Here is a 116746-nt window from a genome sequence, read left to right as displayed (position 1 = left end):
TGCTTCCACTGCAGTTGTGGAGATAATGAAGTCACCCTGGGAGGAAGCTGTTTACCTGATGACATTTTTTCTTTTAGCAGATGAAGACTGTCTCTGACACCCTTTTCTGAGATGCATATTAACTTGTTGGTCATGGAGATTCAAAATGTTCATCCATCTATCCTCTATACCACTTTTTAAATTCCAGCAGTTTTTATATAAATGTGTTGATTTTTTTTTTTTTTCACAATGCTGTTTTTTCCAGATGTTCTTTTCTTTTCATGTTGCTGTTTTCTAACAGATTGACTTTGTCCATCAAGGTCATGGAGGGCGGGACCAGATGAGCACAGTTGGTTCTGAGGAAACATTGGCATCTAGACTAGCCTACAGGTCACTGTGCTCATGAATATTCATGAGTTTATACATCCCTTTGATAGGTACATCGAACATCTTTTGTGTTCCAAAAAGCCATTTACCGAATGTGTGTCCGAAGTCGCTAGTATTAGAGTAGGCTTTTCAAGAACGCGACCAATATGGATATTACACAGTTTTCCAGTGTTGTTTCAGGTTGATAATTTGATTTCACAGCTGAGTTGGGATACAATGAATCTGATTCAGTACCACTTCCAAAATGCAAAAGTCTGATATCCTCCTATACTGTACAGCCAAGGTTTTTCACTGCTGTGCTATTTAGAAATGTTGAATCTGTTAAGGGCTAATCTCACATTTTTTCAATGTCAACTCATCCATTAGTAACCATAAAGTTCACCAGAGTTCAGTACTTAAAGGGTTATACTGATGATTCCAAACACATGCTAAAGTTGCTCCGTATCTCCTGAAAGTATAAGTATCAAACTGTTATGCTAACAAGCAGGGCCGGAACTATATATTGTGAACATCTGGGCTTAGCCCAGTAATGCTAGGGGGGTCAAGAGGCATGCTACCCCGGAAGAAATTTTGAATAAATAAGATCACCTCATGAATGTAAGTCTAATATTCACCCCTTTTACCTCCAACTTTGGTCTCTACCTGCTAAATAATACCTGGCTAAATAATATCAGTCCCTCTGGCTGGTTTAGCTGCTAAATAAGTTGATAACTGTGTCTGTCTGCTGTTTGGAGTCCTTTTTGTTCATACATAACCCATAGTATAAAACATGCAATATTTCTTTATTTGGTCTAATGGCAATGTTTTATGATCATTTCTGTAATTTTAAGGAAGAAAGTAAAGGTCTATTGTCATCAGAGTTGCAGTTCACAATGATGCATCATATTTTGTGAGGTCCAAAGAAACTCAAAGTAGTTTCCCATAAAAATGGTGGGAGATGACAAAATCTTAGTTGCTGCCCTCTGATCTTTTTATCAACTAAACTGAGGAGAACAGGCACCATGTTCATATTTCACATTAGCATACAATGGCTAGATTGAGTGACAATTGACCACTAACAGAAATAAAGGAGCAGTTTCACCCAAAACAACCCGTGAAGGTTCGTCCCTGAATAAACCTCACATGACAACTAAAAATGCACTTTAGTGTGAGACGTGACACAAAGGCCACAGGCAGTGGTCGACTGGCAAGTGGGAAAAGTCACTTTGTCAGGAGTCATCCTTCATCTTGTTTTTAACAAGAGGAGGAGTACATTTAAGGGCAATGACAAACCGAGTCCATGACCTGAGAGCTTGTTTCCCGCAGTGAAGTTCCTGCCAGTTCTCTTACGGTGTAGACTGTATTTTATCTTGGCTTTAGTCCACAGAATCCTTTAAAAGAAGAAAATTTATTACCTGTAAAGACACTGCCAACCACAGTAATCACACTCTTCTTCACAGAAGTATTTCTTCGCTGGTGGGAGGATGAAAGTGACCCCCATATATAAGGTACTTTGATAAATGTAAAAATAATGTGAAAGATGCGTAACGGAAAACAAATAATGTGAAAGTCACATGCTCGCTCTAGACATTTCATTGGGCAGCTTCACCTGTGGGCCACTGTAGACACAACAAAGAAGCTTGTTATTGATGGTGCAGAAATTTGATCTGCATCCAGGAGTCTGTGTGTTTTTCTGTCACACTAGAGCAGGAGCTGAAGGGTAGCTAGTTGCTTTTGTGCTTCACTTGTTTAACAAGGGCCCACTGAAAGGCTAAGACTAATACTGAAAAAAGATATCATTGAATTTTATATCAAGTCACCTTGTTAGTTGTTACTCTGATGACCTCCATTTAGACTTTCACTCTTTGAATCATTTTACTGAGCGAACTGGATCCCCACTCTGAACTCTGCTCATTTACATTGATTAGCTCCAGTTCATCTCATCCTGTAGGTGCAATGTAAACTCATATCTGTTGACGCATGCTTATTTGTCACAACAATAATGAGGGGAAACAACTCATTTGCATGCTAATATTCTCCAAATACAAATTGTTCAGCAGTGTCAGCTATTGATGTCTGTCACCAACACCCACAGTCAATGCAGACCCCTCAGACCTTCTGACCATATAAAACCTTCTTATTGGTTATATTACTGTTTTATGTTGCTTTCTCATCAGCAGCTGAACTACTAATGTCAGTGGTTACTCAATAACTCATTTTCTGCATCTTGATGTAGAGGACAACTAACTTGATATATTTTTGTTCCCCAGCAGAGGGAGCTAAAGGATCAGCTGCAGCAGGTCTGTCTTGAGGAGAAAAATTCAGGCTGGTGTGGCAGCATAATGGGAAAACGTCCTTATTCCCTCATCTCTCATGTGGTGACAGGCAGAACTTTAGGTTGCCATGGAGAGAGCTGCTGAAACGGGGCCATAATTAACACAGCCACAGAACTTGGTTCAATGACTCATTACATTTCGAAAAGTTAATGAGGAAATCACATAGCTCCTCGAAGGCAAATTACTCTGTATGTGCACAATGTGTACATATGATAAATGTCTGAAGTCACATCATGAGGTGAATGTTACTGTACACTGCTGCAGCCGGTTCTGCTGGGCTAATGATGAGTATCTGATCTGCCCCCGTGCACTGTGTGGTCGAGAGCTGTGTGAGCATATATAAGAGAGTGTGTGTGTGTGTGTGTGTGTGTGCATGTTTGGGTGGGTGCATTAGTATGTGTGTGTATCTGTGTTTCAGTGTGTTGAAGGAATGACTCACCTCCTTGTCAAGGAGACACAAAACATATGAACATTTTCTCAGGCTGTCACACACACGCTCATACACTCCCCAGCTCCTCTCTCCAGATGTACTTTGGCGTCTCACTCTCTCTCTCTACCTTAAACACTCTCTCTCGCTCTCTCTGTCTCTTTCCTCCTTTTCTCTCCATGCTCAGGCTGCCCTGGGGACGCTCCTGTCACAGCTAAGGGCCAACAGTGGGCCTGCTTGGTGGTTTACAGAGTAGCCAAGAGCACAGAAAAAGCCGCCCAGCCACCTGTAGACCTGCCAAGAGCACTTAAGCACATGCCGTCTCTCACAATTTGTTTCAAGGATCTCTGGGAAATCTCACTTGACTCACTTGCTTAAACAACACTAAGGCCACCTGCGGGGGACACTCCCTCTTGAAAATTCAGAGACAAAGGTGCCGAAGGTGCTAGGAGTCAGAAGAGCAGGGCAGGGCACAGCCAGCAGGCAGACTTTAGGCCATGCCCCAGACCTGTCAAAGTCAGGAGCAAGACCCTTAAGGCCTAGACTTCTGGGAACAGACTCATCTGCACCAGGTAATGGAGTCATCCAAGGAGAGAGGTAAGCCTGGCTCTGCATACGTAAGCATGCTTTTCATTTTAAAATGCCCCAAAATAATGAGCAATCAGGAAAATGGTTATTCTCGCATTTCAATTAGCCTAATTAAAGAGAGGGCAATGGGCTACTCAGAAGAATGGCAAGCACTATAGTACAGTGTGTATTTGTAGGTGTGTGTGAGTGTATGAGAGAGACAGAGAGAGCAAGAGACTCTCCAAGGGGTTCAGCTGGAACACTGCATCAACAGTCAGAATGAGAAATTAACCATTTGCTTTCTTTGCTCCACAGCCTGCAGCAGTAACACAATCTGGTCAGCATACTGGCTGCCAAAGAAGATTCAGAGTCTCACAGCGCTTCTATCAATGTATCATTAATCACTATATGTCAGATTTTGTGGTTTGAATGGTTCAGTTATTTGGTTTATCTAATAACACTGGCCCAAGACGTGTTGGACACTTACTGTCCTTGGTGAGCGTAGCATCTGTTCATGTGTTTTTATTTTTAGATTGTCTGGACGTGAAGAAGATGTTGGCAGTGTGAGAGTTAACTTTAAGTTCACATCCAGAATGACAGTGAGAGCCAGATGGTCATGTAGAGCACTTACAGTGACATGGGCCTACACAGCTCCCCCTGCTGGAACACACACACACACACACACACACACAAGCGCTCATTCCCATCAGTACTCACACATACAGCTCATTTGCATGCAAATGCACACATGAACATCTCTGGCAGGTAACAGTGCCTGCGATTCCCAGGTCATTTACCGTCCCCCCCCTCCCAAACACACACAGACACACACACACACACATCCTCGCTCCTCCTCTTTTCATTTCCCTTGGTCTCACTCTGATGGCCAAAGTTAATTGGCTGCTGTCTAATTGCTGCTCATTAGCTTGAATAACCAAACATGTGAGACAAAACCTTCCTGTGGCTGCGGCTCCTCTCTGCACAGTTTTTGTAAATCCCATTCCAAGTGGTCCTCGTTCCTTCCTCTAATGCCATCCTGTGCTTTACCTGCCTTTGTGTGTTACTTCATCCTTCAGTTTGTCATCTCAACCAGACTGAACTGAAAAACACTGGAGGGCAGAAAAACAAAACCAGAGAAACTTTTCAAATTCTACTGTGATGCCTGTGTAAAAACTGAGGTTCGAGGTTGCTTCTTCTGCCATCTTGTCTTCTGTTTTGCATGTTTATCATGCATACGAGCTGAGACACACACACAGGAACAGGTAAATGTATTGTCCTACAGACATCCTAGATATCCTCATGATGCATTGCAAACACCCACCCACATGTGCAGACACACACATCAGAAAGGCCAGCCTCCTCGCCCACACCCTGTTGGCATTTGGCAGGTTCTCTATATTTGGGTAGTGCCACTCCCAGGAGCCGAGCCTTCTCAGCTCCCCTCCCTATTTAATCTATCTTAGAAAAACCTCGGGGGTTTAATTCCTCTCCCAAGGCAAAGTGCTTTGTTGGCATGCCAGCCAACTCCATACACAAGGAGTGCATCAAGCTTTAAAGTGGACATAACAGTGGAGCAGGTTAGTCAGGAGTGACGTGAAATATAGACCACAGCATGTCACGGTAGAAAAGGAAAACATGAACAAAAATTGGCCCCAGGCTGCTGCTGTCCTCGAAGGATGTGGAGGACTGGGGTGAAAAAAACACTGGGAAGACCGAGGTGGAATACACATTAGTTGTAACAGTACACACACACAGATAGACACGCATACGCAAACACCCACTCATACCCACTCAGAAAACCTGTGATATGCCAAGAAAAGTATTTACTACTCAAGAGCAGACACTAAATGATTAGATTAGTCTCCTGGCTCCGTGGCTCCTGTAGCACCAAGAGACAGGACAGGATGAGACATTACTGACATTAGAGATACAGCACCAGAGATGACAGAACAATGAAATAAGTAAGAAAGGAAGAAATACAGAAAGAGACAAGTGTAGTTCTCAAGATAGCATGAAAATCAAAATTGCCAACCCCCAACACAGCCTGTAGTGACTCACATTTCTCCCACTATACTGACGTTAGCAGCCCCCAAATATTCATAAGTGAGACTCATACAGAGATATATGTATCCAGAGGGTTAGATGCATGCAGACTACTGAGACCTCATCCTTAAGTAGTTTAATCTATAAACAATATTATTAGTAAAATATTGTTTAACAGTGATAACGTAAAACATGTTTCTGCTGGTGATGATAACCTGATTCTGCTGCTTGCTTCAGTTTTACAGAGCTTTATATTGAGTTTCAGCTTGTTTAGATGTCCGGACCACAACTTTACTGTTTTGATTAACTCTCTATTTTGGCCGCAGCAGGCTGCTTCTTTCAGTCAAAAACTCCTCTCTACACAATGTGCTCAGCAGAATCAATCAGCTATAGTGAACATAATGGAGCCTTTAACGTCTAAAAATCAAGGAATTGGACAAGACCAAAACCTATGAAGATGTGAATATTAGACTTATCAGGAGGTAAATTATGAGTTTATATCTAAGCTTCAGCGTCGGGCTGCCTCGGAAAATGTTCTTTGTCTTTTGTCCTTAAATAGCCTACTTGGACACAAAATTCAGCACCCATTACTCTGGACACAGTGGTCAGAAGTCACACTCTAAAAATACATGGAAGAAGCCCAGGCAGCTGCTGGTTGCCAAAATGCTCTTTCATGTACTTTTCTTCACACTTCAGAACCACTGACCAAAAAGTAGCAGCTTGTGTAAGATTCTTCTGAAAAGCTCAGCCACCTGTTACTGCCATTGCGTTTCACCAGAGGACTCTGAGGCTGCTAACCTTAACACATACTGCATACGGGGCCTGTCCAAACCGCTCCAGGATAAGGGCAGGCAGGTTGGAAAAACCCCCCAAAGAGCCTGGCTGAGAGCCTGGGCTGACCTTGCTGAGTTTGCTGGTGAGTTTGCCAGATGCTGTGACTGTGCTGACCGGTGGTGCTACAGAAAAGAAAGGCTGACGGGCGAGGGGAGTCACGACAAACAAAATGAAGAGCAATGGAAGAAAGAGAGAGAGAGACAGATAGTCAACGATAGAGAGAGAGAGAGGTGGGCGATTGGTCTTATGAGAGAGTTGTCATGGCAACTAGTGATCATGATGAGGTTGAGAATGATCAGATAACTGATAACAGAGTTTTGGGAAGAAAATGCAAATACATATGGACGATCCATAATTACATTAGACATGAAATGCCAATACAGGGCAGAGTGGGGCTGCGTGTTTTTACTCTGAATTTGGTAAACTTATGATTTAAAAAATTTATACTGTTCAGTAAATTATGCTCTGGTATGGCAAATAATCTCTCAAGAGAAATATTGTTTCATTAAATTATTAAAGGCAGTTTGTGGCAGTCTCTACTGCAGAATGATATGGCTGCACTTGCAATCAGATATAATTATATTAACAAACATTATAGCATCTAGAGAGTTACAGGTTGCATACAGTGCTTATAGTGTGAGCATGATCCTTTCTGAACTATAGTCTTCATAGCTGGAACTGCGATCACTTGACCTCCCATGTGAAATGACTTGGTGCCTCACATTCATGTCAAAATTCCCTCTAAATTCATTTCATGAACAACACAGCAAGATGCATTAACTTCCTCTTGTAAAAAATGTCCTGCCCAAGACTCCAGTGGTTTCAATATATATATTCGGTTCAGTTCAGTTATGGGCATTTGTTTTTGTTTGCCCTTGCAGAGATCGTCAGCATCGATTTTTGAGCTAATTCCTCAAAACATTTGTTTATATTCTAGTAACAAAGCCTTTTAGGGGCAAGAATAATTGTTACCCTTGTCTGCTGAGCAAAAGAGGGAGTCATGTGATATTATTTACATGTCGAGAAAATTAAGTTTTCTTTACCTAAATGTTACCAGGTTGTTTTTGCATCAAAACCTAACCAGACCTTAACCATTCTGTTAACGCAGCAGGAAACAGATGCATTTTTAACAGTAATTGTTGAAATTCATCCACAATAGCATTGGAAAGCTCTCACAGCAGTGTTATCCTGCCAATTGTGGCATAAGATCTAACCATGTTTATGAATGTTGTTCTGGAGAGCAATTACAAACAATGTATTTTGCTTAATTTCTTCTTGAAACATAAAAAATGAACTGGCATGAGTGGACATCAGAAATAGCTGCTCCACTTCCCCTAACTAGTTTTAGATGGCCCCTAATTAACCCTCCTCCTAAACCTGCAGGAGCAGGAGGAAGAGACAGGACAAAGATGTCAGGGGCCACAACCGCACACAGCCAGGGCTGATCTGGCTAAACTGCTGGCTTGTTTAAATCCTGTACAATCCTCATCTTTCTTGCTCTGTCGGGCCAATTTTTCAGCCCATTATATCAAAGTGCTTGTTGTGGTGTTTCTTGGCTCAGATGTCTCAGCAATTACTTTGGTGATAACACTGTTATAATAACTAACATAACTGATGGCCGGAGTTATGAAAATAAAGATGCAATAAGCTGCGGCTTTCTCTTTCTAGGACAGCACCCTGTACTGACGTTTTGCAGCAGAAGCTGAATCCTACAAGTGATCTGTTTTGTTGGTGCTGCTGAGAAAGTAAAACTTAGTGAGCTTGGGGCAGCTTTGAACGTCTGTCCCCTCCAGCAAGACAAGACAAAGCAGACAGACAAACACACTTCTAATGGTGTTGGTGTCCATCTCCTCTGTCTTGCTTTGCCAAGAGGGACAACCACCCTCCTCTTTAGGTGAGGGCCGTAGTCTTAACTTTAGAAACGTGACTGATTTAAAGGCTCGGTCAGTTTTAGTATATGTTAGCATTTCCAGAAGATGAGCACATCTTGGTACTTGGCATGTTTGCAGTGTATGGATTCAGGGCTGGTACCACTAACCTAAACAAGACCACTGGATCATCCTCTGCGTTCTGGTCTACCACTAACAGCAAGATCATGGGTGAGACCCAGAAGTTGTCCCAGGGTGGAGTGAGTAGGCTCCCTGGAGGAGTTATAACAGAGGATACAAGCGTACATCCTATGTGGAAGTCTGTTACAGACGCACCTCTTTATTGGAAATCAGTTTGTGATTGGATTTTTTATATTTAAATATCTAGCTTGTACTCTCAGTGCTTTGCAGTATGCATGTGTGAAAAAGATCTCCTAAGTGTCTTGTGTTTCAACTTTCAGGGGTGGATAAATTCCCCATGTAAGCGAGATATCATCGTGCCTGTTCTGGAGGAAACAAAGTCTTTGGGATGACAGTAGCTGCTGCCTCTGGCCGACCTTTTAGTTTCCCTTCTCAGTTTGTTTATCGTTCCCTCTCTCCTCTCCTCTGTCTGCATCCTGCTTCTCTCAGTATGTTTCCCTGTCTTCTTCTGTTGTGTGTCTCAGCCGTTCTCAGTGCTCTGCTGTGACAGTTAACAGAGGTCAGTGTTTACTCTCATTTATCAGTCAATCATCGCCCGCTGCAGGTTTCCACACAGCTATTTTTCCATCCTCCAGCCTTTTTTCTTTTTTTTTTTTACCATCAGTGTTTCCAGAGCAGTCCTGAAGACAGTGACATGTCATTTTAATCTGTTACTTCATTAAACTTCTAATGGAAATACGCAATAACTGACAAGATAATATTCTTTTTGTTGGTGTGACAAGTTATCCGTGACTGGTCAGGAAATACAATATTATGTGGTCGGTGTAATAAATCATTAGACAAAGGAACTGGGAAGATATTAATTTGTCCATTTGATAACTGTTAGATACAAGGAGGGACAAGATTTTATTATTTTGCCAGTGTGATAAAATCTTTGATGTCAATCACTAGATGCACTACAGGAAGATTAGCCTTAAATGCTCCCTTAATGTGATTCTTTTTAGATGTGGATTCCAAACATTTTTCTAAATCTTTATCCCGATACCTGCTGTCCATTATCATAATAAAAAGCACAAAATCAAATTTGGGTTCAATTAAGTGACGGTAATTCAACTGCCCCCCTCTGTCTCCACCTGCAAAACCCATCTGATGCCTGGAATTAGCATATTTCTGAACAAAAAATATAAATTATAATTTCCGTATGAAGGTTTTCCATGAGATCTCGATGTTCTCTGTCCTGTGTGGCCCTTTAGGTATTGTTTGGTCAGTTAATTCATTTGTGTGCTCTCTTTAAATATGAACTGATCAAAGGAGGACCTTATGCACAATTTTCCACTTTAACCACAAACATCCCCAACAAGTAATTTTCTTGTACAGTGAAACCACAGCTTGCAGGGATGATATCTGCGCTGACTTTAAGAGATGAGGGAATGTTGGCAGTGACAAACCCTCAGCTGTACATCGCAAGAATCAAAAGCACACATTTTTCACTGTTAATTTATTATGGCAGCAGGCCTCTATGCAGCGAACATCTTGAAGAGCAGAGGGAAGACTTGCCTTACATAACTCTTAAAGCTGGAAGCAGAGTAAAAACCCTAATGCAGGTGTTCCTACAATTCTTTAACCCAAAGTATTACGTGCCCCTTATGTTTCCTCATTTTGTTGAGGAACTGCCCTCTGGGAATACGTCAAGGCCTGAAACAGAGCCTTGAGGGATCCCAATTTAAAAACAGCCACTTTGATATAATGTCTAAAGCGCTTCCTGGCCAACCACAGAGGGTCCTCATTATCCTGCCAGTGATGTTAACATAAACCAGAAAAACAATTTTATGTGCCCCCACTCTCCTTCTATGAGGCCTGCAGGAATATCATAATCTAATGATCGTTCCAGTAAGACTGTCTCATTCTAACTAGATCATGGCTTCTGTATACTTCAGCTGCTCTTCTCAGCGAGGTTACCATGGTGCACACACACACTCACACACACCATCGCCACCACACATACAAACAGGTTGCGAGCCATGTCCTTTTCTGGCTCAGAGCTGAACAACTTTGCCTCTCTATTCCATCTCTTCTCGCCACTGCCCCACATCCAAGCAACATCTCCTCCTCACACTCACATCCCCACCTCCACCTCTCTTATGTGCCCCCCCCCCAATCCAACCCCAAATCACCAACTACCTCTCCAGGGGCATCTGCAGGAGTATTATGATCTAATCACAGCTCTAATAAGACCTAAATCCTGGGCCCTTCTAACCCACCGATGAAGCCTCCAGGCCATTACCTTCCACCCTTTCCCGGCCCCCCATCCTCGATTTCTACAAACACACAAGCACACACATCTCTGCCTCTCTTCCGTCTACACGCCCCACATACATCAGTATGTCTTTAGCACTGGCCAGGCTGTACAGGCAGTGAGAGGAAAGACAGAGTATTAGTATTCAGAGCACAGGGAGGAAGAAAAAGCGAACGAGCAATCGAGAGAGAGAGAGAGAGAGAGAGAGAGAGAGAGGGAGGGAGGAGATAGTGAAACAGAGGAGGAAAAACACAAGGAGGGGGAAAATATAAGAGAAGAACACAGGAAACGGGAGAGAAAAGAGGAGAGGGAGAGATATCATATTGTTCATTTCTCCCTCTCAGTCTGCCTTCCCGGTGTCGGGGCTTATTGCACGGTGCGTTTTGGAGAGAAGAGAGCGAGAGAAGGGGGGGTGGACAGGGAGAAAGAGGGCGGAATGCCCCTTTACGAGCGTCGCATCTGACTAAAACAGCGAAGAAGCTCGTAAAACGGAAATTGGACAGAGAGGAAAGACAGTGGGTTCTGCAACGCCAAGGTAGGAAGATATTCCCTTTGTTACTTCTGTAACCACAAAGCATTCGGGTCTGTGGTATCTGCTATGTGTGCGTTATTCGCATCATATCTCCTTTGATCCTGCATCCCGCACTGGGCTCTGCTGCCCTAAATCTAGCAGCATGTGTCTGTTTTCTATAAATATTTAATGTATATTATTTGTGCATCACCCTGGCTCTTCCATATTGCATTCTGCCGGTGCTATGTATATGCCGAGCATACAGTGGGATGCATGTTTTGTGGAGGCAGTTTAAGAGGCTACGTAGGGTGTACAAGCCTTGTATCCTTACCTCAAGTGTATCATTGGGAGCTACCTTCACTGATGATGATGATGATTTAACTTTGTTTTCCCCCCACGCAAACGGTGTTAAATATGAAACGTGCAGACAGTGGAGTGCGCACACACACAGAAAACACACAGAAGACAGGTTGATGTGCGTAAGACGTGCGTAATTCCCCCTCCACCCACACCCACACCCTCTCACCACCACCACCCCCACCCAATAACTCCCCCCTCAGTATCAAAGGCACAGTTGATCTGGCTTCCCACCCCAGACAACCATATTTTTACAAACGGTCAAACAAACAAACAAATAAATAAATAAATAAAAACCACTGAGCACACTGACTCACTCTGACATAGAGGTAGGTGCAAAAGGTAGTGAGGACTGCCCATTGTCTGTGTGTGTGATTACACTGCCTGTCTGTAAATAGGTCCCACTCTGCAGCTTCACTGGCTGTGCAGGAAGAGCAGCACCAGAATCCCCGGGTTTCTGGCTGGTCACTTGCTTTCTATTTCCTGTTCCGTGTTATAGATAATTTAGACACTTGCAGCTCCAATGGGCCCAGAGTGCTGGAAAGCTGTGAAAGCCTGAACGGCAATCTTTGATATGTGTGAAAGTGGGATAGAAATAGGTGGAGATAAAAGGAGACAGTGTCTGCTTGGATGTGAGCGGGTGCTTGATCGCATGTTTATGGAGATATATGGTCTTAAGCAGATATTAAGGTTCACTCTCTCCCACCTCATGTTATTTATTTGCTGAAAGGGTATCCAGGAGCTATTATAGGACAGGCTAAATTGGAACAACCTCGAGGCTGAGGCTCAGCAAAGCTATTACCTCTAGTCAATAGACATTAATATCCCCACGCTCAATCTTGGCTTCATACGGTGCCGTTTCTGTTCCGGTGAAACACAGTACCGCTCCACTGGAGTAACCAAAAAGATGCGTTCTAGTAGACCTATCTGTTTAGCCCTGTGCATCAATGTGTCACAGCCGAATGAGCAGAAAGGAGAGATGATAGCATTGTCTCAGGCAGGCATTGCCGTGGCCTCAAAAGGAAGTGATGCAAAACAAAAAGGAAGATATGCCAACACCGGTGGAAAGAGGTCATGACCTCTATGAGTCAGGGATTGTCCTGACGAATAGCAGATGATCTAAGGGTACATGAGTACATCGATTTGAGGTGGTACACAACACGATATGGCCCAGTAGGGTACAGCATCAAAGAAAGGAGTGGGTCACAGGGCGAAGTCCCCAGTCGCTGGAGCACAGCAGACTGGAAATGACGTGTTTTTACAGGAAATATTGTTCATGAATGCACAGACATGGGATATGTAGAAATTTACTTAAATACTTAAGAAAATGTAAGAAAAAAAAGAACAAAAGCATCCGGGGCCAAGGATGAGAGGTTCAATTAAAGATGACTTTCAGGTACAGATGAAAACAAAAGAAAAAGCGTGGCAGCAGATAGGAAAACTTGGAAACAGGTTCATTGAGATCTGCCTGAAACATCCCATTAGGTATATCCAATGGATTAGTCTCTTTTGTCTACAGAGGGATTATGTTCTAACACAAAAGCGTCTAACTGTTCTTGGTTCAGTCTTGCAATTAGGACAGTGCTGAGTTTCTCCCTGTCAAAACAGTCGACACAATCAATGTTTTAGCAATAAAATAATTCCTATTAGTTTGCAGTTAATAAAATGGGAGGTAAATAGGAGGAGACTGAAAGAGATTTCCCAAGATGTGATCTTAAGCCTCCTGGACTGTTTAAAATTAAAATCAGAAAAGCCTCAAGGTATTACTGCTAGTTCTGTTTCCACTGCTAAATCTAATAACATTGATCCAGTCGCCTCTGAGCAAGGGAAGCCTAAAATTGTAACAGACTCATGTGTGATGCGTTTTATTCAATGCAAAGATAATTTGACTAGAATATGAAATGCCAAATGATGATACAAGGTTGCAACAGATCACGGGTTTGTGGTAAGCATTGAATGTCTTCCACTTCTTATTCAGCAGACAGCAGAGTTTCAAACGCGTTATCGCTGTAATTCCCAAACCAAGCTGAGGTGTGTGATTCATCCCTCAGAGACAGATTCCACATCCAGATTTCACATTTCAGTCGCGCTGTCTAACATGATCCTTGTTACTGAAAAACCCACCCCCTGGGTTTTATCAAATTCACATTCGCCCTGCTCAGGGATTTGTGTTTGTGGTTGTTTTTGGTGGGATTTCTGAGCGAGGGAGAACACCGCTGGAACTCTCATGTGAGGAGCCAAAAAACAGGAAATTCAATACAACCACTCAAAAAAAAGTAAGGGAGTGCACTTGATATTAGATAAATATTTATTAGTGCATGGCCCAGCAATAAGAAATTGGAGCAGTGTGTCCAGTTGTTGTTTTTTCCCTTCACGTTGTGGATGTTCATTCTCAGTCTAATTTGTATTGTTTTTTTTTTTTCCTCAGTTCTCCGTGCACCTGAGGGTGGCTCCAAATCTGTCCTTCCAATATAAACACAGAAGTGATCCTTTATTATAAAGCGATACAAACATAAATGCCTCACTTGCTTTATCGCCTATAAGCTAGAATGAGGATGTAATGGCTGGACTGAGCCATTAAAAATGAAATATTCAACTGATGCTCTTATCCTATGTGATTAACAGAAGGGACCAGCCAGGGGCTCAGTGTCCTGCTCAAGGACACCTGTTCAAGATTGAACTCGCCTTTCTCTCACTCATACACCCTTAAATTTAGGTTTATGTCCATTGATTTTACTAATAGGTGTCATGGTCCTTGATTCTGGTTCGACTGGTATTTTTTCTTCAGATCAAGTTCATCCTCAGAGCGGTCAGCTTCTTTCATTATTGGGCGCTGACGTCCTCTTCTTTCTGTTGTTTGATTGGGCAGGACAACCTGGTCTCCATTTTTCGTAGCGTGATGAGTCTATGACCTTGTGTGTCGTCCTGTCTTCTCTGCCCAGTCTCACAGTGACCTAACTGGTCTATGTTGTGCCATATTTATTCTCAGAGAGTATTGATCCCAGGCAGAAGAGCAGTCAATGGAGAGTCTGTGGGAGGCTCGGTGTTGCTCTGAACACTATAGTAGGAATGTACATTTCTGGGCCTGATGCTATTTGAGTGGAATGATTCGTCAACTTCCTTCCGACAGCACATTTATCTGTGAATAATCAGCCCCAGTAAATATTATGATTCTAGTAAACTGCATCCCAAAAAAACCTTGATTGCTATTGTTGCTGTGTCACCCTTGCCACTCGCTTTCTATGCTTTTTTCTGCCCTTCTCTGCTCCTTCTTTATCTGCCTCGTCTCCACTTCAATGTCAGCATCTCTCTTATCCCCCCCTCTCTCTGTCTGCCTCTTCCTCTGTCTCTTGCTACATAATCGTTCTTTCTGTCTGTCTGTCTCCTCCATTTCTTTCTTGCCTCTCCCTCCCTCCTTACACTCTCACTGGCATTTGAGGCGGCCAGTTTTGTGCCAGACAGCCATTCTTCAGATTGAGATATCCCGGGTTTTAAAGTCACTCAGACAGATTTACTATCTTAATGGGGCATAGTGAGGGGATGGGGTTTAGGGGGGGGGGCACGAGGAGGGCTGGCGTAGGATGGTGGGTCTGGATGGCGTACTGATTCCCTAATTTCGGATTCATTTCAGATATAGGCTGAGCTGAGATGGACAGATAAATAGACTCTACATTATCTGAGCTTCCTTTAGACTGACAGACTATCCTAATGTGACAATCAGTTTTTCAAAAGAGACAGAGACAGAGAGCAAACCAGAGAGGAAAGTGTGTTCTTGTTTTCAAGAGAAGAGGAGGAAACTAGAAAGGGACTGGATGCATTTCTTGTTTTGGATCTTGTTCTGAGTGAACTATGTCTTTGCCTAATGCGGTGATTGATTGATGGCTGGGAAACAGATGGACACATAAGGAGCACTTTGCTAGGGAGGTGCCACTCACTGCACAAAGACTGACACTGACAATTCACAGAACAACATACATCAAATGATCAATAGTCCTTCCCCCTGTCCGAAGGGGCACCTTGCTTGGGAAATAGGTCTGCTCCTTCGAAAGAACAAAACATCTGGGGGAATAGTGAGCTAACCTCTCACCCGGGAACATTTTTCACCAGTGATTTGTTTTCCAACAGGACAAGGGTTTCTACGGGACTTTGAGCAAGACATATTCAGTACCAGTACTTCTGCAAAAGATTGGTATTATTAGTCACAACTTTGCATGCATACGCCCTCAGTAAGAGTCTCTGGAGAATCACAGCCTGAGAGAAACTGGAGTTTGGGCATTGACCTGTTTTTATTTAGACAGAATGAGTTCAAAAATAAAGAAAGTATGTTAAAGAAGTCGAGTTTCTCTTAAATACAAGGACATGAGACAAGGGAGCCTGACTTAATACATTCAGTTATACCGTCATATGATGTTGTTTTATGAGATCTTTTGTAACCTCAAAACACTGGTATTTAATGGTGTCATCGCTGTCTCGTCTTCATGCACCAAATTGATTGACTGCTTCTATTTGTTTTTCAGGTGAAATTGGAGAGCTTCAAAAGAGTCTCCACAGCTCTGCCACTGACTTCCAATCCATGCTGATGTGCTGGAAAGACGCTAGAAACCGAAGCATTCCACTAATTCCTGTTGGAGCTAGATGACTAAGAGCTCAACGCTGTTCCCAAGTTGTAGTGAAGAAAAAAAAAAGCCACTTGTCTGCAGGCTCCTTTTTGGTCTTGGAAACATTAGGAAAATAATAAGCTAAAGGTTATGCATGCACTGCAGGCATAACACTGCATTCCTCAGCCAAATCTATTTGCAAAAAAAAAAGAAAGAAAAATTCATGTGGAGTGTCTCTGCTTCAGCTTGAATATTCAACATGGCCCAGACCCCCGACAGTCAAGTTCTCTAAAGGTAAAAACACAAACTTTACCTTTATGACATTATCGAAACTGATAAAATTATAAATCTGAGGTTGCTGGTTGTTCTTCCAGCCAAGAGACTAGTGCATCAGTCTGACTGCAATCCTGGATTTTATCACACATTTGGAGGAAACATCAATCATCACAAAAAAGATACTAACCTTACGCTCAAAATGGTTACTCCAATATATTTATGTGACTCACATGAACACAAGAGCTCGCAATTATCTAAATTACACTGTAATTACAGTGAGTAGTGTTTTGCTTTGAAATATTACATGAAGTTTCAATATAATTGACCCATTGGTCAAAATCATAACTATCCCCAGGAGATCATCTACAATTGGACCCCATACAATTAAGTACGACGCAGGGAGTATGATGATGAGTGAGGCCTGTAGGATCTTGCATAATTATTATTAATATTAACTTTGTGTGTTTTCTGTATGAAAGATGTTTTGGGAACAGTTACCCATCATTTACTTTCAATACTTTCCATAGTAGCAGGTAAATGTACAATATGCTTCCTTGTAGTTAAAGGTTCAATTTGTAATATTTAGAAGGATCTGTTAGCAGATATGGAATATAGTATTCATAAATATGTTGTCATTACTATATAATCAATGGAAAATACTAAGTACTGCATTTTCTTAATCTTAGAATGAGTTTTTTAAATCGACATGGGAAGTGGGTCTCCTTTCATGGAAGCAGCCATGTTTCCACAGTAGCCCAGAAAGGACAAACCAAACACTAGCTCTGGACAGGGATCACTGAACTCTCCCTCATGCCTTTAAACCCTAATTCAAGTGATTCATTAATTTAATAGCATGTAGCATAAACCTGCACTGAATGATAATTTTGATAATTAGTTGAAACCAAAGCTCTACAGTGTGAAAAGGTTGGCTGTAGTGCCAAACCCATTAGGAATCAACATTCAATTGTCTCTGCAGTGCTACACAGCTTTTAGCTTCCTTGTAATTCAGCTCAATTGAAACTATGTATCAGGTTCAGTTCTTCATGTCCATACCATAGATTGTATGGTACCTTTATTCGCCCAGGGACCTTTTGCTGCCACCCATATACAACTGAGATAAATGAAAATTCATTTCTATCAGTAGCGATGTACCTATACATGGACCTCACTGTCAACAGTTTTTTATCTAGAAGAGTATTTTTTGTACCAAAAGTAAACATGTACTATAGCTAAACCTGTAGTGACAGAAGGCTCGGTGTGACAAATTGCAAGATAAGTTTTAGGTGAGAAAATGTGTTTTTTTTTTTATCTTTCCTGTAAATTTGACAAAGCTTAGCATGAATCTGCATAGTATTTAGTTGTGACTGCAACAAGGTCAAATTTTCTTATTTTCTGTACTTGATGCCAGTTGTCTAATATCACTTTACATAGTGGATGCAGAAGGTATATCAGGTAGCGACAGAGCCAATGATCTATCAGGAACACACTGATGGTTTTGGCATCAGTTGCCTTGCTTAATGGGTAAGGTGACCAACCTGCCAAAAACTTGATGTGTACACTTTTGTGTCACTACACTCACACTGCCAGTTTCTCTCCCTTTATCTCTTTCAGGGAAAGTGAGAGGGGTGGGTGTCGCTCAGTCATACATGGGCACATCAGCCTGGTCTCTGTGATCCAGACCAAGTCACCCTGCAAAGCCCCTCTTTTATCACCGCTGTCCCTCAGCTTCCTCCACCTCTGCCTTTCTCAGTTCACACCTTGTAAAAGGTGGACGGGCCAGCACTCTACTCTACTCTACTTACCCGAGCACCGTCCAATAGGTGAGGGCGGTGAGGGCTGTGCTGTCATTCGCTGACTGCTGGTGAGAGTGCGATGCGGATTGGAGGATGTCGGGGGACTGGGATGAAGACCTGTGTAAAAAGGCGCTGGTGTTGGTGCAGGAGCTGTGCTTCAACTCCCCAAGAGGTTACAGCCAGAGCGAGCGCTGCCAGGAGTTCAGCTACCTGCTGACAGGTCGCAACAGACCGCTGGACACAGGTAACCGCCACACCTGCAGCTTCTCTACATATGCCAAGAGTCACTCTTTCAAAAGCAGAAGTTCATTCTCAGGGGATTCAAGTTTGTAAAATACGCAGTGAAACCTGTCTCACCCTGCTTTCAAGCAATACTTCACCCAGATTGTACCTTTGTTGTATCAAAGGCTCTCCTACCTGTAGACTTCAAATGTGGCTTATTAAACTCCTTCGTACAGAACACAGGCTTAGGTCAGCTTCAACCAATCCTAATGTACTCCAATACCAGCAACCACTCATAAAGGAAAATGCATGTATCAAACATGAAAGATCACCTGCAGAATACATCACTCCTCTCCTTGGTAACATGGTCCAGACACAAAATATTATTAAATACACCAACTGCGAAAAAATGACCTGGCACTTGTTCACGTTTAAAGTTTGTTTTGTTCTCTACTTTAACCCACTCTGTGAAACTATGAACTCCATAGGGAGCTTTTGAGCCTAAAGACTATAAAAGGACTATAAAAACTTTAGGCATCACTGTAATCAACTGATAAGATATTGTAGTCAAACGAAAATTTGCAGTTTTGGCACAATCAGTTGTGGATATGTAGGCCACAAGAAATACTGCATATTAGAGTTTAAGGTATGAGCAGACACATGTTAAGACGAGTGCTCATGTTTAAAGATGGTTAGTGGTACTGTGCACTCAAAGCAACAACCCATGAAATATTCATCTGCTAGTTTTAAATGGCCACAGTACAAGTCCATCCCATTTCTTTTACGAGCCCCAAAAGAGTTTCAGTAAAATTCAGCGATTGTTATCCCAGAGCTGGATTACAAGTATATGTATTTTTTTTTTAACCAAATGGAGTAGGTGCATCATGTTGCACCCAGGAGTTTATTGTATGCCTAGTATTGTGTGTGGGTTCCCATTGTAGCATTTGGAAGTGCAATGCGCTGTTATGCAGATTAGCATGTATATCTGTGGCTCAGTGTAGATTAGTCTGGATTGGCTGTGTGTTGCCTCTGGAGATTTGGATGGCTCTGCGAAGAAATGTCATGCCATAGTTTTAGGCATTGGCTCCCTCACTTACCAGCTGTGATTTTTCGGTGTTTGCTAACGGAAGTCTCTGAGCCCTCCAAGGACCACAACCGCCGAAAGCTGTCAGTGAATGGCTTGTGTAAGCAGCGGAGATGTGTTTGATGTGAAGCAATGTATGACTCCCAGTGGGCTTACATCAGTCGCTGATTGACAGGGAGTCTCAGTCCCTCTTCACGGTGCACTTCAGAGGCCTCCTACCCACCCACCAACCCGCCCGCTGACTCGCTTTTCATGCTTTGTGGATTAGTGAAGCATCTTTGGCAGGATCAGTGCTCAGGAAGGTACAGCGGCTGCCCTAAAGAGAGACAAATGGAGGAGAGTGGTTTGGCCTCCGACAGTCCCTGCGCACGTTTGATCACAGCTGTGTGTTATCAGCATACCCTGATCTGCCAACCACACACAACCTGTTCCTCTGCCTCCTCACTTTGTTTTTCCCCATCCAGATCAATATATTAACCTTTCTCATCCTTAAACCCCTCCCCTCTTTAGGTTTTGCTCTAAATCATTGTCAGCTTTTTTTCTAACATCTCTCTGTTTCCGTGGCTCTTTCTCTCTCTATCATTGCCTCCTTGGTTTCTAATCTTTCACATACAGTGTAGTAGTTTCATTGACTTTATCAGCCCTCCCTTAATCTTCCTGCTCCTCTGTCGAAGCAAAAAGGGGGAATAAACCCAGTCAGCTTATATGTCCGTTTCGACATGGGCACCAATCTATTTTCAACCCTCTCCAGGCATTTAGTGGTTTGGATCATTTTTTTTCCTCTCCATTCCCATTCATCACCAGTGTGCTTTCCTACCTGATAGTTTCTATCTTGTCCTACCTTCCTTGCCCTCTTTACCTCTCCTCCATCACTTAGCCCCCATCCTGTCTCCTGAGCTCCATCGTCATACTATCTCTTGCATTGCTCTCGCTTCCTTTTTATTTCCTCTCCATTCCTTGTTCCTCGCTTCCCACCCCATCTTGTTCTCCACCACGAAGATCAATGTCCCCTCGCCCATCCCCCACCATCGTAGCACCCCCCCAATCATATCTTTTGAACAAGTGCTGATTAATGACATACACAGACTGATGAATAATTCAGTGAAGAGAGAGAGAGAGTGAGGAAGGAGAGGCAGAAAAGGTGGGAGATGAGAGAAGGTAGGGGTGATGAACAAAGAGACAGTTGCTGAGGAGAGGAATAAAATCAGAGTGTGCAGAGGCAGACACCATGGGAAAAGAAATGACTGCAAGGAATGAGGGGTGTATGAGGGGATTATATAGAGGAGCGAGCAAAAGAAGGAGAGCGGGAGGGCGGATGGAGACAGAAGGCGAACAAAATTCCAGAAGATGCACCTCAGGGCTGGAGGATTGGCTGCTGTTGTTTTGTTTTCATTAATTTCCTCTCAGTTTTGTTGTCGGCCTGTTACAGATATAATTCTATTCTCTTATGTGTGATTTATGCATTTATGTCTTTGTCCTACACATAAAGACACTGAATTGGAGTAAATTGAAGGAAATAGGGTTAAAGAAAAGGAGGCCTTTGTGTGGGATTTAAGAACCATTTTACTTTTAGCGCTATTACAAGTGAAGGTGGTGATCGGACCTCCCACAGGCAGGAAGGACTGTTAATTGGTGGCACTCTGGTCTGGACACCGCCCAAGATGGCGAGAGGCAAAAATCCCAGTTAAGACGCTGAGAGGTGTGGAAGTGTACAAAAATCTGCACACTGTATCTTAATGAGTCTTCTTGGTCTACTTAGAGTCTATGAATATTCATGTTCAGAGCCCTGGGCCCACAGTTCACTGTGGGCTCTGATTGGTTCTTTTCTCAAGACAGTCATCATTCTGAAAACAAGCTATTTATAAAAAGCCTGGAAAAGGCTCAGGATAAATTTAAATATCCATTGTATATTCAGTACATTTATTTATAATCATTTGTGGAATATTAACAGGGTATTTACAAATACATACGTTTCTGTATCACAGGCCCACACTCACACAGTTATACACTTTTACACCATAAGGAGAACTACAAAAACTTCCTGAGCTTCCATTTCTGCTCTCTGTTGCTGAAGCTGTCCAGCAGTCTGGTGCTGAAACGGCGCTTTTCTTTTATTCAGTACACTTTTTCATTTGGATGAGTCATACTCCACTCTCCCCTACACCCACATCCTCACTCCCACATATCCACATTACCCCACCCACCCCCCCCCCCCCTCCATCCCTTAGACACAATCCATGAGCTGTGAGCTGTCACAGATTAAAAGGCTCATAACCATGAGGAAATGCAGGATGACATTGCATAGAGACATCAATGTGGGCGTTGGTGTTTTTTTTTTTTAATTGTTTGCCAACCCTCTTCTCCTCCCCTAAGAATATCCACTCCCTCGTTTGCCCCCATTTTAAGCTCAGGATTCAAATGCAGGATATGAGCTTGCATATCAACTTACGCCTGCAGCAGATTCCCTCTCTTGCTCCATGATGGGTGATTTGTAGATGCAATGATGCAGCCATCAGTGTGTGTGTGTGTGTGTGTGTGTGTGTGTGAAGGGGGAGTATGGATTGATGATCATGCAGTAGCACACTGGTGATTTGTTTGGTATGATGTGTTCATATAGGACACATTCTTAGGTTGTTGTTTTTAGCCCTGCTAGCAGCTAAACTGGTTCACCTGGATGGACTGTGAAGTTTTTTGCAGACTTTCATGGATCCCAGAAAATGAATCCTACTGACTCTGGTGATCTTCAGATTATTCTTCCATGATGTTCCAGTTTTTGTTTTTTATTGAGCCTTCAATGCTTACTGAATGGATTGCTGTGACATTTGATTTCATCTTCCATCGGGTCAAAATTTTTATTAGTCCAGTGTTTTAGTTTGTGACCAAATACCTGTAGGCTACATCTAATGACACTGTTGGTTTTTATCTCTCTCTGTTTAATAACTAATTTATGACTCCCTTCTATTGGTTGAATCTCCTGTTAAATCTCCTGTGTTTTCCTCTTACATCCTTCTCCCTCCTTCCCTTCTCTTCCTCTGGTCCCCTGCAGAGATCTCTGTCAGTCTGCTGTCGGTCATTGTGACATTCTGCGGTATCGTCCTCCTCTCCGTCTCCCTTTTTGTCTCTTGGAAACTCTGCTGGCTCCCATGGCGGGACAAGGAGGGAGGAGGACTGAGCCTGACGTCGGGGTTGCTGCCCGGAAGCGCCGGCATCGGAAGCCTTGGAGGTGCCGGGGGCTCATCGCTCTTACCCCCACTGCTGCAGAGGAAGGACGGCCAGTCCTCGTCCTCACTCTACCCCACCCTGGGCCAGCAGGGCCAGCACCATCCCCACTTCTCGGACCTCGTGGGGCTGGAGAGGGGGGAGGTCGGAGGTGTTGTTGGCGGGCCACATGAGACCCAGGAGCACTCCTACCTGGACATGGACTCCTACCCCAACAATGCTGGTGAGTGAAGACACAAGCACACAGACATTAGACACCAGTCCGTAAGAGTAATATAATGCCTGGGTCAATAACGTCTTACTTTAATATACTTGCAGTACTGCATTCAATGCATTCACCCACATACAGTAAAAAGAGTTTATCTGTGTTGCACCACTGTGATAAATGCTGACCATTGTTATACATATAAATGGGTTTTCTTTCAGTAGATCTGCATTCCAGGAAAATTACTTCTGCATCTTCCTGCTCTAGTCTCTTATTATAGGTGCTGATTTATACAGTAGTAAATGTTGGAAAAAGGTACATTTTGTCCTCGTGCTGGAGTTTTAATTACAAATAATATCACCTGCATCTTTATTAAATGATTCATGCAGCTTTAAGGAATAAACATATTACTCAGGTTTTTTGCTGCATGGTGCAGAGGAACAGTGGTCTACAGACACACGGCTGCTGCTGGAAACAGTAAGCAGTGAAATCAAACCAAATAATAAATGTGTCAGAAGCTCAAAAGCCTACTAGTTCTGTGTGGGTTTGTTAACATTAGCATCCCCTTAACGTTACACATAGGCATTTAACTTACTTCTTAAATATAAAAAATAAATACACAACCAAAGGTTATTCTACAACTGTTTTATATGAGTAGTTATTTTAAGTCCTTTGTCAGGGAAAAAATGAGATGTTTCCAGCTTCTCAAATGAGAGAACTGGCTGCTTTTCTTTGTTACCTTATAGTCAATTTAATTTCTGTGGATTTTTTTTTCTTTATGCACTGTTGCTCAGACAAAATACCTTCAGCTTTTCTCACGTTCCTCTCACTACATTTTCCACATTTTCCATGTTTTAAAGGTCAAACAATTAATTGACAACAAAAAAAATCAGCAGATTAATTGATACATAAAGTTATTGATTAATGTAGCTTTAATAGAGTCTAACCACAAACCATGTTATGGCTTGTGGCTGGAATCATCCAGTTGAACATTAACATAAAGAAGCAGCAGTTATAGCATGAAGCAATTGTCACAAAAAGATATAAACTGTTTTAAGAGCGATATTAAAGACCTGGGTTTATACAGCTCAGATGACAGCTGTAAGTGTTGTATTTACGCTGGCTGTCATCAGTGCAGATTGTTTGTTATTATTACCATGCAAATGTTTGCTGGCTGCCCTTATTGCAGTTGAACACAAACTCTTTTACACCTCAGAGCTTTATACCTTTTATGCTATCTCATGTATGTTACTGTAAATATATGATCTCATTTCTTCGCATTCTCTCAGCTGATAAATCAATGTAAGATAATCGTTTCAATCACCTGTAATGATCAGTGGCGACCCTGCTTCACTGAAGAAAGCTCTTCAGAGCCGCTGTAATGACAGATGGACAGTGTGGAGAGACATGTGAGTCATCATGGTTTGTTCTCTCTGTTTTCCACCTCTGTCAGGAACTCTGAAGCTGAGTCAGACGTCTCCAGACGTCCCTAACTCAGAGGGTGGGGCCCAACCCCATAAAGACCTGCCCAATGCTCATTCCCAGCAGCAGGTCACCTCACGGTTAGTACCGAGCGTGTGATTGCACTGTATGTGTGTGTGTGAGTGTGTGCTTACATGAGTCTGTGCATTTTTTAAACAGGTTTTTGGCCTAATGTTGTAAATCTGTGGGATGTATTCGTAAATAAACACAGGGGTGAACATTAACCCTCAGCTAGTGATCATTAAAGTAAAACTGACTGAAATATACGATGGAAATGAAGAAAAGGAGGGCTCTACCTGGGAAAATGTGTTTTTTTTTTTCAGCACACCTATAAAACCACTGGTTACACAATGTTGGCTTTTATCTGGCTTCCCTCTAATGGACAGTTTTGAGGTCTGTAAAAGCAAAGCCTGTTGGACTTTATTTTGAAACCCTGCGTATTAGTGTCATCTTGAAAAAAACATCTTATTTATAGAGGCTGATACTGACAGATTTTTTTACACAGCACATTTCACCGATTTAAACTGATATTAATATGCATTTTGGGGGTTTTTGTAGCTTGCACTACAGAAGTACAACTGGCCTGAATTTGATAACACTTACTGTGATGCATGCAATTGTAAAAAAGGTGCACAAACCTTTATGCAAATTAAAACTGTGGGTAAACTCAATTTAGATAGTTTTCCTGCCACTGCATCTCTCATTAAGTTGCTGAATCACACTGTTGCCTTTTTTTGGTGTGTGTGTATGTGTGTATTTGTGTTTGTGTTTGTGTGTGTACGCCCGCTCTCCACTTAATATTCACCCCCTGAGCTCTTATGTGTCTGTTTAGGCCCAAGCCCATGACTCACCAACTCTCCAGTCCTGATTTCCACGGCGAGGAGAAGGAGCAGGTGACCAGCATTGGGCAGATCAAGCCAGAGCTCTACAGACCCAAGGGTGACCAGGGCGAAGGCAAACTGGGTGACACCTGTGGCAAGATCAGCTTCCTCCTGCGTTACGCCTTCAAGTAAGTCAGCATGTTTACACTGAAACAAGCTACATAGTATGTCACAATGTAAAAGTGGAGATATTCAACATTAGTAAATCCATCAATCCAATCAGTTTCTAGACTGTCTAGTCCAAATTCAGGGTCACAGAGTTGGTGGAGCTAATCCCAACTGACACTGGGCAACAGGCAGGCTACACCCTGGACATATTTCCAGCCTTTCACAGGGCTGACACATAGAGACAAACACTCACATTCATTAATAAATTATTGCTAGAAATAATTTGAGGATATAAAGTTAAACGATACTGTCATTTCAGCACCACCGGGTTAGCACAAAAACGCAGCATCAGAATGTGCACACGAAGCACAAAACAGTGCAAAGCTTTTCTGTGATACATGTTTTCCTTATGGATCTGGATTCACAAGACAGAATTTCAAAGCTCCAGGATTTTAAACCTAAATTGATTTAAGCTGCAGATTCTGTTTCCAGTTTTCTCAACAGTGTGATCTTTAGTTTCCACCACCGTTAACACAGAAATACACCATGAGGTCATCTACCTCAAAGTTATTATCTAAACAAGCTTTTTACCTTTGATTTGTTTTATCACCTGTCTTAATAAACAGGTGTTAATCAGTCCCACACCAATAAAAATACAACTTTAATGGCAATGCATCAAGTAGTTGTTGAGTTTTTGAGTGTGGAATGACAGACAGACACTGCTATCCATAGCTTTACCATTTGGAGAATCCAAAGCTTTAAAGTGAGTCCCGAACATTGATCATCTAACACTGGATGGAACTGCCAGTCTATAGCTTTGTGTGTCTCTGATGGTGCTTCTGCTTTTGCATCACTTTGATCGTAGCAGTGGGTGTGAAGTTTTTCAAACACGGTGTCAGAGGGGCTGCAAGCAGACGCAGAGTTTCAGATGCTGAGTTTCCTTACGGCACAGAACAGGGACAAGGTGCTCATTGGGAAAATTTCTTTCGGCGTGTTTACCTTCTGCAGTAGTCACAAAAAGAAAAGCAGACAACAAAAGCAGAAAATTGAGTCTGTGACGGTGAGGCCTTGGGTTTGCCCTCATTCTGAAAAACACCAGCCAGCAGATGTGAGAGGCTACCAGCTGTTGTCTCAACTGTAGGCTTGTTTGTTTTTGATAATCACAAAGTATAAAATAAATAAAGAATAAGAAAGTGGTCTCATTATATATCAGCAACAAAACAAGGGTCTGTGTGTTTTATATACTGTGTGGCACAGACCACTGTAGTTACTTTCATTTTGCCCCTTTGACAATTCTTGAATATTCTCTGCTGGAGAATTTGGGTCTAAGTATGTAATTGGTGGGTTTCATGCTGTGAGGACTGGGTGATGGGTAGTTGTGGATTGTGGGGAGGAGTGTGTAGCTCAGTGTCTGCTGCTCAGCTGGCAGCCCCCCACTTCTGCCTGCCCCCGACATGTAGAAACATTATAACGGGTGAAAGTGCTGATGGTCAGAAAAGAAAGGGAGCGAGAGGCTGTTTCACTCCTGAATTATATATGGTGAACCACTTTAAACAGCAGCCCCTGTCAACACATAATAACACCAGACTGTGTTATAGCTGCAGCTCCAGCTACAGAAAATTAGCAAGGGAGTTGGATGGGGAGGGAGGTTAATGATGAAAACCATTCAGGTATCTCTTTTTTCCCCCATTTATAGAGCCACAAGATAATTTATGTCGTGCCTTAGTTGTCTGTCATTATACTGGTGGGAAATTGTTTTAGTAAGACGAGAAGCAAAAAGGGAGTGACTGAACAATAAGGAAGGTTAGAGATGCAGCAAGACGAGTGTGTGGGCATGTGTGTAGATACACACACACACACACACACACACACACGTAGAGGTGTTTTAGCGCTGGAACTGTGATACGATTGCTATGTTAATGTGCGAGACCTCGCTGTTTGGAATGTAACAGTCAGAACAACAATGTCAATCTTCCTCAGATCCTCTGGGAAAGGCACTTCTATTGACAATCCCATTAAAAGCTGACACATTTCCACGATGGGAATAACAGCTAGCTTTCAGGCATTGTCTGCCAGGAATAAGGCCATGAATTTCACTCTCTCCTCAAGCAGCAATAGGTATATTTTCTGTAGCATACTTAGGAGTCTTGGTTTGGCCTAATGTCTTGTTCTGTAAGAAGACTGAATGCAGGAAAACCTGCAAACATGTCCACCTAACACCAAGTGCTTTTTTTTTTTTTTTTTTTTGGTGCAGGAATTTTTTGTTATTTCCCATTACAGCACATCTATACATCTGAGCATTGCTATGAACCACACTGGTTTGTAGTGACTGCAGAGTCTTTAGCACCAGCATCTCACAAATCATACTGGACTAAGTTATCATTAGCTCATATTTTGATTGGGCAGGGTTAAAATGTTTATCAGACTGAGCTGAAAATGTTTTATCCTGCTGAATTTTGCCCAGTATATCATCTCCCTGAGTTGATGTGATTGCAGAGGGGACATGTTTATTTGATTGCTTTAATTGGATGTGATTAAGAGGTAAACACGTGTTTGGATTGGCTATGGTTGTATTGTCAACAAGCGTATCTTATACTGGTGCACATGGACAGATGACATTATACTGGAACTACTGCAACCACTGTTGGTGTTTGCCCTGTTGATCCTTCCTTAGCCCCAAAGTCCAGGCTGCTCTCCTTAATGCAGCTAATGAAGTGCTAACACACTGGTTAACACGGGGAGACACAGTCTAATGAGGTCTGATTAAAGACCTCTGAGCCGTCTTCATCTTCATCTGGTAATTAAATACATAATAAACGGCCATGACTGTTGATGGAGTGTTCGAATGTTTCTAATGGTCTTCACTATTGTTGAACATTACAACAAAACATTTAAAACTCTATCTCTCTCTTCCTGTATTTTATAATATTGTCATTTTTTATAATTTATTCTTGTGAGTAAAATATCATTGCATTGCTTATCTATTTACATAGATAATTAAGTTTGAATTATCATTAGTATAGAAGTACAACAATTAGTAAATAGCAGAAAAATAATGGTTAATAGCTTTGATAGTTGAGTCATTGTTTGGGTCTTTCAAATCTGAATATTTCTCTGTTCCATGTTAAAGCAAACTAAATATCTTTGCGTTTGGTTAGTACAAAATAACTTTTTAATTACATTAACATTTTGTTGATTAATTAAGAAAACCTTTAACAGCACAAGAAAAAATTACTTGTGTAATAACTGACCTGTCAGTCGATTAGGGAGTGTTTGGCGTTGAGGCTACATCAGGCTACTGTTTCTAGCCGCATTAGAGATTTGGCTTTTAAACAAATTAGGATAACATGACAGTAAAACACATATTATTGTTCTGTACTTTGTAGGAAATTAGTTATTTAGTTGAATAAGAACTGAAGTATAAGTATTTTATTTTGTGTTATTTTCTTCTCCAGCGACGGTGGCTTTAAAGGCACTTGCTGATTGAGAGTGGAGTGCTGATTAAATCAATTAAGAAATGTATTCAAACGTTGATAGTGAATGTGTACATTTTACTCAGACTTTGAGACTGTGTCTTATGCATAAACAAGTCAGTGTATGTGACTATAGTGTAACTACTGAACTGTGTTCAGTGGTTCGGGTCTGGCTGTCTCAAACCCTCTGGGTCCCTGTGTCCTGACAGCTCTCTGTGATCTACTGTCTAATAAAGGCCAGTGCCCCCAAAAATAAATAAATAGAAACAGAATTATTAATGAACTCAGCTTTAGTCATACTGTCTCTCAGTGGCTGTACATCTGTGTTTACACTTAACATCCTTGCACCCGTGAAACAGCTGCAGGGATGACACACAAACACACACACACACACACACATATATACCGTTCTGGCTATTTCTTGCTTCAGAAACAAAGCCTCCCACGTGATCACGCATGTACAAATACATGCATAGGTGTTTGTGTGTGTGTGTGGGTTGATGTTGTCTGGGTCTTACAGAGTATTTGGGCGACCCCTGTCTTTTACTGTAAGTCTTTGTTATAATAATGAAAAACCTTTATACAGTTTGCTATGTGTGTGTGTGTGTGTGTGTGTGTGTGTGCGCGCGCGCGCGTGTGTGTGTGTGTGTGTGTGTGTGTGTGTGTGTGTGTGTCTCAGCACGGAGCAGTTGGTGGTGAAGATCCTGAAAGCTTTGGACCTGCCAGCAAAGGATGCCAATGGCTTCTCTGACCCGTACGTCAAGATCTACTTACTGCCAGATAGGAAGAAGAAATTCCAGACCAAGGTACCTCCCACTCCCACGACCGCAACACTCACCTGAATCTTATATTTTGCTCTGGAAACACCATATAACAACAGCAACAACAACAACAAAAAAATAAAAAAAATTCACACACACTCGAACCGTCTTCAGCTCCGATTTTCCTTCTGCTGGTTTCCCACCACTGTAATGACACAGCCTCCTCATGGGGAACCATTACAGTTTCACTAATGTAATCTAATCTAATCTGAGGCATAATTTATTCAAGATAATGAGCTCCAGGCTATTACACACCATGGCCACCCCTGTACGTTATTCTGGTGTTTGAGGACAGTTGAGTCAATATTTGAGTATGGTCTGTACCAGGAGATGTATCCTTAGCCCTCAAAAAGTTATCCCCTCTTCTAATTTATTCTCTGTAGAGAAACTTAAGACTCTTGAGCTTGGCGGCTTCACAAATGTTTTAGTTCTTTGTTTTATATCCATATATGTCACCAGTAGCTTCGTACGGCGGTGGGATAAACCTGGGAGGAATTCTGAAGCTGGGAAGGATCAAACTGACCCGTGAAAGTATGGAAAGAAAGCTTTCAGTGACAATGAAGCTGTACCAGTTTGAAATGTCTCCCTTTTGGTTTCTCCCCTTGTATAGCTGTCTCCTGTATATCACAAAAGCCCCCTCAGCTACTGAAAAGCACGAGTGCTTCAGTCATTTGCATAATACAGCTCGTCTTTTGTTTAGAGTGTAGATGATTGTTTAATTTCAATCACAGCCTTATTAGTGTGGAATTTTTACAACACTCCAATTTTGCCTCGCTTTTATCTGTCCAACTCATTTCAAAAGAGAAACAGACATCACCTACAAGTAGATATTAGAGCTTTGTGTTTCTGGTTTCTAAAGGCACAGCGACTCCATCAGCTGCATGTTTAATCCAAAGCTAATAAGTAATCATCAAGTGCTAATAAGCCAGAGTGACAGACCCACTCATGCAGCGACAAACGTTGGATTTGGAAAATCGAGTGTGCGTCACATTTTAATTATCACCAGCTTTATTGCGTGACAGCATTTATACCAAATGCTTTCATGGAAAATAAATCCCACCAGCAAATCAACAAATAGTAAAATTTTGTGCTGGAGATTGAATGAGATTGAAGACAAATTTGCAAATGTCATCCGCAATGTGCTAAAACATGACGAGCAGGAAATTACAGCAGCTCCTTTTTCATCAGGCTGCATTTTTCACTTTAACATGATCCATTTTATTTCACTTGTTGAGGGGGCAGCCCATGAAAGAGGCAGAAAACACAATATACACTCACACTGGAGGTGAGCTAATCTGAAATAAATATGGTTCCCTATATGAAGAGTGTTGTAAGCAGTTAAAGTAAACAGCACTTGTCCATGTGCGTGTTTGGGAAGAACGTACAGCATTTTAAAATTTGTTTTAGGTCTTTATTTCATTTCAGCAGGTTTGATTTGATGTTTAATCTCACAGGAAGGTGTAAAATTCACTTTTCTCCCTCTAGCTGAGGAACAAGGTCAGCCAGTGTGTTTCAGGTTGATTATATTGCCACCGGACATTTTGGCAGGCGTGGCCTCGCTATTAATCAAACTGCCTCTGGAAAATTTCATGTCCTCATAAGTCCTGCTTCAGAAGGAATGTAGATCAGTCAATTTAAAACACTGATTCATGACATTCACATATAATATTGTCTGTTTTGCTTTTTTCAGCACAATGCGATTCATCCTACAGGCAGTTAATCAAAGCTGTGATATTCACAACACGTCTCTGGTGGTCTCTCTGTAAGGGGGGGAAAAAACCTGTGGTTCACAGGAAGCAATGCCTTTCATGTTTCCGTTTGTTGTTTTGTTTTTCGATAAAATGTGGGAAGTGGTGGTTAACCACAGCAACAGGAAAACAGGAAACAAGAAAACCAAAAGAATAAAAGCATCGAAGATTCTATACTGGGAGTACAATAGTAATGAGAGCTCAGTGCCAACGATTTGGGAAAAAAAACCAAAAAAAAGTAATCATGTAGATCACTGTTTTAAATGAAAAGTATTTAAATCTAACTCTATTTGGTGTCTCCCAAGTAAGTGGCGTTTTGGTGCTTTGAGACTTGCATTGATAGTCACATTCCAGTCACAGATAAAAGCCTTTAAAAGGTCTAGCAGCATTCAGTGAGTTTGTGAAGACGTGTCCAGTGACTCTTTCTGCTCAAATGAAAAATGTTGTGTATTTTGAATGTGTTGTCACTTAATGCTGTTTGAAAAACATGCACCTGTTAAACATGTTAACAACATGTTAGAGTAGTGCAATAAAATGTCAATGCACTGTGAGTGCTTTTTGTGTTGACAGTGCTGATACTTCGCTGAAATCAGTTATGTCATCATTTATTTAAAAATGATGACATACATGACAACGAATCCTTATGGAAATTACAATGTAAAAAGACTTTGAACATGAGAGCTCATTATTTTTAGTAATATTGTGTATTGCTGTTTTTGGGGAACAAAACATTGCTAAACCTGAGGCCAAGGGCCTTCAGGTTTAGCTGTCAATAGTTATTTGTTTAGATTTAGAACAGTAAACAAAGCCAGCTTTAATGTCCTTTTGTGTAATCACATAAAAAAGCTAAGCAGTCAAATAAATATGTTAAAGTTACAGTTCAGTATAACTGATATAACTTTAATATAACATCGACTTTTATATATGTTACTATAAATTGTAACTCTCTCTGTCTTTCCCTCAGGTCCACAGAAAAACCTTAAACCCAGTGTTCAATGAGACGTTTCAGTTCGGCGTGCCGCTGAACGAGCTACATTCCAGGAAGCTGCATTTCTCCGTGTATGACTTCGACCGCTTCTCCAGACACGACCTGATTGGCCAAGTGGTGGTGGACAACCTGCTGGACTTCAGCGAGGGCAGCGGGGACAAACCCATCTGGAGGGACATTGTGGAGGGCACCGCGGTAAGGACGCTGCTCTGCTGCAGAAACAACCCAAAATAATCACATTCATTCAGGGGAGATGCTCACTTAGATTAAATAAGATTAGATCAAATCTGAATCAGCCCTGTGGCAAGATAAGTAGGGCTGCTGCAGCTGAAAACTCTGGACCAAGGCTATGATAAATAGGACTGAGCCAGAAATGGAGCATATCAAACATGACACAAGTGACAGTTTCAATTCTGGATTTTAAGTATAAATATATACATTCATGGTCTGAAAATAAATCTGAAATTTAGGCTGATAAAACGAGATGAGGAATGAAAGATAAACACAAATTACCAATGGTAAACACACAGCAAGGAAGATTAAAAAAACATATGCTGTTGTTGACAATGTGCAAAATGTACATTGAATTCACAATAAGGACGAAGGATCTACATGCATATGAGCAATGATTTTACATACAGGACTTTATTCATATTATGAATTATATTCAATTTCCAGATGAGGACAGATTTTGTTTGGTGAACTTACACTGTTTTAGCAAAGAGGGCTGGATAAAAGCAAAGGAAGGCCATAATGATGGTAACTTGAATCTGTATATAAGCAACTGTATAATTTTGTTGAAATGCAGACACCTTGAATTTATAGCAATGAAATATTTTATTTTTCAAATTATCTGAATTCATGTGAGTTTTGTTAACCTATGTAATTACAAAAACATGAATTTAGAAATTATTTTAGGATTCAGAAATGTCACCGTTTATATTTAAAAACCTCTTAAAATATTTACGTTTCTCAAATTCAACTGATTGTTTTTGGATCAGAAGAATTCAAAGTATATCAAAATGCCATGTTGCTCAGATTGAATTAATGAAATTCAGACAAATTTAAAATTTGAATTTGACTCTTTTTTTTTAACCATTTTTTTAAATTGCAAAACATGAAATGACGATGTGGAAATTTCGATATTTCAAACCATGTAGCCTCTGCTCTGTTAATTGGTTGCAGATTTTGGTTAAATTATGCAATTAGGGTGTCAGTCTCTCATATGATTCAAACTATTACAGCCTTTCATTGCTTTCATATAACTCAACGCAGCCGGAGCATTAGTGTCTGAAGATCCTGTACAGGGTGTACACTCATGGTTTAAAGAGCGGCAAGCAAGTTGACAGCAAACGCCTGCAGTGTAGATTAATTTAGAGTCTGGTAATGTGAAAGAAACAGCTCAGGAGAGTCCAGATAGATTACTGGAAAAGCACTGTTGGCCACTTTCAAACTTTTTATCTGTCCAAGAAGATTTATATGAAATATTCATGAAAGGCTATTAGCAAATTAGACACAGCAAAGTATCAAAAAAAATTTTGGCATGGACATTTAATTTATTAAATAACTTTAAACCATCAGCCTCTCAGCTTATTTCACTGTTTCGTTTGGGGAAGTATTGATTAGTGACTCAAAGCCACTAAGGAGTCATCACACCACAGTGTGACCTGAATACCACTGGTGTCATTACTGTGGTGCCACTGAGACCACATGCAGCGAGATCAGCGGAGGGGAGTGGAGGGAGAAACATACAAAAGCCTGGAGAATCGTCACCTTTACTTAACACTTTCCTCCACTCGGGGACATCAACAGATTGGCATATGACTCATTTACAGTGACGGCCCTTCCCGTCTGCCTAAACACTCTGCCCGTCTGCATTAGGATGCCTGCTGTCAGCTGCCGTCACTCAGATCTAGTGCTTTTCAGGCCGCAGGCAGTTATTGAGAATGTGGGGATGTACTGTATGTGTGTTAGGGTTTTTTTCCCCTCTCTGTTTCCGTTTCTACTGCCATGTGTGATCACAGTGTCCCTGCTGCATTTCTGATTCCTGCTTGTGTGTGTGTGGTGACCTACAGGAGAAGGCTGATCTCGGGGAACTTAATTTCTCGCTGTGTTACCTGCCCACTGCAGGCAGGCTCACTGCAACAATCATCAAGGCCACCAACCTCAAAGCCATGGACCTGACCGGCTTCTCAGGTAACAGATTACCACATTCACACTCCTCATGCTGCTGTGAAACCTCCAGCAAGCGGTCTGAATGGAGCCTCATTAAGAGGAAAAATATGACCCAAAGCTGCTTTACCACGCCTAAAAACAGCTGCTGGTGATGTATGTTGCTTTGCTGAGTCACTTTAGGCTCATATATTATTCTGACTGATAACTGGCCAAACATACAGTGTACTAACTGGCATGGAGCCATGTAGAGATATTTTTCTTATGGTGCCATGGAGCCTGTTCCTCAGCAGAAAAGAGTAACACTCATGTCATTCAACACTGAATGCTATTGTCAGTGTTTTCCCCACTTATAGCATCAATGATAGGCCACAATATAATACTGGTACAAAATACAGTATACCTAATAAATCCCTAACTGAAGTCGTAATAGACTAATCATGCTAAGGGAAGGCTCCCCCAAAAAATAAATAGCTTGAATCTTTGCTAAATAATTCCTGAAAAGAAATTAACAGCAGATGATTGATTATTTCTAACTAGGTTAGGTAGATTTTTACTTCATGAAGTAGAAGTAGAGTCTGATATATTATGAATACATTTCCTGAAGCTATAAAGTTCATTTGTAACAAAAACAACAGCCAATAAAAATTTGTTTCAGTGTGTTTTGCAAGGAAAATCTGCTGCAGGTATAGCACCAATCAGACAAGAAAGTAATAGGTTTACTTGTGTTACCAGAAATGTGATTGTTAAAGCTAATATTTAATTAACAAGGGCATTATAAATGGTTTTATCCTTTAGTTATCCTTCACTGAAAGACGTGATGATCACCGTGGCAGTGCCCTCTTTAGATTATACGAGATCTGAAATGATTATGACCACATGCTGATATTATCGTTCATAGTGGTCCCAGGATTATTGCAGTGCCTGAAAGATACTTAAAAATGCAGCATAAGAATTGAGTGGTGGGTGTGTGTGTTTTTCTGGCTACACTTACCAGGCTGCACATGTTGAATGGATAACTGAAGCGATTCAACCTTTTCTTCCTTTGTGTTTTTAATCCGGCTTTGTCGAGGTGACTTGATTTTCATGCCTTTTATGTGTTAAGACACGGTTACCTGTGAGCATAATACTTGACAGTGTTTGCAGGAGTCCCCCCTTATCTTACTCGTTCTGTTTACTCCCCGTCTCTCTCTGTCTGTCTCCTTCTCTTTCTTTGCTGTTTCGCATCCTACCTGCATCTCTCTCTCCCTTTTTCTTTGCTTCTGCTCCCATTTTTTTTTCACCTGTTCTATTTTCTCAAACATCTTTTCATCTATGTTTTTCTCTTCCTCCCTTTTTGTCACTTGCTCTGTTTTCTCAAACCTCTCATGCTTCCCATGTATGTTTTTCTTCCTCCAGACCCATATGTGAAGGCCTCCCTGATCTGCGATGGGCGAAGGCTAAAAAAGAGGAAGACTTCGATTAAGAAGAACACTCTGAATCCCACGTACAATGAGGCGCTGGTGTTCGACATTCCCAATGAAAACATAGAAAATGTCTCCATCTTCATTGCAGTGATGGACTATGACTGGTGAGTACTGTAAGCTGAGCTGCTGTTATTTTGCTTTGGGGGGTTTCGAAATGAATTCACATTATTGTGAAGGGTGCTGTTTGCTTAATGTGTGTTTGCACATGCAGCGTTATGTTTGCTGTTGCTTTTCGGTCATCACATTTATGATTGCGACGTGGCTGTGTTAAACATGATGAGCCCCCCCCCCCCCCCCCACTGCCGTGTGAGTCAGCCTCCTGGTGGACAATCCCTGTTTTACATAGACGGAGACCTTATGAATAAACATGGCTTATGCAAATGGTGAAGAAAGACGTGTAACCCTGCCAGTGTTTGTCTGTGTGCCGCTTGCAGCAACACTTGGCTCATTGATGTGTTTGTGTATAGATGCAACGCCTCCCTATTATGTAGACTGCCCTCCATTTGGCAACTCCATAGGTGTGTGCTTTTGTATGTTTGTGCTCTTGCCTGCTTCCGCGCCGACATCAAGCTTTTATACAGAGCTGTGTGTATTTGTGAGCTGCTTTTCAATATCCTTCCTCAGCCACTGTACTCTTCCAAATACTCAAGGTTGATAAATGAGACTCTCTGCCTGTTTCTCACAAGCCCTGTCTCTCTCTCTCCCCCTCTCTCTCTGTCTCCCTGTCCCTCTCTCTTTGATTTTTTTTTAAATCGTCGCTCTCTCCCTCTCCCTCTCTCCACCCCTCCCTTTCCTACTCTCTGCTGTGCTCCCACACTCCATCTCTCTTGCCCTTGCTTCCATCCCTCCATCCCTTGCTTCGTGTCAGTATTGGTCATAACGAGGTTATAGGGATGTGTCGTGTGGGCAGCGATGCTGACGGTCCAGGGAGGGAGCACTGGGCAGCCATGCTGGCCAATCCACGCAAACCAATAGAGCACTGGCATCAGCTTGTGGAGGTAATCGCCATATGATCATGTGTGTTTGTGCATATGACCGTGACTGCGTGTGTGTGTGTGTGTGTGTGTGTGTGTGTGTATGTGTGTGTGTGTGTGTGTGTGTATGTACATCAGTGTGTCATGAATCTCATACCACATACATTATGTTCAGTTCTTTTCTTGACGCTGTGCATGATGCTGAAAACGATTCTGCCACATGATGATTATTATTAACCATTAGCAGCAGCAATGCTACAGGAAGCATAACAGTAGTTGTAGTGATAGAATAGAAGTAATGGTGTATAAAAAGTAGCAGTGGTAGAAGAATTTTCAGGTATTTCACCTGCAGTAACAGTTTTAAAATGTTCCGATAGAAATAAAAGTCCTGAATTTACAATTATTATAAGTATTAGAAGCAAAATGTACTTAATTTTTTAATGAAACATATTCATTAATTTATTATAATTCACTATTTTAAAGTTGATACAGTGATTTGGAAATAAAACTTTATCCTGCACGGAAACTACTAATTATAGCTGTTAAATAAATATAGTCAAAATGCAAAAACAATAGTTAACTTTCAAATATTGTAGTCTAACGTGGAAATATTCAGTCTGTACTTAAAGATATAATTGATATTTTGGGAAACATGAGATGATATCATTTATACCACATTCATGTCTCTATGTTAAATATGAAGCTAGTGAGAACAGCTGGTTGGCTTAGCTATAAGTTGCACTAAACCAACTTGTCGTTTTTACATTTCAGTTTTTGTATGGATTAATCAGTGAAATGTAATGTGGGTAATTAGTGAGCTTTAGAGGGGAACTTTAAGGGAACTCTTTAATCTAAGCAGACTGCTACATATTTACCATAATGAGAGTCATACCAATCTAAGTGGTAGTCACAGGAGATAGAGCATCTTTTATAATTAAAATTTGATTTATGTGAACTGAAGTGGTTATTCTTGTCATGATGAATTAAAACAAGCAAAATTTCTCCTTCCCTGCAGGAGAAAGCAATCGGTACATTCGTGTCAAAGAGTGCTACAACACCCTCCCCTAAGCCGCACATTGTGGTGGACAGTCCTCACTCCGACTAAAACTGTGAGCCTCTCCTGACTTTTTGTTTTTTTTTTTTTTCATTAGCATACAGACTCACTGTATTGGAATCTTAATGTATTAGACTCATCTGCGAACTAAGCAGCAGATGCTCTTAAGTCAGATTTACATGGAAAAACTGGGTGAGTCTGTAAAAGCATGACCCAACTGCAAGTGTGTGATAAAGCGGAAGCTGTGGAGCTGTCAGATGTAGGAGCTTTAAGGCAGAAGCATCTGTATAATCTAGATGTTATAGGTTATGTAATGCATCTCCTCCTCCTCCTCCCCCCCCCCCCCCCCCCCCCCCCGCCCCCCTCAAAACTTACAGTACTGCATACTGTTAATATATTCACCCCTCTACCATATCTCTCTTGATTAATCTGCCTCTTCTCCTGTATTCTCTCTTTCCTCAGGTCATTATCATCTCTCCAGTTGCAGAATTTCCTTTCTTTCCTCTCATCTGTGAATAATTCTCTCCATCAAAGAAAGAGAGACACGGAGACACTGCTAGTGTCCGACTACTAGTGCTGTTTTGCTCCTGCTAATGAATCCTCCAAGTCCTGTGCTGTCTTTACCATGGAGAGGCAGGGGGGTGAGGGGATGTGGGTAGGGTGGGGTGGGGTTGGGTGGGGGGCATCCATCACAAGCTACACTTTGAGCATCACACTACACATGGACAAACACATGCAGACATTTAAACGGTACAGCGGGACGTGCCAGGTGGACATCTGGGCTCTAGCGAGAGAACACACATGCATAACTCACACACACTCATACACACACAAATACAGTTTGTGGTATGTGCGTAGTTCATGTGAGCTTCAGATTAGTGCAGTATATCATTTAGGAGGAGTGTGATGTGACAAACTTTTCTCTCTTAAGAAAAAAAAAAAAAAAGAAAATATAAGGCCATCAAAGAATGGTCAACCAGGACCAAAGGTTCATACCCTTGTACAGACTGTAAAAGAAGAAAATCACTATGTCGATATTTTTCTTTGCGACGTTGGTGTACAGTATATGCCGTACTGTATAGGAAAACATCTCATGTAGTACTTAGCTGGACAAAACATGGTGGATTCTCCCAGCCAGGCTCCATACTCTGGTTTCAGACTTTGTCTTGCTTATTTTTCCCAGAGGAATAACCACCAAGTGTCCAGCAGTCTTAATTGATGTCAGAGGAGCAAAATATGAGGACAGACTCATTGGTCTGAGCATGTTACGCAACCTTGAAATGTGTCCCTCTTCCTCATGCTTTTTTGTCACAGTCCTCATGGTGCTCATTAATATCAGCTTTAATTTTTTTCTAATTGTTTTGCTCTGTCTTTTGTGTAATGTGGTATACATATAACATTCAGGAAAAGAGTTCATTGATGCAGGTTATTATAGTCCATTGAGGATGGGATGTGTGAACTTTTGAGAGACATGGACTTTTTGATTATCCCTGGCATTTTTGGCCAAACTGGCAGACTTTTCTAAATGCGGGACTACGCAGGTTGGGTGAAACCTGCATTCGAGACAGGATAAGCGTCTGTCTGGAGTGCACTCAGTGGAGGATGGAAGGATCTCACCAGTCTACTTTATTTTTCTATTATTTCAGGACTGTTTTCTTCACCCAAATCATATCCCTGAGAAGACTTTAGAAGGACACACATGTCCGTCTTGCTTTTATCATATGTGTTTATAATATGTGTTTCTGTGTTTGTGGGCGTGTTCTTTTGTATTTGTGCGTGTCTGTGTGTGCGTATGCCTGTGTGTCACTGTGACCTTGTGCGTGACACCTTTCTGTGTTCACCGCCTCCCTTGTCCTTCTTCCGTCTTTGCCTCCCTCACTCCCCAAATCCCAGCATCCACAGACTGAGACGCTTGTCTAAGAGCCAAACATGTCTTCTGTCTTTACAAAGAGCCATTTTGTGTGTGTCTGTGTGAGAGTATGCGTGCGAGTGTGTGTGTGTGTGTGTGTGTGTGTGTGTGAGTGCGTGTGTGTGTACTAATCGTGCCTCATTGCATTAGGTGGGGAAACACTGTCTTCGTGGACATTTGTTTGTATCGTCTATGTTGTGTCTGAAATCAGCTGCCAATCATCCACCCCTCCTCTCCTCTCTAACCCTTTGCCTGATGTAAGTAACTGTGTTGATCGTGTACTTCTTTCAGTAATTTGTGTGCTCTTTGTCCGAGGGAAAAACCAGATGGCACAGTGATTGAAAATTGAATTGTTGGGTGTGTTTTGATTAAATTTACGAGAAGGAACACAAAAAAAGAAGAAAAGAAAACATCTGAGGCTCATTTGTTACGGCCTACAGATCATGACAAATTTAGATCCCCTTAAAGCAAGACAACAGGGAGGAGGTGTTGTGAGAAAACAAGCGCCTGGAATTTCTGCACTTCCTGCGTAAACCAATGCAGACTTTTAAAGCCATGTCTGTCACCACTACTACGACTACTACAGTAACCTCAGCAAAACAACAGTACAACGCCTCACTACAGCTACTTGTATTGCTATCGTTCCCATGCCCCTTTCGTCCTCTCACACATAAACACATGTATTTTTAACAATGTGTGTGTGTTTCAGCTGAGGGATCCCGTTTTGGATCGTGGAAAGTGAGTGAAAACGTACTGGTGCGCTTGATCAGGTATATGGGAGGTGACACATCCCATGTCATACCTGCAAGTGTTCTGTGTGGTTTGTCAGTTGGGGGTTTATTGATCAGCTTGTATGTAGTAGATATGGTATTGATTCATTGGTCTCCAGGCCCCATACTTCTCTGTCTTTCCCAGCCTCTCTCTGCTTGTCTACTCTATTCAGCCCTTGTGTTACTGTGTTACTGCCTGGTGATAGATTACAGAGCTCATAGTGGAACCAGCACATTCCCCTATTTTGTTCCTCTCTCCATCTGCTAACCCCCCCCCCATTTCTGTCTGTCTGATTACTGTCTGATTACTCATCCTGTCGTTCTCTCCTCCAGCAATCCTTACCTTTCCTCCTGCTTCACTCCCCCACCTCCCCCTCACCCATCATTTCTTGCTCTATTTTTTCTCCCTCCCCCTTCACAAACCCTTCACTGTCCTCCCTCGGCTATCTCACATCCCTCTATCTTGTCCTCTTTCTTTCTTTCCTCCTATGTGTGACATCCCCTTGTCCCCTTCCCCTCTCTCTCTCTCTCTCTCGCTGTCTTCTCGTGTTAGTGCAGTTCTGAATGGTCATGGGGAAACATGTTTGCATGCTTATATTAACATGAATGATGTCAACATGATGCAATGAAAAATATATAAGTGATGCTTTAAGCAAAATCTGACAATGAACTTGATACTAATACTACTAATGACGACTAAATGGAGACCTAGCAATTGTTTAACTCTGTGGTCAAAAACAACAACGATGAAATAACATTGTTTATGCTGTACTTATCTTTCTCGAATTGGTATTCTTTCTGCTTTTCAATTGTTTTTATATATAATTTATTCAAGAGGTTTACTTTTTTATTGGTTAATGCTGAGAACTTGAGTGAGGGGTTCAGTCAGGATAACTGTACCAGGTCGCAGGATGTCGGCGATTGTGTAAGTAACAGTGTGGCTGAAGCAATGATGATGGAAATAAAGGATATGTATCATCCAGCCTCATGTTTCTGGCTTCTTTTAATCCACCGGGTTTGGAGGCAGGAAATGTGGTGAAGCTACTGTCACACACACAAGGCACTGTGCTATATATAAAATGCAAGACCCTTGGCATTACAGATGTACACAGTCTATATTTGACTCAGGCAAGGAAGGTAAGCCACTCTACCTGAACTCAACTTTTTTTTTTTTTTTTTTATCACCAAGCTTTCTAACTTTATACTGTGCACTAAGTCGTGTGTAATTATTCAGACACTTTGTCATAAATTCTTCATTGTGGGAGCATTTTGCTTAAATGCAAAATGGAGCACGGCTGCCTGCCCTTGTGTGCTTTTATCCATCTGGCCTCCCTACTTCTATTTTATCTCCCTTTGTTTTTAAGTGCTTATATTATTTGTCATGTGGTTATTATCTCATGTTAAAGCGAAGATGCCCACCAGTAGCAATCTGCAACCCCAGCACTTCAGCAGAGCGCAGAGAGAGGAGGACGACCGAGCTTGAGCTTAGCTGTTCAGGGAAATGACAGAGAAGGAGGAGTAGGAGAGGATTAAACAAATGAAGGAGGATGAAGAGCGGGAGAATGCCAGTGAGGAGGAGGAGGAGGAGGACACAAATGGGAAAACCTGGAGAAAATAGGAGATACAGTTGCTGCATGCGGGGTGTGTGAAGAAAAGGAGATGAGGAGGAGAGTGCTGTATATAGAAACGCTCATCATGGGGCACCTGCAACATACTGACAGTGTTAATAGTTCAAGAAGAGTGAAACGCTCGCACACGCATCACGTTCACGCACACACATCACAACGCACCAGTTAGCACAGCTGTACAACGCTGAGAGGGAAAAGTGGGAGGAGGTGCTGGGGGTTGGAGGGGGGTGCTGCTGTCTCCATGGCAACGTTCCCACCGTGCAAAAAAAAAAAAAAAAAAAAATCATTTAGTTGGAAAGACATTTCACTCAGTTCAGTGAGCTGAAAGAGGAAAAGAGGCAGGGAAGGAGGGGTTGCACGTTACAGACTGAGGGAGGTGTGTGCAATACAGAGCTGTTTGTATCACACTGGAGAGATTTATCTAAAGTAAACTGACAGCATTGCATAAACATGTTAATATCAAAAAGTTTGATTATTATACACAGTGACAATAAATGCCCATGTGTCATTATGAGTTCATATACTTTGGGCAGGACTTCGATATTTTTTTTGTTTGTTGTAGGACAGGATCATCTACATGTACCTAAATCTGCACCAGTATGTTAAAACTCACCTTATTGAATGACACTACCTGAGCTGCCTACACGCTGGAAACCTTTCGTGACTGGGACTCCAAACTTTTGGTTTCCCATCTGGAAAGGCCTGCGCAAAGAGACTCCGACCTTTTCAAAAAACCTCTTATTATTCCACCTATTCAGTTTCTGAAATTTTATTCCAAAACTACAAATAATACTTAAACCTTTAGAACAATGAATTAAATGAATACATGAAAGTGGAAACCTCGAGCAGTAGCAGTGAAATAGCTTGCCTCTGCAGGAAAACAGTGTTTGAATAAAGCAGCAGAGCCCCAGGATCTCCTCTGTAAATTGATTTCAAGGAAGAACTTGATAATATTAACCCTACAAACAGAAACTTCTGTGACAGTTCGACGTTACATCGCTGCTGTAATTACTTGAGTGGTGTTAAAGAGGAATTTTTGGATGGTGTTTCTTTACAAAATGAGTAAACTCTGTCTTGTCTTTTAAGGGCTGGAGATAAGAATCCACATTTAAGCTGCTTTGTGATTACTCACTACTACTCTCTACTCCAGAAAAGGTGCCAGACTCGACAGGAAAGGCCCCACAGACTGGCAGAGGAGGGCAGGCTATATTCACAGCATCCCAAATGCTCTGGGTAGTTCTGGTAACCGATTTGTGTGGATGTCAGTGTATCAGCACACTGGCTGTGATTACCTGTTGTGACCAGACCATCTGGTCCTCAGCATCCCAGCTGGGCACCACAGTAAGGAGACGGATTGTCTTTACCACACCACCTGGACCTTGCAGACATAGCATGCCGAGGCACTGACCATATTTTCCATTTGTAGTTTATTATGTCATTCTCTGACCAAACAAAATACAAAATGGAAAAAAAAAAAGTTGTCTGGCTTTTCAAAGACAAACCCAGAGATTTCTATAATACAGGATTTCTGTAATTGCTTGGCAACTGCCTGCATTATGTGTCTTGATGTTCAGAGCAGCGAGACACACAGTAGCCTATATTCATTCCTCTGAGCAGCAGAAAGCATCAGGGGTGCCTACGCAGGCACATTCACAAAACATAAACACACACGAACACTCACGATCCATTGTCAGTTTAATTTGGACACATTACTCAGACAGAATAATAAGCTCTGTGGGGGTTGTAATGTTTGCATCCAGGGGGTAGCCTTGGGCACATACCCTCCCTCACAGTAACTTTTCTGTGGAGGCAGCCCTGCTTAACTGATGCCCAAATGTAAAAGCTGCTCGAGCCCACAGCTTGTTGCCCTTCCTAGAACTTGGGTTAAACTGATAAGCATTTTTTTCTGTGGGAGGTTTTGAGTTTGATGAGCTCTGAAACCCTTTGCTGAATGCTGAGCTGAGCTGACTGTCTGGCAGTGCCACAGGGGAGTAAACGCTATTGTTGGACCCACAGAAGCAGTGCAGTGATGTGTTGCAAGTGCAGGTTAGACACTGGTTAGACACTGATCTGACAGCAGGTTTATATGCGTGTGTGCTGTAGTTATATGCTCTTGCGTTCAGCACAGAGGGTGTGTACGTTTTGTAGAGTAAGAGATTACATGGAAAAACTTTGATGCAAACCATGCCTGAGATAGTTTCAGTGTGTCAGATTTTATGTTCATTAAAATACAATACAACAAAGCAAAGCATGAAATATCTTTAGTCCGGGTCTCAGTGAGAGCAAGGCCCTTTAGGTTACACATCGTAACCTTGTCTGTGATCAACTGCTGTACTTATTGTAACTATTTGCTGACATCTCCTGGAGATCAGACTCAACAGCACTCAGAAAGCTTCACTGTTTTTGCTGTAAACACTTATTTGCAACATAGAAAGATACACTCACACAGCAATATAATATTTTGCAGCAGTTAATTTCCTGAACATCTTCAGGTTTATGATTAAAATCTTCCGCTAGAGAATAAGCATCAGACCAGTTAGTTTATTTTCAGAACTTCAGTGTAGACACATCTGAACACAGTCTTGAGCCGGTCATTAGAGCAAAACTGAACATCTTGTTTCTATCACTGTAATTTGTAAAACCTAGTGGCTCATTGTGTGATGCTCTCTTTTTCACAGCCTGTTGGTTTTTACAAAAAGTCTTGTATAGATTCCCAGTTTTGCCCTTGAAGAAAGCCCTTTATCACCCACCAGCTTTGTCTACGTCAGGGTGGCCATTAGATGGATTTGTGGCAGATACGATAACAGATGACCTTTCTCATGACTAATACCACTGGCAGGGCACTTGCAAACAGCACTTGTGATGACCTTGTCTCTTCAAGCTTCATTTACTCTCAATGTGGGCATATATTAAGTGCATTTCCTTTACAGGAAGCAGTTTGCTTGATAGAAATGCAGCTACATAGCTGAAATAAATTGAACTTCAGTGGGTGCAGAAGCATAAATAGCCATTTAAATTAGGTATAGTAGTGCTGAACGTTCAGAATTTGTAATTTAGTTTAATTAATTTTCTGACAGAAATGATCATACTGCATTATAAAACTTTCTTTCCAATTAAAACATTTCTTTAGTAGGCTTCACAACTAATGGTGCATTTAGAGGTCACTGTGAAGAGACTGACTTGTCTGGCGGACTATTCATTAGACAACAAGCCTATTCAAGAAAGCAAAACACATTACACCAGTTCTTACGTCTCAGCACTGGTGTCCAGTACAGAATTGATTTTCGCATGCTTGATTTATAAAGCAGTGAATGGTCAATGTACATTTCAAATTGGCTGCTCTGTTATGAACTGTCCAGACTTTAGGTCATCCAGGATAGGTGTGCTTACTCCCCAAAGCCTAACACAATGAAACACTGCTCAGTTTTTATGCACCACAAATCTGTAACAGCCTCCCTGATGACTTGACATCTGCTCCAGCTCTCAGTTCTTTAAAACCCAATGTTTAAATCTCTCTGTTGCCTTAATTTGGAGCTATCGACACCTTGTTCTGCAAAAATTGCGCGGTGCTGCAATAATTTCTGATAAAACTACCAGATGATTAAATCATCCACTTTATTTAAGGGTCACTAAATTAAAACAAACAGTTCAACAGTTCAAGCAAAAACCACACACTTTATCCACAACAATAATTTAATCCAACCATTACTGAAACAGACTGCTCTTTTTGTGTATGAATACAGTTTTAAATGTATTTAATTTTGCTAAATGTTGCTCTAGGAGGCAAGAGTTTAAACATTTACGTGGATATATTTCGTGTACAGTGCTGAAACTACTGGCTGACAATAGGCTGTATGTGAAAATTAGGCTTTATTAAAGATTTTGAACTGTGGAAGGCACCACTCTGCTCCTTGTCTGCACAAAACAAACATAAGAAACGACGAGGAAGAGAGCTAGTTATTACGTCACGCTTTGTGGGCGGGTCGTTTTGGTCACTTCCGTCAAAAATACAACAAATGACTGGACTTAGCTACTCCTGTAGTGAATGCTAATTCAAGTTTATTTTACGTTATATTCGGGTTTAATTTGTTCCAGTACTCGAGTGGCAGCTCTGCATGACCAGGTTAGTTCACTTCACTTTCTAGCTAGGTGGTGGCTAGCTAGTTAAGGCTATTTAACTGTGTTAGCATAAATTGGTTGTTTGACGTTTAGCTGCCTAACGTTGAGCTACGTTAACCCGACAGTGAAACTCTGTGCACTTCACTGTTTTTACTTTTGTTTGCAAGCGTTTCAACTCGTAATTTTGTAATTGTGGGCTAATTGTATAACAGTGTGTAACCATGCTGTGTTTCAGGCGTTAGGTTGGCTAACGTTAGCGTTGTTAGTGCCAGTTCCAAAGCACAGTAACTTCCGACTTAAGCTTTTCCAGAGACAGACTGATCTGAGTAACATTTTAGCTTTTATTACTGTTACCTACTCCCTCTTTGCAGGATATTTTATCAAATGACAATTGCAGGAGCAAGGAGCGTTGAAATTATAGAGGTTAAACTTTATTTTCCATAAGTGCTTATATTACGTTATAAAAATGTAGGTAACATCTAATCTTGTAAAAGAGAGGTTTTTCCCAGAGAATAGCACCTACTTAGCAAGTTTAGCTGCTGATGCTGTTCATGCAGTTGATAAGCTTTGCTGCCGCTGCTTGTCTGTCCCAGTTGTTTAAGACAGCTGCCTCATTAAGTATAAAATCTGTCCATGTCCATGGTGGCAGGGTTGACACTCATGGAGCCATCAACTAAGCCTGGAACCAACCAGGTGGCTGATGTGGTGTTTGTCATTGAAGGGACGGCGAACCTTGGACCTTATTTTGAATCTCTAAGGAAAAATTATATACTTCCAGCTATTGAGTAAGGACATAAAGCCACCTCTTTTCATTCATTTTATTATTGATATCTGAATGTTTTAAATTTTGTTGTTGTTTTTTAACCATAGATATTTTAATGGAGGCCCCCCTGCAGAAACAGATTTTGGTGGAGATGTGAGTATTTCCCCTTTTGATTTTTTTTTTTTTTTTTTTTGTTGCGAAATATAATATCAAAAAAGGGTTTTGATTACTATTCTTGCATGTTTTGTCTTTCCAGTATGGAGGGACACAGTATGGCCTTGTTGTGTTCAACACAGTGGACTGTGCACCTGAGTCATATGTCCAGTGCCATGCACCAACAAGCTCTGCCTTTGAATTTGTCTCATGGATCGACAGCATCCAGTAACTTGTTCAAAATAATTTACCTGATTATAATAAACGTGGTGTTATAAAGCAGAGAGTATAAATTTGTACATTTTAAAGATTCCCCTTTTTTCCCCCTGCACACAGGTTCATGGGAGGTGGAGCAGAAAGCTGTAGTCTAATTGCAGAGGGACTCTCTGTGGCCCTGCAGCTATTTGATGATTTTAAGAAGATGAGGGAACAAATGTAAGGCAGTCTATTTGTTTCACACTACTCACTAATTTCTTGGACCATTTTACACATTTATAAAGTACAGTCAATGCCCACTAGTGTAGGGATCATTGTAAAATAATTTATTGCTCGTCTCCAAAGTATTTAACACTTATCCTATTGGAAGTTGGATGTGTGTCCTGTTTGGTCATAATAAAGTAATGAAATATGTGTGAGCATTCAAGGTAACTGAACCCTGTTAACAGACAAAAGCACTGGCTCAGTGAAATAATGCAAAGACCTGCTATTTGATGTCGACCTTTTAAGGGCAACTAAGCCATGAGATAAACACAGATATACACACACATTGTTTTTATTAAAGCATCTGTAAACAGATCAACAGATTGGCTTCTCTGTGTGGCAATCAACCTTATGTTGGTGAAAAAGCTGGTGTGGAGTGTTTTACCCAAAGTTCATCTGATGGCATCTGAAAATGTGCTGCAATAAATTGAGTGGATTAAAGATTGGAAATATCCTCCAAATTCTTTCATAAAAATTAAAGTAAAAACAAAAAAAAATCCATAATAAATTATGCCATTTTCGAAGAGAGGGTCAAAAATGATGAAACTCTCATGTTTTTGCTCTCACACTTTTTACCATTGCCAGAGGTCAAACCCACAAAGTGTGTGTGCTGCTGTGTAACTCTCCGCCATACCTGCTCCCTGCTGTGGAGAGTGTCACCTACACTGGTTTGACAGCGGACAGCCTGGTGAAAATCTTCAGAGATGTAGGTTATCACATATCAGGCATGACAATCAACCTTCTTGTGGTTTTTATGAGTATTCTACTAATGAAGTAGAATTTGTATTTACTTTATTTTATGTATTTTATTCTCATAATTCTTAGAGAGGAATTCACTTCTCGGTGGTGGCTCCGCGGAAACTGCCTGCTTTAAGAGCTTTGTTTGAGCGGGCGTCCCCAGGGGGAGGGGTGGTTGAACCCCATCCAGACTACAGTCAGGACCCATTCCACATGGTCCTAGTCAGAGGCATCTCACTTCCTGGTGAGAAACAGTCTCCAATTTAATTTATATGTTTTATAAAAGGATTAGAATTGCATTATACTACAGACTGAATGGTATTCATTGTTGGCATTTCAGTATTTTTGCTGGTAAATTAGGCTTTTTCATGGTTCATGGGTATTGCAGTTTCATATCTTCATTATTATCATTATAAACAGTGTCATCATAGCCTACAGGTAACAAGAGATAAATATATGAATAGTTTGCCCAGGGAGAACCACTTCAATATGAAGTCAAATGTCAAAGCTGTGTGTGTGTTGATTTTGGGATTCATCTAATACAGCCAGTGACTGAATTATTTTGGAATTAAGTTAAGCTGAAGAGAGCGGTGTAGGTTTCTGCAATTTGTAATTAGAAGCTGTTTAGGGTTCTAGACAGATGCACTGATCCATTAAATGTGAATACAAAAATTTATTGAAAAGCACCTTGTAGGTTTTGTTTTGGAAAGTGCTTTATAACTAAATCTTTACTTTTAGTATGAAGACAGAGGTGAGCAGGGTTTGCAGCGGTCTCACAGTGTAGTGTTGTACATAGTGCACAATGTATTATCCGTAGCAACGTGAAAAACAATGTAATTTTATAGTTTCCCGGTTGTGGCAGGTGCATTCCTGTAAGCTTCTTATCTTAAGACCCACAAGGATGTTACAACATTTTTATGCATCCCTCCCAAGCTGCGAATGACAAGAGTAAAACTGGCATTAATGTTGTTTATCTCTTTCCATGCATCTTTTTTGTCTGTGCTTCTTAAAGAGGTACTAAATTGCTCATTTATGGTTTGCTTACTCTGAGGTACCTCCTCTACCAACTGCAGACTCTCCTCCTGTTTAGATTTTGTTCTTGCCAGTTTCTTATAATTATATCCCTACTAATATCTTAACTGCTGGTGGAAATATAAAAAAAAAATCAAATAATTCAACTATAAGATTAAGTGATTGTTATGTGAAGAAAGGGATTTGATTTGTGGCATCTTCAGTGTCAGAACTGTAAAAATTCTATTTTCTTTATATTCTCTGTGTCTAGTTTCCTCAGGTGGAGGACCTGGGCCCCTCAAACCTGTCCTTCCTCCTCAGCCGTTACCTGTCAGTCAGCCTCTTTCTGGAGCTTCCCAGTCCTCTGCACCCATTAATTCAACTCACCCTTATCAGGTAATGGGCAAGCGGCCACACAGTGTAAGGCTGCCTGGAGACTAATTCCTTGTGCGTGCATTTGGCTCAGTTTCAGACAGCAGTGTTGTTTATGTTCCTTCCCTAAAACGTTTTACCCAGCATTGTCTTCCTTTAATCTGCCTGCTGACAGAATCCCGCACCCTTGACTGCTGCTCAGGTAGCTGCACAGATGGCCGTGGAGGCAGCCAACAACCAGAAGAGTCGCTGTGAGTTTCTAGTGCATTTTGTGTTGTAAAGAAAACAGAAGATTTTTGAATGACCAATCATAGTGTGTAGTAGTATTTGTAACACTTCATGATATTTGTATGTTTTTACATGTGGTACATTTCCTTGATTTATTATGTTCCTCTTTTTTTTTACGCTCTCTGCCTCATCCAGTCCCAGGAATGGTAAATCAAGGTCCCCCATTTACCCCTCAGCCAACCATCCCATCAGTCCCTGGGGTGAAGGTCAACCAACCCAGCATATCAACGGTCACTACAGCAACGCAGCCCATGATGCCACAGCAGCCAGTTCCTCCCAATCAGCAGCAGCCAGTCCCGCCTCCAGGACAGCCTGCACCCAATCAGCAACCTCAGCAGCCACCTCAGCAGCAGCCCACAACAAATCAGCCCACACCACCTTCAGCTCAGCCCAACATGGTAAATTATGATAATAATGATAAAGGTGATAAGGCTTATTGTTTTAAGTAGATCAGGATCAGACATACACACCTAACAATGATCCTGAGGTAAAAAGATGAGCTACTCACTGACCAACCACAGGTTTAATGTGTCCCCCATCTCCAACCACCACACAGCTCTTTAATGTGAAATGTCTGACGTTAACCTTGTGCTGAATTTTATTTCAATATGTTAGCTGTAATTTCATGGCAGTGGAGTTTAACTGCGTTATAGCATTGTGAGACTCAGACTTCATTTGCTATTCTCAGCCCTTGTAAACACTATCAATGTTTAAATTATATTGATAATTTCATATATAAGCGATCCTGTTCAAGTTAGGAATCAGAGAACCTAGACTTTAATCTGTGATGCTGCCCTACCACCAGTCTAGAGCTTAATTTGAACACCAACACACTGTCTGAAGTCTAATATCAAAATGAATTTTAAATGTTAGTACTACTATGAGATCAAAACTAGATGATCTCTTTTCTCCGAATGTGGGTATTGTGCTGTTTTTTCTGTTTTCATTTATTAATTCTTCTTTTTAATAGCAGAAAATATTTATGAATCTCATTTTATGTACCGTAGAAAACATGCAGCTGTTTCCTTTGAATTATCAAGGGCAGTTATATTTCAGACTGGTAGAGGTGTTGGTCACTTCTTAATTGTTGTCACCCTCCTCTTCTGTTTCTTTGACAGTCTGGTGTATCTGGAGCTCAAGGCAATGCAAACCCAATTGGTCAACCCCAAGGTGTGGCCAATAAGATAGTGGCATGGACCGGTGTTCTGGAGTGGCAAGAGGTAACACCCAGTCAAGACTGAATTAAAAATGATTTTCTATTTGGAAAGTAGTATAAAAGTAGTATTTAGGATTAAAACTCTGTGTTTTGTGGTGAATGTTCATGCTCAGTGTTTCTCAACTTCAGCCCACCAGGCTCACAGGACATAAGTCAATTAAAGGAAAAGTTAGATATTTTAAGAAATATTTTTACTCACTTTTGCGCTGAGGGTTATCTAATATCATTCTCGTGTTTGGATGTGGAATTTGAGACAAAAGCTGGTTTCCTTATCTCTTATCTCTAAAGACTAAAAAAAAAAAAACATAGAGAAACAGCTAGTCTAGCTTTGTCCAGATGGAGAAAAATCTGTCTTCAAGCACATCTAAAGCACACTAATACAAAAGTTAAAAAACAAAACTGTTGGGGGTTGTGTGCTGTGCTTGGAAACATGACCATGACAAGGACTGACTTCAGGAAAAGATAAGACTTTTTATACAGTAATTCTGAGATGTGCTGGGATCGTTCAGATTGTGTTACCCTTACATCTTTCCAGTCCCTATGCTAAGCTAACCAGCTGCTGGCTCCAATATATATTTACGTGACAGATATGAGAGTGGTATTGATCTTATCATCTAACTCTGGGCAGTAAAGTGAAAAAGGATATTTCCCATAATGTCAACCTGCTGCCCCACCTGTAAATCAGCCAGTAGTAGGCTGCTGGAATAAAAACTGGAAAGTCCTGAGAACTGGAGTTCTGTGATCATCACTGCTGTCTAGGACCTGTCACTGTGGTTTAATAACCACCTGTCATTAATGATTGTGCACTATGATTAATTGCACATCATTTTACCATCCCGGTGGTATTGGTTTAGCTGAGGGTCAAATCAATTTAGTTTACAGTTGCTGCGTTGAGTCAGAAAATGGATGCTAATGACTTTCATGCGGTACTCATGAGACTTTCAAGCGTTTGTGTTTGGTGGACAGACTCGGATCAATTGCCTCTATTGATTATAGTCTCATCCTCCCTCTTCTGTTTGTCAGAATTATCTAAGTCAGTTAAATGGACAGAAATAAGAGCGAGAAGCTCAGGGAAAATCTTACGTTGCAACAACCTGAGTGGACAGATGAGAAGCACGAAACTTAGCTCTTAATCTCCTTTTTCCTCCAGCAGTTCACTCATTAGCTGCTTGACTCTGTAAGTGATTCTTCTCCTGAGTAATCTGTAATGTTGACATAAATTGCACCACAGACACTAAAACTCATTTGAAGAAATAGTTGTTTATAAAAAAGTCTCACAAGTGATGCCAGCTCACTTGGCTGGAGCTTGCTTTGAGTACAGTGTTATCAATATGGTACGTTCTGTTTTGGCTGAATTTCAATCTGTTAATTCTTGAAAGCCTTTGTCGTCTTAAATGTGGAGTAACTTTCCTGAATGTTATAGCCAACTTTTTTTAATCCAATTCTAATTTAGAGTAGATGTATTTAAATAGGATTGTTTTGTTACTGTCCACATCTCTGGCTCTCTTGAGCAAGCTCTGGAAATAAATAACCCGTTTGTCTGCAGAGCAGGCCTTGCATAATAGATTTGTAATGGACAGCATACGGACTACAGTAGACCTGACTAATAAGTGATTGAATGGTCATTGATCCTGTATTGATGCCATGAAGATGAAGAGCACTGGCCTTTTTCCCAGTGGGGTTGCTGCATTGACGTGCTTAGAAAGTTGTTCTTTTTTTCTTTGATTCCTCACATTTTGCTAAGGAAATGGTCTGCGGGTCTTTAAAAGTCCATTCATCTGTCCATTTTTAATTGCTTGTCCTGATTAGAATTGCAGTGGCAAAAGGATGAACAGGGCGGCCCACATGTCCTTGTCCTCTGCAACATTCTCCAGCTGCTGGAAGATATAATCCCCCAGTATGCCCTGGGTCTACCCTGGTGTCTTCTGGAGATATTAATTCCCAGAGCATCTCTAAAAACAGGCAGTCAGGAGCAACCTCAGCTGAACTGATTTGCTGCATAGACTGAGAGCAGCTACCTGTCCTTCCTCACTTGGGACAGCTGACTCTTCTTTACCTTGATAGAGCAATAAAGCTTATTTGTGCAGAGCCACGATGTCAGAGATGCAGGTGCTGTCCTGGTCAGACAGTGTTGTCCACAAATAGCCCAGGTGCCTCTCCAGTGCTACCAGTTCTTGTCTGTAAATATTACAAACCACAGAACCCAATGGATTCTGCTCGACTCTGCTGCTCACATCAGTAGATTTCAGAGGTAGTGCACAGAATAAAGACTAAGGCTAAGGACTGAGACTTAGCGTGAGGACGCATTACTTCTCTCTCCACTGGAGGTAATGGTCTCAATCTGTGCGGTGAGTGCACTTTTATGTATAAAAGGCCTTTAAGAGTGAACGTACTGTAGCTCTTTTTGTATGGAAAAAAGGATAGAAATTTGGTTTTATTACAACTGTGGTTAATGTAAATCTCTTGGTTTATTTGGAAGTATGGTTGTTCTGACCAATTTGGTCAAAGATGCAGCTAAAAGTAGCACGAAGCTATAAAAAAATCATAAAACTGATTTTCTGAGACCTGTAGGATGTGTGTGATGTGATGCTGTGTCCTAGGATGTGTCCTTCCTAACGTCCGTCTTTATTTTGTGTCACTCTTTCTCTCCGCATTAATTACCTGCAGAAGCCAAAGGCCTCGTCCATGGATTCAGCCACCAAACTCACACGATCTCTACAATGTCAAGTACATGTCAACCAAGGAGAAAATTTGTGAGTAACCAGTTAAAAGATCTCATCACCAAAAAATGTTTTAACACACAACCTGACATTGACAGGCTGTTGTTTCTCCACACAGAAACACAGACCAGTGGCCACAGAAGCTCATCATGCAGCTGATTCCACAGGCCCTACTTGTGAGACTGTTTTTCAGGCGCTTGTTCTATTGTGCAGAATGTCGTGATAATGACATTTTTATGTATGATGGATAAGTAAATCCTCTCTACCCTGCTCTGTTTGTAGGCATCCTTAGGGCACCTCTTCAGGAACTCTCGAATGGTTCAGTTTCTCTTCACCAACAAAGACGTGGAATCCCTAAAGGGCCTGTACCGCATTATGGCCAATGGTTTTGTAGGTTTTCATGCACTTTACTACTCCCTGAATGTCAAGTGTTTGTTCCCTACATGTCCTGTATCTTATCCAACATTCGCTGTGCCTTTCATGAGTGGAAACTGACTGCAGGTCCCACCTCTGTCCAGTAGATGAAAGCAGCTACCCGCTCTCATCTACTGGACTAAGCATGAAACTGTGTTGCAGTGTTGTGGTAGAGACTCTAGAGGGGGTTCCAGGCCATACATTTAATCACTTTCAAGTTAGATAATAAGAATTTAAACATGCTTTGCCATCAGTTCAGACATTAAACTTTAATTGTTTAGTCTTGATTCAGTTCCAGGAATCTAGTGTAATGATGGGGGTTTGGTCACTGTGGTGCATTGTTAATCAGGTAATACCACTGAGAAATAGCAGAGGCTGTAATAGTATTCAGTCCAGCTGAGGTCTTCCTCTTTGCCTGAATTTGATTTACAGCCCAGGGAAAGCACAGTCTGAATTAAGTTAATACCATTTATGATTTCAATTTATAAAACTGATATGTTTGATTGGGCAGAGGAGCTCAGAAGAAGGTTATTTCCCCAAGCACAACCCATAACGACATGATCCCATGTCAAGGTCTAAATTTACCCTGTGACCCTCCCTGCAGGCCGGCTGCGTCCACTTCCCTCACACTACTTCTCCCTGTGAAGTGCGGGTTCTGATGCTGCTCTACTCATCCAGAAAGAAAATATTTATGGGCCTCATCCCCAATGACCAGAGTGGCTTTGTCAATGGCATCCGGCAAGTCATCACCAACCACAAGCAGGTCCAGCAGCAAAGAGCGGTGAGTGGTGATAGGAGGAGGATGTGGAGCTGATTGGAAGAGACGAAGGTTTCAGTGTGTGAGAGAAAATGTGGACTGGGGAAACCAAAAAGAGGTGATAATGAGGAGGCATTATAGAAGAACACCAGGGAATTGAGTAGCATTGTTTAAAGCATTAAGGTGCATTGTTATTGACATTTCATTTAGCGAGCCCAGTATCTTCACAGCAGCGACTAACCTCTCTCACTCTAGTACAGGCTAATGGAGCTAGCATTAGCTAAGCTCCTACTGCAGCATTAGCTGACTGCTGCACTCCCACCTCATTATCTCTGCTTATGTGAAGAGGCTGGTGGGGCAATATATATGTACGCTATATGTCAAATTAGTTTCATCCACAGCAAAATCATCTCTTTAACACTGTACACTGTCTACTATGTGGCTGTTGTTAAATATAAAGTGTTAGCATGAGTAAAGTTTTCTGTTATACATTAATGACAACTGATCAAAGTATCAATTGCTGATATTACAGCACAATTGAAGGATTAAATCTGTGTTTGTTTTGATTATTACACATATACGTGGTGAAGTGTGCAGTCGAAAGTTCATTTGTAATAATTTTGGAAATCAGTTGACCATTTCAGTTGTTTCATTATTTTAAACAAAAGAGCCGAGCCAGTCACAGCCGTTTACCTGCAATGGGACGGGCTTTATACTCCATTCGTCTAATCAGATTTAAACAAGCCTTGCCCATACGCAGTGACTCATTTGTAATGTTTCTCAATAAGTCCGCAAATCTTTCTACATCTGGCTTTAGCTGTTTACTCCGTTCAAAAATATGCACACAACTGGTGATAACACTGTGTATTCTCATGATTTTACAACAAAAATCACTAAAGTAGCTTGCAGTCATGTCTCTGAGCTATTGCATGCCCTTCACTGCTCTGTACTTGCGTCACATCATTCGTTTCTGATTGGTTTACTCTGCGTCCATTGGCCCGGCCCCTGGAAATTGATCTCAACTGAAGTGGCTGGGCAGGATATTGTTTCTGCAGCTTAAATGGGAAATTTGTTGTTTTTTTTAACTCATGTTTGACGAAATGAAAAGTGAAGTAAAATGAAAGTCAGGCTTTGGGTTTTAGATTGTTGGTTAAAAAAAAAAAAAAACAAGTTCCTTTTGATATGCGACCTGACAAATTATCATTTTTCACAACTGCCTGGCTTAATAAACCAAGCATGATCTAAAAAAAGAATAAAAATCAATAGTGAAAATAATTGCTAGTTGCAGTTGTAGTCCTGTAATGTCACCACAGCTGTAAGAAATAAATAAAATTTTCTAGAAAGTTGTGAGATTTAGTTTAAACAAAGCACAGCTTTGGTGGATATAAATTTTGCACACCCTCAAAATTTTAACATTACATGAGGTGCTGCTGGAGAAACAATGGAATAGCAGTGGTGTGTGTGAGTCTTTAGTGACAGCATCAGGAAACCTAGAGCCAAGGGCCCCTCTTTCACACTGAGGGTAGACCTGGCCCTGTCACTGAGTTCAGGTTACAAATGCTGTTACCTTGTCGACATGACATGACATTTCACTTTCCCTCTGTGCTCATCTTCATCTCTGTGGACAGGCTGATTTAAAATATGTCCTCTGGATTAGCTGTCTTTTTCATCACAGGGCTCCACTCCAGTTTATTGCATCCAGCAAAGACAGATGCAGAGCAGTGAAACAATGCAGCATGTTGTCGGGTTTGCATGACTCGTTCCTCCTCGCGGTCTGCTTTCATCAGTCGTAATGCCCCTTGTTTACTCACCCTGCTAATTTTATGTCCTCACAAAAACTCATCAACCCTATAGGTAACGTGAAGCCATGTGTGCAAAAGCATCGGGGCATTTAGAGAAGGCAGAAGACATGAAATTGTAATGAAGATTTTTTTTTTTTTTTTTTTTCCTGCCTCTTGTGTATCATCACATATTCAGTGCTGCATTGTTAATAGGGAAGCGCTACAGCAATCTTAACGTAATTAAAATTTCAATTTGGACCAGTAGTTAAGGTTTCTCTGTGCAAAACCCTGGAGTGGCATTCTACAGGAACGAGATTGCAGTTTGTTCTCATCACAGCAAGACAAAATAGAATAATTTGTCCTAAAAAGAGTTGTGGGCTCTTAATCTAGATGCAGGAATTTACAGGTTACTGGGTTAAAGACAAGAGATAAATCATAGACAGCAGAAGGGAGAAAGAGGCAACTGTTGTTGTTAGTTCCCTCAAAAGACCTAAAGCTCTGTGTTGCACTGTTATTATTGGTCAGAAAACACCCCGTGCATTAGCACAGTCCCAGGGAGATTTGTTCAGATTCAGCAAGATGGATGGGTAAAGGTGTTTTTCCATCATGTTTTTTTTTTTTTTTTCCTGAGTCTGTAGTTAATAATTTGTGCTTAGAGGAGAGATGGAACACCCTTCATTCCTCCTTGTCTCTCCTCAGTGTTGAAACACAAGTCACCAGAGCGCCTGCAGAGCACAGCTTACTCAGGAGCACTGCTGCCAGTCTCAGATTCTGCCTTTTTAAGCAGTTATCAGTCGTCTCATACTGCTACTTTCTGTCTTGTCCAATTCATATTTAACCACAAGGCTATGCAAATAAAATGTGAAACAGAGAGTGTATCTTAGAGTAATTAGATTCTACCATACAGGTGTGTTTCGAAAATTTGTCCATGTTTAACTGTGACTGTATCTCACTGCAGCCATTGGGCTCTAGTTTGGTTAAAAACCATGAAGCTTAAAGGAGCAAACACCACAGCCGGTGCTTGAATTTCATTATACACAGGTATAGCGGTATCATCCTCATTTTTTGTTTTTGCTTTGCTTTATGTACATTTATATATGAAAATGGTGAATATGCTGTTGTAGTCTAGCTCTGCAGTAAACTTCAGTTACATGCTGCAATTATATAGATTGCAAATATATATGATTGCATACTAATTCAAAAAACAGTCATTTTGTAGAGTTTATTTGTAAAAGATGGTTGTTTGTTCAGCCTTTAAAAACTGACATGAGATTTTAAAGGACATGTTTGTTTTGTTCAAGTCTTAAAACAATGCCCATTGGACACTCTTCCTGGTGGCTGTACTGGACACAGACAACCCTCCTTAAAGCAATTTTTATGTTAGTGACTTTAGAAAAAAATCCTTTTTCTAAAGTTGCAGAGGCATCAAGTATGTCTTTTAGTATTAGTCTTTCTAGTACTGCATCACACCTCCTGTGTGTCCTTTGACAGTGTTTTATGAAAACACATGGGCGACAAAAGATTTGACAGAGCACTAAACGTTTTTTAAGTGCTACCCTGCCTGCAAGTAAATACAGACACGGTTTCATAAGAGCAAAATCTGAGCATAGGATCTCTGATCAGGCTCACACTCCTTTCTGAGTCTGCACTCTTATATTTATCCAGCTGTTTTGGCAGCTTCTGAGCACTTGAGATTGCACGAGGTCTCTTGCCAACCATTTTAGACTAGCAATAGGGCATCTGGTATCTGTGCCTCAGAGTCATATCTTTTTCCAAGTCAACACACAGAAAAAGTCAGTTTTAATACGCTACTCCTCTGTAAGGTGCAATGTATTTAATTTCTCAAAATTTCATGTGGTCAACATATGACTGTTTAGGACAAGGTGTAATTTACATTATTGTTTAGACTATGACTGACACTTGTGTTGCTCTTAAGCAAAGTGGTTAGCCACAGCCACCCATAGTCCTTTACCTCAACCCAGGAAAATAGAAAAGGAATTTGTGCTGAGCATCTTTAAGGTATTAATGAGAACAGAAGTGAGGCATCACAGTATTTGAAAGGAGTGCATGCTGAGTCGTTAAATAAAGATGATAAACTGTTATGTCACTCTGTTTAACATCACTGGAAAAATATACTTGCTGTTTCAAGTTCCCTCTGTTTCTGTGCAGCAGTTAGGAGGTGCGGGTGGTCCGATGCAGCCCGGTCAGGTACCTCCCAACCAAAACTTCCTCAACAGGCCACCTGGGCCAATCCCTGTTTCCCATGGCAATGTCCCGCAGCAGGTAAATGAAGTTGCTTAGGGCTGGCATGTCTGCCTGTGAGTTCCCCTCTCATGCTGCCTGTGCTGGCTGATTTCTGCATGCCTTACTGGTAACCCTTTCCTGTGCTGTCCTTTTTTTTTTTTTTTTTTTTTTTTTTTCTTCACACTTCCACCACTCCCTCCCCCTCTCATCCTTCTCTCTGATCTGTCCTGTGTCCAGTCAGTGGTGGTGGGCATGCCCCCTGTTAGTCAGGTGTCTATGATGGAGGAGCAGCAGAGGCAGAACACCATGGTGAGACCAACAGTAGCCTCTTATCATACAAGCAACATGTGTTCATGTACTTAACTGAGGTATTCTATACTTTATTCATGGGTTTTATGTTTTTTCCACTCTACAACTAACAATAATAGTGAAATGAAAGCAAATAGTTGTAGTTATTTTGAACATCCTTGACATATTGTTAGAAACTCTTTGTTCTTCTGTACAAAAAGTTGAATGCACACTGTCACTTCCATCCCACCGCTCAGCATCAGGCTGGTGGACAGCGTATTTTCTCTCAGCATGAACTTCACCAGTCCCCGTCGAACGTTCCTCGTGTAGCATGCCAGACACAAAAAAGAAACTGATTTTTCTGATAACATGCATGTAATCAGCAGGAACTGTTTGCAATGAGCATGAGAAGAAGGGCACTAATACTGAAAGTATAAATGTGTTACCCATCCTTTTTGTACTTCATTAATGTAATCTGAAACACAGTAAACTGCAGTTGAACTATTACCAGGCATAAAATAATAAATATTTAGGTATCTTTGATATAACTTCTCCTATAACTAGATGGAATTACCTGCTAGCATGTTCATTTGTAGTTGACCTGGATTATGAATAAACATCTGCCAAGTCAATGTTGAAGATGAACTCTGATCCACAAATTCACAGGAGCCAATTGGAGGTCACACTAAAACAGAAAATGAATGTTTGAAGTTCACAGGCTTCAATAGACGTGAATAGAGAATATTAATTGGACAGGTTGTAATGCGACTGCACCTATAGGCCTCTTAAATTGTGTGGCATTCTTCAGATGACAATGAGAGCAGCTGGACCAAACAGCCAACAACCACCAGTCAGCGGTGCCCCACCCAACCAGGTCGCACAGAGTGGACAGGCTCCTCCAGGTCCCATACTCCGCCTCCCAAACCCAGGAGCCAATCCACAGCTTCGCAGTCTTCTCCTCAGCCAACAGCAGCCAGTAAGAGTGCAACAAATGTCACATAGGTTATCGAGGGACTGTGACTGCTCCTCTAGATGTTTGAGTTTTTTCAGACATTAACGTGGCTCTTTATCTTCTCGCAGCAGGGTGGAGTGTCTCATATGCCAGGCATGATGTCTCACCAGGGTTTAGGGCAGCAGTTGGTCCACCCAGCACCAGGAGGGGGGGCTCAAATGCAGGGCCAGTGGAGGCAGCCCTTGGCAGGTCAGAAAGCATTCCTACAGAGGTGGAACAAGTTCAGAAACGTTTGACTCACTGTTATTGAAATTTTAAGATTTTAGTCATTTTAAGCTTTTTTTCTTGCATATTGACTGGAAAGCTTGGCAGACCTTCTAGTCCAATTATGTATTGTTTTGAAGCTTAAACAATAGAGATTTGTAACTGAAGATGAGTAACAGCAAGTGAGAGACCCCTCGTCAGTCATCTGTTGTCTGCTGATTCCCATTGCAAAAACAATTAATACTTTTATAAGACTTGCAATAGACAGCACAGTCACTGAGCAGTACTTTCCCAACTGAACACTACCAGTGACCTCATTCGACTGAAATGCATGAAGTTCATGTGTATTTGTTTTAGGAACATGTTTTTGAAAAAATATAAAATGATCCCTGTTATCATTGTTTAAAATTCAAAGCGAATCTCTATGTCCCTGTGTGCAGGTCAGATGTTAATGTCTGGAGGTCAGAGAGGAGCTGTACCCCAGCCTGGAATGCCCCAAGTCTCCAGTGTCATGGAGGACGAAATCCTCATGGACCTTATCTGATTGAGCGTTTTGGACTCAGAACGAAGGTTTTTAGTTGAATCTCAGCAGCCATTTGCCAGTTCTGGCACATGTATCTGCTCTGCTGCTTTATTGCTACAAACATTCAACATAATTAAGGAACGAAACATGAATAGTTTCTTTTGTTTTTTTTTTTTTTTTTACTGGACTGAGGAGCTGGAGCTAATTAGGGACAGACATTGCAAGCATTAGTTTTTCATGTAAATGGTCAAACCGACAGCACGCTAATCCTCCATGCTACACACTGGATGGAGCCAAACCACTGGAAACAGTCAATTATGTTATCTGGAAACTCTGCTCTTGTATCATTTTTACGTTTTAGCAGTGAAACCTGAAATAGTATTATTTCTTTTTTTTAAATTGAGATTTTACTTTTGTTTTTTTTTTTTTTAAATTACTGATAAACTTGTTTTATGAGGACAAATTAAAATAATGGGCCATGAAGAGGTTCATTGTGATGGTTTTGCGCATGATGCCCATCCAAAGTCTCCACAATCCTAGCTTCCATGTGTGCATTCAGCTTGGACTCTTAAGGTGAGTTAGAGACTGAAATAGATACAGTAATAGATAGTTCAGTGTCTTTTTCTGCCAAATAGTGTCACAGTGTTAATTTTAACTACACCAATATGTTGTGGAACCATAGAGAGTCCCTTTGTGCCAAGTAGTCCTACCAGATGGCATCAGTTGGCCATGCTTCCCTTGGCATAATGTACAATCAGGCTGACTGCATGTGCACGTGGCACAGGCTCCACATATATGCCTACATTCTGCTTTTGAAACGCATGCACAACATATGAGAGCGAAGACCTGCACACCAACAAGCGCAGTCCTGTCATGTACCTGATAGTGCCACGGCTGCTGAAGCTGCGGAGCCAAAACCCATGTGGAAGAGAAGCGCATGTGAACTTCACTCAACCTCACACATAACGTTTGTGACACATACACGTAGCACTGTAGATTTTTTTTTTTTTAACACTTGGTCACTGTGTGTAGACATACACACTCACTAACAGGAAGTGATGTCAGTCCCTGTCACCTGGGAGACAGAGACGGTTGCTAAGATACTGTGACAGTGGGTTCTTGTTTCTGAGCTTTTCCTCAGCCCCGCTTTCACATGGACTCACACAGATAGACACTAGTCCCTCAGTGGCTGGTGTTCATCCCTCCCATCCCTTAATCACTGGCCGGCCCTCCGAGCCCGGCTTAGCTTCACTTTATCTTTCTCTCTTATTCTCTCTCTCCATCTATCTGCCTCTATCTCAGTATCGAGCCATTAGCGCCTGTCTGAGCTCATAAGTTTTTCAGTATCTCTTTTATTAACAGCAAAAATGTTCACAAGTCTGTATGATGAACTGAAGCGGTAAAGCAAATGGTGAGAGAACTGACCTCCAATTGTGTTGGCTGTTTGGCAAACATCCACTGTAATAATTTTTAAAAATCAATACTGAAGTCATTTTTAAGAAAAGCATCATTTTATGTTTTTTCCTTTAAACACATTAGCCTCATCAGCTCATTGCTGTTTACTGCGTATGGCCCTCCTGAAAGAGAGCTCTCCCATTGCAGTTCTCCGCCATGATACATTGTGTCGTTATGTCATAGTGTTGAAACTGTGAGTGTGTACAGTATGTCCACATTTTATTTTATGCACAATATACCTTAGATACCTCATAAATGTATCCTCTGGTTCTATCAGAGGACAATGATCCGATTTGGTTTTTTAGGGCCTTTGCTGCATACATTAGCATTTAAAAGAAGAAACGGAGATTTTAAAAAAAAAATAGTAGAAAGCCTTAATGTATTAAAACAGAGTTCAGTAAAACACCCAGTGGATATGTGCTTTGACATAAAAGTACAAGTTAATCACTGATTTCAATCAGCAGATACTCTACTGTAACTGGCTTTTATGTTTCATAGGGATTTTGGTGAGGCGTCAAGTGTCCCTTGTTCCTAATGCGGTAGATTAGTTAGATAGCACAATGTCAAACTGAAATGCATTAGTCAGTATAGAGATAAACAGCAAAACGCATAATGTGTGGTTTTAGAGTTAGCCTCTCTAGATAAAATAATAAAATCAGGCTTTTGTTTGTTAGCTGTTTTTTTCTGAGAAGCTTTGGGAACTCATCCTGCTACATGGAGACATTACACCAGGATGAGATATCACTGTCTCCACCAACAGCAGCCTTTCATGGCCACTCAACAGCTCACTGTTCAGTGACTGTTACTGCCTCATAACTATGACTTTAAATCTTATAGATACAGCTGGAAAAAAAGTCATAATTATGAAAATGCTCTTAAAAATCTGAGAGAATCTATTCATTTTGCTCACCAGGGTTTTGCTCCTGGTGGCTGACAGCAGGCTAAGGAAACTAACCCATTTTCTTTCTCCCCAGCCACATCAGCTAGTGCAGATGCCAGGGAGCTCCCAGACCACTTTATGTATGTTTTTACTAATCTCAATTGCAATAAAACTCATGATGTGCAAGATGCATCAACTCCATTACTTTGAGTGGCAAATGCCCCCCCCCCCCACCCACCCAATCCTAAGGGGACAGTTCACCATTTTCCCTTAGAGTACACCATGACCTCAGAGATGTAGGAATACGCAGAAAGCTCTGACCAAATACTTCCATGAGCAAGCCTTCCCCTGTTAATGACAAGGTTGCTTCAGTGTGCCTGCATTTTACTGACAGCAAAGCTCTGTTTGTGCATAGACACTGAAGGTCAGAGTACCCGGTTCTTTCTGGAATATGTGGATGTGTTCCTGTGGAGGGTGCTGCCTGAAGACTTATGGTTCTGCTGATGGATTCCCAACACTCATGAGGTCACAGGGAGGCAGATCTCTGAGAAGAGTGGCGTCCTGATCTCCACCCAGGTGACATTTTATTGAGTGTCCATAACAAACACCATCAACATGTAGCTGGGACCAAAAATGAATGGTTGACTTTATAGTGGCACACTGTGATTGGTGAGCTAAAGTGTTTTCTCGCAAATATGAGATTTTTATTTTAAGTTTGTTTTTGATAAGTGTTATGAGAAAGGCATTCTTGTAATGTCAAAAGTTCAAAAGCAGTTGGGTTGAGGAGAGCTTTTATTGTATGACTGCAGGAGAAAAGTGTACATTTTCCTGATTCTGGGACAAATACACAGCTAAACTGGGCTTTCAACTGAGATAACCTGAGGACAAAACTACATCTTATTTTATTTCAGTTGTTCGGAGAACATAAGATATTTCACAGCTCACTGTGGACAGTCAAGTGTGCCAAAAATGTTTAGACCTACAGAAACACACTGCACTTAACTAAATCAAAATTTGCCCAAACAGCAATTGCAAATTTAAAGATGATTGTGTTATTTAAAAAATATATATTAAATTTACCTGCCACATCAAATAACATAATATATTATAAACCTAAGACACATAAATTTACTTCAGTCTGACCAACAGCAACTTCTGTATTGTGTACAGTGAGAAATGCAGCAATAAAACAAACCTGAAACTAGTATGGCTTCTACCAAAGCTTATGTCTGCATCTACACTGCAAGGTTGTATTATTTTTGGCAAATGTATGACTAATGTCCCTATGGTGACCACTTATACCTACAGTACAAGTAGTGCAAAATGCAATGCAGCAGCACTCATACCTTCAATCTGTAAATCCATTTCTATAGCAGATGTTCTATCACCTGCAGCCAAAAGCCTAATGCAACAAGATCAGATAGCTTCTTGTGAAAGCAATTCTGTGGTCCTTATATACAAACAACTGCAAACACTTCTTGAATACACAGGATATGTACATTTAAAAAAACAAGTCATGAAACCGATACTGCTTGATTTGTTTGCAGATAAACAACACATAACTATCCCACAAAGAAACACACAATGGTAGTTATACTTTAAGGGAAATTGTGGATGGTGGTGTAATTGCATCAGTAATGGCTAATAATAAAGGAATAAATATCTGAAAACACTTTATGTGCTGGATTCAAAGTTTCAGTTTGACGAATATCCGCTGGTAGGCTCTCACGTCCTGTTAGCAAAACAAATTATACTGGAATGCCAAAAACTATACCTGATTGATATTCATGCTAAGATGTTAGAATAAGGACAAATGTATGAAGATGCTGCATCTCAATGTTAACACATCTGAGGGTGGCTTTCTCCTTTAACATGCCTCATATAGATTAATGACATTTGCAATAAAAAATGTGATTAAACACAGTGAGTGCACTTAACCTTACCCATTACATCCTAGAATGCATCCTAACATATGACCAAAGCCTGAGCTGTTGGACTTTACTGCAGAGCAGCACTGGCCTAAAATGAAAATGCTCCTGCTATGTGTTGGTTGTGTGGCATTTTGGTTGTTGTCTCTTCCTGTTGTCATCAGGAGGAAAGGCAGTACAGCGGTTTAGGGGCTGGTTAGAGGAGGCCACAGGCTGGAGATGAAGATTCTACAACCTGGTAGCAGAAGCAGTGCTGCTGCTCAGCATAATGGGCTTTATAGGCCTGGGGGCAGAGTTTGTTTTACGCCCTGCCGGGGGAGGTGTTGACAGGAGCGAGCGATGGAGGAGCAGGAAAGACAGTCTTATTATTAAGCCTCACCACACAGAGGGTGAAGCTTTGTGATGACTGTGGTGGATGAGTTCAGCTCGCGCACTAGAGACACGAAGAGGAGGGCGCAGGTCGCAGGAGCATATAACACCTAAAATTGGATTTGTTCTGCAGGAGCCTGGTGGTTGAGGTCCACTTGGCCTGGGTGTGGGAAGATCAATGGCACTATCTGCCCTAATGGATGCAGTTGCCAGATAGGGCTGTTTCTGATAAGGGAGGAGTATTGGCTTTAGTGGTGGAGATACAAGCTTGGCTAACTCTGTGTTCTTAAAGAGCCCCTTCTTTCTCTGTGGGTGAAAACACAGTGGTTCAGGGTGTACACAGGCACAAGCGTTAGAGCATTCAACCCTTGCTTGCTAGTCACGACAGCCTGAATGTTCAATTTGGTGTCACACAGGTTGGAATCTCTGCAGACGGTGGCATGCTGTTTCACCATTAGATACGGATCAGGGCTCAGTTAGGGCCTCAGAGGCGGTGGAGAGTTCAGGTCTGAGATAACATGTCATGGAAGGAAGGGGGATAAACAGCAGGAGGAGAAGGGATGTGTATCTGCCCCACTTCTTCGCCACGCACGCAGTCGAACACAGCACAGCGATGGCAGAGGTTTCACCCGAGCGCAACAACTGTTTTCTCAGACCTGAGAATCACCCAGGGCAGAGAGAGCGTCTTCATGTCTCTCATCTAATATGCCAACGCAACATACAACACACAGCAACACAAGGCTGAGCTCAAGAGGGAGAGAGAAAAACCTCATCCATGGAGCGCAGGCAGAAATACTGGATGGCAAGCTTTTTGTCTTCATATGAGGCGCATTAATCCTCACAGTGGCTCCCATCTTTATTCATTTATCGGCCTGTGGTGTCCACTCAATCAGTCAGTTAAAGGCTGGCCTGATGGAGCGAGCCTTGCACACCCACCACAGCGAGGGAGAGAGGAGGGGAGGTTAAACTCCACACCACACAGCCTGAGCAGACACTGCAGCACAGAGATACAAACAGAGTGGGCTGGGGGAGGAAGAGGAAGAAATGTGAGGGGGGCTCTTTTAAATAATGAGGCAAAGGGAGTTGGGGGCGTGGGGGGGGGGTGAGACAACTGGAGGTTAAAAGAGAGCAGCCTTGTATCAAGAGTGAGTGAGATTGAGAGGTAGAAAGTAAAGGAGGGAGAGAACAGTCAATATCAAGAGACATCCAGGACGACAACACATCCACAGACTACTGAGGTATGCATGTGTGAGAGAGGGAGGGAGGGAAGTGTTGGTGGAGAGTGTGTGAGAGTTAGAGAGAGGGAGGGATATCCACTGCACTGTTGTGTGACTGGAAATTTAATAGAGAGAGGGGGGTGGGGGGCGAGGCAGGAAGGCAGCAGGGGAGGGGAAAGAGAGAGAGAAAAAGAGAGAGGAAGGAGCGACGCAATGCAAAAGCAGTGAGGGAGAGCCGCTGCTGGAAGTACAGAGGACTGGGGCAGGCTGTGGACGCAGCTAGACCCTCACTGCAGAGTGAGAGGCTGTGAGGGGTGGTGGTGTGGGTTGGAGGGGGGTTCAAGTGAGCGAGAACATATTGTGCATAAAGTGGAAAAGGGCGGCCAAGGCCATGTGGAGTGTGCAATGTTTAGTGAGAGAAACAGGTTGGACACCCTGTTGCTGCAGCCACAGGAAATACGTAGGGGTCAGTCATCACCTTGTTCCCCACTGAAGTCATGCTTCTTTCTTTGTGTGTGTGTGTGTGCGTGTGTGCAGGCCTGGGAGGAAGACGACAAGTGTGTCAGGTGTGTGTGTTTGCGCGTGTGTGTGTGTGTGTGTGTGTGTGTGTGTATGTACACATAAGAAGAGGTGCCTGTGATGGAGCAGCTCTGCGTTGAGGTGCAAGGATGTGAGAAAGAGAGCAATCCTCAGAGCCTGGATATAGAGCGTTATCAATCCAGCACTAATCACCCATCTGAACACCCCCACCCTCCTTATCCCTGGAGAGCCTCCACTAAACTTATCTCACTTTGAATCAACCTCATGATCCCCCCCCCCCCCATTCTTTAAAACTTAATTCCCACTAAAGAAAAACACTCATGCCCTCAGCCTCTCCTTTCCCACATACCAATCAATAGATGTGTGTATACAGCCGATATGTGCTGTATATACATGGCATATGTGATGGGAGCTGCAGTGGCAGGCAGGACTCGGATCCAATGAGGCAGTGCTGTACAGGTGGGGCTCAGCACTGTGTGTGCTTGAGCGTTGCCAGGGGAACCAGCCAAGCAGCAAATGTTCCCTGTAACAAGCTGTAAACACCAGCATCATCATATTATAGAGAGTGCATGACCATATGGACACGTGTGAACTGCGAAATAGTGGAGATTGGAGGAAAGTGAGGGGGGAAATGAGACGAGCCCGTGGCTGGGATGAGGCTGTGGAGAAGCATGTGTTCACATAACTGATTCTAACCCCAACAATTACAGATTATTATTATTATCATTGTTATTATTATTATTAGGCTACATGCCATCTGATTATGGGTTATTAATATTTAAGCCTCGCCACGAGCTGTCTGGGTCTTGCGTGCGTCGTCGGCGGGGTGATGTGTCTGCAGAGTGCAACAGTGGTCGTTGTGTTTTTTTGTTTGTTTTTTGTTCTGCACAAAGAATAAAAGCTGAGCAAATAAATATATAAAGTTCCATAGTCCATGTCCCGGCGGCAGTAACAGCATAGCCCGATATCCCCTCACCGACGGCCGGTGGCTCCATCCACCTGAAGATTTCTGAGACAATTCTCATTACCAGCGGTGGCAGCGCAGCACTTGGAAAGGGTGAATCAATCAGAGAGAGAGAGAGAGGGAGAGAGGAGAAACAGTGAGGAAGACAGAGGAGAGAGAGAGAGAGAGAGAGAGAGAGAGAGGAGGAAGAGGAGAAGACAGCGTCGGCGGCGGCTCTGCAGTGGAATACGCTGTTATTTGAGGGAAGGTGAGAGCTGTCGGAGTACCGAGCAGAGCAGGACGTGTTTCAGGACTTGATCGCAGCACCACAGAATAAAAAGTAAGTCTCGATGACATTCACGCAATAGAGATGCAGATTCGTGTGCTCTGATTGTGTTTGTCGTGTGTGTGTGTGTGTGTGTGTGTGTGTGTGTGTGGTCTGTGCGTGCATGCGCGCGCGTTCGTGCGCGCGCAGCCAGACAGTTTGTGCATTTGCTCCGCACGCAACAACCTACCACTGCGCTGGAATGGAGATCCGCATTCATGAGCTGATGTGATGAAGTGTCGTCCTGTGTAATCCCGCACGGGCCTGCTCGGTGGCTGTTGTCCAGGAATTACATGTCTGACGGGACAGACGTGTCCGAGAGAAATTTGGAAATATGACATCTCCAATGTGCGATTCTGTCCATATGTACAATTCAAACTTTTGCTACACTCTCAGTTTTTGTTTTGTCTTTGTTTGTTTTTTTATACCTTGATCAATTTAAGTTATTCGAACCTGGGCGACAAGAGGAGCATCCACCGTAGCGCAGGCGCTTGACAGGACTTAATATTTGATCCGTTCAACGCGCAGCCTTCACTCAAATATACTCCACTGAACCTCCCTTATCGGACCGCTTTAGAGAGTTAATTTGTGTGTTTGGGGGTTCGATTCCCCTCATTGGCCCCCGCTGATGGCCCCTAGATTTGGAGGAAAATGCGCAGACACTTTGCGGCTTGTGCGCGGTGGGTTAAACTGAGTCAGAGCCTGGGGCCCCTCCGGCTGAGAACAAGGAGCAGATAGATTAGGGCTGATGAATGAAGATCTACTGCCTCTATCTGCAACACAATGATACAGTTATGAGAGGATTTAAATGCTAATGTGCAGTGTTTCAGAGAAATCCGAACAGGCTGGGACTGACGACAGGAGATTGTGTGCGCTGTGGTCCCGCTGGATGATCTCCTGAGTTTTATGACACAGAGAATAAGTTATTAATGGGGTGTTGGAAGGTGAAGTGGGGCACTGGGGCAGGATTAGACACAAGAGGAGGGGGCGTAGCGCGCTAACAAAGAAGGATCATGTGGAGGGGAGGGGAGGGGGGCGTAATGCGCTGAGATCCCCTCCAACTCTCCAACTTTTTTGCAGATTTGTATGCAAAAAAGAGGAGTTTAAGGGGAATTTTGAAGGGGAACTTTAAGGCTTTCTCTTTGACATATTAAGATGGTGGGTGTTGTTTTTGTTTTGTTTTTTTATTTATCTCTCACAAGCCGTTTAAGCGCCACTGTTTTCCTGCTTGCATTTTATATCCAGTTATTTTTATGCATGCACCCATTTTAGATTTAATGCTTGTTACAGTACCTGTAAACTTCTACATCCTCTTATCTCAGCCGTGAAGTGAAACACCATGAAACATATACCATTTATGAGCCCGCAGCATATTCTTATATATATTAGATCTAAAATAGGCCTACAGATGTAAAACTTTAAGAGGATGATAAGTTTTTATGTTTCCTGTAAAAGCCTGTATTTTATCCATTGATACTCTGGACTGTTTTTTTTTTTTATGACAACAGTGGGAAGTGGGGGCTGATCACAACAGCACCAGTCAGTGCAAGGCCCCGGATTCATGAGAGGCTTGTCACATGATATCACATTTAAAGGCAAGGTCCTCCAGCTCAGGGCACCACTTCAAAATATCAAGATGTCTCACTGCTGCAAAAGCGAGGCCAAAATGTCAGAGGAATTAGTTCATCCTGAACTGTCCTCCACCCACTGCCTAAATCAAAAGTGTTACCTATAAGCCAAAATGAATTCAAAGTGGGCCAGGTTACTAAAAGGCAGCCACTCCAGGGAAAAACAAGAAAGTGATTTTACTCTGCATCTGTGATGTGGTTTTATGGATGGAGGAATCCCTTCATTTTTGAATTAGTAAAGGCCTGGAAGTAGCAGGTTTCCATCTCACAGCTTAGGTCCTGAAGGTGCAGAGTAATGACACCTCTTGACCTAATATGCATGTTATTAAAATTGAACAATGCCATGATTCATGGGGAAAGGTTATCACAGATGTGCTAAGGCGATGCTGGAGGAATGTTATATGCGGTTTCATCCCCCTTTAAGGATTCTGCACCTGTAACAGGCCCAGACTGAGCTGCTGGGGGCTTCAGGCTCTAAATTGTGGTTGACCAGAGGAAAGACGTTTTGGCAGGTTTTGTAATCTTCTGTATGGAAGCTGCAATAACCAATCCACTTTCACATTGCTCTATCGCTGCAGCTACTGTAGAAGGAAAAAAACAATAATGGACATCCTGAACTTTCCTGCAAGCACCTTGGAAACAAAGAGCAAAGGTTGCATGTGGTCATTTTACTCATTTTCACTGCCGGTCGTTAATATGGACTATATCTAGTGCTGGATCCTTCCTGTGTGGCAAATTAAGCACAGGCGGAGCAATTTCAGTCATTTGAGGAATCAGAGCGGGCTGCTCTTTAATTTCCAAGGCACACCACTTATGCATGGCCGATGAGCTTGATGAAAACAAGCAAGCAGGTTAACAGGGACATGGTAAATTACACCAGCACACCTGGCCTAGAGGGAAGGTGTGACTTTGAGATAATGCTCCATGCACCGCTGTCGGAATAGTGGAGCTATTACGGATTATTTCCAGAGGAAGTGTGGAGAAGTCACAGCAAATCCTCCCAAAACAAACACATAAGGTGGGAAAGGGCGCACGAGGAATCCAGCATATAAATGACTACCCTCTAAAATATTACCCAATGTCAACCATTTATTCATCACTCACGTGGATGCAGGAGGATTTCATTCCGGTTAGTTTGCCGTTCCCAGTCCCCCTTCATGTACCTAAAAGGACAAAGGACTGCATTAAGTCCGAGGGACGTCTCGGATGCTCCATTAGAATGCAATGAGAGTCACTGCTGCCCTGGATTTGCTGTCTGAGTGTGCGTTTGTGCATGCGTGTGTTTGTGCATGGCAGGAGAGACAGAGATTATTCATGACACTAAAACTGTTCTAATCAGAGCAAGCTGGTCGCTGATCTCTTCATAGGGCGAGGGTGTCATTGATTGATGGCTGCACGATCCGCTGATGCACACAGGTTGAAGGGTGAAGAGAGACTCGCTGATCAGCCAAGAGAGGCTGAAATTCGTTGGAGCAACCTCCGGCTGTCCCTTAATAATGCAGAGCAACGGCCCCCCACCCCCTCATGTCACACATGTAGCTGCCGGTCGCCACGTGCTCACGCCAGGCCTGAACCAGGAGACTCTGATCTGAGATCCTGTTTTTGCGCATGATATGGCACAATTTGACTCTGTGTAACCAAGGGCCTGGGGGACTGACCCATCTGGAGCAGAAATGTTAAGCTGCCTAGATGGCGGGGTGGGTATAATTAACCGTGATTGGTTTGATAGAGTTTCCAGCCCCGGCCTGGGTGTTGGCCCTTGGGGGATCGGGGCTGTCCGGCCATTAATTATTGAATAATAGTTGGAAAAATGACAATGGTTAATGGCACAAAATGAATGCTATAATCCATTGAATTGACATAATTAGAAATGGTGCGATTCCCCATGAGTAATATATTCCCTTCATGGCCTACAGTGCAGAGGGGCGATGGCTGAAAAACGGACTGAGGCGATTCCTTTCCCCTCTGTCCTCGTGAGGCCGTGAATGCGCCGTGGGAGAGCAGTCTGGCGCTGCTCGGCCAAACATCCGATCATGCGTTAGTAAAGACGGTCAGAAGTGGCCGCTCGCTCGCTGTGTCATCGCAGGGACCGAAGGATGCGGTTTGGGTCATGCTGCTCGAAATGAGCAGGCCAGAAAGAGCAGTCAGCCCCGCGTGTCTGATATTGAGTTTGGCAAAGAGAAGAGATATTATCTCCTCCTGGTTAGATTAAGTATTAGTAAATGTGATTGGGTAATGAAGGCGGTCAGGCCTCAGTGACCACCATGCTTTGCAGCTACTGCCGGCTTGGCTGCATCCAGGCACAGAGTCTTGAGGGAGTTTGTTTCGGGTCAGTGACGGCATAAGAGCTCAATACAGCATTGCAGAGTCAGGCTGGGGCCTTTCCTCTGTCTGCCTCACTGACTGGCTGCGCTGGCTGGAGGCACAACAGTGGCATACTGATGATGATGATGATGATGATGACAGTATAAATATTGATGATGTAGATGGCAAGAAACTGATAGTGCATGAGAGCAGTAAACATGAAATGATAACCCTGATGACCAAAGTGTGATATTTAACAGTTGTTGTTTTTTTTTTCCGCCACTCCTTGTGATTCAAGCCTGACACAGACAAGCTTGGTTTCCACGGCACTCTGAGACATGATGATGATGATGATGATGGTGATGATGATGGTGATGATGATGAGACGCCCGGAGAGAAGCGTGGGTGCACTGTCGCACAAGATGACACGTAACCAGACGTCTTTTTTGGATCTTGGTTGGAGGTTGGCATATTTTCGGGGGCAGCAAGAAGGGAGGCGCTGATGTCACAGTGAGATGGTGGCTCCAGAGGAGGGCGATGAGACATGCCAGCAGTGGGTCTCTAGGGGCCTCTAAGAGCCACAGAGGAGGTAGTTAACGAAGCCCGTGCGCCGTGGGTGTGATAAATCACAGATCGGGCCACGGTGAGGACGATTTCTCTCAGTGGCATCACATGAACTCCTACATGCCTTTACTGTTTGTTTTCCAACTCCCCGGACTCCACGCGATATATGTAGAGTGTTGACTCAGTTGTACCGGTTTATTTATATATTTTGCCCCTCTTGCACTTTTCTCTGGTGGTGGCTTTGGATTGGCTGGTGCAGCGGTGAGGATTTCAGGCTCAGATTTCCCCGTGTGGACCGTGGAAAGAGATGCTGTTGATTGGTATAGTGACAGACACACAGACACAGCAAGTGAGTCCTAATCTGGTCGTTTTATTGAAAAGGAGAAAGTTGGAAAGCATGAAGCTTATTAGCGGCGTCCAGAGCCAATTTTCCTCTCAGCCGTGTGCGCCTGGTGACTTGTGTCTAATAATATATCAGACTGTAGATAACAGTTGTTATCGGACAGCTATCAGTCACTGTCCTCTCAGAAATGTGCTCGTTTGGAAGTTTTGTGAGGCAGAAGCAGAATCGATCCTGGGACTTTTCCACCCCCCCCCTCCCGCAGGGTTTTTAGTAAAGTGACCGTCCGGTTGGGGAGATGCAGGAGCAGGGCCGGCGGACGCCCCGAGCCCCCGCCAACGTGACGGAGACACGCAAGATGGTGAGTGGTTACTATGGCAGGTTACTATAGCAACCTCAGGTCTCCGCGAGAGCTTCCATTTCGCGCAGCGTGGGAGAGAGAGAGAGAGAGAGAGAGAGAGAGAGAGAGAGAGAGAGAGAGAGAGAGAGAGAGAGAGAGAGAGAGAGAGGGAGAGAGAGAGGGAGAGAGAGAGGGAGAGAGAGAGGGAGAGAGAGAGAGAGGGAGGGAGGAGTGGAAACAAACACGCCTTAGGTGTAGGAAGAGGATGGAGAGGAGCGGAGGAGAGAGGAGTGATGGAGATGTTCTAAGAGGAAAGGGGTGTAAAGGAGTCAAAGTGGTGGGGAGGTGTGAGTGATGGGGTGAGATGGAGGTGTGAGAGGAGCAGATCGGAGGGCAGGGAAGACGGTCACGTGGCCCATCAGATGAGCTCTGCACCGCATCCACGCTGGAATCTCTGAGCGGCCCTCAGTAATCATCGCGGTGCTGCACAGTCCACTCTTTATCTCTCCTGCGCTCTCCCTTTCTTTTCTCCTCCTCTCCCTCACCGCTCTGATTTCTTTGGCACGGCGCGCGGCTGCGAGACGTTTGTGTCAGTCTTGGTGACTGGTCTCCATGGAGACGTCCATCAGTCAGTCCGTGTCAGTGTTTCGTGGGCCTTATCGTGTTTGTCAGCGTGAGTGTTTATCTGTCTGTGTATTAGTAAGTGTGTCACTCATAGGGAAGGCTGGGGCGAGGCCTGGATGGATGGGGGGCCAAGAGAGCGGGGCTTATCACACATGCGTGCACATTTTTCTCTAGGGGGGGAGGCAGCCACTTACACGAAAACCTGCAAGGCGTCTTGTGCAATCCTGGTCTTGTGCAATCCTGGAGCTGGAGATGCACAGACAGATGGACACAAAATGAGAATATATCCACCTTGACTCCACATGTTGCGCCCCACTGCCTCAATGCTGTTTTCCCTTTTTCCACCTCAGAAATCCTAATTAAACTCTGAGCCCTATAAAAATCGGATGCTCCACACTGCAGAGCTCTGCTGATGCTGCACACCCTCCTTTTTCTTTAATGTTGTCTTTTTCAGTCAGTGCATATGGCAACACAACACTGAATCTTGCATGTAGTGTTTCTGTCTCATTACAATACCATTTGTGTAACCCTGCATTGATGACCTTGACCTTGTCCTTGAGTAGTATAGGAATATTGGAACAACATTAATTATTCTAACTAGAAACAGGTCTGTTTGCACTTTAAAGGTGCTTGGATGAAAGAGCTGGGTGGACTGTGTGTGTGTGTGTGCGTGTGTATGTGCATGTGCAGACTTGACTAAATGTTAACTTCAGAAACAGCACCTGTTAACTCCAAAGTGCTGCTGCACAGCCTTGTTGAAGCTAAGTGACCTCACCACTCCAATTAGACAGTCAGTGAGCTGTGACCTGCTATGTGGATGTGCAGCACACCAGCCTCCAACTGTTAGATTTATACTTAATAATAAGAGTGCACCCTCTGGGTCTCTGCACCACCTAAATAGTGCAAACCATAAATCCCACCCAACTTTGCAGATGGTAGAGCGAATTACACACAGATATATCAAAAATGCAGAAGGTGACACTTTTAGTGGAACCAAAATCTTTATATGCTCCCGCAGAGAGTCTCAAAAATGTAACTGTAGTCTAAAATGATGGATGTTGAATTCAGGATAGCACATACAATGCACTTTAGGTAAAATATTTGTATTTTAAAGACTTGCACAGGAATATTTACACCTATTGACAAACCACGTATTATTAATGCTACTGCAAAACTCGGTCTCCATGGATTAGTTTCCATTAATTTCACCACGCACACATTATACACACATTATTTATATATATGTTCTCTCTCTCCTCTCGCTCTCTTTCTCTCTCTCTTTATATATATATATATATATATACAGCTCTCTCTCTCTCTCTATATATATATATATATATATATATACAGCTCTCTCTCTCTCTATATATATATATATAGAGCTGGTTGTTGATAGTGGTATACTATCACTACCACTATTGTAAATAATAGTAGAAAAATCGTTACATCACCACATTACACAGATGACAACAAATCCACACACACAAGTAATTGCACAGAGTTGACACTCTACAGTTTGACATCCTGAAAGAAATCACATACACCACATACACACATGTTCTGCCCTGAGCAAAAACAGAAAGCGAGGGCAGCGTGAAACAGAGAAATGCTGAACCAAGTCCTCCTCTCCAAAACAGCTGGGAGCAACAAGCGCTCAGCTCAGAAACACAGGGAAAAGGTTTTAGAGCAACCCCAAAACTGTGCAGTTTACATTTCTCTGTAAATGGCTGAGAGACATTTTGATTAGCTGCTGGCTTTGGCTTCCCCCCCTCAGCGGGCAGGAATTGAGTGTATCAACACACTTAACAACCTTAAATACGGATTAATTGTTAACAAAATCGGTGTCCCGACCAGGCAGTGCCACAGAACGGACAGTAATAAGTGGATTTCACTGCAAGATGAGAGCTGGTGTAGTGAACATGAAGCTGTTAACATTAGAAAGACTTTTATCCCAGCATGTAATGACAAGTGGTATGAAGCCCCCAGTTAAAGATTTGAACATGTGTGGTAGGTAATGTGATGTCTGTTAATGGGTGTGCTTTAGGAGGGTGATGAACACAGTGACTTTTAATCTGCAGCTCTGGGCCCCCTCTGAAGGGGAGGGGGTCCCCACTCCTGCAGAAGCAATTCTGAATAGATCTGGGCTTCTCTCTGCATCCTAATGAGAGCAACGGCGCGTCTTTGGACATTTTGAGTGGGAGGGTAAGGTAGGAGACAGCTACAGTGCAGAGTGGGTTGCAGTATATCCTATTTGCCAAGGATGAATGGTGATTAAAATGTGGAACACTGAACGCTCCGGTTTAAGAAACCTCATCATGCTGTTATGCTGTTTTCTAAAAATAAGCACTTATTGTGATATTGCTCCAATAACCAAATGAAACAGTTTGCTGTAGCAAAAGAAACCAAAAAATGTGAGTGTAAGAGCATGAGAGGCTGCATGTCCTGTCATGAGACATATTAAGAAGCTTAATGAGTAAACGGGGAGAAAATAAGGAGGAGTTTCTGTCTAATTAATACTTTATCATACAATCATAAGCTCAATTGACCTTCTGCACATTCAGCTGAGAGTACAAAATGACAGATTAGTTCAAGTGGTAACAAGACATGAGAAGACATCAAAAGTGCATTAACCACATTGTAAATACACTATATCTATTTTAACAGGAGCATGATATAAAGAAAACAGGATTAATTAAAGAAAAAGATGACAGCAGAGTTAGGATGTTATATATACTGGTATTTACCAACCAGAATAACTTTGTAATCTGCCTGGATCCCAGTATAAAATACTTACAATCATAGAGACTCATGCACTGAACAACTTAATTATATTGTGTCAATTGGTAAGACGCAAATGAATTAAGTTTTTGTCAAATCAATTTAACAAACTGGATCAATAGAACTGGTTTAAATCATTTAATACATTGCGTTACCTCAACTACAACTCAAATAAGCTTTTTTCAAAGTGGGATGCTGATATTATTTTAGTTCATTAGAAATTAACTGCTCAAATGTTCGAAAACCTTTTTTACAAAATGTAAAATGAATAAATTAAATATTGGACCTAGATTTTCACCAAAACTGGCTCAGAAATAACTCTTTTCAAGACCATTTTATCTTTCTACCAAATGTTACTGGAGTCTGTTGACATTTTTTTTTTTGTTTATACTCTAACAGGCAAATAAATAATCCTGAAACTTAAAGAGGCACAAATCTACAGTTTCCAGGTTTCCATTTCAAAGTAATGGCTTTGTGTATTTGGGGTTTTTATAGTTAAAAACCTCCCACCCATAATGAACAAACAAAGAAATAAATAAATACCACCCACAATTTTTACTGATAGTCAAACAAATGCACAGTGGGACAAACATGCTAAAAATGTCATTTTCAGTCATATTTAATTGTTTAGTGTGTGCTCCTTCACACAAAATTCACAACTGTGCTTTGTGACGATGTAGCCACATGATGTAACAGACCTGCTGCACTTTAAGGGTTACTTGGAATACAGTATAATACTAGCAAGGTGAAAATGAGCTGGTTGCATTGATGGAAAGTACAGCACATTTAAATACATTTACTCAAGCATTGGACCTAAGAACAGTTTTGAGGTGTCTGTACTGCACTTGAGTTATTTCCATTTTCTGCTCCTTCATACTTTTTTACTGCATTTACCCCACTACACTCATTTTTTAACCTTAGTTAAACTTACTTTTTGATATCAGGTATATGCAATTAAATACAGTATAATCATAATCATTTCTTGATTTCATAATAGGAAATTCACACGTTATCCAGCAGCATGTAATTACATGTGTTAGTTAACATTAGCTCCACCAGCTGAAGCATTAAATTGATGAACACACTGTTGCATCAATAATTATGATCCAATAAAATAAAATACATTGTGAGATGTTCCATTAAATACTTTTACTTTTGGTTTCTTCAAGTATCAAAGTACTGCTATTACTTTTGTAGTTTTACTCAGGTACATGTAACAAAGTATTTTCCACTGTGCTATTTATACTTTTATTTAGTTTTAGATTTATTTAGACTTCAGATGTTTTTTTGGAATGAATTCTGTATTTTGTAGCATGTCTGTGCAAAGGACAGAGAGGGGACATCATGAAGTCTGAGGATGCAGATTAATGTAATGCCATTTTTTGCCTGTGTCTTCTTTAAGCCCTTTTTTTTTTTTCCAATAATAACAGGGAAACACACCTCCCTGTTCTGGCTCTTTACAACATAACAACCACTTAAAGATGTCAGCCATCAAACACAGATAGAGTCAGTAGGTAAGCAGACTCAATTGCGTGTCCACATAAACCTATATTTGTGGGGAAATCACTGTGTGCAATATCAGGGAGAAAAAATCAATATCAAGTACAATAGTGGTGTTTTCACCTAAATCTGGTAGCGTGTTGGCATAACACACCCCTGTCCTTAAATCTCTGTCGAGGGGGGAGTTATCGACTGGCATCATTGATTCACCTGCGCTAACATCTAACGTCTCTGAATATTTCAATAACCTGGGGGCCCCTTCCCCTGGGAGCCAGACATGAATCAGGTGTAACTGAGGCAAAACAAAGGACGTTAGTACGCTATTAGTCACGCTCCTTCTAGTGTGTGTCTGTGTGTGTGGGCAAGTGACGTCAGGGCTTCATTCACTAGCAAGGCCAGGGCCCGTTCAGCTTTCTTTCAGCGTCAGGGGGTGGGAGGGTAAACACAGAGGAGGAGGCTGAGAGAGGAGACAGTCGGAAGGATGTCCTGTTTCCTGTCCAGCACAACAGGACACAGTCCACCCCCCCCCCACCTGATCACTCCCCATTTAAAGAGTATTCCCAACCCCAAACCTCCTCCTCTAGCATTAAGAAGAGGAAACCCTGTGCATGACTCTGCTACTTCTGGAGAAAAAAAAACTGTTTTTTTCCCCATTAAATCAGGGCTTCTGTGTCTTGATGCAGAATTTCCTTTTCATTTTTTTAAAAGGCCCCTGGTCTTTCATCCCAGAGTCAATTTTTGCCTGGCGGTTAGTCAAATGCTTTAAATGTTTATAAGTGCCTGTGAAGAGTGTAAGCTCTAAGTGTGATAGACTACCCTGGGACCAGGATGGGGCTGAGTGTGAAGGAAAAATGAGGTTAGAGGAGCAGACTGGGCTAAAAATTACTGCTGGTTGGTAGCAGACTGTGGGATTATAATTGGCTGATTATGGTGAAACTGTCTTTATGGCAGGATTACCATCTGACATGACTGTGGAAGGATGCTGAAACTAATGAAATGCATTTTGTTATATATTTTTAAATTATTAATGCTCTTTTTTTTAGCTTAGGTGGCATGGTTTATATTTAGTTTGGCCTCTGTGTACTGTATGTTATTCTGCATGAGCTGCTTTTTCCCCCCGTGGCAGGGACAAGCAAGATATTGTAGGCTGAATGAGGAGCGCCTGCTAAGTGAAAATTTAGTGGTTGTTTTATGTTAACCAGCAGACACTGAGGGTAATCATATTAGCGCTGATTTATCATATCCTAAATTTGTCTGCTTCTTATGAGCTGCGCAGCACCGAGATCACACTTGTGATAGAGCAGCTCTGCCTTGGCCCAGGAAGGTCTGGAGAAATTAACGTCAGGGAAAGTGAAAGACCTCACTGCAGCTCACCTGATTGGACTGTGGTCAGTCATATTCCCATCTAATAAGAAGCAGTGAGATGAGACTGATTTGCTTTGGAGCTTTGTGTTCACATGCAGTTCACTGGAGGGCTGGGCCCCTTTGGAAACCTGAATCACCTACAAAAAAATTATGATTGGCCTGATCTGGTATTTAGAGGACATTTGTCTTCTAGTCATTATTTTTAAATGATAAGAAACCTGAGAAAACTACAACATCTCCATGTATGTCAAGTTGATTGTCCATAGGAGGGAGTGTGAGTGTGTAGGGTTGAGAGACTATGGGCCCTGTGATGGACTGGTGACCTGTCCAGGGTGTACCCCTGCCTTTCACCCAAAGAGAGCTGGGATAGGCTCCAGCAGATCCCTGTGACCCTGGTTAAGGAATAAGGGGGTATAGATGGCGGATGGATGGTCCATACCCTATAGATAACCCTTGTTAAAAATCCTAAGCTTATGAAGTAGTTTTGTAAGAGTTTTCTGCAAATTACCGTATATTATGAAACAGAGTACAGTGAGTTACAATGATCACATTTGATACTTGCAACTGTATCTGATTGACACTGTAAAAATAGAAACACACTCACTGCACTGGCAAATGTTTGAATTACAGTTTTCAGGAATTCAGTTATTGTCATAGGAGTGAGTGCGACTTGGATCAGTCACATTTACCTAGACATGTCGCATCACGTTTTTCTACAGCTACACATCATATCAGAGCATGTGCAGCAGTAAAACCGCCATGTTGGGAATCACCACACCAGGAGAACTTAATTTGATAGAGAGAAAGATTGTATGTAACATATGAAAACTTAGTAAATTCAGCACTAATTTAGATTTGATATACTGTTGTTTACTGTCTCTCAAGTAAAACCTGCTTGACCACATAGTCAGTGACCTGGTGAGTTGACCACTGGAACAAGAACCCAAAACTGTGATGTAGGAGACAGGGAATGATCTTCTGTTCAACACAAGGACCTCATTTTTCCCCTGAGACTTCGCCCCCTAGTGATGCCTCAGGGTGCCAAGACTGTCAGTTTGTGCGGAGGCATCCACCCGTCGCAGTTGGCATTCATACTGAAGTGGGAGACAGAAGGGTTGCAGGGAACAAGGCAGAAGGTGGATGTGATTTTGTTTTTTTTTTTCTTACTCTTGCCCTCTTCATCACCCAGTTACACAAACTCCCTGCCAATGGTAAACAATTAGACCCCAAGCATTGCCCCTGTTCTCAGACTTGTGTGATTGTTTCTGAATGTTCTTTTTTTTTATTGGTGTCTGTTATGTGGGCCGTTAAGGTCGATATTGATGCTGCTTAGATCAAAGGAGCCACTTTCCCACAGAATTTTATTTTTCTCGGGCTGGTTGAGCTTCTGAAACAGCAGTTAACACACGGCACTAAAAGTATTCACTGAAACACAAGATAATAACAAAAGTGTAGCTGCTTTCTGTGCAATCTGATCTTTGAATTCAGTCCAGATTAAATGATCCAGACAGTGTAGTTGATCAGTATTGATACTGGTCAGAAATACCTCAGTCTATTCATTATATGGGACACGGATCACTGCTAACTGAATTTTCATAAAAAGTAAATTGATTAAATTGAGTAAACTGGCGTCATCAGTAGCTGCCTTGAAACATATTGTCCCTAATATAACACACATATCAGCAGCTGTGGTACAGTAAGAAAAACTTGCTACCGTCTGTTTGGGCTAAAAATCCAGTTTAGATTGTTATTATAGTTCTTTGTCTCACAAATGAAAGTGTATAAGAACAGATTTTCTCCTGTTTTAAAACCTCACAGGCACAACCCTGATTGGTGAGATGTCACCATGATAGGGAAAGGTCATGGCTCTATTCCCATCGTGCACACAACCAAGCTCCCCCTCCCCTCTTCCTGTGGCTGCATGAGCTTCCATCTTGGTGTGTGTCGAGTCATTATTGATGGGCCTCCATGCTGATGTGCAGACAGGACACTGGAAAAAAGAAGCATACTCCTGTCTGTTAAGCTTGCACTTGCGGCTTGTTCGACTGTCAGTACACACATCCAAGTCGTCTCCCCGCATGTCTCTCACTCTTTCTATCACTTAGAAAGGTTTCCAGCTAACCATCTGCTGCACAGTACATCCATGGTCAGTGTACTCCAATGGTGATCTCTCGCCTCTGATGGAGAAAGAAGAAAAATCCTGCGCTCCTATACTCCTCCTTTTTTTTTCAATCCTTCCCCCGTACATTATGGCTCTGTGGTCACAGACAGAGATGTAGTGGAGGGTAAAATTATCCAAACTCAATTACCCAACCTTTAGAGGCTGACATAAATCTTTATGAAATGAAATTCACAGGATACATCATTGCAGCCAGGATCAAAAACCTGCAGGTAGGGGTCTTTTAACCACTTCACCCCTACAGAGCCTCTGGCATGTCAAGTATAATTTATACTGTGCAACCAAGCATTGCTCCGATGCTCAAAAGTTTATTTTAAATTCCTGTCAAGATCCTAAAGATATCCAATATGTCAGGATGAATTACAGGGAAGTGCCATTTGTGTAAAATGATGCACAGCACATCTGGAATTTCTCCTTAGTTGGAAAGCTTAAAGAAATCATTTTAAATTGTAATATTTTTTAGAATATTCTGTATTTCCAAAGCTGATGGGTGTGGAAAAAATGTGAATTTTCAACTTGGAAGCTACTCTTTGAAACTCAAGGGACAATTTAGAGGAATATTAGGAAAATCCTCATTTGAAGTAAATGTTTAGCAAATTATGGAGGCGGAATTTTTCTCACTTCCCTGGGATCCAGTCACTTCAGACATAATGTCCATTGGCTGAATAGGTGAGATGTTTAAGACATGACCACAGTGTCCACAGTTAGAGTCCTGGTTATGAACCTCACAATAGCCATCTTTCTTTCTCTCTATAATTTCTGCCTTTTTCTAGACTGTCAACTATCAAAGACAAAGAGGTCTTAAAATGTTTATTTTTAGCCACTCAACATTAACATCATACATGTCTCATCTTTTATTTTCATATTGTGGAGACGGGCCTTGTTACATATCCAGTACAAACAGAGAGATTTTAGTATCACTTTATGAATGAAAGTCTAATATTTACTCTCTTTTAGCTCTGTTTTTGGTCTCTACCAGCTCTTGAGGGAAACATCTGGCTCTTTAAGTGCTAAATGCTCACCAGCTACTCGCTAACTTTGTCTGCCTGCCACACCATGGACTTATTGATGGGTTTTTTCTTTTTTTTGTAAAGTGCCTTGAGATGATTGAATTGTGATTCGGCGCTGTACAAATAAAACTAAAATGAATTGAATTATCCTCCCCCTGCTGAGGCCTAAAGCTATGAGAGCAAGTGAGAGTCAACCAGGATGATAAAATTGTGCCATAAAACCAAAACAATGAGCTAAAAGACACTTAAAAGCTCCACGGAGCTGCAGTGTTAGGTGATTAATCTTTGGGGGTTTGTCTAGTGATAGTAGTATGTGATTCATTCTTAATATACAAAAACTTTACAGTTGCTCAATAATATTACATATTTAAAAATGTATAAATAAACAGAAACACATTTTCTTACTGTTTATTTATAAGTTTAACATTGAGTCTGAGCTGTGTGGGTGTGGATTGATCAGGTTTGATTAACAGTGATTCAAATCCTGCTGAACTCTGATTGATTAATGGAAATATGTGATCAGCTCTTTGCAGAACCCTGCCCTCTTCCAGCCAGCATGAAAAGCAAGGATGAAAGCAGAAATAATTTTCATCTGATATGAGCAAACCTGATGGTCACTGACATTGAAAATAGTGTCTTCTGGTGGAGGTCCTAGACTTGTAGTAAGGTGGTTGCAAAAGTAGGTCAGGGCCTTTAAGGTGTTAAAACACCTTTTTTTTTAAATCATATCTACTTTTCTTAAATGTTTTATATCAAATTCATTTAAACTTTCTTTTTATTTGCCAGCATGTCTGTTTAGTTACTGTTTAATTTTCCACTGCATCGTACCTCAGAGGAAAAATGACCCTGACCTTTACATTTGTGATTTATAGCTGCTAGTCATTTGAGTCGACGCACTGGACAAATTGAAGTGTATCGTCGTCAGTGTGGCATAATCATCTGTGCTAAAAAGAGTAAGGCGGCCTGCTGTGATGCAGCTTCGTGGTTTCAGAGTGTTGATGTCACTCGCACTCATGTTGTGTTTGCTCCTTGCCATTTGTATATGAGTGTGTATAGGGTGCTAATGAGGGGGAAGGAGGATGGACGTGGAATTGGTGGGATACAGCTGGACGGAGTGGGAGACTGTGGTGAATAGGTAACCATGGTAACTCTGTTGGCTAAGATTTGAATGGAGAGAGAGAGAGAGAGAAGGAGAGCAGAAAGGGGGAAAGGAAGCTGCAGCTTGTTTGTGTGTGGTGGAGACAGAATGAGGTGAGGTGGGGGGTTGGGGGTTAAGGGTTAATATGCATCATTGGAGCAGGTTAATCTCCCATCAAACTGTGAGGTCAGTGCCGTGCTTACCCCCGGCAGTGGACATTACAGTGCACTTCATGGGGAAGGGGGTTGAATGAATTTGCAAGAATTCACATAGAGAGAAAGAGAAGGAGACTGGAGTTAGGAGGAGCACAATAGCAAGTTAAAGAGAGAAGAGAAGGAGAGAGAGTTACAGGTAACATATGGATAGTGACAGCAGCAAGACTATAGGGCACTCAGCTCCATCTAGTCTTAGTCTCCTCTATGGACTTTTGTCCCCCCCTTCCTCAACATCTGAGCTGCCATCTTAACCTCAGCAGCACCACCCCCCCCCCCCCCTTTTTTTTTTTGCACCTTTCAACTCTGCTGTCTACCTGAAATAGCTCTGGCACTTAGTTCTCGCTAGAAAAAAAAGGTGGCTGGGAATTATAATATGTAAAAAAAAAAAAAAAAAAAAAAAAAAAAAGGTGAGTTGATCCAAAAATAACACCTGAGTGCCTCTTTATCCATCGGCACTGGCAGTGCTGTGAGCCGGGATACAGCGACAGCCTCCGTCCCTGGTGACTGTTGCATCGTTGCTGAGTGCTGCAGTTGTTGCAGTTGCTGGGGTCCTGCTCTATCTGACCAAAGATGCTGCTGCTGATATGATTTATCACAGTGTCCTTGTGTGTGTTTTAGCATCACTGAACTTCTCCGTGAGCACCACTGATCAATCGCACCCCCTCCCATCTGACCCCACCTCTCCTCCCACTCATCCAGAACTCAAGAAAAGCCTCTCTTTCTATTTTATTTCTCTTTCCCTGCATCTCCACCTGTTTCACATTCATCCCGCTGTACAGCCTTTTTCCTCCATCTCTCCATTGCTCTGTTTTGTATTCGTCTCCCTTCCTCCATTTCTGCCTGTTTTATATTCATCTCTCCATTGAGCCCCCTCCCTTCTCTTCTCTCTCTCTCTCTCTCTCTCTCTCATTGAGTGAGAGATTATTAATATTAATGTGTCTCTTCTCTCCCTCCCTATTTTCCCCTCTTCCACTTTTTGAATCTTTCTTTTACTACTGATCCCCTTTCTGCTCTTCCCACTATTTATACCTCTCTCTGGGTCTTTATCCTTCATCATCCCTTTCATTCAACCTTCCCTCCATCTGTCTCCATCTCAATCTCTTTCTTTCTCTCTCTCTTTCTCCAGCCCGCTCTCTGCAGCTGTTCAGTATTCATCTATTACTGTAGTGTTGATAATTCCCTTCTCTGCCTGCAGCCATACAGTCATCTATCAGATTAATAATCCTTCTCTCCTTCTCATTCTGTCCCCCCCACCCTGTCTCTTTTCTCACTGTGCCAAGTGAGGACGCTCAGCGTGTCAGATGAGTTTGCATGTCAAAGTCCCATCATTACACCCACCATCATCATTAATAACCATATCTAGATTGCTGGATGCCCTTATTTAAGGTTATTCAGGTCTAAATAACCTGCAGAGGGGAAAAAGGGGGCTCTGAGCCTTTCCAGGCTGGTGGAGTCTGACTTCAGCCGGCCATCTATTAGTGTTAATGTAGGCTGCACCACTCACTGCCATTCTCTGGCCCCTAGAGCATGCAATGCTTTGCTCGTACTGAATGGAATTAGCATTTTAGTCCCACCGCTACTGTGAAAAGCACCACAGCTTACAGGATTCAGTCTCGTATTGTTTTTTAAGGTTTGGAACCTGCTCTGATAACTTTAATTAAGGGTGCTGAGGGTAGCATGTTCAAACATCAATATATCATTGTGGTATTAATTGTTATACCTGGGTGTAATTAGTGTTAACAAATGAGACCATGGCAGAGATGACTGGAAGCCTCTATCCCACACCAGCAGTGTTATTAATGACTCTCAGTATTAAGACCAAATGTCCCATAAACACTGTTGCTTCCTGCCACAAAGTGGGTGTTGTTGCTGTCTTTTTTCTTTTGTTTGTTTGCTTTTTTTTTTAACCTGTGAACGTTGTTTGAAATGATTTTTCCTTCATTTCACTTCCACCACCTGCTCTTGCGAGAAACCTGATCATATTTGACTTTGTTTGCACTGGAAGAACAGCAAATTCCTTTTAAAGTCCAACGCTGTTTCACACCATGTAAAGAGATAATTACAGTTTTCAGTCTAAAACCCCAAAATATCTGAGCCATGAGTTCCCTCACCACATTGCGAGTTATTTTTCTTCCCAGTTTGTGATTGATGGAAAAATACTCTGTGGTTCCCATGTAGTTCACACACCTTTTACATATTGTTCTATAGATTATGACTTTATGAAGTTATCTTTCTATTTATATTGATATTGATCTGTTTATCTTGATTGCATTTGGAGATTATTTTGTCAAAGTATGTGCGCTTTAATGAGTCTCCATACATCTTTTTCTCTTTTAAAATCAAAATGGAACTGAAATAATTAGCTGATAAATCTACAGGAATTTACTCTACAACAAGTTTGCTCTACTATTAATCAAGTAGAAATACTAAAGACTTCCTGGTCACAGCTTCACCAACAAATCAACTTATATATTTTTTCTATTTTACATCACACAAACTAAAGAGAGTTGATTTCTTTCCTTTTTTTATATATAAATAATAATCAATTTAGCATCAGATTGATTTTTCATTAATTTGGGTCATGCTACTGCATTCAGGTAACAAAGACAAGTGCTACATGGATTGTATAGCTGTTTTGAATATAACATGCAAAAGTCACTTTCCCCATAGACATCTTACTGATTAAATAAATAAACTGATAATTACACACTGGATGGAAATAATGTCAATACTTACAGGTTGTGTTGAAAATCGGCTTTGGGAACCTACAGTAGAGATGACTGTAATTTCTGAGTTGGTCTACTAGAAAACATACAATTTCTTTATTGTTTCAGTGGGTTTCTTTGTGATGAAGCACATCTGTTTACCAGTGTTTCAAATATGACTGTTTTTCAGATGTATCCATGTTCACGTGCTGAATGCAATCCTGTAAGGGCAGAAATACCTTGTTGTCCTACATTATATTGCATGTTTTCATATTTCTGCACCTTTAACCATTAATTACAGAAATCGGCTTCCGCCTGCCTTGGGTTTAAGGATGTGATTTCTGACAAAATGTCTGCTCAGGGATTATGTGGGATTTGATATGAGCAGTGACACAGAAGTTCTAATGCTTCTCAAAGATTTTTTTTTTGACAATCTGTCCCATGATAAGCTGTATTGTAGATGTCTACCTATTATTTGTTCTATTCATTCTTTGTTGGTGAAAACACATAGCGCTCTCTGTGTTCTGGCTTTAATATCTGCTCTCTCGTTCTCTCTCTTTGTCTCTCTCTCTTTTGTTCCTCCACAGTAACTCCTGGGTTCTTCTCACTTCACAAAAAGCCTCGCTCAAATCCCCAGACAACAGGAGAAAAAAAAGGGAATAACATCTGTTTATCTGCATATTTCTATGTTAAAAAAAACAAAAGGAAAAAACAGAGAGATCGACAGAGGACAAAAAACATCTCAGAGGATGCAGAATTAGAAAGAACAAATTGCCACTGCAAGACCAAAGGGAAAGTAAACCTTTTCTCACAAATCCACCAGTGTGAAGTCACCTCACCTGTACCTTCGGATTAAAGAGCAGGGTCATGTCCCAGTTGCCATGCGCATCGCCACGCTGACCTGCCTTCCCGGCCCTTCCCCCTTCCTCTTTCTACTGGCCCAGCTGCTATTGCGGCTCCTCCTCCCTGGGCCGGAGCCGGTGGGAGCCACCTCCTCCTGCCCGTCCCTCTGCACCTGTTCCAACCAGGCCAGCAGAGTCATCTGCACCAGGCAAAACCTGGAGGAGGTGCCCGAAAGCATATCAGTCAACACACGATACCTCAACCTGCAGGAGAACTCGATACAGGTAAATAGACCAGAGGAAGATGCTCATCAGGTCAAATCATGTCATTGTCAGAGTGTATTTGTATTGTGCCTTTCATGAAGAATGTACAAATATGATAGAGGGCGAATGCACATATCACACAGAGCTCCTATATAAATCTCTACATGGTAATAAGTCCCATCTTTAAATTTTCAAAAATAAATAAGTTTGTGTTATTTATTGCTCAAGTGATGTAATTTCATGGTTGTCTGAAAATATTATTGATTTCTTTTGACTGCTGGTTCTTTGTTATATAACAATGACTGACTGGAGGTCATGGTTCACTTTCATTGTTATTTACAACTCTATCCCAGCACATACTGCACGTAACACACATTTTATCATTTCAAACATGTCGGTGTTATCAGTTTTCGCTGTTTCTTTTCCGCAGATAGCCTACTGACACATTTTAATACAGGTATTGATTTAATGTATTGTAACTCTAGTTATTTATACAGAAGAGACAAATCCAATATAACGGGCATGTACACAAATCAATTCAAACACACTCGGCAACATTCATATGTGTCCCATACGCTTTTACACACTTTTTTTTTTTGCCTATAATCTTTTTTCTTTTGGAGCCAGTAATGAATCTTAGCATTGATGATACAGGTTTTTGCTTAGAAACTTAAGTTCTGAGAAAAGTAAGTGACAATAATTGTAAAAGCACTTAAGCCTCTGAACTCAGGGAATATTTTATTAACTGAATGCAAGGCATATTTTCATGACACTGTGCTGCCTTTTGTATGCATTACCAATTTATCTAGAGTCCCTAGACAGCATTTAGTGGGTTTCCAGCTGCAAGGGAAGATCATTTAACCACAGACCATCGATACGAAGCTCATGAGTCTCTACGTTCATAAACCGAGTGGGTTGATTTTACTCTTTGCTGCAGCATTGGAAGTAATTAGATCTCACTTCATGTTGCTGACAGTGCTTTGTTCTTTTGTAATTTTAAATACATTTTCACATTTTATCCCTTCTAATGAAAAACAACAAGGATCCCAAACATTGTTAAAATTGCCGAATGCATCTCTTATTATGTGAAACTTCTCTGTACATCGAACAGAGTAAAACATCTTATTAAACGCTGTGTGACATTAATGGAGCATAAATGGGACATCATGCGACATTATTTGCTATATGAGGTTTATAAAGATGCTCCTCACATGAAAGAATAGATAAAGAAGTAATAACAATATTTGTTGCATTTCATTTTTACCCTATAAATTCTGATTCGGCTTGTTGTATCCTGCAGCCCCACTTGAAATGATTAAAAATCTAAAAATGTTTTAACACCTGGAGGCATCCTAGATTCTCTGGCTTATTTTTTCCTTCACTGAGTACCCTGAGAGTAAAGCCTTGACAGCTCCCACCCCCTCTTTACATCCCCACCCATCCTTCCCTCTCCCCCCTCTTTGCCTACCCCCCCCTCCTCTGCTCCTGCTCTACATACAGAAGAGGCAATGGCCTGACTCCAGGAGTCTCTGTGTGCCTCACCGAGGGCTTTGGCCACACATATCTCAAACAGTCAGAGATTTAAGGGGCTTTTAGTTGCCCTCACGAGCTGTGTGTCTTTGACTTCCCGCCAAATGAGCTCCGGTTGGACTGCGCCGATGCTGGTTTGTGCTGTCCAGGGCCCGTGGCGCCCATGTCTCTTGGTTTTGCATTTGTAAAAGAGATTAAAGAAACGTGTCATAGAGAAGGTTTAGACAGTTTTAAAAGTGTATTAATTTAGTTTCATAATTTCATGGTGATTTGTGGTGACACTTCATGTGAATAGCCCAACAGTCATAATCAGCTTATTATCAAAGGATTATAATGTGTCAGTAGAAAGTCCCCTGAGTCTCGCTAAAACAACACTGTGAAAAATACTTCAGTGTCTGAGGCAAACAATGAAATAAGGTTGGGGTTAGGACTAGGCCTGGGTTTACCATCGAGATGGGACAAAAAGTGTTTAGTGCCTGCTTTTTGTCACATTTGTTGGTTAAATATCAGTATTGAACCACAAAAAAAACAAATTAATGGTGATCCTTTTTGTCATCAACTCTCCCCATGTTGTGTCACACTGTGGCACCACAGTCATACAGTAGGTTATAGATGGTTATGAATCTGGGTTTCATGATACAACCACTGTTATCAGCACTTTTCAGTAGATCAGAGCGCTTACTGTAACTCTCAGACTGTCACCTGACATATCAGTAACATGGTAGTTCCACCGTGGAGGCCAAAAGGTGGCCCTCAGTGTGCACATGTTTAACTGGCACGTGTCACTGTCAGCAGTCATTGGGAACCTGTCTGAAAAACTCACCTTCCCCTGCAGACAGCGCCAGTAGTCACAGGGGTGGAAAGGTCAGCTGTTGCCATTATGAGCAGAGAGATGAATTATTTATATTATGTGGTTTGTTGATTTAAGCATACACACATTTTTGTGCCTTTGAATCTTTCACAGTTTTTTTTTTTTTTTTTTAAATTTTGCAAGGCTCACTAAATGCAAAAATATGTCAGCTCTAAAGCTGCATGTATGTTAAAATACACATATTAATTTGTACTTTTTATCATTCAAAAATCAGGAGAGGAAGTAAATCTTGTATTTTTAGTAAAATTGTGTGTGAGTTAAGACATAAGACTCAAATTCATATTCATAGTAACACAGTAACAAGAGAGTGCAGATGTAAACAGTCATGTCATCCTTGTCACAAATGGATCTTATAAAATACAATAGTTTTTGCACTTAATCCAAAAATTGTGAAGTGTAACTATACAATATATTTAGTAACAAAAAATTTGAGCATCTGTTTGTAATTTACATATACCGTTTTATTTGCTATTTAGTAATTTTATTATTATCTATCCCTCCAGGTTATCAAGTCAGACACTTTCAAGCACTTGAGGCACCTTGAGATCCTGCAGCTTTCCAAGAATCAAATCCGTCAGATTGAAGTTGGAGCATTCAATGGCCTCCCCAACCTCAACACACTGGAGCTCTTCGACAACCGCCTCACACTGGTGCCATCACATGCCTTTGAGTACCTCAGCAAGCTGCGGGAGCTATGGTTGCGCAACAACCCCATTGAGACTCTTCCAGGCTATGCCTTCCACCGCGTGCCCTCGCTACGTCGCCTGGACCTGGGTGAGCTCAAGAAGCTGGATTTCATTTCTGATGCGGCCTTCGTGGGCCTCATCAATCTACGCTACCTGAACCTGGGCATGTGTGGACTAAAGGACATTCCCAAACTGACAGCTCTTGTGCGTTTAGAGGAGCTGGAGCTGTCAGGAAACCGGCTGGAAATCATCCGACCAGGTTCTTTTCAGGGCCTGGTGTCTCTCCGCAAGCTGTGGCTCATGCACTCCCAGGTTTCTGTCATTGAGCGCAACGCCTTTGATGACTTAAAGAACCTGGAAGAGCTCAACCTGTCCCATAACTCCCTGCACTCCTTGCCCCATGACCTCTTCACACCACTTCACCAGCTGGAGAGGGTACACCTTAACCACAACCCCTGGGTCTGCAACTGTGACGTGCTTTGGCTTAGTTGGTGGTTGAAAGAGACAGTGCCCAGCAACACCACCTGCTGTGCCCGCTGCCATGCTCCACCTTTCTTAAAGGGCAAGTACATTGGAGAGCTTGATCAGAGCCACTTCACCTGTTATGCGCCTGTCATTGTGGAGCCTCCTACAGACCTTAATGTCACTGAGGGTATGGCTGCTGAGCTTAAGTGTCGCACAAGCACGTCCACGACATCTGTGAACTGGATCACTCCCAATGGCACTCTGATGACCCACGGCTCTTACCGGGTGCGGATATCTGTTCTCCATGATGGCACACTCAACTTCACAAATGTCACCCTCCGAGACACAGGCCAGTACACCTGCATGGTCACCAATGCTGCTGGCAACACCACCGCAACTGCTGTCCTCAACGTCACTGCTGCTGATGCCAGTGTCAACTACACCTACTTTACAACAGTTACTGTGGAAACAGTGGAGACTCCAGGAGATGAAGATTCTGCACTGGTTGCGACCAATGAGACCTTCATCCATGTTCACCCTGGCCCCACTCCCTCAGGCCACTTGTGGCTGGAAGGTGTTCCTACCACAGCCTCCTCTCTGTCAGCTGGCTGGGCCTCCTCCTCTCCTCGAGCCACCCGACCCACCTTCACTGTGCCCATCACGGAGCCAGGCTTCTCAGGCCTGGACGATGTGATGAAAACCACCAAGATCATCATTGGCTGCTTTGTAGCCATTACCTTCATGGCAGCGGTGATGCTGGTAGTGTTCTACAAGCTGAGGAAGCAGCACCAGCTGCATAAACACCATGGCCCAGCTCGGGCCATCGAGATCATCAATGTGGAGGATGAGCTTGGGGCCGGGGCCAGTGGTCGTGGCAGTGGCATCTCAGGGGGGTCAACTGTGACACAGAGTGGAAACAGTGGAATAGGAGGGGGCCAGAGCCTCAGGCTCCACCACCCAGAGATAGTCAACCTGCCAAACCTTGCCCGATCAGAGCACCTCAACCACTATTACAAAACCCATCACTTCAACAACAACATGATGGGCCTGGGCATGGGTGCAGGACCTGGAGTGGGCCTGAACAACAATAACAACCCCTCACCCTGCTCTCAGTCTCAGAACATATCCTGTACCCAGGTTCCAACTTCTACCAGTGGGGGGACCCCTACAGGTGGCACCCTACCCACCCCTGTGCCCCTGCCCCAATTGGGTCTCCACAGTTCTCTGAAAGGCCTAATGGGGAAAGGCCAAAATGAGCCACTGCTTTTTAAGACGGGCTCTAAGGAAAATGTACAAGAGACTCAAATCTGAGTAAAAATGAGTGTGGAAGTAAGAGGTAAGAAGAAAGGAATGCTGGACAGAGACAGTCATACAGAAAGCGCCTGTGAGACTGATTGTAGCCTACTGTCCTTGTGGACAGATTCCAGAAAAGATGAAATTTCACACAGTCACTTCTTTGTGCTGTCAATCTGTTGACAGAGAGAAGCAGATAGGAGACGGAGTAAGCTATCTGATATCTGAGCGCTACTCCCACAATAGCATCTGCACATACTTTACTAAATCAGACACAAACCTATACGATGTAAACCACAAACCTCAAAAGCAGCCAGATACCTGTGCGACCTGCTATAGTCTTTGCCAAAGTCCTAGATCAAGCCACACAATCACAGCAAGAAGCTATGAATAATACACATGTGCAGTGAGCCTCTCTTGGTTTTATACAGATTGTTTCGTATATTTCCAGACACATGCAGTGTATATATTTGGAGGGAGACATAATATCGGCCATTGAATATGTTGTCAGATTAGTGTTTGGCAGAGACGCTGAATAACAAACAATGGTTTGGGTGAGCGATATAGTCCCAGGTTTTCAGGAAGCACTAAAACAGAACAGAGACAGCAAAATTGGAGCAGTGCAGCGATTCTATCCAGGACACACGTATCAGACTAGTACTTTGCAGGCAGACAGAACAACAATTGTTTTTTTCAGAGTGACTTCGCTCTCACTTTCTCACTTTTTTTTTTTTCTTTCACACCGTACTGGCTACTGTCTTCGTTGAAGGAGGAACAGAGTGTGTTGACATGGGAGCAGAAATATCCCGTGGCATAAAAGACAATGAGAGATATAAAAAGACTGAAAGTACATATTATATATACCGTAAATATATTTTCCTTCAAAGATATAAATTATAAAGAATCTTTATCAAGCTTCTGACTGAAGTCTACACAACATCTGAAGAATATATTTAAAAAAAAAAAAAATTACACACGGCTGTTGTAGTGGCCCTTCCTTACAACTTGGAACGAGATGGCTGCTCCGACTGTGCTGCATAAGGACGCACGTGGTAGCGTGGCCTCCAATGAGAAGGAGCTAAAACAAACAAACAAAAAAAAAAAAAACCCGGCAAAGTGTTTGAGTAAATTTATTTTGGTCTTGACTTTTTTTGTAGCCCACAAAGTGTTTTCCCTCTCCTGTCACATTCACATGAACAGGGTCATGGGAGAAGGGAGATTTTTACACTCTACTGCGAAAATATGAAATACGACTACAACACTTCATCGTTTGGTACACGGTGTAGCTTTTGTATTAATAATAATAATCATAATGGTAATGATGATAACGAGCTTTAGCTGGATTTTTCATAATGGTTATTTAATGACTAATACATTAAATGATCGGCAACATATTACTGTACATGTTACTACAAAGATACACATGCTAGTTTAGCATGCTCTCTAAATTCTGAATTTGCTCAACATTCGTTTTTAATATAAAACAGAAGATCTATCACAATGATGATATGACATACTATTGTTGCGGTGTTATCATTTTTATCATTCAAATGACTATTATTATTACTACTTCTGCCTACAAATAGCAGAGAGGTACTTTTTTTCATTTGTATATGACAATGGAGTTGTTTTATGACTGATCCTACTGGACTGTTGGGATAACGAACAGCAGCAGGCCACAGAGTGAACTCCACATGCATCAGCAGGAAATAAACTGGCCCCTTAAAATGGCTTCCTCAGTCCAGCCCTCATGGACTCGTCTGCTCTGATGTTTCAAGCAGTCAGGACCCCTCATGTTATCATGCATTTAAGGACGGGACATGACCCTTTGATGAAGACTGCTCCTTTGCAAAGGATTATTTCATAACTGTATCTCAGTGTTATCGTGTATGAGCGGATTTCATGGCAGCAGGGAGCTAAATGGACGGCAGGCATTACCAAGCATTTTGAAAGGTAAGCAAAGCTCGTTCAGTGAGGGAGGAGGTGACACACAGAACAGTATACAGTATGGTGGCTGAATTTTTTCTAAAGAAAAAGGACAATTAAATGAAAAAAAAATATAGAACCTTATAGAGCTCTTTTAAAAAAAACAAAACAATTATGATAAGTGTTTTTCATTTTTGGTTTTTATCTAGTTTGATTATTTTCTGTTTTTTTTTTTAAATCAAGTGTTATCTTTATTGTAATATTGTTACTGTTATTATAATTAGCTAATTACACTGGTTATGATTATGAGAGATGTTCTGTTAGCAGAGGTCACTTTGAAAAATTAAAAAAACCTGGCACATAAAACGGCAGTTGAAGTTTGTGAAATCTGGTGGCTAGTTTTTTTTTTATTTTTGTTATAACCAACTTTAATTGTAGTATCACTGTTTGTATCCCTTTGGTACTGCTGGAGATGAGACATAGAGAATGTGAAATGGTCAGCACTGGGTTCTTGTTCTTTTTTTTTTTTTTTTGTCTGCACAGAGGGACAGGAAAGGCCCTGCTCTGGTTTACAAGCTCACTCACCCTCACTCTGTGCTTTCCTGAATGTCATTGTCATCACAGTGCTCAGAGTTCAACTGTGCTATGTCAACACCTTGTTGCCATGGCTACGCACTCAGACTAATGTGCCAAACGGCACCAACACTGGCACATTGTAAGGCACCCTGTTGTCCCTCGTCACTTACGTCCCTTTCAGGTGCCATATCTCCATGAGATAGTTAGTGTTCCTTCAGTGATAGCAAATCAACCTGAGCATTGTACCCATGTCCTCACATAAAACGCCCCCTCCTCCCCTGCTCCAGCCTTCCCCCACCCCTCAGCATCCTGCCATCAGGTTTCCCTGGCAACTGTTGCCGCTGCGATGGCCCTTATCACAGAGTCTTGATATGGGTTTCGAATGCTAAACAGACCAGAGCTGTCGGTATAGAGTTTTATCCATGTGTGCACATACATCCATCTTAAAATTGTTTTGCTCCTTTTTGCTGGTAATTTGCCCCATAATGTTCCTTGTTAACGTATTTGATTTGTTTACACAAGCAACTATATCTTTTACACTGCTGACTTCCTGTCAGTAAATCATGTAAATTACATGCCACCATCCCTTATCCATTTAATCTGCACAAACCCCACATCATTGCTAAATGTATTTATGCACCCTACACTTGTGATTAACACTCATACCCTGCACCAGTCATTAACATATTCCTTTCCCCGCACAAGAGATCCATATTCCTCTCACTAGGTATTTACATATTCCTCTGCCTTTGTGTGGAAATAACACAGAAATTATCATGTGGGTATGACTATGTGGTGTGTGTGCGTGTGTGCATGCGTGTGTGTGTGTGTCAGTTTTGTGTACATCCGTGGCTGAAAGCAAGGACTGTTACAAAAGCTATTTACCCCTAATTCCTCAGATACTACGTGCCCTGGCAATCGCCTGTAGTAGCTCATCACTTTGGAAAGCATTGTGTAGCCCCTTGAAGTGGCACAAACCAGAGGCCATGTTATTGAGGCTCTGTGTTAGAGAGCAGTGGTTGAGCCAGAGACACACAGTCACAGTGCTGCAGTGTCTGAGTCACAGAGCACTAAACACACTTCCAACACTCTAATGGAAATGCTGTGTTTACTCTGCAGGAAGGGACCAGTTTGTTCACCCATTCAGGGAATAGGTGAAAAACACCAGGATATGGGTGTGTGTGTGTGTGTGTGTGTGTGTGTGTGTGTGTGAGAATGTGTGTGAATGTGTGTGCAGCTCCTGGTTATAAAATGCCTGTTGTACTGTTGTATAAGGTGAAGAAATCAGGACATTTGAAGCGGTATGATGTTTATGGAAAAAGATGTTACAACACTGTTGATGCAATACTGCTCAGTGTGCGTGTATGTCTTTGAATGTGCATGTGCGTGTGTGCGCTCAGGTGGGCTTACGCTAGTTAGGTTGTATAAGGAGGGGAAGAGGGAGGAGGGGCAGTCAGACCTCTGTTTTAAATCCCCAGTTTAAACCAGCTCTGTCTGTCTCCCTCTCCTTCAGGCTACTTTTATGATCCTCTCAGTGACACCTAAAGTAAAAACTGGATTTTTTTCCTTTGCTTAAGGAGCTCCCCCTCCTCTCTTTCCCCGTTTTGGGATAAACCCAACTGATGAAAAGTCTGTTCAATCAGACCAACCTGTTCTTTCAGCAGAACATCCCTAGCCTCTTTTAACTCTTTCTGTCATGACTAGTTACGCATCAAGAGTCAAAGGTTTCCCTCATATCTTTTGCCAGCTCATCAAGGGTAGCGTTAACATTTTGGATTGTGCCGTTTGTTTTTATTGTTTTGCCCTGGCTCAGCTATACAGGAGAGTAGCACCTGTTGGTGAAGCCTAAGTGATTTTTAATAGGCATTTTCAGTAGCTGTATTTGTGGTTAATTGCCTTGACAGTGATGTGACTTTTAGTTATAATCATAATGCTGCACATGAAATGATTTGGTGCTGCTATCTTAGGTTTGTATAATCACAAAGACTCGACGGCGATCCAGGTTCAGTTTGGCGCTGGTTGTGGCCGGCAGGGTTAGATGCAGCAGCTCGCACCAGTCCCCCAGGGTCATGTTGCACACATGTTAACCTCAGCACTACAAGCCCTGTGTGAGCTCCACACTGCTTAATTCCTATTCTGTCACCCCACCTATAAAAATAGCATTGAAGCGACAGCAGAGCTCAATGCATTATTGATACACGTGGTGTCAATGATGCATGTGCTTAGGACCAGTGCTAATTTTCTGCCCATTGCAGAGGCCAAAAGCATCAAACCACTGTAATTTATATGTATAGTTCCTATCATTTTTCACGCGGCCATCAAGAAGGTCTGTGAGAGTAGAGCCAAACGTTGCAGCTTGTCTCCTCACATGATAGCTGCTGTGATTCTGTTAAGTGCAGCAATGTTTTGTGTGCCACTGTGTCAACGCCCGCCACACCACTCTCTCTCTTTCTCTCTTTCTCTTTCTCTTTCTCTTTCTCTCTCTCTCCAGAAGCAGTAGCCCAGTAGCCAGCGCTGTGCTTCTCTGTGCCTCTGCTGTGGGATGTTTGGCAGTCAGGGGCTGGTTTCATCACCATCACGCTGGTCTAAGGCCGATTTGATGGCACCGGTTTTTACATGCCCGGGTCATTCTGTTCAGTCACATAACAAGTCACAAGTCTTTTTTTTGTCACTGTAGTGCTATTTCCGGTGTAACTAGAGATGAGATGCGCACAGACATTTTTTCATGTCATCACTGTGAAAACTCTGCCCTGCAGCCAAACCTGACTACATACACAGACATGTATATGTATGTTGCCAATTCCCCCTCCCACACACACACATACACACACACACACACACACACACACACACACACACACAGACATACACACTTTATAAACTGACTGTCTGAGGGTTTTCTTAAACTATTAGCAGCTGAGTGCAGTGGAGGTTAACACAATCCTCACCTGCTGTCATTGGGCTTCACTTTACGCATATGTGTGTTATATCCTGTGAAGGCATCCTGCATTTTCAGAATTGCCGGGCACATTAGCACATGGCTTATTTCCTTGTTGCCTTGGTAACTGTCGTTCAACACAAGATGTCCGTTTTGGTCATCTTGCGAGCTTTGAGCTGTGTGGAGTCTTGGCTAAGGGGCTAAGGGGGCGGGAGGTCTTTTCAGTGTGTGTGGACTGTGACGTGGGAAGGATGAGTGGTGTCTCATCCCAGATGACTATCTCCTCTGTGTCACTCAGCTGTGGACCTCTGAGCTGCAGCTTATAAGAAAACAGAAAATTCCACACAGTCACTGAAATAGTAAAATGGGACTTGCTCACAGCCCATGTAATTGTAAAGTACCAATTAATGAGAATAGTAAAGCTGGAGCGCCGCTTCTCATGAATGCTTTATAAAGGAGGATATCACTGTCATCGTGTGAAAACCTCGTAACTCCAACTTTGAACATCAGTGGAGTGATTACATTTTCTATTTGTGCTGGTGAAACCCTTTCAGAGCTCCATGGGGCCAGCTAAAAAAAATGACTGGGGCACAAGTTCAAAAGAAGGGTGCTTTTCTTAGATCCTGAAAAGCATACTTTTGGGGCAATGCAAGGTTTTCACCCACAGCTGATATATTACGTTTTCAAGTGCAGATTCGTGTCTGGAGAACAATCTGAGATGTTGTGGCTCATGTTGGGATTTGCGAAAACATTCACTGGGAGAAACTTCATGCCCTGGAGCGCTGTGGAAAGCTCGCCTTCAGTTTTGTGATGTGTCTGGACTTGGGGACTTGTCCTGAACCATTCATATCTATTAAAGGATGTGCTGACCCAGCAGCTGCTCTCAGAGGACAGGCTCACTGTTAAGTTTCCAAACGCACATTCCCCTCTATCCACAGCAGCTCGGGTCTCAGATTTACTGTTTATGGGCACCTTGGCTCAGCATCATAATCACACTCTGCTGTGTCTGATGTTTGTTTGAAGCTGGGCGGAGGCCATAGAGTACATTTCAACACTTTGAAGTGTAAATTCAGGTCTGCTTGGAGTACCGTATGGAGGGCAGAGAGGAGTTGGTGACAGCCATATGGATGTAACCTGGTGGTTTGATAATGAAACTGTCTACCCCTTATGTGTCTACTGAAGCGGCAGAGGCCCCAGAGGACTTGAGGTGAAACCCAGACCAAATGTCAGCAGTGAGGGTCAGGAGTTGTCTGGGCTCAGGAAGGTGAAGTCAGAGAGGAAATCAGCCTTGACCCAGATAAGCCTCCCCAGCTGAGCTTTGAATTAAACCTGGTTTATTCTCCCACTGAAAGAAGTTTTATTTAAAAATAAAAAGCAGGAAAACAGTTGTAAACAGTCATCAATATGAAATAAACTTTTACTGGAGATATTGATTTTTCTTTACTCTTTTTGTCTCCACCCCCACATGTCAGCCAGTGAGGCATGCTGCTTTTCTCATTGGTGCTGATTTATTTATCCAGTTAGGCCCTTTAGTACCCTCATTTCATGTCTCCTTTCATTTCTGCTCACAATCTGTGTGACAGCAACCTCACAAGTTATATTTTTTACCCCTGATCCTCGCGAACTGCTACGAGCGACGTTCAGTGGGCATGACGGCAGCCTCCGTTCCGCTCAAGATACTGTGTTTCTGAGCGGCCCGTCATGGCTGTGGCACATAGAGCCCACTTACCACGCAACAGCTTCTGTTGCCTCAGGCCTCCCCACCCTCTGAGCCCAAAGGAGAAAGAGTGACAAGGGAGGACAGGGCAGACAGAAATAGAGTAAGAGAAAGGCGAGATGGATTGAAAAGAGACGAGGATGACAGGAGGAATAAGAGGTGACACTGAGAGACATCCTGTCACTCCATATCTATGTAGGTTTTAGTTGTGTGTGCGTGTGTGCACGTGAATGTAAGGTCATCCAGAAACAGACTCCCCTGCATTGTGCACACTTTGTGTGTGTGTGTGTGTGTGTGTGTGTGTGTGTGTGTGTGTGTGTTTGTTTGTTTGTGTAATATCTGCATGAGTGGCATACAGTAAAATTTTATATTTATGCATAAATTCAAGTGGGTTGCGTGCAGACTTGTGCACAGCATCCATGTTTGTGTATCTGTGTGCAGCAGAGATAAAGACATGATGGAGGAAGGGCTGCTGTGGTGCTTATATGTCACCCAGTGCTGGAGGGGAAATGACTCCTCTCTGTCCCCGACCCAGGGGAGGCAGAGGAGGAGCACGGCTGACTTCTCCTGCTTCGCTGCCTTTTTCTCACCCTCTCCTACAGAAATGTAGCTAAAGCCTCAGTCATGGCCTCTTCCTTTCTCTCTCTCTCCCTCTCTGAGTCACACACGTACTTGTTTGCTCACTCACTTACGGGAGCACATCTGGCATTATCCCCCTTTCCTCCTCTTGTGCTTCCCATCCTCTTAACCCTCCCGATCCCCTCCTCCGCTCTTCTCTATCTACCTCATACTTCCTGTTTCACCTCTCTTATTTTCTCCTTCTGCCCATTATTTCACCTCCGCCCCACCTCCCGCTAGATGTCATCATATGATTCTGTATTAACCCCTTTATCCACGCAAGCACACACATTCACACTCACCCATGTTCCCGGTAGCTCCCTGCACCACTCCGATCCTCTCTCAGGAAAATGGAAAACAAACCCAACAGCAAACCAAGGCTTCTGATATTTCCTTCCCTCTGTTCAATTAAACATGGCCTCCATCTGCTTCTTTGTTTTTGTTCAGGTTTTCTTCTGCAATATTGACTATGGTTGTTCTTGTGATTATTTCCTAAGACTGTGTTTTTAACCTGTTATGTGCGTATTAACACTGGAGGAACATGTCACGGGGGTGTGTGTCTGTTTGTATGTGTGTGTGGCGGAGACAGAGTGTGTGTGTGTGTGTGTGTGTGTGTGTGTGTGTGTGTGTGTGTGTGTGTGTATGCATGGAGGAGGGTGGATTTGTTCTGCTTCAAGGTTCTGTGCCAAATCTTTTTTCAGAACATTCAATCTCTGTTCATGTGCCATACTGAGAAATTTATGAAATAAAAATAACGTTTTTTTCACAAAATTCAAAGTGAGATTGTGGTGCTTATTTTGGACTGTAGCTCTATTAACTTAAATCATCCAGACAGAAAACAAGTCAGAGAGCATGTTTGCCAAATCACTAGAGCACACTAGCAAGAAAAAAAAATTGTTTCTCTGCAGGTTATTTTGCGTGCTTGTGTCTGTGAATAAATTTAAGTGAATTCCTAATGTGCAGGTTCTTCCATGTCACTGTTATTTTCCCAGAGAGCCTCCTCTTCCTTCATCTGGCATCGGTTGTTTTTTTTTTTGTTTTGTTTTTTTTCCTCTGTGCTGCAGCAGCAGTGTTGCAGAATGTGTGCAAGTGTTTCAAAGGCTCTGTGTCAGTGTAAAAGCTGATTTGACAATGAGGCTGTGGAGCGGCTGGCTGCAGGGTGTGTATCACACCCCAAGCAGCTGACCTACGCCTGCGCCCCACATCTGCCCATGTGTGTATGTGTTGATCTAGATGGATGGGTGTGTGTGTGTGTGTGTGTGTGTGTGTGCGTGTCGCTCATGAGATGTGGTTTAGTCTGTGGCAAACACTTAGCTCATGCTGGCTGGGGGTTTGCCAAGGTCAGCTTCTGAATGCTACTGATTTAGGTTTATAATTATTTTCTTACCGTGTGTGTGTGTATGTGTGTGGTGGGGGCGCAGGATGGGGTTGATGGGGTGCGGTGGGTTAACATTGATTCACAGTCTCAAAAGGGACCCCTGTGACTTTTGGGGACTATGTTAATGTCAGAGCTCAGGTGGTTAACTGTCTGTCACAGCGAGAGAGGCTGTGGTCTTTGAAAATGCTCAGTGTTATTTCAGTGAAATGCTTTTCCAAACCTACTAAACTTTGCTGCAAACCTGCTGACAGCTGACCACCATTGTACAATATTATAAATGTCCAGGTATAAACTGTGTTCAATAATGTAATCTGGAATGAAACATAATCAATGACTCAGCCAGAGCTGTTGACTTGATTTGGCCTTGGATGCTGTGTGAAACCCGAGTCCTGTGTGATGTGGTAAAATCCCGGAGCATTGCTTGCACAGCCATATATCTTGAAAATTACATTATTATAGGCCTAAACATCAAACTGGCTGGGTCTCAAATAGAAGAGCCTACAGCCAGGCCAACAGCTCTGTGAGGCTATACTTATTGGCACAGAGGTGCTTCTGGGGACAATGAATGTCCTCACAAACTTTCATGGCAAGCCATCAAATAGATGTGGAGATATTTCAGTCTGCAGCAGAGTGGTGGAGCAATCAACAGACCAGCAGCAGCGTCCATACAGCAACACCACTAGCATGACTAAAATCCACAGTGCCGCAGCTCTGAGGGGAAAACATCCAGATCCTCTATCATTTTAATGGGTTGCATTTCTGACAGGACTGGCTTGCGAATGACTTGACTTGGACTTCCCCTTGAGGATGTGACACCAGGTGTATGACTTATATTATCCCGAGAGGACTTAAAAATAACACAGCTCTCATATTATCTTTTGGTCACTATCCCTGCAAGAAAAATCAAGACAGAAACCGTCAACAAATGTATAAAAATTCCAAGGCATGATGTTTCAGCCTTGCTCAGTTACTTTGCCTTTAAATTGTACACAAGTTATCCCACATTGAAGAACTGCACCAAATTGAATTCCCGTACCTTTAGTTTAGATATACTGCATAAACTCCTATTTCTTTTCAAACAGCTTTTACATGTAAACCACAAAGCATTTATTCGTTTTTTTTTAAAGCTGGTAATCTAACAATTTAGCTTTTTTCCTCTCCAAAAAAAGTCAGTAAATTCTGTAATCAGATTATTGTAATCCAGTTACACATTATGTATTACACTTCCAGCCTGTGTGTGGTTGAGTGCATGAGAAGCTGCAGTAAAAAAAAAAAAAAAAAAACAAGCATTGTCCTCTCATGTATGTATATTTTTTGTAACTGCATGTGTGCATGAGCTTCAGTGCATGGATGAAACTTATTAGCCAGAGGAAAATGCAAATGCTGTTTTTCCTGCAGGAGTCTTGTGTTGGAACTTCAAAACGCTGATGCGACACCACCTCGGTTGGTGCAGTCCACGGTCGCGCAGAATAGATTATGCAAAAACCAGCTAAACAATTCCCGTTTTCGCCTCACCGACACTGGCATCTACATGACTCGAGGGTAGAGCGGCGAGTACGCGCTCAGGATTAGAACAGACTGCACGCAAAGCCAGGGCACGTTTCTATGTGGCGAGGAAGTGAAGCTCGGTCACCGGGACCAGGTTCGCGCTCAGCTGTAGTTAGGGTAGAACAGTTGTGACTGAAGGTGCGCGTAGGCTGGGTGGGGGTGAGGGAAAAGTAAAAGCTGATGGAAGGACAGGGATGGAGACTTGAGAGTAGGAAGGGGGGGGGCTACTAAAGATAAGCCGCAAACAAGTTTCCTTTTTCTTCCTCCCCTTCACACGAAAAGGCCAATTCTTGCAGTTGGCTGGAACCTAAGTGATCCCCCCTCCTCCCCATCACCACCACCACGGCTGCTCCCCTTCTGGGGCCCGGCGCACGTCGCTCTCCCCCCTCGCTGCCGTTTGTCTCTGCTTTTCTGCTCTGGTGCCCACGCTGCCGTGGCGCTGTCATCGACGACGGCGGAGTGGATGCTGTGGGAGCTGCGTCTGGAGGTCAAAGCTGTGGCAGTAGTCCTGGATGTGAAGGTCAGAGGCAGAGAGGGAGGAGGGGGGAGGGAAGCAAGGAAAGAAAAGAAAGGTGCCTCTGCCTTCTTTAATTCAGTCTTGTTTGATGAACGGTCCGTGTCACAGGTCCACAGCCCCCACCCGCTCTCCCTCCACATCACCACTCTTCCGCTCTGCAGTGATACAGTTGTAAAGTGTAACCTTGGAGACAGGGGCTAATCATCCATCCCATAGCTACCCTTTCAATCCTCCTCCCTCCACCTCACCACCTCGCTGTCTCTTTATGCCTTCCCCTCTTCCCACCTCCTCTCCACCTTTCCCCCTCCTGGTCGCCGCAACAAGCCATTCATTGGGTTTACAGTATTTTCTCAATTATCTACCCACCTCTTTACCCCCCAGCCCTTCCCCTCCCACCCTTTGTTTGTCCTGTGGAAGGACGTTTGTTTTCCTGTGGGGGTAGAAGGGAATCGACGTGGAGAGATGAGTTATTGATTAGAAGGCAGGTTGCAGGAGAGAGGTAACGCACTCGGAGAGAGAGAGAGAAAGCAGGATGACACGTACAGTCTATGACACAGCCTGCATACTGTATGGAGGCAGCATATATACCCACACACTCCGATAGGTGCTGTTTGGTGCGCTGAAGGTGACACGATCACCGCCGCTGTGCATGTGAAGATCTTTGTAAGTCAGATTTTGTGGATTTGAACGTCTGTGTCTGTGGGTGGAGAATTCAACAGCCTGTGAAGCCCCTTAAAAAAACACAAACAAAACAATTTGACTTCACTGATGAATTCTTAATTTTGATTTGCTTGTTTTATAGGCGGCATCACTGGGATGAGAATCACCTCTAAAATTGCGTTGCAGATGATTGGACAGACCATCAGATGACTGACATCTAAATGAACCCTTTAGATGGCTCTATTAACATACCACTTACCGATCTGCCTTTTGTTTGTTCTGTTGGGCTTTCTGGAAGTTGGTCAAAACGAATATTGTGGCATCTGTTGGGTAATCTCCTCTAAACTGTGCCCCAAATAGACAGATCAGGTTTAAATACTTCTGAGCTGACACAAGTATTTGGTTTCTTTAACAAGCATGTCCATGACGTGCTCTGGGGTTGAACAAGTGATCAGATCAAACCCACTATCCGGTGCTGCTGGGTTTGCTGATAAGTCCAAAACATTCACCGTGGCTTTGCAAAGCTGTGAATGATGGTCAAGATGAAAACGAGCCCATTTATTTTAATTCCCGAGGGACAATAAACACATGGGAGATACCATTTTTTTCTGCTGCCTGTGACGCATAACTGCACGACTTAAACACCGTAGCGTAATGAAAAGCCTGTACACGTATCGGGCCACTTGTGGCTCATAAGGCAGGTATGCCACAAGCAGTTTGCAGTTAGACAGAGCAGAGAATATGTCATCCCGGGAGAAGGTCAAAAAAATCCAACAAACAACACAAGATGTAATTTATACCAAGGATTTACCCAGGGACACTATTTCATGCACAGCTGTCCATGAAGAGATGTCGTTTTTTTTTCCCTGAGAGCAAACATATGTTCTGTCAGACACCGGTGGAGGCATCATCGTAACACCGGTCCACCGGCCAAACGCGTGTGTGAGAGTGTGTGCAGTAAAAACAGCTCTTTAAGGAGGTGCCAGAGCCTCCTCTGTGGCGTGCGGTGTTTTCAGCATGTTGACTTGTGATACGACGCTGTCACAGGCTCCACACATCCCACACATCCGTTTCCACAGCGCACCTCAAATCCTGACACCCGACAGGACCATGACAAAGGAGATGCGAGCGTTTCAGACGGCCTGGGATAATTATCTCTGATATTCACCATTCCAGACTAGAGCAGAATAAAATCTGTACAAACAAACACAATGCCATTATGGATGCATAACCATCCAGCTGACAGGCAATCAACGCTCAATGACTTGTCATGCAACCCTGCAGAAATGAGTCCTCTCAGGTTTCTCGCGCATTGGAGATGATTGACATGCGAGCTGCAGCAGTCTTGCTTCGCCCCTCCCACCCTCAACCCCCCTCCACCAACAGGCTCTTACACACTTCGCTCTGTGTCTGCTGGTTACATAAAGGCGCTGTGTTTGTTTCCCCAAGGTGAATTGACTGGCTTGGTGGTGCACGGCGAGAAGTGATTGCGCACTTGTAGTACATTTTGAAACCCGTGTAGTGTAAGGCGCGCACCCTTCGCTCATGCACATGGTCACCGCTGCCACTGCCCTCTCTTCAATGCCTGCGCTGCAGCGCTAAACGAAGCGGCGATGACTTAAGGCGATGTTTGAAGTGGATCTCTCTTTCACTCCCATCAGCGTCTTCAATCTATCGATCAGCTGCAGAGGAGTGGGCTACTGACAGGCAGCAGCTACTGCGCTCCTGCAGGATTATCTGCCCCTGATAAAAAAGTACCATGGTGCTGTTTTTGTGGGGAGTTTTAAGTTTACCATGGTACTTGTTATAATAAAATTTAAAGATTTAACCCGGTATTGGAAACACTTTGGTACTGACCATAACACTGGCCAAGCTACAGTAAATGTGCCTTGGTAAACTTCATGGTACTGTACTGTCACTCAATGGTAACTTGCCAGTGCGCTAATATGCATGGTGACCTGTCCAGGGTGTACCCCTGCCTTTCACCCAAAGAGAGCTGGGATAGGCTCCATCAGATCCCTGAATAGGAATATGCGGGTATGGATGATGGATGGATGAGGGTGACAAAAGACCTTAAATCTAAATTCAGAATCCCTTCATTTCAAAACCCATGAATTAAAAACTTAGTAGCTATAAATAGTGTTTTTTTTATTTACACTTTTTTGTCACTGTGGTGGGCATTTTGCAGTACCATTGCATATTACTGTGAAACTGTACCATAGGGTCAGATTCCCATGCCTGTTATTTATGTTATTGCCACTGTACTTTTTTCTAAGTGTTGTGCCTCTGTGTGTTTCTGTGTGTGTGTTTGAGTGTGTGTGAACAGACAGGGATACAGGCAGCAGACACGAGGGCAGTCTGCACGCCTGCTGCAGTTGTGTACACCCATGCGAGGGAGTGTGAGAGCCTTATTTACTCCACTACCTGGTTTATTGAGTCAGCCCCCTCAGTCAGGCTCCGATACAGCTACTTGCCTGCCTTCAATATAACACCAAAAGCAGCTCCTGTGCACACGCAGGCGTCGTTGACCATGCAGGGACATCACCACCACCACCTCTGTACCTGCACCGCGCGCAATGGACCAGATATTGCACATGGCCCAGTGGCGGCAGCAGTGCGATGTCTAATGAGACATTATTTATAGTCCGGTGTGACAGCGGCGGCCTCACCATTAGACTGATAATGAGTCACTGGGATATTGATGGATGCTTGTCTATGTTGATATTCACCAAGGAACCCATGCCACTTCTCCGGGTTGCCTTGGATACCAAATTTCCCTGCTAAATGACCCAATAATAATAATAATAATAACAACATTGACGGCACTATGTCGAGACGGAGTTTTAAAACCACAGGGAGAAGGACGCGGGCCGGAGCGTGATAGTCATGAGGATGGAAAGATGAAAAGAGGATAATAAAAAAAATTTTTTTTAAAAGGGGGGGGGGGGGGGGGGGGCGGTGTTGTGTCAGGGGTGTGGGTTGACTGTGTGTGTGTGTGTGTGTGGGTGTGTGTGTGTGCAATCGATGATCAGTGAAGTAGCATTAGCATTGTTCACACATCCCCAGCCTCGCCCCCTCCACCCTCTTTCCTCTTGCGGCCTCGCTTTCTTTCTTGCTGCAGCGTTGCCATGGCGACCGAGAAATGTGGGAATACCTCTGTCCTTCAGAGAGAGAGAGAGAGTAAAAAGAGAGAAAGGAAGGGAAGGAATGAGACAAAAGGCGAGAGGAAGGAAGTGAGGAAAGGAAGGGGCGGGGGGTGCAGGGGAGCAGACATCGCTGACTGGCTGAGCGCACATTAAAAGCCTTGTTTAGCCCTTGAAGGAGCAGCTAGAGTATGAAACACTGTGATCTTACACACTCGTGTACACACATAAACAAATGTGCGTCAGAGTCGGCGCCCCGCTAATGCATTCAGTTCCCTTGGTTGGCTCCGGTTCCATGAAGGAGAGTTAGTGGAAAGAGTTTGTGTGCGCACGCCACACGCACACCACGCCGCTCCTTCACGCACACAGATGTGACAGTGATCGCAAACACGCTGATCAGTGGCCAGCCAGGCTCCTGTGTGTTTACCTGCACTCTCTTTGATGTGAGGCCACGGTTACCATGACAACCCGTGCAGGCTGAAATAGTCCCCTCACCTTGTCTCCCCCAAACTCTTCCACCTGACCCCTAATTGTCTTCGACGCATCAGGAAAGCCCTTAAAGTGACCCCCAATCCCACCCATCTGTTGTCCCCTTCTCACGCATCTCGCTCACCTTTCTGCCAACCTGCTGCAAAGATCCTCCTCAAATTCATTTTATTGGCAGCTAGCATTTCCATGGAAACATCTCGAAACCATGGCAACTGTTTGAACAGAGCCAAACGCTTTCAAAACTGCTGCACTCGTACCCTCACTCTGCCTCTTTCATCCCTCTCTCCCTCACTCCATCTTCTGTCCTCATGCCTCTTCTCTCCTCCTCACTATAGTTGTCGCAGTCGCCATGCACGCGTCTGTGCGTGCGCGTGTTTGTGATACATGGTTAACTTTTAACGCAGCACCGCGTGCCATTGCCGCACCTGCGTGAGAGCAGTCCGTTTTTAATATGCATGTGTGTGTGTGTGTGTGTGTGTGTGTGTGTCCGTGCATGTTTGCATCCCCTCCCTGTGCACTCTCTGCAAGAAACAAATATGATTATGGGCGAGTACCTACCTACTGCCTAAGCCTCCCCTCCTCCCCCATAATACTTACCTTGAGCTTGTCCTCTGGAGTGTTTCAGCAGCACGTCTGTCTGTCAGACATACAACTCATACAAAGGGGAGGCAGCCTGAACCGGTACTGGGACTGAACCAGTCAGAGCAGGCCTCTCCAGATTATAGGCCTGGCACTGCTCCACCAAATGTGCATTCTGTTTTAATTGTAAAGGTGTAGAGAGCAAAGTTAGTGCCTACACCAAATTTTTAAGAAGTACTTACACGCAACACAAACACTACTACTTAATACTATATATATATATATATATATATATATATATGTGTGTGTGTGTATGTGTGTGTGTTGTGTGTATTTTTAGTGCTTAAATCGTTTGCACAGGACTGTATGATTTCTGTATCCATACTGCTCAGAATCTACTGCTCTGTTTCTAGTTTGGATCAGTGGATACGCCTAAAGGTGCAGAGTTTAGGGTGAGAAACTCAATGTGCCGTTTGGCTAAAAAGCAATGTTCCCTTTACATCAGAGGACATTTCAGTTGAAATGTTTTTTTTCTCATTGACTGTCTAGTCAATCTACTGCCTCATTTTCCAGCTCTGACAGATGAAACAATAGATAGAATGGCTATAAATTAGACAGTTTTCTGTAGCATGTAGGAGTCGCTTTGTGCATGTAATAATGCACTGGAGCGTTTTCAATCTTTGCTTCTACTTTACCTAAAGCTGTCACAGCTTGACTGGACTCAGTGACTACAGTGAGACAGATCAGTCTTACCATCTAAGAGCGATTAAAACGTGTGTGTGTGTTTGTTTTTTTAACATATTAGAGCAGTTTCTTTAACACCAGGGCTCTGAATGTGACAGCGCTGACTGAGATGAGAGATGTGAAGAAAACAAATTATCCAGAAATGCAACCAACAATGCGTTGTGCGAATTCACTTGTGTGCCAAAGACAGAATAAGAAAAAAAAATATGCTATTACTGTGAAATTTAATCTGCCTATTTTAAAGCTGTCGGTAATAATTGATATCTTGCCACAGTGCTGATGCATCAAAAGGCTTTCATTTTATCTGAAAGATCTAACTGTGAGTCTGTGGTCAGACAAGCACAGGGTAACTAATAACGTCACTCTCATCACCAAAACTGGGCAGATCAAATAATTTCCATCTTTAATGATAAGAGAAAATTCTGCAACCCTTTAATTCTGAATCTTGTTTTTATCAAAAAACCCATGAAACATATCAAAATCACTCAACACGACTCTGCTTAAACAACAATATGAGTTCAGTTTAACTTTTTTTTTTCCTTTATGTACTGGAGATGTTTTTTTTACTGTTTGCAGTTTTTCCAGCTCTGGTTTCCTTAATATAAAGCTTTTTTTTTTTTTTTTTCTTTAGCAACTAAAGTGAAATTAATTGTTTTAATTAAAATACCTCAAGGCATATATTTCTCCACCAAGTGATAGTAGATTAGTCCCACTCACCTAAAGCACAAATCTGTCCCCGAAATCAGAGAGGACGCAGAAAAGCAAAACCACAGTAACAGCAGAAAAATATAACAAATAGTATGTAAAAAAAAAAAAAAAAAAAAAAGACCAAAAACAATACCTTAAAATAATAATACCATTACCAAACATAATGCAGATGAAAGCACAGCCATATGCACAAGTCTATTCCCCAAAGACCCACTCAAGATTTGCTCAGTGGGGGAAAAAAAAACAATTACAGTGCCATGAAATGAATAAAAGGTATATTCAGTTATCTGAGTCCTTTGAAGATGGGTGAGGACGAGTAAGCAAATCTAATTCAACAGTGAGGGGTTTCTGTTGCAGAGGAGCCTGTGAGGAAAAAAAAACTCCCAAAGTGCAGAGATTAGTAGGTAGTACTGTCAGTTTCCTCTTCTCTAGGGAGTTGTGTCTGTGTGTGTGTGGAGGGGCGTAACAGACACTGATCCAGTCTGTGACACTAAGACAAACATCAGCGTTTGGCAGTTAAAGATGAGGAGAGAGCATAGGTGAGGACATTATGATCAAACACATGCAGAGAGAATAAAATGAACACAACCGGGGGGGCTGACAAAATAACAGTAACAACCTCATAATATGTGAATAGCGAGCAATAAGGAAGATGCTCCAGCTCTCCCTGTGAGGCGTTCGTGCTGTTTCGTGGACTGTGTGCGGTGGGATTTTAGAGTTTCTTTCAGAAGGGAAAACCTCAAGTTAGTAGGGACGCGACGTTTAGGTCTTGCTTGCTGAGACGTTAATGTGGCTATTCATAAATTTGTGTTCATTGTTCAGTGTTGTTTCCCATAACCCAAAATGTCCTAGGACTCATAGATATACTTTTATTTTTCTGGGAAAGAATAGATTAAAAACAACCTACAAACAACATGCAAAATGCGCTGTCTAGCCTTTTTTGCCTAAATCCTGCCACAGGCCTATTGGATATTCAAGAACATCTTAATCAACATCACTCATCATGTTCCAAATGTCGTCAATTGAACTGATTTTAAACCAGATGCAATTTAACACTACTTGAGTTTGTTTTTTTTTCCATATCACTGAACTCTTTGTGTTTGGTCATGTTTATACTTTTCTAACATTTAGCTCACTGTTTCAACTATGTGTCTCCTACTTTCAGCAGTATGATCACAGATTGGGTCACAGTGTTTTTACTTGCCCCGTCTTGCCATGTGTTTGTCTCGTCCAGCTGTGTGCACGGCTGTAGCAGCGCGTTGTGTGGAGACATCATGACTGAGCCGCGTTTGCACCCGAGGCTGCATCTGCCATTTGAAACGGCCTTGTCTGTTACATGACCATTCAGATCAATCATCAGACATACTGCCAGTACATAACTGACCGTAGTTACTGCTACTACCACCACTAGTACGGAGTTAATTACGTGTAGCTGTGTGGTAAGTGTCTGTCTCGACCACTCTGTCTTTATCAGTGCAGTTTGTCAGCGTTTCGCGAATGTTTTCATGATTTTCCAGGCTGTTATTCCTTTCACACCGTGCAGATGGATTTACATACACAATATGCCACTCATTTGTGCATGCCAACACATGAAACACCTACAACACATATGCATGTGTGTTTGTGTGCACCCACACACATTACTTATGAGAACCTTCTGTTGGCTATATTTATTCCCTAGACCTGTATTTTCACCTCTTCATAGCAACATAACATTTTAAAAGGCTACAGTCTAATTCCTCAATCCAATCCCAACTCTAACAGCCTTCCCCACCTTCTTCTATCATAATAATCAATTCTGAACCAAATTTCTAATTCAGCAGACACATTCATTACAGTGAGAGCAATCAATGGTCTGGATAAGACATGGATTTGAGAGCAGTCTGTTAAAACTGAACTGGGGGAAAGGTGAAGAAAAAGAAACAGTATTTCACAAACCAACTGGTGAAAATTTAGTAAGAATATTCAGTCATGTTAGCAGTGGATGTTTGTACCTTGCCGCAAATCGGACTTTTTTTGAGCACAGTGTCCAGTTTGGTGACGCCGGGTCAGACGATGTAGTCATCTTGGTTTCACTGGATGATGACCAGCAGAACGTGAGTCCTCTGTCTGAGGAAACAATGCCTTCAAAAGTTCAACTAACACTCTTATGAGACTTCAGTGGGCTGAGTTAATCGAATAAAGTGTAACTTCTTCTAAAGTAACTTCTTCAAAAGTTACGTGTTTTTAGTCTAGTTTTCTGTGGACAGTGTTAGGTCTACCTAATTTAACAGTTTAGAAGCCTGTGATTCGTTCTATTTTGAAAACAGTACATCTCATTTTTGGTTTACCTGCTCTATAGCCTCTGGTTTTTGTTGTATTGTGTTGTACCAAATATTCTGTGTCAAGTCTATCTAGAGATTCTAGAAAAATTAACAAACAAAAATCTGACAGGCTGTCCCACTGGCCTTGCAACTGCAATGTTGGCTGTGTAACTCTGGCCAGGAACCAGAGATCCCTCTTTTTCTCTCCAACCTCACCCCTCAGTTATCACTTAAAGGCAAAATGTTTTAAAGAAAATATGATTTAAGACTTTGGTTCTGACATGGGACTTGACCAGACACATCCTCCAACTTAACTCCAGATCCCACCTAAACTTTAATTCTGCTGACCCTAATCAGCCTCTTGTAGAAAAGGAGAGCTGGCTGACGTGCCCTTCATATGCAGGCAGAAGCTCAGCCACCCTCAGCTGTCTGTTTCCGTCAGCAGCATGCAGTCATGAATGTTGTCATTACTGTGAAACGTGAGGGCAGCTCTCTCCTTTAACACCCCCACCCCAACTCCACATATACATTGTGCTGATTATATAGGTCATGAGCTCAGGGAGGGATTTGGGCTCTTTAATCAATGAATGTGATGGCACATAGTATAAGTCATACTCCTGCTCAATAGAGTGTACCATAGCAACCAAAACAAACAAACAAACAAAAAAAAAAACATGTAGGTGTGTGTGTGGTGAGATGTATATAGTGCCGCACGTTGATCTATGCTTGAAAGAGAGAAAACAGGTGGATAGTTCTATATGATATGTGTGTGTTCTCACTCTATTTCATTTAGTTCTTATACTGTAATTACACGGATGAGACTCACTGCAAGGCTCTTCCCTCCAGTGCTCTTCTCTCTCTCCCCCATCTCTCACTCCAAGTCTGTGATTTCATGTATAATTACTTGCATAATTATAGCTCCCTCCATCCTACTGTTTCAGGAGGTCTGTTTCTGTCTCTCTGGTATCTCTTGCCGTTCTTTTCTTGAACACACACACACACACACACACACACACACACACACACACACACACACACACACATATATATATATATATACAAGTAACAGTGCTTGCAACAAACCAGTTCCACTTCCTTTTCGCCTGGTGGTAAGACTTGTATTGTCACTCTTTTGTCTTGTCTTCGTCTGAGGGAGGCCTGTTCTAATATTGGAAAGACAGCAGTGTATATACAGTGTGCATGAGGAAGCCCGTGGTTTACTCCTGGGCTGCCATGCTACCTCATTAATTATTCATTCACACATCACAAACTTAAAGAGCCTTAAGGTGTCAGAGAATGAGGCAAAAACAAAATGCTCTGTTATTTTTTTTACTACTTAAAGCTATCTGAAACCGGGGACAGGAGACAGGAGCATGGCAAACCTGCACCTCCTCATATTTTGAAAGTTTCTTAAGGCTCGCGGATGATGCCAGTAGATACAATTAGTTTGATTGCTTAGCAACTGAGCAGCACTTTTGAGAGCGGGAACAGAGGGTAAAGCTCAGGTGGAGTATCGAGGTTACATGCTGTTTTTCTAAAGAATGTTTTTTTCCCAAAACTTCCATGCAAAGTAGCATGTGGTGTAGCTTCAGCGCTGCTTTCATGTGTCAATCAGCAGACTAACACACCGTGCTGTGTCTCAGGTTAACTGACAATAAGATTATATCAACAGCACACATAATCCACGAGGACACACAAACTACACACACACACACACACTTGCAGAGTCATTTACTGCTTGACGGGGTTCGAAATTTAAGCTTTGTGCTGCACTGCAGGTCTGCTGTGCAACCAATCGTGGCCTACTTTCAGGTATCTGGAGGGATTTTCCCTGCTTTATCTGGGCATTTATGCCCTCACCCTATTTCAAGTCATCTTTAACAACATGCTGCAATGTAAAGGAGGAAATGCAATCTTTTGTACCCAGAGGTGCTGAATGTTTCAGGGCGAGTGCCAAGAGTCAGGATTAAGCTGACACATTTCAGAATCCTTCAGGTTTGGAGCTTCAGTCAGCAATGTATTGGTAGTATCCATAGTTCTTAATAACCTGCCGCTTGTGATTACACCACAGACCCTAATAATGGTCAGTAGTGATCCTTGTCATTGTGCTCTTACCCCCTCTGCTGGAGATATATGAGACCAGGACCTGCTGTAGTCAGTTGTGGGACAGGCCTGGGGAGTAAAAGTACCCCCACATGCCCAGAGGAGGATGATGTATTTATTCTGCAGCATGAAACTACATAAAGTGCCTAAAAGATTCAGTCAGAACTTCTGCTTACTGCCTCTAACTTGATCATCTTTAAAATCTTCTTCACTCATACGGTTGAGTTCAGGATGTGTGTGTGTGTGCGTGTGTGTGTGTGTGTGTGTGTGTGTAAAGGGAGGACGGGGTCACCTGGGACGCCGGTCTTGGTTGCAGTACATCAGTGAGGCTTTAATTTGGTGAGCCGCGGCGGACTCTCCCAGCAGAGGTGGTGCTGTGTTTGTTTTGCGGGTGTGTAAATTAGCGGTAATTCGTTTGCTCAGTAATGACGTGGGAGAGCTAATTAGGGCAGTGTTGATGGGTGCATTAATTAGTCTCCAGTGTGTGATGCTAATGAGACCCTGATTCGGAGTATGTGTTTGTGTTTGCATGTGCATGAGTGTAAGCCATGTATCTGTACAGGCCTACTACCATAGGTCATGTCATGGGGACTGTAGTATGAGAGCATCTGAGAACAGGTACAGACAGGGAGCATTAAGGCTGAGTCAACCTCTTTATGTGAAGGGCACAGCAGGTCTGTGTCTGTGGATAAGAGCCCCTTTAATCCTAGTGGCTCCATGATGTCAGCCATGGCTGGATGAACAGCGATTCCCACCTTTCAACCATCACAGGGCCGATGGGCCCCAGCTCACACATCACGCACCCAGCGGCACAGTGAGGAG

General features: G+C 42.4%; 3 protein-coding genes across 7 annotated transcripts; all 3 read left to right on the top strand.

The window, feature by feature from the left end:
* The first annotated feature begins 18408 nt into the window (after positions 1-18408).
* On the top strand, positions 18409-38880 carry syt3 (synaptotagmin III). The gene is made up of 11 exons (XM_026325488.1): positions 18409-18636; positions 22745-23140; positions 24576-24684; positions 25437-25613; positions 29746-29872; positions 32600-32818; positions 34699-34819; positions 36194-36365; positions 37130-37259; positions 38251-38344; positions 38752-38880. Exons 1-10 carry the CDS (start codon positions 18486-18488, stop codon positions 38338-38340), a joined length of 1692 nt encoding a protein of 563 aa, XP_026181273.1. The 5' UTR covers positions 18409-18485; the 3' UTR covers positions 38341-38344; positions 38752-38880.
* Positions 38881-46583: 7703 nt separating this feature from the next.
* On the top strand, positions 46584-63171 carry med25 (mediator complex subunit 25). 5 transcript variants are annotated; one of them, XM_026325710.1, is made up of 20 exons: positions 46584-46719; positions 47365-47500; positions 47586-47631; positions 47735-47859; positions 47968-48066; positions 48697-48817; positions 48937-49093; positions 50132-50256; positions 50408-50483; positions 50656-50918; positions 51639-51740; positions 54404-54489; positions 54575-54632; positions 54739-54846; positions 55475-55651; positions 59578-59691; positions 59890-59961; positions 60749-60916; positions 61021-61141; positions 61597-61700. In XM_026325710.1, exons 2-20 carry the CDS (start codon positions 47376-47378, stop codon positions 61698-61700), a joined length of 2247 nt encoding a protein of 748 aa, XP_026181495.1. In that variant the 5' UTR covers positions 46584-46719; positions 47365-47375. The 5 variants fall into 5 exon arrangements, with proteins under 5 accessions (XP_026181495.1, XP_026181497.1, XP_026181496.1 ...); XM_026325712.1 differs by lacking the exon at positions 59890-59961 and having other exon boundaries at positions 59581-59691; positions 61597-63171; XM_026325711.1 differs by lacking the exon at positions 59890-59961 and having other exon boundaries at positions 61597-63171.
* A 25736-nt stretch (positions 63172-88907) lies between these two features.
* Positions 88908-94245, top strand: lrrc4ba (leucine rich repeat containing 4Ba). Its single transcript, XM_026325707.1, has 2 exons — positions 88908-89153; positions 92037-94245. Exons 1-2 carry the CDS (start codon positions 88908-88910, stop codon positions 93993-93995), a joined length of 2205 nt encoding a protein of 734 aa, XP_026181492.1. The 3' UTR covers positions 93996-94245.
* Positions 94246-116746: the final 22501 nt, after the last annotated feature.

This window comes from Mastacembelus armatus, chromosome 8 (genome assembly GCF_900324485.2).
Source record: "Mastacembelus armatus chromosome 8, fMasArm1.2, whole genome shotgun sequence".
Taxonomy (NCBI): Eukaryota; Metazoa; Chordata; class Actinopteri; order Synbranchiformes; family Mastacembelidae; genus Mastacembelus; species Mastacembelus armatus.
Note: the sequence above shows the minus strand (reverse complement) of the source record. Positions and strands in the feature narration are given on the sequence as shown.

Excerpts from the sequence above, each read along its gene's own strand:
- lrrc4ba (XM_026325707.1), top strand. The coding sequence starts at position 88,908 with ATGCGCATCGCCACGCTGACCTGCCTTCCCGGCCCTTCCCCCTTCCTC. Across the intron at positions 89,154-92,036 it reads TGCAGGAGAACTCGATACAG|GTTATCAAGTCAGACACTTT; the intron begins GTAAATAGACCA and ends CTATCCCTCCAG.
- syt3 (XM_026325488.1), top strand. The coding sequence starts at position 18,486 with ATGTCGGGGGACTGGGATGAAGACCTGTGTAAAAAGGCGCTGGTGTTG. Across the intron at positions 34,820-36,193 it reads GGACCTGACCGGCTTCTCAG|ACCCATATGTGAAGGCCTCC; the intron begins GTAACAGATTAC and ends TTCTTCCTCCAG. Across the intron at positions 36,366-37,129 it reads GCAGTGATGGACTATGACTG|TATTGGTCATAACGAGGTTA; the intron begins GTGAGTACTGTA and ends GCTTCGTGTCAG.
- med25 (XM_026325708.1), top strand. The coding sequence starts at position 47,355 with ATGGTGGCAGGGTTGACACTCATGGAGCCATCAACTAAGCCTGGAACC. Across the intron at positions 50,919-51,638 it reads CTTCAGCTCAGCCCAACATG|TCTGGTGTATCTGGAGCTCA; the intron begins GTAAATTATGAT and ends TTTCTTTGACAG. Across the intron at positions 59,692-59,889 it reads ATGGCAATGTCCCGCAGCAG|TCAGTGGTGGTGGGCATGCC; the intron begins GTAAATGAAGTT and ends TCCTGTGTCCAG.